Raw genomic sequence first — 144,179 nt, 5'->3', positions numbered from 1 at the left:
ACCCATACAAATCTGGAGCATGAATCAACAGTGACTAAAATATATTTGTATGCACTATCAGGTGTTAGGGGACCACAGTGGTCCAAGTACACACTTTGTAATGGTTTGTTTGAAATTAACAGGGGTGTCTGCGGCTGGCACTTGGCAGTAGAAACTTTAATTTGTTGACAGATGTCACAGCAAAGAACATACTGCTTAATCTTGTTGTAGAGACCTGGCCACCAATAACGGGCCTGCAAGATCGAAATTGTAGCCGCCACACTAGCATGGGCAGATGCCACCCCTTCATGGTCTGCTTTAATCAATTGTGATCTTTTGTCTTTGTTGGGGATGTCTCGTACACCTACGCCTGGTATCTTAACCTCAGTGTTCAGCATACCTCCCATACGATAGTGATATTTATTAGGAAATCCTTAAGGATAGGGCGTACCATCAGCCGTAGCTGTCACGGAAGGCCAAATGTCAGCGTCCGGTTTTGAACTCAAACGAGTCACTGCAGCTACAGCGGCCACAGCAACTGCTGACTTTGCAGCTTCATCAGCCAGTGTATTTCCAGCAACATGTATTCCAACGTGCTGGTGTCCAAGTGTGTGCACAACATGGACATTCGGTAGCGTCTCTTTCAGGTCATCTACTTCCCCCCACAGTAGTCTGTGTTTAATGGTGTTTCCTTTAGAATCTCTGAACCCATTCTGGTGCCAATAATGCAGGTATTCGTTAAAGGACTGGACACAATAATATGAATCACAAATAATCAGCGTAGGCTGTGCAGGATCCGTGTGTTCCAGTGCCATCAGCAGAGCTTTTAGTTCTTCCAATTGTGCTGTACAATCCCCTAGGGTTTGTGTAAAGGTGTGTAGAGGACAAAATTAATCGCCCTCCGTATAGCCGCTTACGACTGCGCAAGCAGCAGAATATTGATGTTTAGATCCAATTGCAGGTTGTGCAGAGCCATCGGTGTACATGACTCTATGATATTGGTCAATAGGCAAAGTATTGGCTGGAACTGGATATTCTATTTCATATTGTAAAAATTCCTGAGTTTGTAACTTTGGGTCAAAAATGTAGTCTACATCAGTGGCTGTCAAAGACGTAGCCCATTGTATCCAGCGCGGATGTAATGCTTTTGCGTTTGGAACGCTAGCTTTTGTAACAGCCTCTAGGGCTAGGATTGGAGAAATGACAATAATGCGTTTTCCGTGGGCAAGAGGTCTTTCTTTAATGACAGCCATCTGCACAGCAGTGATAATTTTCTCAGTGGGAGCAAAGCGTTGTTCTGCCGCTGAGTATAAGTGCGATTTGTATGCAATCAGGACTGTCTCACCTTCATTAAACGTCACATAGGTAAAACCGATGGTCCCAGCTATTACTCTGATGACCAAATGTGTTTTGTTGTCCCTCAAATGTAAGTGTTGTGCTGCAAGCATATCTGTCTGCAACTCTCGAAGTATACGTGTATGTTAAATTGTCCAGAATTTACTTGAAAAATCGGGACGTATAAGGTCATATAAAGGTTTTATGCGTGTACCATAATCTGGAATGTAGGTTCTGCCAAAATTTAGGAAACCCAATAGTGATTGGAGTTTATTAATCGTATTCAGTGGTTGTAACTGTGCGCATTTCTCTAAGAATTGTGGCGCTAGACTCTTCCCTTCACTTGACAGCTCATATCCTAAAAACAGGGCGCTGAGGAAGGCTATTTTTGTTTTTCTGAAGTTAAATTTGTATCCAAATTCAGCAAACCCTACAACAGTGCGGGCTACCCATCTTAAATGTTGTAGTAATTCATCATCCGTGAGATAGATATCATCTACTTAGGACAATGCTTCAGGGTCAATCTCGTGCAAAATAGTAGTGACACAAGCCGCAAACAATCCTGGGCTGTTCTTATACCCCTGAGGTAAACGACAGAATTTTTTTCTGGGAGCCTAGTGCGCTGAAACTTGTTAAGTCTCTACTCTCAGGCGCTATATTCTGGCAGAAAAACCCATTGGAAAGGTCTAGTGTTGTTTTGTATTTTTTACGCACTAATTGTTCATTAGTGCTGTGCTATGCGAGTTTTGGATAGCATAGGTGCATGTGTGACTGTTTAAATGTCTGCGGTCTAAGACTATTCTGTATGAATGGTCTGGTTTAGCTATGGGGAATAATGGGTTATTTATTGGCGAGACACAGGGTTCAATCACACCCTGGTACTCTAATACGGTGAGTATTTCTCTCACTGGTGCTTTTGCTTCATGTTTTATAGGATACTGCGGTTGTGGCTGAGGTTCACTTTTAATTGGAATTACATGGTAGGGGGATTCTTTATCCCATCCCACGTGATTTCTGTATAATGCAGGTGCTTGTGCCAAAGCCCATTCAATAGAATAGGATTCAGCGAGTTCCTCTGGAACAAGGGCCGAGAAGGAAGGCTTAATGACTTCTTCTCCATATGGGCAGGTACGGACAAAGTCAGGTGGCCAATCTTGTTCGGCCAACAAGACATCATATACTTTTACTATGCGATCCCACAAGATTGCATCTATTGTGCGTTCAATGTCTCCTTCTAACTGTAATGTTACTTTGTACACCCTATCAGGCGTGGAGACACACATGTCCGCAGTTTCTACTTGTATAAAGTCATCAGTTGCTTTCACCTCCAGATGCTCTAGAAGATTCCGGCGAACCATTGTGACCCCTGCCGCGCTGTCTAGCAAGGCTAGAGCCCAATTCTTGTTCTTCAAGAGGACCCTCTTCCTGTGTGGCATGTCGGACTGCGACTGCTGCCACCTTTTTCTTTTTAAATTGTTGTTTTTGTTGGGCGGGTTTCTCTTCCTTTTTAACAGAAACCTCCAAAGAGCGTTGTGATTCCTGTCTCGGTTTCACATACTCTGTTCTTCATTCTGATCGTCCACCTCTCTCATTTCTTTTTTCCGATGAGTCCTGAAAGGAATGATATTGGTGTGTATCAGTATCTTGATATCTATCAGGCGTTTTTATATTATCTCTATTTCTGAGATGATACCTATTCTGTGGGGTCTCCATACGCGGAGATTCTCCCCTCTCTTCCTTAGGAGTTTGTTGCTTTTTATCCCAGCGTTTCTTATTACCCTCAGGTGCCTGCTTGGGAGTATCTTTGTTCGATTTACCCTGAAATTTTATTTTTTATGGCCTGGCCCCTAAGCTATCTCGACAAATACTTGAATAGGTCTCTGCTATTATTTTAGGTAGCTCTCATTCCTGATCCTGCTGTGGAACGTCACGAAGTCGCATGCGCCCTGCAGGTGCGACCGCTTCCCCTTTAAGGTTACTTAAAATGATTGAGGATACTGTGGCAAAATTGCCCATCAATTGCATCCCCAAATCTAGGGCTGGGGCAGCCCCGTATTCGTCTTGAATTTGTTTCAACACTTCTGGTAAGTTGGCAAGTATCAGTGTACCGTGCGCTGTTGTATAGAGTGCGGCAAATACCGTGCCCCAAGTATTACAGTTTTCTACTGTAGGGACAATCCCATAAGGCAAGCACATTGTTGATATTCTATGTTTATCCTGAGGTCCCGTATGGGGAAATACTGTCTCCAGAGTATTAATTTTCTGTGCTAGCCAAAATGGAGTTTCCTCTCGTTTGGCGGGTACTTTACCCATGATAGAATGTACCGTCGCAGGATTTATACCTGTCGTTGCAGCATGTGGATGTGCTGGAGCAGCACGTGCTGGGTTTGTGTTTAGTTTTTGCATCACAAATTGTACTAGTCGTCTATATATCGCTATTAATCCATTATATAAGCGACGAACCTCAGCTACTGCTAAATTTGCAACCACAGGATGTGGTGTATAGGTGGCCAATAAAGGCGAGGTAGAACTGTCATTACTTAGTGGACCTAACCTTACTGATAATATTGTGTGGGGTAGGGCGTCATCAAGCCAATTATTATGTTCTTGATAAGATAGAGGTATCTCTAAATATGCGTATGCCCTGTATTGTCCAGGCGCATTCGCAGGTGTATATTGGTGAAATGTATTTGTGTTCCCATCAACTGCTGGAAATGTGACCCAAGAGTAAAAAAGTTCTGTTCTGTAAGCTGCATGGGCGTCCACCACAAATGTGACTGGACCCCCCCTGGTCCGTTAGGCCATTTGCTAATAAATGTGCTGTTAGAAGTTGTCTCATGTTAACCGCTATTTGTACCTGTTTGGGATTTGCCATGATAGTAACACTATGAGTTCAGAGAAGGCACACCAAAATGGGGTTTTCCTTTTAAGGTTCAAGCTTGAACAACCTCCAGCTGTAGTAGAATCACCTACACAGCTGTGGTGGAAATCCTCAGCACCACGGATGTCTCCGCATACGGCATTGAGGTATCATTATGTATAATGAGACAGCGATACTCCAGAGGACCCGAAAATTAGAGCCCGACCTAACGTTGGTGGCGCCATGTCACGCAGGCTCTCATTATTCTAATGAGACTACTGGATTTTGGGCAGCAAGATCATCCACGGTGTGGGAGACTGAGTCTGACCCACGGTGGGTGACACCTGTCGCTCTAAATCTGGGTTTTGCGCTGGCTAACTAGCAGTGCCTCATCTCTACCAGAAGATAGGGGTGATTGGGCAGCCGAGCGCATGACATATTAGGCTTCTCAGGGAAGTCGTGGTCACTCAGGTCACATCCGGTTCTTTCATTCACAATACAGTAGCCTTGAATAAAGCACAGAGTGATCAAGAATGTCTTGTTTGAGAACACAGTGCTGAATTAAGCAAAAACAGTTAGATAGATGAAAATAAAACAAGACCGTAAAACTGATTATTGTAAAAATAACAATGCAAAGCCTAATAAAATATATCTAGGTTAAAGTGCACAGCGACCTAATGTGTCAAACTAACGTGCCTGGAGCTATTTCTAAAATGGCTACACAACACCAGCATGGTGGGCGCAATAATGGATCTCCACAAACAGGTAGGATTCTAGCTACAATTACTCTGAGTCTTATGGGGAGAGTGGCACTCACCAAAATGGTGATGCTACTAAGAATGCTATACTTGTTTGCAAACCTCCCATATAAGCTGCCACAATGATACTACAAAGAACTAGACTCTATGCCAGTGATACTCAAATTATGGCCCAGGGGCTGCATGCGGCCCTCCTGACCTTTAGAGTGGCTCCCTAGTCAACAGCAGCACTGAGCTACTGTTTACTCAAATCAGCCCCACCATTCAAAAGATGTTGAATAAACGGGAAAGCATTTGTTTTCAGGTTAATTGAAATTAAAGAAAGGAAGTAACTAAAGTTTTCTGTGTCACTTAACTTTACTGACACTTATTTTTAAAGACATCTTGCAACAAACCTATGAAAATATGATGTCTCTTCAAAATTCAACAAATGTATTTTGTTAACATACAGAATCGTTTCACCCTAGTTCCTCTGATTATATTAGTGATATTTTAAAGTGATATTTTTCAAACATGAATTTAAGAAGAATTCATGCTTATCTCCACCCACACTGATAACAATTGCAATAGTGAACCAAGAGGAAAGTAACATGTTATGTACACTCTGGATGGCCTATACAATATAATTTATTAAATCATACATAGGAGAACGTTTTGTACAGTGCACAACCTGAAGTAATGTATTTCATAGTCCTCTTATATGTGATAATAATGTAGAAAAAGGAGCAAATGTGAAATAAAACAGTTGCCTAGAATCACACAATTTGTTCAAGTGGGGATGCCAGGATTTAACCCACATTTCTGGTTTCATATTGTGCAATTCAGCCACTAAATATACAAGTTTCAGTTCACCTACACCCACCTTACAGTCACCCCATCCCTCACAACTGCTACCCTCCTGACATCAATGTGGCCCTCGCTCACACCACAGACTAAACTTTTCATCCCTTAGGAAAATGTATGCGAGCACCCACGCTCAATGCTAACGCAAATAATTTGAGGTGAGGGTAATCACAGAGTAACACGCTCAAACAATTGCCCACAAGATAGCAACTGGCAATGGTATACGGGTCCACACGTGGCTTGGCAGAAACACACCCTCACAAGGCGCAATTAGGCTGGAATGTGTGAAAACAGGGTGATCTTCTGGGTGCATTGCTACCTGAACATGTAAAAGAACAGTGGGACATTATCACTGCTGTTGGGAACAATAATACAAATGTGGGCAACATACAAATGCAGATTCAATAGAGGCATGCTCTCCTCACCCAACATATGTACCTCTAAGGGGAAGAGAACATGAGATACAAACCTGGGGAACAAAAGAGTATAGTGGAAGTGGGAGACATGTATAAGTATAGGTTACTGCAACATTTCAGAGAGATTAGGGAAGTATATGTTTTACACATAGGCCTTTCCTTAACCTACAGCACCCTAGTTGGAATGCTGCACAAACGTTGAGGGCATATGGTCACAACTGAACCAGACCGTAGCCAGACTCTCCAAGGAATATTAGTCATACGAACAGCAATGAAAGCAATCACACATTTCTACAGGGCCCTTCAGGAAAATCTTGACGAAGATCTTAATTCATTGAAATTGAATTGATCCCAAGACTTTGGGACTGGTCGACAAATGGGAGAGGGTAATAGAATGCCCATGTGAGCTGTCCAGAAGCACACCATTTAAATTGTAGCAATTTCTTTTTTCGCATAGGACATTCTTCCCTGCAGTAGACAGGAGGTGCCAATGGTGCCAGATACTCAAAGCTCTCTTCTACCACGTTATGTGGACCTGCCCAACAATAACAACATTGTGGGGTGAAGTGATGGACATCCTAGAGAGAACTTTGAACAGGTTGGAACTACTGGGTAAAAAATTTCAAAACATTGTGCTGACCCTTGCCAAACACACCACAACGATGGAATGGAGGTACCTCATTACCCGAGAGCGCAGGGATGGATTTGGTCAGTGCTCCACCGGGAGGATGTAGAACTGGAGGCAATGCACAGAGATAACTATAAAGAGTTAGGAAAGCGTGAGCACACGCAGCACTGAGAGGACATGTTAACAGAATACAGAAGCCAGGTTGGATAGGTCAACACTGGGAATTTTGGAACCCAAGCATAGGGTAATGACAATTGTACAAACTCTGAGTAGAATTTAGCCATGCAAATAGAGGATACAACTAAGCACTGACTGTGTCATGATTGAATAATAACAGTTCAAAGTTGACCCCCCAATAATTGGCCACTACATGATGTTGATGTATATCATATAGTACTGCTCCTGCAGAGGCGCACCGATGTGAAGCATGCTAACTCAATGGTTAAAAGTTTATTGATGTCTCAATATTTTATATCTAGACTATCTTGTTAATACCCCACCAAAAGGAAAACAGCCCTCTTAGGTGTCACCATACAAACACTGTAAAAAACCTTAACAGCCACAAACTATTTATTTCTTTGTGAAGGGGCCAACACAATGTAACTGTATTATACAAGGTAAGAGCAAGAAAGACAGGTCTAACATTCTTCTTTTTGAGTTTTGTTGTGTAGGGATAACATAACAACATATTGTTTCTTCTTCCTTTTGTTTCCTCCAGTCTGTGCTTGGATTAAAGGTCTAGGATTTAGAAGCATGTTTTAGGTCTGATCTAGTTATTTTATACACTGTAGAGAATCTGGGAATATTAAACGCATATTTGATCTTTTGGCACAGTTTAATTATTTCATTCATTGGGGAAATGGCTGGCTCAAAAAAAATCTTGTCCAGTATATACTATCACGTTTATCCACATATAGTAGTCAGGCAAAGAGTGCAGAAAAGCTGTGGTGAGCATGCTTAAAGCATCATGTTTCAGGTGCCATAGACTGCGCTGTACATATTAATCTGGTGTAATTCAATATTTTAAAGGTTTCACAAGGTACTATGCAGTTTCCAGTGTTGACCACCCCTAAAATACCACAAAATCCAGTAAGGAGTAGGTGAGTGACCTCCAACTATGGCCTGGATCTTTTTTAAATATAGCACACTTAGGGCCAGATGTATCAAAGGATTTTATACATTCTGTGTCTATGGGAAATTGTGTTCGTACATATGGCCCTTACTTTTTCAAACCATTAATAGTCCTGCAAACATGAGATGGTGAGTGTAAAAGGTGGTGAGATATGGGAGAGGCTAATGGGATTGAGTGAGAGTGCCGTACACTTTCTACACTTAAAAGAGTCTAACATGAGACAATTGGACACACTGCCAATGGGAAGACACTACACACCCTGCATTACTTCTCCTCTAAATGAAATATGTGCTTTGTAACCATCACAGCAAAAAACATGTTTTGTAAACACTGGAAAAATAACTTTTTTGGCTCTTTTTTGGAAAACCACTGAAATCCACAAAAAATAACGCTGGAAGTAGGACAGCCTACATATATCCTGTATAATCTTGAGAACTGTGTATTGCACTTTTATGTACAGTGTGATGTTTTTTCTCCCCCTTGTTTCTGCTTTTCTCTTAAAAACAATAAAACATTTTGAAAAAAGTGTCATTCACATTTTGTTTTCGCCCACCACAGCATAGAGAATGGGGCAATGTTCCTGCATTTCCGGCATAGGCTGTTTTGCACTATAGGTGAAGGCATTTTGCCTGATTGCATGTGTACAGATATTTGAAATGGATTTCACTTCAGTGTCAGGGCTGGCATCCATAGGTTGCTTTTCGACTCTTTTTTTAATCCTTTTTTTAACCTATTTCAAGTATTTGCAACAAAGTAAAACATTTTACTCTTGTGTTCTTGTGATTTGTGCAACTGAGGTACTGTTAACCTGTCAGAGTGAAAGCTGCCATTGCTGGCAAGTTCAGTCTACCTCATGTGCACACTATTTCTAATATACATGGCACCTGTTAATCCTGCTTTCACTTTACGGAAGTAAAAGTAGACACTAACTGCCCAGTACCACACACCAAAGTATGCAGAAATGATAAGGATGCATTCTTCTATTGTTGCATATTTTATCAGAAAACACACTGGCCCTCATTTTGACTTAGGTTGATGGAAAAGCCCACCCACCTAAGTTCCAACGGGGAGGTTGCCTTCATTGTCTGCCTCCTCACCAGGCCCATTACGAGTAATAGAGCCAATGGCAATGCGTAGGGTACACTAGCAACTGTCGCAATGTTCACTGTCTGCTAGGCATTTGTAGATCTTCCGAAGCATGTGGAGGGTGTTGAAGCAGGTGGAGGAGATGTCGTTGACTTGCAGGGTCATAGATAGTGAAGAGTCCATGATGAATCCCAGGTTGCGTGCGTGGTCAGTGGGTATCTGAGTTCTGCCGGTGAGAAAGGAGGTGATCCAGTCCAGGGCTCTGTCACAAATTCCTGCGTCGCTGAGGAGTGTGCGTAGGGTGTGGTTGCAGACGGTGTCGAACACGGCTGAGAGGTCCAGGAGGATGAGGGCTGCGGTTTTGCCATTGTTTAGTATGTTCTGATGTCGTCGGAGGTGGCGTTGAGGGCAGTTTTGGGGCTGTGGTTGTTGTGGAATGCGGATTGGGATGGGTCCAGAGTGTTGTTCTCCTCGAGGAAATGGATCAGTTGTTTGTTGCCAATTTTCTCTATGACTTTTGCCGGGAACGGGAGCAGGGAGAGGGGCCAGACGTTCTTGAGGTCCTTTGGGTCTGCCTTAGGTTTCTTGAGGAGGGCGTTGATCTCGGCGTGTTTCCAGCTCTGCGGGAAGGTGGTAGACCCGAAGGAACTGTTGATGATCTTCTGTAGTTGGGGTGCAATGATGGAGCTTGCTTTGTTGAAGATGTGGTGAGGGCAGGGGTCAGATGGTGAGCCGGAGTGGATGATGTTCATGATTTCGATGGTGTCGTTGTCATTGACGTGGGTCCAGGAGAGGAGGAGGCTGGTGGGTGGTGAGTCTTTGGTGTCAGTGGTTGATGGGGGGTCTGAGTACTGAAGCTGTCATGGATGTCTGCGATCTTGCATTGGAAGACGGTGGCTAGGGATTCACAGAGGTCTTGTGATGGCGGGATGTTGTTGACATTGGAGCCGGGGTTGGAAAGCTCCTTCACGATGTTGAAGAGCTCCTTGTGGCTGTGTGCGTTGTTGTTGATGCGTTCTTTAAAGGCGATTCTCTTGGCAGTTCGGATGAGTTGGTGGTGTCTGTGGATGGCGTTCTTGAAGTCTGTGTGTTGTCCAGTGTCTGATCTTGGCGCCACATTATAAGACCGCCAGGGTCGTAATGAGACCAACTGTGTCTGCTTCAGTCTCACATTTTAAAATAAAAACTTTTCTTTTATTGTTTTTGCAAAGAACACAGCATACCACCACCACTGCAAGGTCTCAAGTACCAAGTAGGAAGAGTACCACATCCATATGTTATAGCATTTCAATAATAAACAACATCAAACATGACAGATAGTGGATGCCCAAGAAGATCACATGATGGACAGTATTTTACCTAATCCAAATCATTGAGTCAGGGACATAGTAAGAGCTACATCAATGTCTCACTTGGCTGTCATATCAATGAAACATTAACTCAGAGTTTGTCAAGTTCGTACCTCATCATTCGAGCTATCATCTGAGCTGAAAAAACCCTAATCATTAAATTTATCAAGGAGGAGCCACCATACTATAATCAAGTCCCTAGCACCGTCATCGGTATGAGTAAGACACATGTAGGTTTCCTTCGCCATTCCCCATTCAAGTAGATGCCGCAGGCATGCAGATGTCAGTGGCGCCCTGGAGCCCAACAAACCAATGAGTATTCACTACTTGGCCAATAAGCACCAGTCACAAATTAATCAACTTTCCGGGGTAAATACTTTTGATGTGTTTTAGAATTATTTTTTTAGAAGATTATATGTGATTGGGGTCCTTTCAATATAAATTTGGCAGCAGGCTGTACCGTATTAGTAGCGCTTATATTGCACTTACTATCCCTTTATGGAGTGCTTTAGCACCTCCCTGCATCCTATATTCTGATCTATAAATTACAATTGAAAGGCCATATGTCATGCTTGCTTTCAAAACTATGGATGCAACATCAAACTAAATCAATACCTTGCTAGCAGACATATTCGACAGCACTGTGACACAAAAGAACTAGATGTCACTTACGTAAAAATATTTCATTTTAAATCCTAACAGTGGTTGCCTTACCACAGGCAACGCTAATAAATAAGGTGGAATATTTTTTTACAAAGACAGATACAATTTTACATGACAGTGATAGTAAAGTGTTCTGTTATTGTGAATGTGACTGAGCACATCAGAAGGCCATATGCAAACCAGGATAGTGGGGCACTGGTACCCACAGTGCCTTCACAGAACTTTATTCTACCTTAGACCCTGATGGTTGAATGACATTACAATGATAGCATTTACCCAGCATGTATTTACCCATCATTTTTTTACAGTTATAGTTAGGACCTAGTTTCCATAAACAAGCATTTTTTGTTCTGCCAATAACTTTGACGCCGTTTGACCAATCTTCACGAAATTTTCAAAATGAGAATGCAACTCTCTTCGGTTGCTGTGCAGAATGTTTTGGGGTCATTCGTCAAGCGAGGATTGAGGAAAATGGGGGTCCCAAAACACATTTCCCCCATGCAATTTCCCATAGGGATTGTAGACACGACTACAGCCTGTACTGCTGAACGGAATTGCACCATATTTGGCAGAACACTAGATCCTGGTCCAGAAAGAGATCTTGTTGTAATTTGGTGCAAATCCATTCAGTAGATTTGGAGTTATAAAAGGAAAAAGAAATATAGACATCTAGGAATGGGAACTGCAGTGGTGGGGATCAATGCACCAACAGCAATACCATGATTGACTAACCACAACCTGACTGGAAAGTTGCAACAACCATTTTATGTGTCAGTGCATGGTCCTGGGGCCTCAAAACTAAAGTCTATAGTGATTGAAGGGATCAAGGTAGAGATACCCTGACCCCATGGGTGTGAGAGAGGGGTGGATGAGGGATCCCTGATGGGCATGAAATTGCCCATAAATGTTTTTTTTCCACATGCCCAGATCCGCAGATCTATCACGGCAGTCAGAGTGCTACTCCACTGTGTGACTCTGGGATGGATCTGTGGATCCAGCCCCAACAGAAACAAATACTCACACTCACAGACCCACTGTACCCCCACACTACCACTCATATCCCCCCACACACACACATCCAAACACCCATTCACAAACTCACGTATATGTCCACACCAGCACTCACACACCCAAAGACAGATCAAGGCAGCCACTCACACACTCACTCACATACCCTGTGTAGAAGGCTGGCTCTGTTGATACAATATCAAAGTGAGATATAGTGTGCACAGAGTCCAGGGGTTCCCCAGAGGCATAACAGAGGCTAAAGTAGATAATACTAATGCTCTCTTTGTGGTAGTGTGATCGAGCAGTTAGGCTTATCAGAGGGTAGTGCAAAGCATTTGTTGTACACACACAGACATTAGAAAAAGCACTCACTCAATGACTTAAGTCCAGACCAATGGTTTTTTTATCGCAAAAATATATTTTCTTAATTTATTTTTAGAACCACAAGATTCAGGTTGCAGGTAAGTACTTCAAAAGATTCGTATTTCACACATGTATCAACAGTACTTTGTTTGAAATAGGTAAGTATTACAGTTTTTGAATTATTGGCAATAATCTGTTTTAAAAATGGACACTACAATTTTCAGAACAGCTCCTGGGGGAAAGACATTTTAGATTGTTTCACAGTAAATACAACACTTACAGTTTCAGTCTCCGAGTTTTAGGAAACCCACCAGTTCAGTTAAAGTTAACCTCAAACACCCACTATCAGCAACACGGGGCCGGTTGGGTGGAGAGGTCAATTTGAGCAAATTTAACGTGGACTCCTATGGCGACAGGAGGTACTTTGAATCAGGCCTGTCTGCAGGTAAGTACCTGGGTCTCGGAGGGCAGACCAGGGGGGGTTTCAAGGAGCACTGTAGGGGCCACAAGTAGGCACCAAACACACACCCTCAGCGGCACAGGGGTGACGGGTGCTGGGTGCGAACAGGACATCAATTTTCCAGTGCTGGTCTATGAGGAGACCAAGGGGGTTACTCAGAGGCTGCAGGCGAAGTCCAGGGGGGTGTCTCAAGCCAAGCACATCACTGGTCGACCAGGGAGGAGGGCTGCCTGCTAGACGTTGAGGCACGAGGTCGGTTTATCCAAGGCCTGGGGGTTGCGGATGCAGTGTATTCTTAGGCGTCGGATATCTTCGTCCGGAGCTTCGCGGTCAGGTTGTTCCTCAGGATTCCCTCTGCAGGTGTTGTTGTGGAGGGGTGGAGAGGTGAACCCAGGCAGGGCACTTGCTAGCAATTGCCAGGGGACCCTCTCTTTCTGGATGGACCACCTTGACATTGACCAAGGGCGTCAGGTGCACAGGGGTCAGGACTCACGCATCCGGACTGAGGTGAGAGTTCTTGGTTGTAGGTCTTTAGACAGAGCCGCTGTCCTCAGGAGGTCTTGGTCCTTTTAGGTGCAGGGCAGTCCTCTGGAGTTGGCAGAGGTCGCTGGTCCCGCTGGATGCATTGCTGGTCTTTTTGCAGGTTCTTTGAAGCAGGAGACAGGCTGGTAGGGCTGGGGCCAAAGTAGTTGTCGTCTTCCTTTTTCTCTGCCAGGGATTTCAGCTTAGCAGTCCTTCTTCTTCTTGTAGGTTGCAACGAATCTGGTGAGCTGGGTTCAGGGAGGCCCTTCAATCAGAGACTAAGGGGTGTTTTAGGGATCAGAGGGCAGTAGCCAATGGCTAATGTCCCTGAGGGTGGCTACATCCTCCTTGTGTCCACTCCCTTTGGGGAGGAGGGGCACATTCCTATCCCTATTGGTCCCTGTCCACCAAACCAAGATGGAGGATTCTGGGGGGGTGGGTCACCTCAGCTCTGGACACCTTAGAGGTGGTCTTAGCTGAGGTGGTCACTCCTTCCTGTATTCCCTAATTTTCCCACCGGACTTGTTGCCAAAAGTAGGGCTTTGTCCGCGGGATGGGCATCTCCACTAGCTGGAGTGCCCTGGGGCACTGTAACATGAGGCTTGATCCTTTAAGGCTCGCTGCCAGGTCTTACAGTTCCTGTAGGGGGGAAGTGTGAAGCACCTCCACCCAGAACATGCTTTGTTTCTGACCACAGAGTGCACAAAGGCACTCACCCCAGGTGGTCAGAAACTTATCTGAAAGTGGCAGGCTGGCACCTACCGGTCAGTCCTACACTAGCAGTTTGGCTAACATACTGCTAACATCTAACATCATGGCTAACATCTAAGATGCCCTCTATGTGCGTTTTTCAATAAATCCCGCACTGGTATCAATGTGGGTTTATTGTGCTGAGAAGTTTGATACCAAACTTCCCAGTATTCAGTGAGCCTTTATGGTGCTGTGGGGTTCATAATGACAAACTCCCAGACCATATACTCAAGATGGCTACACTGCACTTACAATGTCTAAGAATGGACTGAGACACTGTAGGGGCATCTTGCTCATGCAGCTATGCCCTCACTTGTAGTATAGTGCACCCTGCCTTAGGGCTGTAATGCCTGCTAGAGGGGTGACTTACTTATGCCACAGGCAGTGTTTTGTGGGCATGGCACCCTGAGAGGGGTGCCATGTCGACTTTGTCTTTTTCTCCTCACCAGCACACACAAGCTGCAAGGCAGTGTGTATGTGCTTTGTGAGGGGTCCGCTAGGGTGGCATAAAACATGCTACAGCGCTGAGAGACCTTCCCTGGCCACAGGGCCCTTGGTACCATAGGTACCTTTTACAAGGGACTTAACTTGGTGCCAGGGTTATGCCAATTGTGGAAACGAAGGTACAGTTTTAGGGAAAGAACACTGGGGATGGGGCCTGGTTAGCAGGGTCCCAGCCCACTTTCAATCAAAGTTGCCATCAATACTAGGTAAAAAGTGGGGGGGGTAACCATGCCTACAGTGGCACTTTCCTACACCCTGTCACACACTCACACACCCACTTACACATCCACAGAAGCATTTGCATAACCACTCACACACCCATCCAGTCTGTGACATAGCCACTCACACACTCACAGGCCACTCACACACTCATTCACACAGCCACCCACTCACACACCCACTTACACATCCACAGAAGCATTCACACAACCACTCACAAGCCCATCCAGTTTCTGACACACCTACTCACACACTCACAAACCACACACACACCCACTCACACAGCCATAGAGACACTCAGAAACCTGTTCACACATTCATACAGCCACTTGTACACCCACTCACAGACTGATACAGTTTCTCACACATCCACTCATAGTTCCTTACAGCCACTCTCACATACCCTCAAAACCACTCACACATCCACTCACCAACTCAAACAGCCACTCACACACCCATTCACACAGCCATATAGCCACTCACACACCCACTCACTGACCATACAGCCACTCACACACCCACTCATACACCCTCAAAACCACTCACACAGCCACTCACAGACCCATACCATCACTCACACACCCATTCACACACACTCCCACTCACACACCCATTTACACACCTACTGTGTTAAATGTTATTGTTTGGATGAATGCTTTTGGCTGGGAACAGGTCCGCAGATCCGTGGTGGAGCCAAAACTTGGTGCTGTTTTATGTTTAATGTGTTCTTTTGGATTGGGATTCATGACAGAGCCACAGATTTGAGTAAGACAATTAAAAAGAGAGTTTGAAATGAAAATTAATTGGTGTTTGGGAAAAGGGTTGGCTCGGAAAAGAACCTTTGTGTTTATGATGCATAGATGAAAATGCCACTCTTTCTAGCACTCGCTTTCGCACAAAACACAAAACTATGACCCACAATCCACACTCCGACCATTTTGGAGGCAAGCAGGAGTAGCAAACAGGAGAAGGCTGCAGTTGAGTGAGGCAGTTTTCAAGATGGAATGCAGTTAAAATGGAGGACAGTGCCTAAAATATAAAAGAACATATTTGATTGGATGGTAGAGATGTGCAGGTAACTAAAATTAGGCAGTGATTTGGAGAAAAAAGTAATTACATCTGTGATTGACTTTGAAAAAATAAAAACATTATGTTGTTAGGGATATGCTTGAAGTTTCAACCAGTCAACCATACCTGCTACAGTTTAATTTGAAGCTAGTATGCAGCTTACAGAAAGTAATGTGAATCTTTTCACCTAGTGGTAGTTTAGGAGTGTTGCAAACATGTTCATCATGGAAATGGAGCTAAAAGAGTGTGGGGAAAGGGAACAAAAACGACTACACTGTGAAACTCAATAGCAAAGTGGTGTATAAACATTGCTCATTATGGACTGCTTGGTTTTTAATTGAGTACATTGTACAAGTAAAACATAAATGCAAAACATTAACAGTAGATTGTTAAATGCTTCTAAGTGGATTCAGTGTGGATCCACGGATCTGCTGCATATTTACTCGGGAGGAGGTATACTGAGCGCCACAGAAGATCTGCCCAAAAACACTACCAAATTGGACTTTATTACAAACGTCTTAAAAAGGATTAAGGAAACTTACCATTTAGAAGTGCTAACATAAAAATAAAAGATGCAAGAAGGTTGTGATTTGCTAAGTACAGGACTATCAGTAAAAACACAGTGGGAAGGGTAGCCATTATTGGTACTTTTGTACTGAGAGTGAAGAATAGTGCTATATTTCTGACTTTAACTTTTCACTGACAAGAGATTCTAAGTGATACTCAGGAAACAATTAAAGAAAAGCAAAGAGATTTCACAGGTATGTGAATTAGGGTGTACTTTTATAGGAATGTAAATGAAATGTTATGAGTGTATAAAAGAGGATAAATGTTTAGAAAATGTATAGGTTCTACACAATAGTAAAAAGGAAATAAAAGGGAGGGTGGATGAAGATATAAAGTAAAAACATAGTGAGCAGCAAAGGAGGAAGAGAAATGGTTATAGAGAAAGTATTGTTATTTTATTTAGCTACTAGTATTATGAATGAGTGTATTTGAGTGTGAATTAATGTGTTTGAAAGTAGATGTAGTACATGTGGGTGAATGATTACAGTATATAATTTAATAATATATAATTTGTATACCACTCACACAATCAAGTGAGCACTCATACACCCAGTTACAGTCCCAGAAAACCGCTTGTGTTCCAACCACTCATATAACCAGACAGCAATTGACACACTCAAAAAGACACTAATAAAACGAATCACACACCCATTTACTTGCCTATACATCCACTTACATAGTCATTCACACAAGCATGCAAGCACTGTCACATCCACTCAGGCACCTATACAGCCATTCATGTACTTAGCACTCAGTCAGTTACAGACATACTTGTACACCCATACACCCAGTTTTACATCCAGTCTCCCACCTCTACTGCCATTCACATGCCTATTTGAAAAACCAAAGAGCCACTCACACACCCAGTCAAGCAGCAAGAGAGGCCCTTAGACACCCACTTATACAATACTTATGTATCCAGCATTAACAGAGCCACTAACACAGCCACTGACATACTCATTTAGAGACCCGTGGAGTTACTAAGACAGCCAGTCATGCACCAACGTATTTACTTATACATCCAGTCACACACCCATAGAGACACTGATACACTCACTCACATATGTGCTCATGTACTGACACACGTAGTCACCCATCAGTACAGTAACTCATATATGCATTTACACATGCGTACTAACACACTTACACAGCCTGTTATACGCTAACATAACTACTTATCTAGCTACTTAATTGCTTATATTATAATTTAATACCATGTAATGTAAAGGTAAGTGTATTCTTAATTTGCTTTTCTACTTGTGTTTAAAGAGGGCGATTTACAATGCTGAAAAAGAAAGAAGAAAAAAACAGAAGAAAGAGTACTCTCTGATTAAAACTCAGAGTAAAGAACGTTATAAGAAAACAGCTACTTTGGAAAGGAGACAGAAACAATTTCAAGAAATATGCACAAGAATGTTTCTATGTAGGGTAATACAAAATTTGGTACGAAACATGAGGCAAAGTAAGAGAAGAAGGGCAGCATTGAAGTAAAAACAACAATATTGAAAGTGTAGTTGATAAAGCATTTGCCCTGAAGCAGAAACTATTTATCTTGATGCTGAACAATATGAGAAAACTGGATAAAACAATATTGTCTATGAAGAGAAAAAACCCCAAAAAGGCTTTTCAATACAAATAATTCTTGAAAAATGTTCAATGGAGAATGGATGTATACATTTAGTACTAAGACTTTCTCTACAAGAAAAGTGTAGGCATGTCCCTGTATACAAATGGGGCTGCAGTAGTATTTGTAGTGTTCTTGAAGAATTAACTGATATATAAAAGACCTTGTCGATGCAGATTTCCTTTTAAAAGTGTGAAGTAGAAAATTGCAATGTTGCAAGGATTAGATCCATGCAAAGTGAGGAAATACAGTCATTTACAAGGACCCTCATTGGCATGTCTATCCAGGAAAGTATTCACAAGTACATTTCATCATTTTCAAATGTTGGCTGTTCATCATTCAAAAATGCAAAATTTAGTTAAAAGACTTTACTTGCAAAAAGTCGCACATCTCATCTTAGTTTGTGACCCTGTGTTGTGCAAGAGTATGCATGGGATAACTCACATAACGTTTTGAGAGAAGCAAACTCTACTATTAAATGCATTGAATTCAAGACACCAGCAGAACTTTGCTCTTTGGATCCTGCAAATGTTCGCAGGTATTCTAACCACAGATTTCAAGCCATGCTGTCCTTCTGCAGCAAAACAATACACCTCTTGGTTACTGTTTTATTTTGGCATAAAGAGCACCAACCAAGAAGTTCTTCTCATATTCATATGCTGTTCTGGATAAAAGTTGCCCCAAAATTTGGAACAGACACAGATGAGTCTGTACTTTCTTTCACAGAACAGTATGTACATGAAGTATCCCAAAAGGCACTGAGGAAATAGAACAAAAGCAGCACATTGTGCGTTTGTTATCACATTGATGTGGTAAATACTGTTGGAAAAAATACAGAGCAAAAGGAACGTTTAAAACAAAATGTTATTTTAGATCTCCAAGGCCTGTTCTTTCAAAAGGAAGAGTGAACAGTTGTTTGTCTGAAGCAAGACATACACTTACTTGGAAATCACCTACAACCTGAAGAGAACAGAAGCTTCAAAATATATTAATGACTACAATCCTGCCACTTTGAAAATATGGAATTTCAATATTGATATTCAATATGTAGCAGACAACACTATAGCTGTTGCTCATTATGCAACTTCAACAAATTCAGAGAAGACGGAGATGAAAGATGTATGGGAAGAGATTTCTGCTGAAAAGTCTCTAACAAAAATAATATACAGCTTCAGGTTGAAGATGCTTTAATACAGGGAAGATGAATCCTATGAATGCTGCGATCGGTTGAGTTTCGCTAGTTTATATTCTAAGTCAAGTGGAATTGTTTGGGTGAGTCTAGGCCTAGCAAACACTCGAAATAGAGTTTTTAAGACTTTTCCAGAAATTTAATATGTTGCTGAATTTGACACAGAGAATACAGACATTGTTAAAACAACATGTTGGACACTTACTATCAAAAAAGGAGGTTACACCTGGAAAATGTTTGTCATTATGAAATACTCCAAAACTACACATATAGAACCAATGTCCCAGAAAATGTATATGAATGTAAAATTGCAGTTGTTGGTTGTGATGGTTGTTTGGTACGACACAGCAAATGCAATCTTATTAACCATAAAAAACTGGGTTTCCAGACTGATGAAAAAAAGGGAGTTTTTCTATTTGGCACTTTTGCAGTTGTTTAAACCATGGTGTTCTGAATCAGAATTACTTATACAGTTTGACTTCTATGAAGACTCTTTCAGATCTACAAAGAATAGCATTGAGTGTTCAGTATTTCAAAACTACTTAAATGTTAAATGATGAAATTGAACAGGAAGAAATATTTGCTGCTGAGATAGCTAAGGAGAGTTCACAAATCAGCCAAATTCCAGGTCCCCAAAGTCAGTGGCGGTTGGTAACTCTGAGAGTGGTGGGGCTTGCAAATGGGTACATGCCTGTGGTACATAATAAAATAAAAAAGGCACTTACCTTAGATGCAGCAGACAATATGTCCTCCTCGCTCTGGTCCTAGACCCCAAGGCAGGCTCCAGCCATCTCCCTTAACAACTCCTGGCACTGCTCCCATGTTGTTAACCAGCATGAGAGAAGTACCAGGATTGGAGGGAGCAGCCTCTAATGGTGCTCTTGAGGACACTGGAGGCCTGTGCTTGCTCTCAAACCAGCTATCCAAGACAGCTGCCTTGAAAGGTTTAAAGTGCCATGACTTGCTGGCAGTCACAACACAGACAGCCAAAGAGTCATGCACACTTTACACTAGTGCACAGGCAGACCACCACTCCTCCCTGCTGCTGCCACACAGCAGGCCCCACCCCTTCCTGACTTCTGGACAGGATGATAAAAAAATAAAATGATAATAAATTAACTGTATTATCATTTTATGTTTCATCTCTGGGGGCATTTTAGTTGGTGGAGTAACACTTTAATGGAGGAGCCACCCCTGCCCAAAGTCAAGATCCACAGCCAATAATTGAAACTGAAGCTGCTATTGCAGTGAATGAGGTGTAGACTGCAATGGAACAATCAGGACAGGATACAATTGATTGGGCAGACTTAGTTGGACAACTAAACTATAAGCAATGAAAATATATATTTAGGTGAAAGCAAAAGTTGAGCATGGATTGCTTCATGACAAGAAAGAGTGTGTATGCTCAACATTTAAACCTATACAGTTGTATGTCAGTGGTCAAGCTGGTACTGGTAAAAGTTGCTTGATGCAAGTTTTCACTGCTTTCCTACAGAAGACTTCAAACTGTAATTGGCCATGTGTATTTACAGCACCTACTGAATTAGCTGAACACAATATCAAAGGTATTACTTTACATCGACTTTTGATGCTGCCTGTGGAACATGACAACAAAATGGTACACCAAAAGTTATCTGGTGAAGCTTGCCATGAAGTATTAAGAGTGTTAAAAAAATTAAAAGTTTTAATCGTCAATGAGGTGAGCATGGTCTCAAACTTAATGTTTGTCTTTGTACATTTGAGAATGCAACAGATTCTGAGAATGGATTACGATGTTTTATTTGTAGGAAAACATCTGATTGTTACATCTGTGAAGGGACAGCTTATGTTTAAAATACTGTGTTTAAAACACTGCTTCATGATGAAACTAGGAATTGTTTGCAAATCACTGGAAATGTGAATATTTGATTACATTTCGAATACAAAGAATTAATTAGGAATATTTGATGAGCATCAAATATTGAATATGGAAATATTTTGAAAGATATAAGAGAAAGTGTTCTTTCAAAAGATGGAAGGTATGTGCTACATGGCCATCTCCTTAAAAACTGTTTCCAATTATAAAGACAGCAGTAGAACAAATGTTCCCTTTCAAATAAGAAGGAAAACCTATTATAACCCTAATGCCTACATTGGAGGATTGAGTGTCATTTACAAAGAATTATAGGAATTGGAGAAAGAAGACATTTTGGAACTCAAGACAATAGACAAAATGGAACAACAACATGTTACTGTATTGCTGAATGAAAAGTTACAAGCAAAACTGAATTAATTGGCAAAATATGTTTCACAAACTGCAGGATTGTAGAAATGTTTAGTGTTTGAAAAAATTGGAGAGTGATTTTACATCGAAATTTAAATGATGAAGAATGTTTGGTCAATGGAGCTATGGGTAAATTTGTTGATTTCATTAGTTCTCCTAATAGGAGTGAGGTATAATACATCTGACTACATTTGATCAGATTGACAACACAAAGCAGATTTGAAGGTCTGTTGTTTGTTTTTGCTTGTGAAAGATTTATATGTTAGAAGGAAATTGTTTCCAGTTTCTCTAGCATATGCTCTTACTACTCATAAATCTCAAGGTTTAAGTGTAAATGCAGAATGAATTAATAGGACAGTGTTTAAGGAAGGTATGTCAAATGTAGTCTTGCCTTGAGTTAGTACATGCTCTGGTTTGTATCTAGTTTCATTTGATGACGGCAGGGTAAATGCAGAACCAAGATGTGTAAAAGAAACCAACCAACAATTCTATGGAGCACCTATTGCAGCTGCTTTTCCCGAGGTTACACAGGTGGTGCTCTATATATGGTGAATCTCGCTTCACTGGACTGAGTGGCACCGTAGGTTCACCCAGGAAACCCCATTGTGTCAGGGCACATGGTTGGATCAGGTGGCGTCACTGGAGGGTTTCTGCAGGTGGGACAGCATAGGGATTTCAAAACTGGGGGACATCTGGAGAGGGGACGACATGAGTCCCTTTGCGGGCCTTAAAACTGACTTATGCATGCTGTCCTCCCAGTTTTTTTATACTTACAACTTCAACATACCCTCTTCTCTTACCACTCTGAACTATGGGAGGTGCCAGAATATAGCCCCCTTCAATGTAAGCTCCTAATGAGTCACCTGGGCTATGAGGGTGTCCTAGATTTATTGCTCATTGGTGATACATTCCCCTGAGACACTTGATGCTCTGAGACAGAAATGGGAGGGATACTTGGGGGAATTGGAGGAGGCTGATTGGAGAGAACACATGTATGGCACCTCGCACGTTGGCAATATCAGCCAGACTGCGGTTGGTGCAATTCACATTCCTCCACCAGGCTTATCTAACACCCATGGAGCTGTGGGGGGTGGGCCTTCACAGCTCCCCAGAGTGCCACAGGTGTTGTGCTCCACTTGGTTATTTTTTTCTATATGGTGTGTTACTGTCCCATCCTAAAATCCTGTTGGGCAGCCCTCCTGGAGATCCTCTTGGCAGTTACAGGGACCCCTCATTGGTTACTATGGAGAATGGGGGTGGTTCCCGTGGATATAGGTCGTTGGTTGGGTTAGGTTCCCTACGCGCCAAACGAGACACAATGTGGTGTCCCCTTTGGAGACATAGAAGCGAGGCATGGACTGGTGTGGTAAACTTGAAGAACTGATTTACAAAGCAAGAGGTTGTCCTAAGAAATTCCAAAAGGTGTGGGGGAAATGGTGGGACTACAAACTGATGGAGTAGTTACCCCCATGCGGGTATGTTGCGAGACAAATCAATTGTAAGTTGTGGTTGTGGGGGCCCCTTTGTGTCGGGGTGAACGTATTGTACATGGCTGATGCTTGGTATTTTATATCAATAACATTTTTGTATAAAAAAACAACCAATTAAAAAGTCTTTATGCTCCTAATTTAGGGCAGTACCCAGTTGATGAAAAATGCTCCATCTGTCCAAAGTGAAAACTTTCAAAGCAGGGTAATGATGTTGCTGCAAAGAAGGAATTGAAAGAGAAGAAGGAAGCTGTTAAGAAACAAAGGGCCTCATTACGAGTGGTCCAGTCTGAGGACCGCCACACTTGCATTGGCGGTCGGGCCAATTACACCCCTGGAGGGTGGACCTGCCAGGGGAACACCGTCACTGCCATGAACATGGTTCCAAATGTGATGATGGCGGACTGACTTGTACTCCGCAAGGGGGGGCGCTGAACTCAGGTGGTGGCACCCTGCCTGGCTGATTATAACTCCCCTCATTGCCAGCCTTTCCATGGTGGTTTCACCGGCATGGAAAGGCTGGTGGTGAGGGTCTGTTGGGGGCAGACAGTGTACATTCAGAGGGTACTGGTCGGCCCACTCTGTGCTATGAGATAGCACTTGGCTTCTTTGAGGGAGCTGAGTGCTATCTCGTAGCGCTGTTCCCGACGGTCTGAACAGTGAGAACACTCTATTACAATGTTTCTGCTGATCAGACCGGTGGGAACATTGTAATAGGGTAGGGGGGATGGCACCGCCATGGCGGTGGTGTCCTCCCCGCAAGTAATGAGACAGAATTTTTTTTAAATGAGGGAGATATTTAATTTTTGGTTATCAGTTGTTAACCCCATCTGCTATGCTAATGTTGTGTTAAATGTACTGTTTGAATTACTTTGTGTTGTATATGCAATTGAACGAAAACAACAGAAGGTATTGTGTTCTGTACTGTGTGTTTTAAATCAACATTTGCGTAATGATAGAACTAAAACTCAATGTGCATCACACATTCGAGACCTTGAAGATATAGGTAGTGGATCTGTACAGTTTACTTGAAACACTCAAGAAGAGGTACAGGAATTTTTCATTGTGATGTTTGCTATCTTAGAAGAGGAATACCTAATGATGAGTTATTTGGGCTTAGCTACTCATGGAACCATGAATGTGAATATCAACTACAGGAATAGACTCAGAGTGTTGTATTTGTTTAATATTACCAAATTCTTATCTTTTGTTCTGGAAACCAAAGTTCTAAGGAAGATTATAGCTGTAAAAGATGAATAGTGTAGTTGTTGTAGATGCTTAATTAGAGTTCATGACATAATTCGGTCTACCATGGGTGATGTCTTTTTAAGAATTTGCTTATGCTGCTGTGTCTTATATATCGACTAGTAGTTCTAGTGTTGAAAGTCTCATTTTCAGCATGTTTCTTTAAATTATTAGAGCAAGTATAGGAAAAATTTACATTTAAAAAAATGTAGATTGGAATGCAAAATGATGCTTATTTGCAGTGACATACTGTGCAGTTCTGATGTTTTTATGCAATCTGTATAATTGTTTTTTCCACATTGGTCAAGGATGATTCTTTATACAGTACATCATTTATGGTGTATAAGTATAGAAGCCGAGGAACAGTGAAAAACTGAAATATTTTCATTTTAACATGAATTACAGCCGGAGAAATGTGCAGTGATTTCTTCTGATTATGAAGTTATGTGTAGTTGAAATTTCATTTATTATTTTATAAATTGTAATACTAATTCATATTTGGGTTTTTTACACACAGATGAATGGCACCATCTACTGGAGTAATGTAGTTTACCAATAAGTTCTTTCAATGTTGTTCTATTAGATTACATTGACACAGACACTCACAAACCCACTCACATACCCACACAGACACCCGCACACACACTCACACACTGATACAGACACACACCCACTCACACGGATAAGGCCATATCCACACCCAGCCACGTACCAATACAGCCCGTTCACATACCGATACAGCCAGTCACATACCCATTCACACACTGATACAGCCTCTCACACACCCACTCATAGACCAGTACAGCCACTCACACATCCTCCCACACACTGTTACATTTCCTCACACATCCAGCCAGACACCAGGACAGCCACTCACACACCCATCCACACACAAATACAGCCACCTACACACCCACTCGCAGACCCATATAGACACTCACATACCCATATACTCACACACCGGCTCAGACACTGATACAGCCACTCACGCACCAATACAGCCACTCACACACCCAACCACACACCAGTACAGCCACTCACACACCCATTCACACACCATTACAGCCACTCACACAGCCACTCACACACTGATACAGCCACTCACACAACCAGCCACAAACCGATATAGCCACTCACACACCCAGCCACACCACACTACCACAGAAACACACACACACCCATACAATGACTCACAAACCTAATCTTACACCCACACAGACACTCACACACCACTCGCACACCCACACAAACACTAAAACACTAAAACACCCAGTCAAACTAACATAAATGTAGACATATAGCACCGGGTATTCAGATATTCACAAACCAACATATAACATATTGTTTTTATTTCTTTAAACCACAAAAGTTGGCTCAAACAAGAACCTTTTTTTTTGTTTTTTAAAATTGTTTTTTTGTCTTTTTGAACTTTTTGGGTGGATATCCATTCATCATATTATGACACACACACACCAATCCGTCACTATACAGCCACAAACACAAGTCCGCCACACCAAAGGTCAGTGATAAACTGGCAGCATCAAAACCCACACCGTTACGCCAACAGAACTACGCCCATCACATTATTACCTACGAATCACCACAGCCGACATTCAACGGTGGTAAACCATTGGCGGTACATACCACTGCGCTCAAACTACACACACTCAAACAAAACAACACCACATTGGACAATTCAAACTACACACACCTGACACACATACACACACCACACACATACACACACATACACCACTAAAAAAACACACACACATTACCCACAACCCTTTACCATTACAAACTATTGGCACAAGACAGACTCCACGACCACAGACAAGACCAGAGCCACACACCATCATCACCTATACACCACCCACACACCTCACAACACACACTCCAACACATCACCCTGCACACCCTCACCCACACTACTCACACAACACCCATGGCACCACAACAACACCCTAGATTCTCTGAGGCGGAGCTAAGGATCATGGTGAAGGAAATCATCTGGATAGAGCTACAGCTATTTGGAGCACAGGTGCAGCAAATATCCATTGCTAGGATGATGGAGCTATGGTGGAGGATCATGGACAGGGTCATCGCCGTGGGACAGTACCCCAGAACAAGGGATGACATCAGGAAGATGTGGAACGACCTACGGGGAAGGTACGTTCCATTGCAGCAAGACACCAACTCGTTGTACAGAGGACTGGCGGTGGCCCGCCGCCTCCTCCCCACAACTAACAACATGGGAGGAACAAGTCTTGGCAAGCATGCATCCTGAGGGCCTAGCAGGAGTAGCAGGAGGACTGGACTCTGGTAAGTCAACCCTATACTACTCCTTCCTCCCCTACCTGCCTGCCATCACATACCCCCATCCTCACTCCCATAACCACACCACTACCCACACACCCCACTGGACTCTGGTAAGTCAACTCTATACTACTTCTTCCTCCCCTACCTGCATGCCATCACATACCCCCACCCTCACGCCCATAACAACACCACTACCCACACACCCCACCATCACATCTCACTCATCTCTATGCCAAGCCCTGCATGCAGCACCAATGCATGGACACCACTCACAGACCTGCATGGACACCTATCACTAAAGCATGCACATTAGAGAGAATCAGCTAGCCCACCATATACCAACGTACACAAGTGAAAGATGCTAGGGTAAAAACAATCATGGAGGGCAACCCATCCATGCACAATATATCACACACAGAAACAATAACACTGCATTTACATCCTCACAGGTATCCCAGCTAATGTCACCAGAGAAGAGATACCAGCAGCATACAGTCCCCCCCACAGAAGAGGCCCACAGTGATGACAGTCACTCTGGTTGTCTGGATCTGGATGTCCAACCTGGCCTATCAGTGACCTCCGGACAGTCGGTTACCCAGCCACAGTCACACACCACCACAGAGCCTCCCCCTCAGGAAATGCCACCACAACACCCACCCAGCGTGCCCGTACCTCTGTCCCCAGGACATGTCAATCAGCAGTGTGTCCACCACTACAGGGACCCCAGGTCACACCACAAACCCAAGAAAATCAGGGACCTGGGGTCAGTGGCAGTGGGCACACAGTTCAGGGGACAGAGGCACAGGACATCAGCGAAGCTGGGAGGACTGCTGTGCGCCAGGGGGAGGAGAGGCCCAGGACACCAGCTCTCCAGGAGGCACTTACCAAGATCCTGGGAGCATACCAACATTCCCAGGAGACGCTGGGCCAGATCCTGGACAAAGTGCAGGAGAACAGGCGGCTGCAGGAGGGACAGTACCAGGGGATCAGGCAGGACTTGAAGGCCAGTAACACCACCCTAGTCACCATTGCAGCGGGTGCTGGCAGACGTGGCCAACATTATGAGAGAGGCAGTGTTATCCCAGTGGGCCCCTGCCACTAGCCAGACTACTGAACAGCCCTCCACCTCTGCTGCCGCTAGTGGACAGGAGGCCCTGCCACAGGACCAACAGGCCACCAGCACCCCTCCCCTTGCAAAAGGAGAACCACCCTGCAAACGTTCCCTGCAATCTAGGCAGAAGCCAGAGACCCCACCAGGAAATTAGACTCTCCTGATTGTCACCCTTGTGTTCCACTCTGTACCCCTGTCCACCTTGAACTGCCATTGCTCCCCTTCCTATGCCCCCTTGGACAATGTACCAGTGCTACAAATAGACTGGAACCATACCCTGGACTTTCCTCCATCTTCACCCCAGTCCATTGCACCTCCCCCTTTTCTTCTTAGCACTGCAATAAACACAATTTGAAAAAATACAAGTATGGAGTATGTCAAATGATTGAAGTATGTATTCAGTTAACAAGGTTTAAACATTGCAATTCAACTGTACAGTGATGTTAACATAGGATAGACCTGTAGCTGACTGCAGTGACAACACCAGGAGCGATAGTGGGGCACCAACATCTGCAAAAAGAGTTGCCAAAGTGTAAGGAAATGCCTCCTTGGCATGGTTACCCCCTAACTTTTTGCCTTTGCTGATGCTAAGTTATGATTGAAAGTGTGCTGGGACCCTGCTAACCAAGCCCCAGCGCCAGTGTTCTTTCCCTAAACTATACCTTTGTCTCCACAATTGGCACAACCCTGGCAATCAGGTAAGTCCCTTGTAACTGGTAACCCTGGTACCAAGGGCCCTGATGCCAGGGAAGGTCTCTAAGGGCTGCAGCATGTCTTATGCCACCCTGGGGACCCCTCACTCAGCACATGCACACTGCCTCACAGCTTGTATGCGCTGGTGGGGAGTAAATGACTAAGTCGACATGGCACTCCCCTCAGAGTGCCATGCCAACCTCACACTGCCGGTGGCATAGGTATGTCACCCCTCTAGCAGGCCTTACAGCCCTAAGGCAGGGTGCACTATACCACAGTTGAGGGCATAAGTGCATGAGCACTATGCCCCTACAGTATCTAAACAAAACCTTAGACATTGTAAGTGCAGGGTAGCCATAAGAGTATATGGTCTGGGAGTTTGTCAAACACGAACTCCACAGTTCCATAATGGCTACACTGAAAACTGGGAAGTTTGGTATCAAACTTCTCAGCACAATAAATGCACACTGACGCCAGTGTGCAATTTATTGTAAAATACACCCAGAGGGCATCTTAGAGATGCCCCCTGAATACCAATCCAACTACTAGTGTGGGCTGACCAGTTACTGCCAGCCTGCCACACACCAGACATGTTGCTGGCCACATGGGGAGAGTGCCTTTGTCACTCTGTGGCCAGGAGCAAAGCCTGTACTGGGTGGAGGTGCTTCTCACCTCCCCCTGCAGGAACTGTAACACCTGGTGGTGAGCCTCAAAGACTCACCCCTTTTGTTGCAGCGCCCCAGGGCATCCCAGCTAGTGGAGATGCCCGCCCCTCCGGCCACTGCCCCCACTTTTGGCGGCAAGGCTGGAGGAGATAATGAGAAAAACAAGGAGGAGTCACCCACCAGTCAGGACAGCCCCTAAGGTGTCCTGAGCCGAGGTGACCCCTGCCTTGAGAAATCATCCATCTTGAGTTTGGAGGATTCCCCCAATAGGATTAGGGATGTGCCCCCCTCCCCAAAGGGAAGAGGCACAACAAGGGTGTAGCTACCCTCAAGGACAGTAGCCATTGGCTACTGCCCTCCCAGACCTAAACACACCCCTAAATTCAGTATTTAGGGGCTCCCCAGATCCCAGGAAATCAGATTCCTGCAACCTTAAGAAAGAAGAAGGACTGCTGACCTACAAGCCTGCAGAGAAGGAGAAAGACGACAACTGATTTGGCCCCAGCCCTACCGGCCTGTCTCCAACTTCGAAAACCTGCTCCAGCGACGCATCCGACAGGGACCAGCGACCTCTGAAGCCTCAGAGGACTGCCCTGGACTACAGGACCAAGAAACTCCAGTGAACAGCGGCCCTGTTCAAAACCTGCAACTTCTTTGCAACAAAGAAGCAACTTACAAAGACTTCACGTTTCCCGTCGGAAGTGTGAGACTTCACACTCCGCACCCGACGCCCCCGGCTCGACCTGCAGAAAACCAACACCTCAGGGAGGACTCCCGGGCGACTATGAGCCCGTGAATAACCAGAGACGACCCCCCTGAGCCCCCACAGGGACACCTGCAGAGAGAATCCAGAGGCTCCCCCTGGCCGCGACTGTCTGTAACAAGGGACGTCTGGAACCAACACTGCACCCGCAGCCCCCAGGACTTGAAGGAACCGAACGTCAGTGCAAGAGGGACCCTTAGGTGACCCTCTGCTTAACCCAGGTGGTGGATGTCCCGAGAAGCCCCCCTGTGCCTGCAATGCTAGAGTGACCCCCGGGTCCCTCTATTGTTTTTAATCTAAAACCCGACGCCTGCTTTGCTCACTGCACCCGTCCGCCCCTGTGCAGCTGAGGGTGTACTTTGTGTGCCTTCTCATGTCCCCCCCGGTGATCTACAAAACCCCCCTGGTCTACCCCCTGAGGACACAAGTACTTACCTGCTGGCAGACTGGAACCGGAGGACCCCTGTTCCCCATAGGCGCCTATGTGTTTTGGGCACCTCTTTGACCTCTGCACCTGGCCGGCCCTGAGCTGCTGGTGTGGTAACTTTGGGGTTGCTTTGAACCCCCAACGGTGGGCTGCCTATGCCCCAAACTTGAGACTTGTAAGTGTTTTACTTACCTTCAAAACTAACCTTTACTTACCTCCCCCAGGAACTGTTGATTTTTGCAGTGTCCACTTTGAAAATAGCTTATTGCCATTTTTACAAAGACTGTATATGATATTGCTTTTATTCAAAGTTCCTAAAGTATCTAAGTGAAGTACCTTACATTTAAAGTATTAACTGTCAATCTTGAACCTGTGGGTTCTTAAAATAAACTAAGAAAATATATTTTTCAATATAAAAAAACCTATTGGCCTGGAGTAAGTCTTTGAGTGTGTGTTCCTCATTTATTGCCTATGTGTGTACAACAAATGCTTAACACTACCCTCTGATAAATCTACTGCTCGACCACACTACCACAAAATAGAGCATTAGAATTATCTACTTTTGCTGCTATCTTACCTCTAAGGGGTACCCTTGGACTCTGTGCACACTATTCCTTACTTTGAAATAGTATATACAGAGCCAATTTCCTACACAAAGGTTACAGTGATTGGCCATAGAATTAGGAAATCACAGCCTGCCAGTGACAATGTGAAACAAAAAACTGACAATGAAATGTGAAGTAACACTGTCTTACCTGTGTGTCATTGGAAGTATTGTCTAATCACTGCAGATCTGTTGTCCTCACCGTCATCCTCTGCCTCCTCATCTTTACTGTCCACAGGGTCAACTGCTGCCCCATGGCCATCTCCAGCCTCCTCCTCCTACAGAAAAAGGCACATGGCGTCTCAAGGCAAGGTTATGCAACATGCAGCATGCCACGATTATCTGGCAGACGTTCTTGGGTGAGTACCACAGGGATTCACCAGTCAGATGGAGGCACCAGAACCTGGCCTTCAGGAGGCCAAAGGTACGTTCAATAATCCTTCTTGTTCGCCCATGTGCCTCATTTAACATTCCCCAGCCCTTGTCCTGGGATTCCTCACAGGGGTCAGTAGCCATGATAGGTTGGGCTAACCTGAGTCACCTGCAAATATCAAGGGACAACTGTTAGCCACACAATATCCATTATGACCCATACCATACCCATATACCAACATCCACTGGGTTGGAACCTATTAGCCACACACAGTGCCTCTGTAGTTGGGCCATCACATTTGGGATTTTGCTATTCCTCAGGATAAAGGCATCATGCACAGACCCAGGATACTTTGCATTGACAAGGGAGATATACTGGTCCGCCAAACACACCATCTGCACATTTGAGTGATATTTTTTTTCGATTTTTGAAGACCTGTTCTTTTTGCCAGGGGGGCGCAATTGCAATATGTGTTCCATCAATAGCCCCAATTATGTTGGGGATATGTCCTATTGCATAGAAGTCAACCTTCACCATGGGCAAATCCTCCACCTGGGGGAAAACAATGTAGCTGCACATGTGTTTAATAAGGGCACCCAACACTCTTGTCAGCACTATTGAGAACATTGGTTGTGACCTTCCTGCTGCTAAGCCCACTGTCACTTGGAAAGAACTAGTTGCCAGGAAATGGAACACAGATAGCACTTGCACAAGTGGGGGGATCCCAGTGGGGTGACGGATAGCAGATATCAGGTCAGGCTCCAATTGGGCACACAGCTCCGTGATATTAGCCCTGTCAAGTCTGTAGGTGAGTATAATGTGCCTGTCCTCCATTGTTGCCAAGTCCACCAGGGGTCTTTACACAGGGGATGTCTCCATCTCCTATTCATCCGCAGTGGTTGCGATTTATGGGGCAACAGGGTGAGTAGCCGGTCAAAACATTTACATAGTAGCCACTACAGTTCAATGCATGATGGGTATTGTAAATGTATTACTGGCATATGTCCTGTATGTACAATTGTGATCTGTGATGCAGTTATGTTCCATGCACTGCCCCACCCCCTGAAATGGCGTCCGTCCACTTGTTTTGGATGGAGGGACAGGTGGAAGTGAGGTAATTCCGCTGACGTTGTGTGCCGTGCGGGAGGCGGTCGGGAACTTCTGTGCAAATCCTCATTGGTTGTAATTGGGCCCTATGGGTTACAGTGGCCAATGGTGATGTACGCCAGAGATGACGGCATGCACCACCGCGGACGTCACCGCCATTTTCTATCTGTTCACTCACTTGCTACCTGACCTTCAACAGGAGAGGACCTACACTGCATGTGCTGCTGTGACCTGTGTCTGAAACCTACCGTGGCCCATGTGACTGGGTAAAGGGCCCCTGCCTTCACCTCAGCAGAGTTGGAGAGACTAGTGCATGGGTCCTACCCCAGTACGGACTGCTGTATGGGCCTCCAGACCAACAGGTGAGTACACTGTGAGCACGATGCATGGGGCATGAATGCATGGAGTGATGTGTGTGAAGGCCTGTGTAGGGGGGGTTGGTAGATGGGCCCTGGGCAGCGTGCAGCATGTGTGCTGGGCCATGTCTGTGCGAAAGGGGATGGGAAGGGCTATGGTGGGCCATGAGTGTAACAGGCAGGGCGGTCTAACTAATACCTTTCCCTGTCTGTATTTTCTCTGCAGGTCAGCATCCATCAAAAGAAGGGCATATGGCGTGCCATCGCCAAGGACGTGCGGACCCTGGGGGTCAACTGCAGGTGGAGCACCCACTGTCAGAAAAGGTGGGAGGACCTTAGATGCTGGGCATGGAAGACGGCAGATGCCCAGTTGGGGATGGCCTCCCAACGAGGAAGGGGTGCCCGTCGAACTCTGACCCCCCTGATGGTCGGCATACTGGCGGTGGCCTATCCAGAGCTGGATGTGTGCTTGAGGGCATCACAGCAGCCACAGGGGGGTGAGTACAGTGCCCATCATTACAACTTACGCATGGCAGGGTGGTATCCAGGTGGGGGATGTGTGTCTGTGGGTGCCCCTATGCCAGGCCTGACATCGCAGAGTAGGTCCAATGTTGCTCAGGGTTCTGATGGGTAAATTCACCAACCTAGCTAGTAGGCAGGGCTGTGAGGGTCCCAGGTATGCTGTAGTTGCCAGTATGTGTTCCTCCCCATGCCCTGGTGACTAGCATTGTTACTAGTAGTGCATTGCATAGTGCATAGGGCTGTTCCCTGTGTGTGAGGGTGGTATGTACGCCAACTGTGGTGTTGGTGCAGCCATTGACCAACTGTTTCCTTTGTCCCTTCCCCCGCCCCTTTTTGTATTGTCACTCTGTCCTTATGTGCATTAGCATCATCTGGCGGAGGAGCAGAGGCACCGGTGACGGAGGGAGCAGCATCCCACAGTACCCAGGAGGCAGAGTCCACTGACGCTGAGGGCACCAGTGGGATGGAGGGAGAGGGGAGGACCACGGCGGAGACTGGAGGGGACAGTTCAGACACGGATACCTCCTCCGATGGAAGCTCCATGGTGGTGGCGGACACCTCTTTGACCACCCCAGCTACAGGTACAGCCACCACCCCCGGACCAGCACCGTCCTCCCAGAAGCCCCTCATCGAGTTGCACCGTGCCCGCTCACCCAGGAGGGTGGGCAGCTCCTTCGCCCCAGGCACCTCAGGCCCTGCCCCAGTGAGCCCTGCTGCCCTGAGTGAGGAGGCTATTGACCTCCTGAGATCCATCTCTGTTGGGCAGTCAACCATTGTGAATGCCATCCAGGGGCTGGCAGCCCAAATGCAACAGACAAATGCATTTCTGGAGGGCATTCACACTGGCTTGGTGGCCCAACAGAGATCAATCCAGGCTCTGGCCTCTTGTCTGATGGAAGCCATTGTCCCTGTTTCCACCCTTCCCCCTCCAGCTTCCTCTGCCCAATCCCATTCCCCTCAACTCCAACCTATCCCAAGCACACAGACAGACGAGCATGCACAAAGGACAACATACAAGAGTGGACATGGCAAACACAAGTACCACACTTCATCCCACAGGCACTCACACAAACACCATCCAGATGCAGACATACCAGCATCCACTGCCTCCACTGTGGCCCCCTCATCCTCCACATCCCTCCCTGTTGCATCTACATTCACACCTGCATGCACAACATCCTCATCCACTACCTCCATCACCAACACACCTATCAGAACACACACCTCACTGGCAGTCACCACCCCAACATCCATGCACACGTCCCCTGTGTCATCTCCCACTGTGTCTGTGCCCCTCCTCCCAAGGTACACAAACGCAAGCACTCAGACACCCAACAGCCATCCACCTCAGAACAGCATCCAGCCCATGCACCTGCACCCAAACACAGCAGACAGACACCTCCTACAACCACTCCCTCTTCCTCCACTCCCAGACCTTCTCCCCCTTCCCGCCCGATGTCCCTAAGCAGCTTTTCCTCTCAACCATTGACCTCTTACTTACCCATCCCCCGTCCTTCACATCTGGCCAGGGTGTGTAAAACCCAGGCAAGCACCTCAGCCACCCAGTCCATGGGCCCAGTAGTGTCTACAGCAACTGGTGGTGGTAAAGGATCCAGGCCACCAGCCGGCCCCACGGAAAGGGTGCATGCCCCAAGTGCTGCCAGGAAGGGCAAGGAGCCCTCCCCAGCAGCTGCCATGATGGTCAAGGTGCCACCCCCAGCTGCTACCAGGAAGGTCAAAGTGCCACCCCCAACTGCTGCCAGGAAGGGCAAGGAGCAATCCCCAGGTGCTGCCAGGAAGGGCAAGGAGGAATCCCCTGCTGCTGCCAGGAAGAGGAAGGGGTCTGCACCAGCAGGCAGAAAGGACAAGCGGCCTGGTGCTGTGACTCAGTCGGAGCCTCCACCACCAACTATGGTGGTGCAGCCGTCAGAGGCTGCAGGTGATGGGCTGGAGCTTCCCTCCCACCACCATCAGCAGCACTGCCACCACCAGCAGTGGGCAGCCGCCTGAGGCTGCAGGGGATGGGCTGGAGCTTCCCCCCACCACCATCAGCAGCAGCAGCAGCACCACCACTAAACAGCCATCACTGCCGGCGGACAGCCTCTAGTCCTGCCCTGATGGGCTGTTGTGCGGCCTCCCCCATGCAAATCCAGTGGGTATGACACCCACCTGAGAGACTGTGACCTTGCACTCCCCAGGATCAGAAGCACAGGGCACGATGCCCCCTGCAGAACCAGTGGGTATGGCACCCACTCACCCCATCCTCAGCAGGATCCAAAGCACAGGGCATGATGCCCCCTCCAGAACCAGTGGGTAAGCCACCCACAAACCCCAGCCTCCCCAGGATCGAGTGCACAGGGCATGATGCCCCCTCCAGAACCAGTGGGTATGTCACCCACTCACCCCATCCTCAGCTGGTTCCAAAGCACAGGGCATGATGCCCCCTCCAGAGCATGTGGGCAAGTCACACACTTGAGAGACTGTGGCCTTGCACTCCCCAGGACCAGACACAGGGCATGTTGCCCCGTCCAGAGCATGTGGGCAAGTCACCCACTTGAGAGACTGTGGCCTTGCACTCCCCAGGACAAAGAGCAATGGGCATGTTGCCCCCTCCAGAGCATGTTGGCAAGTCACCCACTTGAGAGACTGTGGCCTTGCACTCCCTAGGACAGCGCACAGGGCATGTTGCCCCCTCCAGGACCAGTGGTGTTGTACCATCTGCCGGCTGAGGTGCCCCCCGCCCCATGAGGTGCCTGCCTATTTTCGAACGTATGCCCCTGCAGTGTTCTCTCCATGTTGTTGCAGAAGTCAAGTAGGGCCTTGGACTTTGTAATGTGGCCCTGTGGCCCACACAGATTGAGGACTGGGCAGTGTCCCTTGTTTGTACATATGTATATACTTTTAGGTTGATTTTTCTTATTTCTACTACATTAATATTATTACACTCACTTTCATGTATTCCTGTGATCCCTGCATTATTCCTGAGGGGGTATGGGGTCAATATGTTGTCTTACTGCTGCTGTGTGTGTGTATGGTGTTGGGGGTGGGTGTGTGTGTTGTGTGTGTTGTGTGTGTGTGTCACTCTCTTTTCCTCCCCCCTCCCCTGTGTGCTAGGCAGCTGTTCTCACCGTGGTCATCTTCGCCGACGTTGGTGTTCATGGTGGAGCAGGACGTAGAAAATAATTGGAAATATTTGCAGCTCGGGCTCCATGGCAGCGTGGTACTTCCATGAGTCTCCAATGATGAGTTGTTTCCCTTCTGTGCAGTGTTACTGCCACGCTTTTGATATTGTTGGTACCACCGCAGAAAAGGTGGCGGATTGGCTTGTCATAATACAGTGGGCGGAACATTGGCTTCCGTCTGGCTGTTGCCGGCTACCGCTGTGGTGCCTATTGATTCCGCCCTGGCGGTCGGTGTGGTAAAGTGGCTGTCTGTCTGAGCTCTTTCCGCCATGGTCATAATTTGACAGTATTTACCGCCAGCCTGTTGGCGGTATTACTGCTGCTTTATCACCAGTGTTGTAATGAGGGCCAAAGTCTCAAAACAAAACACACAGAACTCGTGCAACAAGCTTTTCTTTTTGTAAAAATAACATTTGTTGATTTTTACAGCCTCAGTGAGAGCAGGGATAGACTGTACCCCAACAGTAAGTACTTTAGTATACACACTGTGCAGAATTTTCCAATTTTCAGGATCTCTGGAACCATCCCAGGAAAACAAGCAGCAGCTGCAGTGGGCACTGCATCCCCAGGCGCTACCTGCAGCACATGCCATCGTAGAAGTGTGTGCCACATCACATTCCATTGCTGCCCTTGCGAAGGGGCCAGGGTGGATTGTTTTGAGGTGTGGAAGCATGCTGCTGGTTCTGTGTAAGTACTTTTTTTAAAGACCCCTTTATAGCTCCTTCTCACAGAAATTGCATTTTATTTTTTTTAGCTCTAACTTTTTTTTCATAAGGAATTCTGAAAAATTTCCAAGCAATGGACTCTTTCTTTGTTGGTGGTTCATCTTCTTCAGAAGAAGGCTCTCTGTGCTGCTCTTTCTGCTCAACATTGTATACAGATGCCATTTTGATAGTGAAGGAAAACAAATATCCAAAAACACCTGTTCAAGAGTGTCTGTAAGGTTTAATCTCACAGGCACACCCACAGAAGAAAAATACTGAGAGGGAATTTTCCGTACAAAAGGTTGGCACGCCAGGAAGTACATATTGGTATGGTCTGTGGATCCGCAAATCCAGAAAGACCATCAAAAAATATTTTGCTTTGAAAATAATTACAATTATGAATTGAGTTCACAAAAAACTTTGTTATTTGGGTATTCACTTTACTACCTGCTAAAAGAATTCGATTAATGCCAACATTCTTCCACTGCTGAATAAAACACGAGAAATGGTCACAACCAGTTCTGCCAAGTACCAAGCATCAGTGGTTAGAGTAATGCATTTTAGTGCTGGTGTTTGCATCACCACACGAAAATGAAATAGTCAAGCATCTTGAGGCTCCCTGGGACATCCTGAGTGCACTCTACTTTAGTGCTGTTAGTGCTCTAGCAGTGAGTACTATATACTGGAATAAAGTGTTTTAATTTTAACAATCAGGGATCACAACTGGTTCATGCATGGAATATTTTCAATTCAAATGTGAGTTTATGCGACCACAGCAGCTGCCATAATCATGAATTAAATAGCTGAGCTAGTGCGTGGGGTGCTGTGTACCACGTGTTTCTTTCTCTGAGCGCTGCCTAAATAAACAATCATATTTACATGTCTACATGGATACGGGAAGCAGTGCCTTGCCTGTGTTGTTATTAGTAATGTCATTTGAGATGTCATCAGTGTTGGCATCAGTGGTGTCACTGACCATGTCATGAGTGATGTAATATGTGAAGTCATAAGCAGTGCATTGCAGGGGCAAAAGTTATAGTTAGCTCAGATAAATATAACTGCTGAATTTCTATGGTTTTGTGTGTGTAAAATCTGAGCCTAACTATAACGTTCCTGTAACCTTTAGTTTTTTTCAATGAATTCCTAAGGTTTTTATAATTCTATTTCCTAACTGTAATGTCCCTGTTGTCACAGTTTCGGGTGGGTCTGATCAGGAATCTGGTTGGGACACCTCTTGAGGTCACCGAATATCCTAAAGAGGTAGTATACTGGGGAAAAAGAGCAGCTAAAGGCATACACGGAAAGGACAGCTATGAACAGGCACAGGAAAGTAAAAGCAGAGCAACCCTTGTGTGAACAAACAGGAAACAGATTACTAATGGACAAACACACTGGGGTTGTACACAGAGTAAGGCGCAGAACCTCCCACAGTGACAGGGAATGTCAATGCCTCTGTGCAGTTTGCTCTTACAGATAGTCACCCTGCCAGCCCCATAGATAGATAGAAAGGAGGCAGCAGAAGTGATTCTGTCTCTGACCCTAGAGCACAGACAAGGAAAGTACTTACATACACAAGACACGCTCTTGTGGGTCCAGCTGGAAACACAGTGGCGATTCCTGAGAAAACAGCAATAGCACACCGTCACTGTTAGGCACGAAAGACAACGTATAACACTGTACAAGGATGGAGGCTGGAATTGCCTCCTGGAAACCAGGAGCCAACCCCAGAACAAAGGAGGACACTTATACACTGGTGAAGACTGATAGAACACTTACCAGACACAAATAACCAAGAAGAAACAGAAGGGAACAAACTAAGAGGCAGAGGCAAGAACTAGGAAGAGGCTCAGGCTGAAGCAAAGGCGGGACTAGGACTTGAAAACAGGGTGCAAACTTCTGGCTGGGACAAACAGAGACAGGACTGGGAAACTGAGAGCAGGCTCTGGCTGGAACAGGCAAGGACAGGGCTGGAAAACAGGGAGTAGGAAATGAGCAGTAAAAAGGACTTGGAAACAGAGAGACGGTTCAGGCTGAAACAAGGCAGGAGCAGGGCAGAGAAACAGCGAGCAGGCTCTGGAAGAAACAAACAGGTACAAGGCTAAGAGATAGGGAGCAGACTCTGGCTGGAACAATCAGGAGCAGGGCAGAGAAACAGTAAACAGGATCAAGCTGGAACAGAACAGGAACAAAACTGGAACACCATCCGACAAAGGGTCTGTAACACAAAGGAATCGAACTCCAATGCACGACGTGGATCTTGAGGAAATGGCTGCTTATAAGCAGTTCCAAGCTGGGCTGCACAGCAGATGTCTCAGGTGTGTGTAATTTCAGACAGTTGCAAGTCCTGGAGGAGAGGATCCGGGGAAAAGGAGCATCTGGAATTCTCCCATAGAAAACAATGGGAAACAGAATCCAGGTTTTCCTGACTACCAGGCTGTACATTATGGGAGTTGCAGTCCTAGGAAGCAAATGTAGTACTACACAAGTATACCATGGCCAAAAAGAGAAACAAACAGGAGTCAGCAAGGGACTCTAGATAAGTGTTCAAGGTGATTCCCAAGCTTCTGACAGTCCCCTTACAGTGCCCCCTAGAAATGCGACGACAGAGTCGTAACACCTGTAACTTTTGATTTTTTCAGTGAATTTCATCTTTTTTTTAAGTCTATTTCCTAACGATAATGTCCCTGAAACATTTGTTTTTTTTTCAGTGAATGTATATATATATATGTATAGACATTTTTTATCTTATGATAAATTAAGTTTTATATATATATGTATATTTGGGGGGAGACCCCTCAAAACCCCTTTTTTATTTCCCCTTAACACCCTATGTCCCCACCCACTCCTAAACCTTAAAATACCATTACCACCCTACGCTCTTGTCTACCCTGAACCCTAAAACCATCCTTACCAACCAATTTCCTTGCCCACCCCTAAACTCAAAAATCACCCTTACCACACAGTACCCCGACCTACTCCTAAACACTAACAATACAGCCACTCAATACCCTTACTCGCCGTTAAGCCTTCAAAACACCCTTGCCACCCAATGCCCTTGCCAACTCCTAAACCCTAAAAATACACTTACCACAAATAATCGTACCCACCTATAAACCCTAAAAATACCCTTACCACCCATTTCCCTTTTCAGTCCCGAAACCATAAAAACACACTCACTACCCTTTATCCCCAACCAATCCCTAAACTCCTGCCCACCCCTAAACCCTTAAATGTGTGTTTATATATACACACATGTATATACATAAATATATGCAGATATATCTATACCTATATATATCTATATATGTAGACTATGTTTCCATAGGAAAAGCATTTTTTGACTTGCCTATATCTTTGCCACAGTTTGACGAATATTCCAGAAATTTTCCTAAATAAGTGTGATAAGTGTGAAGCATGAACCCCTGGATAGAATGATATCAAATTTGGCAGTAAGGTAGCTTTCAGTACGCAGATTATGCTTTTTGTTATTTGGTGGAAATCCATTCAGAAGTTTAAAGCAAATTAAAGGAAAACCAAATTTGTATATTTAGTGCTGCAGTTCCTCCGAGATGACTTTGAGAATAATAAGAGCTTATGCAGAGATCTGCAGAGCTCTGATTTGCTGCCAACACTTAAACCAGAAAGTGTTGGCATCCATTTTGTGGCTCTGCTTCAAAAGTGAAAAAAAAGGATAGGGACACCCTGAAACCTTAGCTTTGGTGCTGGAGTCCCAGAGGGACCCCACCGGGGCAGGAAACCATTTAAAAAAAAAAATTTTGCCACACATTAGTGATGACGCCGCGAATTTGCAGAAAAATCTAACAAATAACACAAGTATGGTTCCCTGACTTGTTTTATTAAAGCCCCTGAGTGAGCCAGGTCCCAGCAACGTATGAAAAATAAAGGTGGGGGGGTACACAGGGCCCCCTCCTGGGCTTATTTATGCCACAGGGACCTCCACCTCCGCGGGTCTTATATTCAATATTATGCTGGGGGCCATGCAGCCCCTTACACACCGGGGTCCACCACCTCCACGAGGCAAAATTTTTAATTATACTAGGGGGTACTGCAGTCTGCCCTAGCAACTGCCACTACCCAGGGGCTAACATTTAATTATATGCGGGCAGTCTGCCCCCTTCCTCAACAGCCGGGGGACTTCCACCTCCCTGTGGCTAAAACAAAAGAAGATGGGGGTCTGTTACTGTTTACGTGTTGGAGGGGGGCCAGGCGATCCCCCCCCATGAGGAGCCAATAATGGGAGCCCACCACCGGGACATAGCTGTTGGCTGTGACATGACAGAAGCTTTGAAAGCTCCTGCCAAGTCACAGCAAACACTAAATTTCCAGCAAGCAAGAGCTGTCAAACAACTTTCGCTTGCTGGAAACAGAGGTTTCCTCTGTTTCCCTGCTCGCAGACATGCAGGCAGGGAAACAGAGGAAACTATTGCTCTCACAGACAGGGAGCTGCATGTTTAGCAGCTCCTTGTCGGTGACAGCAATGCCGGTTCCTGCAGGTGGAGTGAAGCCTGATGGAGCTGCAGGGGCCTTGAGGCTCCCTTGTGGTCACATTGCACACTGGGTGCAATGGAGGGAACCCAAGAAAGATGGCTGGGCACTGGTAGATGGGGTCCCTGGGGTCAAAATCAGCCTGTGGAGCGGTGTTGTGCGGCTCCCCTCCTGAAGATAAAGTAAATATCATAAGGTTGGGCACTGGGGTCCCTTGGGATTGGCCCAGAGAGGGGCGGGCCACCTGGCCACCCTCCCCTAAAAAAAAAGTGCATGTTGAGGGAGACTGGGCCCCAGGGAATGTGGTCTCTGGGGCCGGAATCAGCGGGGGGAGTGGGGCTGTGTGGTCCCCCTGTCCCCTAAAAAAACTATTTTATCAGATCGAGCCCTGAGGGATGGGTCCCTGGGCTGAAATCGACCAGGGAGGGAGGCCACATGGCTCCCTGCCCTCACACAGTCCATTTACCCAATGAAGTAGCACATACTAACTAACCAGTTGGATCGACATTTTGCTGCAAAACTGGGGACTCTTGTTGGATAAACAAGCAGGTGACCTTCGGTTGTGGCCATGATGCTCATTTCACAGAAATTAAACCTCAACAGGAAGCACTTACAATTTAAACATAGCAGGTGGCCCAGCTGAAGCTCCAATTCTGGAAAGGACAAATTATCCTAACTCCGGGAATCGACTAAGGCAAAGCAAGTGTGTTTACTCTGCGATTCCATATTGAAAAATAATCTGAAATCATTCTAGAGATGAATGCATCTTTCATCTATTAGAGCACAGTTAGACACTCTCACACCCATTCTCACACCCACATTGACCCTCTCACAACCACTCTCACACCCAGTCAGACACTCTCACATGCACTCTTATACCCAGAGACATCCCCTCACACCTATTCACACACCCAGAGAGACAGGCCCTGTGGCCAACTCTCACTGTGCATGGCCAAAGGCCATGTGCAGCATAGGGTTGAGTGGGGAGGAGTGCACTGCCAACCAGTGCAGCGCACAGACGAAGGCTGTGTGTGGCAGTGGTTGGATTAATGTATAGTAATGAAAATTATTTCATGTTAAAAAACCATAGACATTCACTGAAAACAACAAAGGTTATAGGTACGTTTTAGTTAGGAAATAGAATAAACAAAACCTCAAAAATTCACTTAAAAGAACAAAGACAGGGACGTTATGATTAGGTTCTGAATTTACTCGCACAAAACCAGAAATTCAGAAATTCATCAGTTATAGTTAGAGTTATTTCATGTAATTATAACTTGCGCCCTTGCCATGTACTGCTAAATACCCCAGATATTACAGCACTCATTACAACTTTTATAACGTCAATAAAAATATCAATGAAACATTAGAAGTCAAACTATTGAAGAAAAAACTGTGCATGTTGCCAAGAACTAAATGTGATTAATCTAACGGATAGAGCAATGACAGAAGCAGAATGCTCGTTATTGAAAAAAGGATTACAATTTTGTCCCATTCTACATGCAGATTTAGCTCAAACCAGAATGGATCTTAATAAGTCCATTTGAAACAAAAAATAGTTTGCAGAGACAGATAACTATCAAAGAGAGACAACCAAGAGACCTACACTGCAGTACCATTTAACAGTTGGAGACAAGGAAACTCTTCTTACCCTGATAGACTTGAGTGAAGAAAAATTGTATGGAAGTCAGTTGACTAAGGATGATGTGATTACCCCTTTGGGGGCAGAATTAACAGGGAAAATAATTAAATTGACATATTATCCAAACCTACCACCAGGAAACAAGGTGGACCAATATGTAGAATTGGTAGTATATGATCTATACACAGTGCGCCATAAAGATCATGAGGATAATTTATTAATAGTTGAAAGAAAAGCAATAAAAGATTTACAACAGGACACAAACAGAGAAATAAAACCTGCCAACAAGAGGGGGTAACATAGTGGTCCTAAATAAAAGAGACTATGATAATGAAGTAGCTCAGCAGTTATCATATACAGCGTGCTATTTACAATTGAAGTCTAATCCTTTAGAGCACTAGAGGCAAGCATTACTACAATGATTAGCATAATGGGAAGAGTTGGAGCTGATTGGCCCTAATGAAGTGAAGTATATGACGGTCGAACATCCCAAAATGCCTACGCTGTACTTCTTACCTAAAGTACATAAAAGTGCATTGCATCCCCCAGGGAGACCCATCATCTCCACAAATGGATTGCCGATGGAACAAATGTCAAATTTTGGGGACTTTTTTCTAGCCCCATTTGTCAAAGATTTTGCCTCGCATTTACGGGACACGGGGGACCTGCTTCAGCACCTGGAGGGCATTCCATGGTAAGATTCCTATGGGTGTTGTTGTTCTTTATACAAACATAGGCCCTCATTCTGACCTTGGCGGTCTTTTCGCAAGACCGCTGAGTTACCGCCGCGGTGAAGACCGCCGACCGCGGCGGTGTGCCGCTGTGCGCATTCTGACCGCTGGGAGCGTTCCGCCGGAAAACCGCCAGCAGCCACACTGGCGGTCGGCGGGAAAGTGGAGACTGGTCAACCTCCACCGCCACGCCAGCAGAACACCGCCCACAGAATTACGACCCACATTTCTGTGTGGCGGTCTTCTGTTGGCGGTCTTCTGTTGGCGGTCACGTCCCTATGGCTCCCGTCGCCTCCCGGAGGACCAACGCACAAGGTAAGTTGATCGTCCGTGAGGGGAGGGGGTGGGGGGGTGTTGTGTGATGTGGGCGTGCATGGGGGTGTGCGTGTGAGTGTGTAGAGGGGGTGTGTGAGTGCGTGTATGCGGGCGGGGGGTGCTGCTGTGTCTATGGGTAATGTGTGCTGTTCGGCAGGTGCGCATGTCGGCATGTATGTGTGCGGGTATGTGTCCCCGTTGTGTATGTGTGTGTAGGGGGTGTGTATATGTGCATGTTGGGGGTGTGTGCATGTCGGGGTACATGTATGTGCATGTCGGGGTGGGGGTGGGGAGGGGGTTCGTACCACCTCTGGGGGGTGGCAGGGGGGTGGAGGGTGTGGGGGGAGGACTCGGGTGGGTAGTGGGGGGTGGGGGAGACCCCTATCAGTGCCAGGGAAGGAATTCCCTGGCCCCGATAGTGCTTACCGCCATGGTTCGCACGGCGGTTCCCGCTCGCAAGAAACCGCAGCGGTAGGCAGGGTCATAATACCCTTGGCGGTCTTGGGACGACCGCCGGGCCGGAGTGCGCAAACTCCAGCCCCGCGGTCATGACCGCCGTGGCGGTCGGAGTGGAGAAGTAGCGGTCGGTCGCGGCGGGGACCGCCGCGGTCAGAATGCCATTTTTAATACCGCCGGTCTGTTCGCGGTCCGACCGCCGTCTCTCCGCCGACCGCCAGGGTCAGAATGAGGGCCATAGACCATAAAATTGAATTGAAGGCTTGTAAATATTTTCTACGGCAAAGGAATATTCAATATCTTCAGCACAATGCAATGTTACTAGAAATTATTCAGATGGGTCTTCAAAACAATTTCTTTTTATTCAAGAAACAAATGTATCAGAAAATAAAGTGCACTGCCATGGGCTTCTAATTTTCTCCCAATTTTACGATTCTAGCGATGGGCTGGTTTGAACACAGAATTGCCTGGTCTACAGAAAATGATACATTTGTTTCAAAAGTAGGTACCTGGCAGAGATTTCAAAAAAATCTCTTTGTGATTTGGGATGGAATTGAAGGAGAGTTTAAGGAGTATTTTGACATATTGAATAACACAAGTGGTCATCTGAAATCCACATATTGCTTTCGGAATTCCAGAGTGACGTTTTTGGATACTGAAATTTATATCAACAACAATCAAGTCCACACCACTTTGCACAGAAAGAGTATAGCAACTAATTCAATACTGTTCGCTGAAAGTTTCCATCCACCATGCACAAAGTGGAGCATCCTGTATCGGGAATTACTTAGGATTAAAAAACATTGCTCAGAGCCCATGGAATTGGAGAGACATTTACAGGCCACAAACGAGGAGATTTGAGGCACAAAAGTATCCATCCTGGTGTATTCAGAGGGCAAGGCAGAGGATACAGGACAATGACAGAGCCGCTCTTGTGCACAAGAAAAAGGAGGAGTTGGGAGAAGTTTCAAAAATTCTATTTATTACAACATACTCAATGGAGTCGACACAAATTCAGAAAATAATGTCAAAGCATTGGCCAGTCCTAAAGATGGATCCCACGATTGGCATCCTGATTGGGGACCAGCCACAAGTTACGTTCAGGAGGGCACGGATCCTAAAAGATACATTAGTGAGGAGTTATTACAGTACTCAAAAGCATACTTGGCTGTATTGTTGTATAGCTATTTTAGACACATTATTTTAGCAAACTAGGCCTGCCATTGTGCACTTTAGCCCAGTTACATTTTATTCAGCATCGCTTTATTTTTCTAACAATAGCCACATTTGCGGTGTTGTTTTATTTTTGTCTATCTAATTGTCCTTTCGCCTAGGAAAGCATTACGCTCTCAGTAGGACATTCATTTCACTTTGTGCTTTCTTCAAACCTGCAGTCAGATAGGGTTGCCGACAAAAGTGGTATGCTGTGTCTCAAACATTCACAGAAACACACATATTCCTATGTGGGGACCATTTCTTAGATTGTTTTTATTATAAAACACCCCTTTGTCCCATACACCTTAGAGGGAGATTCCAGCCAGATAACCACGACTGCATGCTGATTGCTGATTGTCTCGCTACAGCTGCTTGCTTAGATTGCCGAACTACTGGCATCCATAGGGAACGGTGTCTTTCTAGACTACAGGTATCTTTACTCAGGTATGAGGGATGTTGTCTTCCCAGAGGGGAAACATGAAGGGCGGATTAGGGTTTATTATGCTGTGCTCTAACATAGCTTAGGTAGGAAAACTATATATCACTCCTAATGACAGTATGGTGGGTCTGTTTTTTGTGTTCCACTCTCCTTGTCACAATTTTGCTTTTATTGTGTTTTATCATCCTAGTTATTGCAATAAATTCCATTATATCTAAGATGCAGTTACTTCAATAAACCCTTATTACACTATACTCTGCCTCTGTTTGTCTTTGCTTTTGTGAAACTAATATGACCGAGAGAAAGGGATGAGATCTGATCGACCACGATTCCCCTGAGGAGTCTTTCGTCTCATGCGCCCGGTTGCCATAATTATCCCTGCTCTTGTGTTGAGATGAGGCACTGCTAGCTACCTGGAAAACCCGGATTAGGCCGACAGGTGTCACATGGTGTGGAACTGTACGTAGTACTCCACAATCCATGCGATCCTACCGCCCAAATCCAGTAGCCTCATTAGGATAATGAGAACCTAAGTGACATGGGGCTGTCAACGTTTGGTCAGGCACTAATTCTCGGTTCTTCATAAATATCTCAGTCTCACAAAAGGCTAAAGACACTTCAATACTTTATACGGAGATATCCGTGGTATTGAGGATTTCCTACTCAGCTAAGTAGGTAGTGCCTATCTAAGCCTGTAGGTTGTTCAAGCTTGAACCTTAAAAGGATTAATCCCCATTTGGTGTCCATATCTCTGAACAAACACCTTTACCATTAACTTGACGAACCCGTAACGGGTACAATTGCAGTAAATATGGAACCACACCTTACTGCACACTTCTGGCAAATGGTCTAACGGCCCGGGAGGGAGTCAAGTCACATTTGTTGTTAAGGCTCATCCAGCATTTAAAACAGAAACATTTTGTTCTTGGGTCACCTTTTCAGCAGTTGATGGGAACACAAATACATTTCATCATTATACATCTGCAATCATACCTGCACAATACAGAGCTTATGAATATTTAGAAATACCCCTATCTTATAAGGACAATAAAAATTGGCTTGATGACGCCCTACCACATACAATACTACATGTTTGGTCCTCTGAGCAATGAGATCCCGACCTGGCCTTTATTGGTGACATATACACCGCACTATGAAGCAGCAACCTTGGTGGTAGCTGAGGTTCACCACTTATATATAGAGCTCACTGGAATATACCGACTGGAAACATTAAATAATTACCCAGCATGTGCTACCCCAGCGCAACCACATGCAGTTATACCAGGCATGAACCCTACAACTGTCCATTCGATCATGGATAAAGTACCCGCCAAGTGGGAGGAAATTCTGTTTTGGTTAGCTCAAAAAATAAATGTGGTGGAAGCTGTTTTTTCTCATATGGGTCTTCAGGACAAACATACAATCCTCACTGTGTGCTTGCCATTTGGGATGGTTCCACTGTAGATAACTGCAATACGTGGGGCATGGTATTTGCCACGCTCTGTACTACTGCCCGTGGTACACCAACACTTGCCAATCTTCCAGAGGTGTTAAAACACATTTAAGATGAATACAGGGCTGCCCCGGCCCTAGACTTGGGTATGCAATTAATGGGCAATTTTGCCACTGTGTCTTCAATTATATTAAGTAACCTTAAAGGGGAAGCAGTTGCAGTAGCAGTGCGTATGTGGCTCCGGGACATTCCTGTACAGGATCATGAACGTGACCCACCAAAGATTATCGCTGAGACCTACTCCAGCATTGGTCGAGATAGTCTGGGGGCCAGACCCATTAAACCACAATTATAAGGTAGATCTAATAAAAATTCTACTAAGCAAGCACCTGAAGGTCCAAAATAAACGCTGGGATAAAAAACAACAAACACCTAAAAAAGAAAGGGGAGAATCTCCGTATTCGGAGACCCCTCAAAATATATATAATTTTAGAAATAGAGATAATATAAAAATGCCTGACAGATATCAATATACTGATGCACGCCAATCTCGTTCCTTTTAGCACTCACCATAAAACTGCAGTGAGAGATGTGGGAGGTCAGAACAGTGAACAGAGTACATGAAACTGAGAAAGGACTCGCAGTGCTCGTCTGAAGTGTCTGTTAAGAAAGAAGAGAAACTTCACCAACAAAAACCCCAGTTTGAAAAGAAAAAAGTGGCAGCAGTTGCAATACGACATGCCACTCAGGAAGAGGGCTTTACCGAAGAGCAGGAAGTGGGCACTGGCACTGCTAGACTGTGCAGCAGAGGTCACAATAGTTTGCCATGATCTTCAAGAGCATCTGGAGGTGAAAGCAACTGATGGCTTCTTACAAGTTGAGACTGTGGACATGTGTGTCTCCACACCCGACATGGTATATAAAGTAACTATACAATTAGAGGGAGACATTAAACGCATAATAGACACTATCTTTTGGCCCGTGTCTTCACCGTTTATGATATTTTACTGGCTGAAAAAGACTGTCCACCAGAATTTGTCCATGATCTCCCACATGGACAAGAGGTTATTGAGAAATCCTTCTTGCCCCTTGTTCCAAGAAAGCTTGTGGAAATACACGCATTGATTGTGCAGTGGTGCAGGCACCTGCATTATATCGCAACAATGTAGGGTAGGATAAAGATTTCCACTATCATGGAATTCCAATTAAATCCCAACCACAACATCAACCCCAATACCCAATAAAACATGAAGCTAAGGCACCCGTGAATACTCAAACAATTAGAATACCAATGTGTAATTGAACCCTGTGTTTCACCAATGAACAATCCATTGTTTCCTGTTGCTAAACCTAATAGAATAGTCTTACACTACAGACATTTAAACAGTAATACACGCACATTTGCTATACAAAATGCACACAGCACAGCACTCATGAACAATATAGTGCGCAGAAAATAAAAAACAACCCTGGATATCTCCAATGGGTTCTTCTGCCAAAACATAGCGTCTGAAAGTAGGGACTTAACAAGTTTCAGCACTTTAGGCTCTCAGAAAAAATCTGCTGACTCGCACAAGGGTACAAGAACAGTCCAGGGCTTTTCTGAGCTCATGCTACATCTATTTCACACAAGATTGTTCCTGAGGTGTTGCCATACGTGGATGATATTTACTTTACAGACGACCTGATGCAACATATAAGATGGGTGGGCAGCGTTGTTGTATGATTTACCGAATTTGGTTAATAATTTAAAAAATTTAAAAAACAAAAATAGCCTTCCTTAGTGTCCCATTTTTGTGATACAAACTGTGGGATGAAGGCAAGAGCCTTGCGCCCCAATTTTTAGAAAAATGCGCACAACTACAACTTCCAAACACCACCAAAAAGCTCCAGTCCTTATTGGACTTTTTACATTTTGGCAGAACATACATTCCAGACTATGCACAATGCATTAACCCATTATATGACTCATTACGTCTTGACTATACCAGTAAATACTAGACAGTCGAACACACACACATTCTCAGAGTATTACAAAAAGACATGCTTGAAGCAAAACACCTACACACAAGGGACAACAAAAAACACCTGGTCATCCGAGTACTTGCTGGTGTCCTTGGTTTCACCTATGTAACATTCAATGAGGGTGAAACCGTCCCAATTGCATACAAATCATATTTGTGCTCTACAGCTGAACACCGCTTTTCTCCCACTGAGAAAATTCTCAGTGCTGTTCAGATGGCTGTCATTAAAGTGAGACCTTTGGCCCAGGGGAAACTTATCATTGTTGTATTCCCCATTCCAGCTCTTAAGGCTGTTACCAAAGTTAGCGTTCCTAACGCTAAAGCATTACATTCATGTTGGATCGAATGGGCAACATCTCTGACGGCCACCGATTTAGACTATGGGGGTTATTCTAACTTTGGAGGAGTGTTAATCCGTCCCAAAAGTGACGGTAAAGTGACGGATATACCACCAGCCGTATTACGAGTTCCATAGGATATAATGGACTCGTAATACGGCTGGTGGTAAAGCCGTCACTTTTCCGTCACTTTTGGGACGGATTAACACCTCCTCCAAAGTTAGAATAACCCCCAATATCCTTGACTCAAAATTACAAACCCAAGAGTTTTTGCAATATGAACTTGAAAATCCAATTCCACCAAATACATTGCCTATTGAACAATATCAGACAATCTTGTACACAGATTGTTCATCCCAACCAGCTATAGGCACTAATTATCAATATTCTGCTGCTTGTGCTCGTGAGTGGATTCATGAAAGATGGCAAGTTCCATTCATTACACGCAAACCCTAGGGGACTGCACTGCACAACCTGCAGAGCTCAAGGCTCTGGTGATGGCACTGGAACATAGGGATCCAGACTAGATTACTCTGATTGTCTGTGATTTGTACTATTGTGTCCAGTCCTTCAATGAATATCTGCATTACTGGCACCAGAATGGGTTCAGAGATTCAAAAGGAAACACCATTAAACATAGACTTCTGTGGGGGAAAGTAGTGGACCTGAAAGAAATGCTACCCAACGTCCAAGTTGTACATACACTAGGACATCTGTGTGTTGGAATAGACATTGCAGGCAACACCTTGGCTGATGAAGCAGCCAAATCAGCAGTAGCTACGGCTTCTGTTGCTGCAGTAACTCGTTCTAGAACGAAATTGGATAATGAAACACCGACAGCTGTATAATTGCCAACTTTCAAAATGACACTGAACTTTGAATTTGGCTTTCTTTGGTGCCACTATTGAAGTTTTAAATTGCCCTTCCTTTCCTTCATGCTCAAGTGTCTTTTGGCTTGTCATTATTGACATTTATATTTATATGCTTTTATAAATATTTTTATTAGGTTTTATTTTTTATTATTTTAGGCTTTTAAAACACCTTTGAAAGGGCAAGGGGAGGGTGCTATATAGCAATTTTAACCATATTTCAGACACATTATTTTATCAAAATAGGCTTGCCATTGTGCACTTTAGCCCGTTTACATTGTATTCAGCATTGCTTTATTTTTCTAACAATAGTCACATTTGCGGAGTTATTTTATTTTTCTCTATCTAATTGTTCTTTCACCTAGGAAAGCATTACTTTCTCACAAGGACATTCATTTCACTTTGTGCTTTCTTCAAGACTGCAGTCAGATAGGGTTGCCGGCAAAAGTGGTACTCTGTGTCTCCAACATTCATAGAAACACACATATTCCTACGTGGGGACCCTTTCTTAGAATATCAACTGTTTTATTATAAAAACACTCCTTTGTCCTGTACCCGTTAGAGGGAGATTACAGCCAAATTACCACAACTACATACTGATTGCCTCGCTACTGCTGCTTGCTTAGACTGCCGAACCCCTGGCATACATAGGGACGGTGTCTTTCTAGACTACAGGCCTCCTTACTCAGGTATGAGGGATGATGTCTTCCCAGGGGGGAAACCTGAAGGGTAGATTAGGGGTTATTATGCTGTGCTCTAACATAGCTTAAGCAGGAGAACTATATATCCAGTAGCGGCCGGCAGTTTTAGGAGGGAGGGGGACGGACGGGAAGCACACTCACACTCATTCTTTCACACACACACGCACGCACATCCATTAACAACACTCATCAACATTCAACATGCACGCACGCATCAAACATTCATTTAAAAAGATCACACACACACACACACACTTACCTTTAGCCTCTGAGGTCCCAGGAGAGTTGGGACTGCTGCCTTCCCTCGCTGGCTGACCTTAGGCAGCAGTCTCATCTTCGTCACAGAGTGCGATGGGGTCAGTGAGACTGCTGATCCAACCCCACTCTGTGACGAGGTGTCACTGATTGACACTCGCCCTGGGCACTTCAGGGCTTAAACCTGAAGGGCCCAGGTCGAAGTCAATGGGTGACGCTTCCCTCGTCACCCAGGGAGGGCATCAAGACACCTTTGCTGAGCCGAGGAGGTCATGCCCACAGGAGCTGTGACCTCTTCAGCCCAGCAAAGTTCAGCTCAGGCAGCCAGGAGTCTGCGCAAATCATGCATGTCTCGCTCCTGGCTGCCTGACCTGAACATCAATTAATATCTCACTCTTCCTACAGATGTTTCTGCCGACTCTATAAGAAGAAATCCCATTTTGCAAAGTGTAGGGCACATGGGTTTTCAAGCACACATTTTCACGTCTAATAACACTCTATGCTAGGGCTTATTGCTGTTGAGACATGCTTGTGTCTTATTGCCACACAGTAAGGCAAGTTAAATTCTAGTTATTTAGAAACTGACAACAGCCCATGTTTACATAGGCTGACAATCACATGGCTAACATCTTTGAACTATTTTTCGCAGATCAGAGCACAGCATTATTGTGAATTGTGAACAGTGGTATGGAGGAGGGGGCTGTTTGGTGTTTTAAATTTTAAAATGAGTGGTCCCATGAAGCTAGTGGTGTCTGGAGCTCCAGAACTGGAATCAGGAACTTTTCACCAGTGGTGTTTCCTCTGGTGCTGCCCTACTGCTTTCTCCAGAGGAGGGAGATAACCATGGCCTGTATTGTGCTCTTTTCTGCCAAATAACAACCATGCACTAGATCCCTCATTAGAGGTAAGGAGGAAGCAGATATGCAATTAAGAGCTGCAGAACAAGAGGGGTGGGGCTGAAAGAGGAGGAGACAAAGCTGCAGAAACATTCCGTAAAATGAAAGGCATGCGGAATAAGATTGAGAATATTGTGCCTCCTTTTGCAGTGCCTTTATTGCAGTGCATTGAAGCTTCACTGACCCTCCACTTCAATGCCAAGCTCTCCTAATATGTGTAGTAGCCAATAGCATAATGGCAAGGCACTAATATACCTCTAGTCCAACATATGATTGATACTTTCTACAAGCCGTAGTAAAGTGTGCTGACTGGCAGCAACCAGTGGCAGAAGTGGCTTACCCATAGCACCTTTGTGTATTATTTTTTAAATGAGTTACAGCTGTGCTCTGTAAAAAAAACTCTGTCATGCAGAGGTCTGTGGAATTTGGCGAGAACTCTGCGTTACATGTGTAATGGGGAGTGACCAAAACTCCACAAACTGTGCTGGCGGAGTGGAGTTTAACGCCCACCCCTAGTTGCAGCATAATCATGGCTGGTCATGTGCTTCTTCTAGCTTTCAGCTAGCATGTAGCATGTTGATACTGCTGAATGCAGAGTGATAGGAATAGAAAGAACAGCCCTATGCAATTTTTACTAATATGTGTTGGATGTTAAAGGTCTGATTCACAAAGGCATATAAGAGTATGAAAGGAGTCTATCTATCTATCTATCTATCTATCTATCTATCTATCTATCTATCTATCTATCTATCTATCTATCTATCTCTAGTTTATTTATATGTAAACATATATATGTCTGTAAGTATATGTATATATATATATATATATATATATATACACACATATATATATGTATAATTTTACATACATCTATATCTATCTATCTATATTTATATTTGCTTAAAAAATACAAAGGTTGCAGAAACGTTATTAAGTTCTGAATTTACTCGCACAAAACCATGCTCCATGTCCCCGCCATGCACAGTTATCTGATCAATAATTTTACTCCAGATGTTACAGTGACATTATTAATGATGTTATCAAAGATGTCATGAGTGACCTAATTTGTGGGGTAATTAGCAGTGCATGGCGAGGGAGTGAACAATAGGTACCTCAGGGCGTGAGTTATAGTTACTTGAAATGACTCTAACTATAACTGCTGAATTTCTCTGGTTTTGTGCAAGTAAATTCAGAACCTAACTATAACATCCCTGTAACCTTTGTTTTTTTGAGTTAACTTCTAAGGTTTTTTTAATTCTATTATAATGTCCCTCTAACCTTTGTTTTTTCAGTGAATTTCTATGGTTCTTTTAACGCAAAGTCATTTTAATTACTATGGTGGTCATTACAACCCTGGCGGTCGGTGTTAAAGCGGCGGTAAAACCGCTAACAGGCCGGCGGTAAAAAAAATTGAATTACGACCATGGCGGAAACCGCCAACATAGACAGCCACTTTAACACTCTGACCGCCAAGGTGGTACAAACAAACACCGCTGCGATAACCGCCAACGGACAGGGGGAGCACAATGTACCGCCCACAGAATTATAACAGTCCAATCCGCCACCTTTTCTGGGGTGGATTCACCACGAACAAAAACACGGCGGAAACAGGACTTGGAAGGGAAAACGCTCACCTCTACACACCCCACGAGGAACAAGGACGCCATGGAACCGGAACTTCAGATACTCCCAGCCTTTATCTTCCTGCTCCTCTACCAGAAGTATGAACGACGGTGGCGAAGACCACGGTGAGTACTGCACCTACGACACAGGGGAGGGAAAAAGCAGTGACACTCACACGCAATACGCAACACCCCCCCTACACTCACCCACTACAACACACACACAAATACAGCTTGATACATTACAATTACACCCCCCCAATACCCGAACAAGATGGAGAGAACACTGCTGGGGCATAAGATAGAAATAAAACAGGCACCTCAGGGGGAAGGAAAAGGGGGGCACCTCAGCCGGATGAGTGCATGACGCCATATCCACGAGGGGGCTCTATGCCCACTGTTCAATCCTGGGGAGTGCAAAGCCACAGTCTCTCAAGTCCCTACAGTGGGTGGGTTGCCCACTGTTCAATCCTGGGGAGTGCAAAGCCACAGTCTCTCAAGTCTCTACAGTGGGTGGGTTGCCCACTGATCAGTTCTGGGGAGTGCAAAGCCACAGTCTCTCAAGTCCCTACAGTGGGTGGGTTGCCCACTGTTCAATCCTGGGGAGTGCAAAGCCACAGTCTTTCAAGTCTCTACAGTGGGTGGGTTGCCCACTGATCAATCCTGGGGAGTGCAAAGCCACAGTCTCTCAAGTCTCTACAGTGGTTGGGTTGCCCACTGATCAATCCTGGGGAGTGCAAAGCCACAGTCTCTCAAGTCTCTACAGTGGGTGGGTTGCCCACTGTTCAATCCTGGGGAGTGCAAAGCCACAGTCTCTCAAGTGGATAACAGTCTCCGCTGGTTCTGGAGGGGGCTTGGTGCCCAGAGTGCTTCATCCTGCCAAGGACAGAGGTAGTGGATGTAACTCTCCACTGGTTCTGGAGGGGGAGGGGGCTTGGTGCCCGGAGTGCTTCATCCTGTCAAGGACAGAGGTAGTGGATGTAACTCTCCACTGGTTCTGGAGGGGGCTTGGTGCCCAGAGTGCTTCATCCGGCCCGTGGCGGCCTCAGTAGCATTGTAATCATTGGCGCTCACTGTCCTGCGGTGGTGCTGGCGGTCTTGTCCTGGGCAGCGGTGCTGCTGGCGGTCTTGTCCTGGGCAGCAGTGCTGCTGGCGGTGGGGTACTGGGCAGCGGGGCTGGTGGCGGTCTTGTCCTGGGCAGAGGGGTTGGTGGCGGTCTTGTCCTGGGCAGCGGTGCTGCTGGCGGCGGGGTCCTGGGCAGTGGTGCTGCTGGCGGTCTTGTCCGCCGTGCTGATCTTCCCAGACTTGCCAGTTTTACTGTGCCCCTTCCCCACCTTGGATGGTATCGCAGCTGTCTCCACACTCCCAACTGTACCCCTGGGAGTGGCTTTGGTGGCTGATTTCTTTCCCCTCTCCTGCCGGTCACTGGCCAACTTTTTATGCTTGACAGGTGGGGGACTGTCTGTGCTCTGGCTCCTTGCCAAACTGGCTGCCGTGCTGCCTGGTGCACTCCAGAATCCGGTGAGTACCAGCACCACTGGTCTCGCCGATGTTGTGGCTGAGGAGCTAGGTTGGGACCTGGAGAGTCGGGCCCTAGGAGACTGAAGGGGTGGGGGAGGTGAGGGAAAGAGGTCAAGGTTGGACAGGAAACTTTTCTTAGGAACACTGAGACGGGTAGCTGGAGGGGGTTTGGGAGTGGAGGAAGAGGTAGTGGTTGTAGGAGGTGTACGTTTGGTGACTTTGGGTGAAAGTGCATGGGCTGGAGGCTGTTGTGAGGTGGATGGCTGTTGGGTGGGTGTGTGGCTGTGTTTGTGTACCTTGGGAGGTGGCCTCACAGACACACTGGGAGAGGACACAGGGGACGTGTGAATGGTAGTGGGGGTGGTGACTGCACGTGAGCGGGGTGTGGTGATGGGTGTGCTGGTGATGGACGTAGTGGCTGAGGATGTAGTGCATGCAGGTGTGAGTGGAGACGAGACAGGGAGGGAGGAGGGAGATGAGGAGGAGGGGCACACAGTGGAGGCAGTGGATGTTGGTGTGTCTGCATGTGTCTGATGCTTGCGTGAGTGCCTGAGAATGTGTGGTGCTTATGTTTGCCAGAGCTTCCCTTGGGTTTTGAGGTGTGTGCATACTGGTCTGATGGTGTGCTTGGGATAGGCTGAGGTACAGGGGGGTGGGTCTGGGTGGAGGAAGTTGGAGGGGGGAGGCTAGAGACAGGGACAATGGCTGCCATCAGTGCTGAGGCCAGAGTCTGAAAAGCTCGCTGAAGGGCTGCCTGACCAGAGGGAATGCCCTCCAGGTATGCATTGGTTTGTTGCAACTGCCTCTCTACACCCTGGATAGCATTCAAAATGGTAGACTGCCCAACAGTGAGGGACCTGAGGAGGTCAATGGCCTCCTCACTGAGGGTATCAGGGGTGACTGGGGCAGTGGCTGAGGTGCCTGGGGCGAAGGTGATGCCCACCCTCCTGGGTGAGCGGGCACGGGACAAACGCTGAGGGGCTGCTGGGAGGGAGGAATTGGTGGGGGGGTGGCGGCTGTACCTGTAGATGCAGGGGCACAGATGGGCCCGCCACCGCAAGGGAGCTCCCATCAGAGGAGGAGTCTGTATCGCTGGTATCAGCTCCTGTCCCCGACGTGGAGCTCCCCTCGCCCTCCGTCCCACTGGTGAATTCAGACTCCGTAGTGTCGCCTTCCAGGGCCATCTGGAATGCAGCTCCCTCCTGCTCCGGTGCCACTGCTCCTCCGCCTGATGATGCTAATGCACACAAGAACAGGGAGACCACAAAAAGGGGGGAGAAGACAGAAGAAAGACATGTTGAGTGCATGCAATACCGCTACCGTTGGTGGACACGACGGACACAGAAGCCCCCTGCACTATGCAGCGCACTTGGAGTCCACTATTCAATCCCAGGAACATGGGTTACAAGGCTATGCCCGATTTCTGCACACATGGATGTCACAGGAGCCTGACTAGGTGTAGTTGGCACTGTTCACAGGTGGGGAGGGGTGCCACAGGGCCTGCCTCAAGAAGGGTCCTTGCCTACTAAACTCGCCCTGTCCTAGGGGAACCCATAGCCCACCTCCCCCACCCAGACACCTACAATACGCGCTGAATCAGCAGAATGAGAGTGTACTCACCCCCTTGTGTCTGCTGTGATGCCCTCAAGCGCCCATCCAACTCCGGGTACGGCACCGCCAGGATCCCGAACATCAGGGGGGTCATGGTGCGACGGGCACCCCTCCCACGTTGGGAGGCCATCCCCAGCTGGGCATTCGCCATCTTCTTGCTCCAGTGGCGAATGTCCTCCCATCTTTTCCAGCAGTGGGTGCTCCGTCTGTGGTAGACCCCGAGGGACCGGACTTCCTTGGCGATGGCACGCCAAATGTCCTTCTTCTGGTGGGCGCTGACCTACAGGAATTGTACAGGGGAAAAAGAGAAGTAATTACCATCTGCACCATCACAGTCATTGGCCCCCATCCTTCCCTTGCCATGACGCACATGCACTCACCGTAGTTTCATGCACGCCTCATTCTCACCCCCCCTATCTTTCATCCACTCCACTCCACACAGGCATTGCCCATACAGCATGCTCACAGTGTACTTACCTGTTTGTCTGGAGGACCGTAGAGTAGCGTGTACTGGGGGAGGACCCCATCCACGATTTTCTCCACCTCCTCCGTGCTGAAGGCAGGGGCCCTTTCCCCAGACACATGAGCCATTGTCTCTTCCAGATTGAGATCACAGCAGCACTTGCAGTGTAGGTCCTCTCCTGTCGAAGATCAGGTATCAAGTGATTGAACGGACAGAAAATGGCGGTTACGTCCGCGGCGGTGCGTACCGTCACTGCCGGCGTACATCGTCATTGGCTCCTGGGACCCATAGGGTCCAATGTTAACCAATGCAGGATTGCGCCGCGGTCTTCAACCGCCTACCGCGAAGGTGTACAACGCCAGCGCAGTTACCTTAAATCCCCCTGTCCCACTTTACAGGTCAGGCAGCCACCATTTCATGGGCCCACATGGCATTATTTTGGACTGCGTCACACATATCTAGGCCTTGCCTAAACACTCATACAGGCAAATTTTGATTTGCTGATATTTTCAGAGTAAGCTGTGTTTACGTACCTCAGAGTTGGTTGACTCTCTGCTCGCTGTTCTCCTCCATAGGCAACGTCCGCTGGGGCATATGAGGAGATGGCGGCATCCTCCGGTGTACAGACCGCTGGTGGACCTGTCGACAATGGAAGAGTGACATGTGATCATCACCCATGGGCTTGATCATGCCACAATCCAGGAACTGTGTGCCCAGTTGGAGCCAAACCTGATGTCAGCAATCCGCCATCCCACAGGAATCCCCCCTCAAGTGCAGATGCTGTCAGTACTCCATTTCCTAGCAAGTGGGTCTTTTCAAACAACTTTGGCCATAGCATCAGGGATGTCCCAGCCTATGTTTTCCAACGTGTTGTCTGCCCTGCTGAAACACATGCGGAGCTACATCATTTTCCCTCAGGTGGAGGATGTGCCTACAGTGAAAGGTGATTTCTATGCCCTGGGACATATCCCCAAGATCATAGGTGCCATTGATGGGACACATGTGGCCTTGGCACCCTGCCGCAGGAGAAAACAGGTGTACAGAAACCGGAAGAGTTACTATTCCATGAATATGCAGATGGTGTGTTTGGCAGACCAGTGCATCTCCCATGTTAATGCTAAATTCCCTGGCTCAGTGCATGACGCTTATATCCTGCGGAATAGCAGCATCCCTTATGAGATGGGGCAACTCCAGAGGCACCAGGTGTGGCTATTAGGTGAGGACATGGACCCAATACAGTGGGAATAGTTGTCTGGGTCTGTGGATGTCCCTATGAGTTAGTGAGTATCTAACAGTTGTCCCTCGCCATTTGCAGGTGACTCTGGTTACCCCAACCTGTCATGGCTACTGACCCCAGTGAGGAATCCCAGGTCAAGGGCAGAGGAACGCTACAATGAGGCCCATGGGCAAACTAGGAAGATTATAGAGTGGACCTTCGGCCTCCTGAAGGCCAGGTTCCGGTGCCTCCATATGACAGGTGGTTCCCTATTCTACTCACCAAAGAAGGTATGCCAGATCATTGTGGCCTGCTGTATGCTTCACAACTTGGCTTTGCGACAACAGGTGCCTTTTCTGCAGGAGGATGGTCCAGATGGAGGTCTTGTGGCTGCTGTGAACCCTGTGGATAGTGAAGACCAGGAAGCAGAAGAAGAGAACATCGACAACAGGAACACAGTGATCCCGCAATACTTCCAGTGAGACACAGGTAAGAAGACAACACTGCCTGCTACATCTGATTTTAATCTACTACCTCTCTACTGTCTGTCATTTTCACCCAGTGTATGGTCACTGAGTTGTCACTTACCCTTACGATTTCACAGATGTAGGTCCCACTGTGTGACATCTGCTTTGTTTCCTCATGGACTAGAGCTGTGTGACATCGGTATGTTGACATTACGTTTGAAAGAGCATTTTGCCACTGTAATTGCTAATACACTATTTCGAAATCACAGACAGACGCCTGATTGTTTTGTGCTTTAAGGGTGTTTATTTAAGTGCTCAATATTGGAGGGGGTTGTAAAATGGTGAGGGGTGATGCTGGAGGAATGTCCATGGCAGAGTCCAGTCTATTAGTCTCACAGGTGCATTGTCCAAAGGGGCATTGGAGGTGGAGCTGGGGCAGTTTAAGGATGGACGGGGTGACAAGGTAGGACAAAAGGATGACAATCAGGGTTGTCTCATTTCTTGGCGGGGTCTTGGCATCGTTCTCTGTCTTTGTCCTGGATCTCAGGGACCGTTTGCGGGGTGGTTCTCCCTCTGCAGGGGGTGGGGTGCTGGTGTGGTGGTCCTGTGGTGGTGCCTCCTGTCCACTAGCGCCGGCGGAGGTGGTGGGCAGTTCATCGTCCAGGCTAGTGTCAGGGGCCCCTTGTTGTGTCACAGTGTCCCTCCTGGTGTTGACGAGTTCCTTCAGCACCCCTACAATGGTGCCCAGGGTGGAATTGATGGGTTTTAGTTCCTCCCTGAAGCCCAAATACTGTTCCTCCTGCAGCCGCTGGGTTTCCTGTAACTTGGCCAGTACTGTTGCCATCGTCTCCTGGGAATGGTGGTAGGCTCCCATGATGTTGGAGAGGGCCTCGTGGAGAGTGGGTTCCCTGGGCCTGTCCTCCCCCTGTCGCACAGCAGCCCTCCCAGTTCCCCTGTGTTCCTGGGCCTCTGTCCCCTGAACCGTGTGCCCACTGCCCCCAGGTCCCTGTTGCTGTTGGGGTGGGTTCCCTGTAGTGGTGGACACACTGCTGCTTGACGTGTCCTGGGGACAGAGGTATGGGCCCGCTGGGTGGGTGCTGTGCTGGTGTTTCCAGAGGGGGGAAGCTCTGTAGTGGCTTGTGCCACTGTGAGGGGAACCGACTGTCCCAAGGTCCCAGATGGGCCAGGCTGGTCATCTATATCTAGTTGGACAGAGTAGCTGTCATCACTGTGGGCCTCTTCTGTGGGTGGAGTGGACATATCTGGACCCTCCTGTCCGGTGACGTTGGGTAGGGGTCCTGCAGGGGTGTAAAAGCATGATTATTGCATCTGTGTGTGCCATGGTGTGCAATGGGTGGGTGACCGTGTACCCCAGTGCTTGCATTCCTGTGTAGGACCTTGTGTGATGATGGGTTAGGGGGGTGTATGGGTATATGCAGTGGCCATGCTTTGGTGATGGGTGTCCAAGCTTTGGTGTTGCATGCAGGGCTTGGGTTTGGATGTGTGTTTTGTGATATTGGGACATGTGTGAGGAGTTGGAGTGATGGGGGTGAGGGCGAGGGTGGGGTATGTGATGGCATGCAGGTTGGGTGGGTGATGAAGTAGTAAAGATTTGACTTACCAGAGTCCATTCCTCCAGCTACTCCTGCGAGGCCCTCAGGATGCAGGATAGCCAAGACTTGCTCCTCCCATGTTGTTAGTTGTGGGGGAGGAGGTGGGGGTCCACTGCCAGTCCTCTGAACCACAATGTGGTGTCTTGAGACCACGGAACGCTCCTTCCCCCGTAGGTCGTTCCACCTCTTCCTGATGTCATCCCTAGTTCTTGGATGTTTTCCCACTGCGTTGACCCTGTCCACGATTCTTTGCCAAAGCTCCATCTTCCTAGCTATGGAGGTGTGCTGCACCTGTGATCCGAATAGCTGTGGCTCTACCCGGATAATTTCCTCCACCATGACCCTGAGCTCCTCCTCAGAGAACCTGGGGTGTCTTTGCGGTGCCATCGGATGGTGTGGGTGATGTGTGGGGTGGTGTGTGTTGTGATGTGTGGGGTGATATTTAGAGGTGTGGTGTGTGTGAGGTGCGTGGATGTTATGTGAGTGATGGTGTTGAGTGCCTGTGAATGCTAGTTTGTAGATGGTGGTGTCTCTCTCTGGCCTTCAGTTGCGATTGTGGTCGTAGGGGTTTGTGGGTGATGTGGGTGTGTGTTTTACATTGTATTGAGTGTGTGGGAGTGGTGTGTGTATGTGTATCAGGTGTGTATATTTCGATTTGTCCAATGTGGTAGTGTTTTGTACATGTGTGTGTATTTTGAGCGCGGTGGTGTGTACCGCCAATGGAATACCGCGGTTGAAAGACGTGAAGGTGGAGGTTTTGTTATTGCCAGTTTATCACTGACCTTTGGTGTGGCGGACTTGTGTGGGTGTCTAGATTTTAACGGATTACGGGCTTTGGGTCATAATGACCGTGGCGGAATTCCGCGGCCGCAGCGGTGTGTTGGCGGTCTTCTGCACGGCGGTAAGCGGCTTTTACCGCCAATGTTGTAATGACCCCCTATATGTTAATCCAACCACCACTGTGCATGGTCCACGGCCGTGTGTAGTGGAGGTGGACAGCAGAGCCCCTATTTCCACCCAGGGGTTGGCCACAGAACCTGACCTGCATCCAGGCCCTGCGGCCAACCCCTATAACCACCCAACCCTGCACCGCAGACGGCATTCAGAAAGAGTGCGAGGGAGAGAGATAAAGAGTTTTTTAGAGTTTGAATTATGACATACTTAGAATAAGATATTTCCAGACAAATAGATAAAAAATGTATTTGTCTTAAAAAAAAGAGTGAGATCACCTTTCAGTATGAACCTTGAATATTTGTAGTTGAAAACAAACTACAGCAAGAAAATAAACACAGACCCAAACCCTCAACCATCAGTGTGTGGGTCTGAGACCTTAACCACTAGGCCAGAGGTGACGCCATTCCATGCTCTGTCCATACTTGGCTATTACATTCAACCAAAAGGTATTGATGGGGAAAAAACATAAATGCTCTATCACTAAGTATGTTTAACAGTCAAAAGACTAGAACATAAACAGACACACTGCCATGAGATACTAGGATTTGAAGTTTCAACATACTGAGTGACAGTCCAAGAGCTTTATATTAGGCCAGAAGGGTCGTCTGCTGTTCATCAAAATGTAACTATGCCATTTGAACCAAGCATGTTGCTGTGTGACTCTGAAGTTATTGCATAGAGAGCCCATTGTAATAACAATATCTCTCTCTCTTCTATCCACTATGGGATGGAAGAGGGAGAGAGAGTGACAGGACTGTGGGGGAGCCTCAATGCCCCCGTGGTCCTATCCGGCTCCCGCTTGAAATAGCAGCTCCCTGCTTGCAGAAGCAATGTTTTCATCTGTTTCCCTGCACGCATATTTGCATGAAAGGAAATGGATGAAACTCTGCTTTCTGCAAGCAGGAGCTGTTTGACAGCTTGCTACCACTTGCAGAGTTATGCCTGCTTTTGCTTGGTGGGAGCTATCAGCTTCCATTAAGCAAAAGCAAACAGCTACGTCCCGGGGTGGGCACTCCCGGGACGTGGCTGTTCAAAATCCCTATGGAAAAATGTATGCGGAAAAAGCATTTTAGGACACCTCCTTTTTCTCGCCCCTGCTTCACGGATCACCCCAAAACATTGCAGACAGCAGCTGTAGTAAGCGTCGTATTTTTGGGGAAAATTTAATGAAGACTCATCCAACGGCGCTAAAGTTATTAGCAAAACAAAAAATGCTTACTCAAAACATGCACTGGTGTCCCTTGCTGGTCTTGTTCGAAAAGCACATTCAAGCCTCACTGTGTTCATTGTTTAACTTTAAGTTTGTGTGGTAATGCTGCTCATATCTAACACACTTTTCTTCTGAGGAAAGCCTGCTCTTATGTTTAGCCACCAAGGGTGAGCTCAAGATTCCACAGAGAAACCAGCTTTTACCTTCTAGGCACTAGATTGTTTAACTTTGAGGGCGCTCAGCCAAAGCTCAAATCAAGACTGAGACCTCGGTCCTCCTAGTTATCAATTTAGCTTCCATATATAATGTTGAAAACCAGTAGTAGGTGCACAGCAGTGAGCTTTAATGTTAACAAATATGTGTGGTCTTACTATAATTGCTGTGTTTCAAGAAGATGTGAGGGCCATGCCTGTATTCAATGCATAAACCACAGCAATGATCAGTACATGTTTTAAAGGCCATAAGCAAGAGTAGAGGAATCAGGATATCTGGGTATCTTAGCAGTGTGTTAACAGGCAGTGAACATGTGTGTGCACTAGTGAATAACTAAGCAATATAGGATGATGGTAGCATCCCACATGATGTACTATCTACACATTAAGTAATATTGAAATCATCTGCGCCTCCTCTGCTATGGGAGAGGAGTGTCACCGCCCCCCCATGCCAGCAGCTGCAGAGCTTGAAAAATAAAACAATAATAAACCAGGTTTATTATTGTTTCATTTTTCAAGGTGGCGGGCCATGGTGGATGACAAACATGGAGGGGGAGTGGTGTGCACTCCCCTCAGTGCGCATGCGTGTCTGGCCGGCCAAACTACATGCGCCCTCAGCTGTCTCCAACCCTAGCTGTGTTGCCGGGTTTGAGACAGCAGGCACAGGCTCCCAGTATGCCTGGGAGCGCAAAGCCACGGTACTCAGGCCAATCCTATCCCTGCTCTCATGCTGCCAGCAGCATGAAAGCAGTGTTAGGATTGGCCGCAGGGCAGGCTGGGTGTCTGTACCTGTAGTTGGCAGTGGTTGTGGAATGTGAAGAGCCGATGTGACGATGCAGGTACTTTAAAAAAAAATAATATGTGTTGTAATTTTTCGCACCCCCCTGCCACCCTCCCCCACTCTGTCCCCATACACGCCACAACTGATTGATATTGAATATCAGTGAAAAGAAACTGCAAAGGCCTCCAAACAATTTGAAAGCCAAAACTGCCTGCAGCTCCGTTAGTCTGGGTGGGAGGATATGGTTGCCTCCTTACAATGGAGAATAGTAAGCATGTAGATTGTGGCTTGGTTCACGATGGAAGACACTGGTGAGAGACAGTGAGTGTCGAATTGATATGCTTGTTACCACAAATAGACAATGAAGATTCTCCATGAAAAGCAAAATCAAATCATATTTAAAACAATTAAAAACTATGGTCACATAATGTAGTACTCATGTTGTTTCATGTTGTTGTATGGCTAAAGTTGATTTTCACATGGGTGATCCCTGTCTGTAGTGGCAGCTAGAGCGAAGGAGACAATGGACAATAGTGTGGCACAGAATATTTATCAATGGCTGAGAATAATTTCATATTAATTTAAAATTCAGCTCAGCACTTTTTTCTAAGTGGTCATAACTAGCTAAAGACTTATCATGCATCTAAACCTGTTTTTGAACAATTTCACATTTATTGATTTTCTCTGAACAATTTCAGGTCTATTTCAAGAAACATTTTCAAGAACTCAAAGTAAAACGTATGTAGTACACTTTAACCTACACTTACATGCCTTTGTAAATTCATCCTAAAGTATTTTAAATGGAAATAAAGTAGGAATGTTCAGAGAATATTCCTAGAGAATTAATACAAATAGAAAGGATTGTGCCATATTTGCACTTTTACTGGTAGGGAATTGGATGTTCGGGGACAATTCAATAAGGCAAATAGGAGTACATAAAAAGTATTCCAATAGCCCTGCTTTAAATACTCATAAATGCTTTTAAGAATAAGCTTCAGTATACTAAAAGCTGGAACAGCTTGGAACATCACTTGTTTACACGTGTAGCATCAAGAACTGTCCACAGGGAGAAATATTTTCTTGCATGTTGTGAAGCAAAAAAAGCAATGAAACCTAGCTTCAGCAGTGTAACAATGAAGCATAGTGAAAACTTGTTTTATTGAATCTTATGTTAAGACTCTAGGCCTGATTTAGAACTCGGTGGGTGGGTTACTCCATCACAACAGTGCCAATAGTGGGATTTAGATTTCGGCGGATGGGCTATCTGTCACCGTTGTGACAGAGTAACCCATCTACCGAGTTATAAAGCAGGCTCTCTGTCTAAGAAGAAAAAGTACATCCCTATCTTTATTCCATTACCCCCATGTTCCAGAAATGTGCAGAGTGTATGGGCTGTAAGGGCACCTGGAGTGCCACAATGACACAGCAGCATCGGTGGTCAGTGATCAGTGCAAGCTGAATGCATATTTGTGCTCTGACCTTGTAGCACTTTCATTCACTTATATAACCTCAGAAGTGAATAATTTTATGCTGAAATGTTCCGTGCAGATATGGGCTGCTCTCTGCCATGTAGGTGTGGGTGGTCTACTACCACAGTCAAGGGGCACATTTCACATTATCCAAAATAAGTGTTTGATTTTAGTTTGTGATGGGACTGTAATGTGACAAGCAGTTGGTTCTTCTTTTGAAGTTATTAGTTTACTTGGATGCATCTAATTAGCACATATAGTGGCATGCACAGTGGGATTTAAGTAAAGCTGCCCTTCGTGGTACACTGTTAATATGCAGATTGTTAAATATTTCATCAGGCATATCAGTTCTCAAACTAATAAATATACATTAGTTGAGCACATCCACTTAAAGGGCCTAATTATGAGTTTGGCGGCCCTGCATTTATTGTTGAGAAATCTATCCTTGGTTTGCCTGTAAAGTTAAGGGCATGAATATAGGACCCTGTACCATGGTCTTCTAATGTTTGTGACAAGTATTGACCAAATTACATAAAGGCAACATATTTATTAAACGTCTTTAAGGCTTTAAATTCAAATCGACCATCACTACAAAAACCAAAGCACATGAAGACAAATATCAAAAGAAAAAGTTTGGAATATACCAGTGTTGGGTCAAAATCAGCATCAACTCAAAAATATAGTGGGATAGAATATAGAAGGTACAATTTTAATGAATTTACTATTCAGATAATAATTGTTTTATAGTATAGTTTGTAATTTTTTTATTGAAATGTATTTATTAAAAAAATAATTAGTACATTTCAATTCAGTAGCAGGTTATTGGGTTTGTAGTGGATTAAGATAGGAAGTTATTTAAAATGTAATTTGTTTTATTTTTAATTACCTTTTAAACTGTCATTATTAATTGAAAATTAATTATATAATTTATTTATTTGATTATTTTCTATTTTAATTATTTTAGTATAGCTTGTAATTTTAAGTGACTTAGTTTTTATAACATGTAGTTAATCATTTTTAATTTACTAGTGGGCTGTTGGGTTTGTAGTGGATTAGAGTCATATGCTATTTTAAAAACACATTATTGTTTTTAAATTTTTTATTATTTATATATTAATTACATTAGTGGATAATTAGGTATGTAAATGATTGAATTCATCAATTGTTATTTTAATTATTGACTATTTATTGTTTTGTACCTAAATATTAATTGTTCCGTTAATTTAATTATACAGTGTTCAAAACGAATTTGGTATTTACTATTTGTTTTCATTTTAACTGTTTTATTTCATAATTAATTCATTTTAACAATTATTTGTGATTAATTTTAATTGTTTGTTGGTATTTTATTTTAGTTACAAGGAGGGAAGTGTATTTATTTTAAATATTTCAATTTTAATCTCTATACTTTTTATTTTTTTAAATTAATTTGAAACATTTTCAATTCAATTTAATTTGTTATCTATAATAAATATATATATTTTTTTATTTCAAGCATGTCTAAATATTTTTCTTTTGTTGTATATTTCAATGTCTTTAAAAAAAAGATTTAGGAGTTGGAATAATACATCTAACCCCTCTAAAGTCCAACACTTTCTCTAGTTTTCATCAGATTGGAGTTGGAATAATACTTTCACCTCTCCATTATCCAAGATTGTCCCTGCTTTTGCTGAAATGGGAATGGGAATATTTTATTTGACCCCTCCAAAGTCCAGCACATTCCGTACTGTTGCTATAATTGAGTGGGTATAGTAAATCTATCCCCTTCAAAATACTAAACTTGCCCTTCTTTTGTTTACATTGGACTGGTAATAATAGCTTTGACCCCTCCAAAGTCCAATATTTCCTAGTGATGGTATGATTGGAGTAGGTATAGTAAATCTAACCCCTCCTTAATCCCACACTCCCCCTCCTGTTGCTCAGATTTGAGTGGTAAAAGTAAGTGTAATCCCTTCAAAGTCCAACACTTTCTCTACTGTTCTTCAGATTGGAGTGGGAAAGCTGGATGTCACCCCTACAGAGTCCAGCACTTTCCCTGCTTTTACTTACGCTCTAGTGAGAATACTAAAACATATCCCTCCTAATTTCAACACTTTACCTACTGTTGTCCAGATTCGAGTAGGAATAGTAAATTGAACCCCTCAAAAGTGCAACACTTTCCCAACTGTTGCTCAGATCAGAGTGGGAAAAGTAAATCTAGCCCCTTCAAAGTTCAACACTTTTTCTGTTTTTCCTAAGATTGGAATGAGATTCTAATTCTAACCCCTTCAAGTTTCAATACTTTCTTTGCTTTTGCTTTGGTTAGTTTGGGAATAGTAACTCTAACTCCTCCAAAGTCCAATTCTTTTCCTGCTGTGGCTTAGATTAAAGTGGGAATAGTAAATCTAACCCCTCCAAAGTCCAACACTTTTTCTACTGTTGTTTAGTTTTGGCTGTTAATATTTATTTTATTTTTTATTTACAATTATTTTCATTGGTTTTGTATTACTCATTTTTGAATTAAGTATAATATTTTTATATAAATATTTCATGCTAACATTTTTATTATTAATAATCTGAATATACAGTATGCTTTAATTGTTTACCTATTGTTTTCATTTTTAAGATACATGTTTATATTAATATTTATATGTTTATGTTTCTATTAATAATTTAAATTATTTTATAATAATTTAATTATTACATTTTAACTACATTTCATACAATAACAAATTAACAAAACCCCAATAGCACAAGTTATAGTTACTTTTGATAACTATGACATCACAAAAAGAGAGGAAGAGGGAGGGTACTGGAGCACATCTTCGTAAAACTTCATCGTGGTCATGACTGGGAGGCACCTCACCTGTAGTCACACACTATTTGTTCGAAAGAAAATATTTATAGAGAATGGTAAGTTCTCATCTCATTTTCAATTCACATGGTATGATTTTGGAATTCCTGTTTTTGCAGTAAAGAACCTTAAGAGTCTCCTATTTATGCTGCTGTGGATGTCCTCAGAGGTGTAATATGGTGTATCTTTAACACTTAACATGCAAATGGACAGATACAGAAGAAAGGCCTTTTTAAAAAAAATAAACATGTTTTTAAATCTTTTTTTTTTAAACATTCAGGCCATAAAGGGCCAACCACAAGATGTTCCCCTACAGTGCTTTTGAACATATGGTAAGCTCTCTTGGGTCATGCACTGAATCACCCAGGAGACTGGATTGTTGTTCCTAGGGGCTGCAGCACTCCCTACAGCCATCCACATCATTACAAAAAATACGTGGTGCTGCCCTACGCCTTTTATGGGCACCACCCGGAGCCCCCAATTCTTTTATTAAAAACAGCCCTTGGCAGAGCAATTCTGCAAATGATCACATTCCTGGGCCCATTAATCTCAATCCAGGGCTACATTGATCTAAAGGTACTTGTCACAAGGAAATGCTCACCATTTCACGTCGGTGAGACTACCCGATGTTACATACACAATTGGCAACTGCCAGACGAGTGGTTATAACAGCAAACCACAAATCCTTTAATTCCCCTGGATGGATTGCAGGAAGGAAATACAGATAGAGATTGAAAAATAACGTATCCACTTGGATAAAGGCTGTAATAGTTGAAATGTGCCAGTGGTATCCGGTAAAATCTGAATTGTATTTATCTTTTAATAAAATTGAGATCTGTAACACTTGGGAGTGCGCCGTCATCCTTTGGTATGTGGTATTAATATGGGAGGAGTGGTCTATCCCAAATGCCTGCAACAGCAGCTAGAGTGCCCTACCTGCAGACCACCTTTGTTTAAAAATATGTATATTATAGTTAGGACCTAGAGTCTCATTACGAGTTTGGTGGTCTAACACTCTGACCGCCATTGTGGCAGACACCAAAAGACTGGCATGTTGGCAGTCATACAGACCGTCGTATTACGAGTTACACAGGCAGGATCGCCAAAACCCAACCAAACAAACGACACCACCAGGACTCTGGGAGTTGGGAAAGAGGCAGTCCCACCACCAGCACTGCCAGCCCGTCAAACAATCACCAAACCTATTACTACTCACAAATCACAATAGTGGTTCTTCCATGGTGAACAACCAATGGCGGTGTGAACCGCGGCGGTCGGTGGTCACCACAGTAATACACAACACCACATTGGATAGTTCAAATCGCGCACAGCTGACACACATCCACACACCTGACACACCTACAAACTGCACTATAAAACACACCCCTTCACACACCACAATCCTTTGCAACAAGAACACCACACATAGAAGCCAGAGCCGAAAAGCAGAGATACACAGTACCATAGATTAGGCCTCCCTCCACACTTCCCATAGCACTCATCCCACACCTGCACAACACACCCACTGCACTTAATAGTATCTCTACACAGCAGAGAACAACCATCAACTCCTCACAACACAGCACCCACATCTCATCTGCTTTTTTACTTTTCTGTCTTCTCAACCACCACCATGTCACCACAACAATATCCTTGTTTCACTGACGATGAGTTAAGGGTCATGGTGGATAAAATTATCAGAGTAGAGCTACACTTATTTGGAGCCCAAGTCTAGCTAAATACTATTGCTCGGAAAATGGAAAAGTGGCAAAGAAAAGTTGACAGGATGAATTCTGTAGGCAGCTATCCATGCACAAGGGAGGATACCAGGAAGAGGTGGAACGACCTTAGGGGAAAGCTGCGTTCCATGGCCGTCAGGCACCTGCTGGTGGTCATCAAGACTGGTGGTGGTCCCCCACCGCCACCCCCACTGTTCATAACATAGGAGCCGAAGGTCTTGGCCATCTTGCATCCTGAGGGCTTGACAGGAATACCTGGGGGAGTCAAGTCGAATGAGTCACAACACAAAATACTGTCACCAAAATGTATTGGCATGACTGGTCACCTTTTGCAAGCTGAACAGCCAAACCACTCATCATTAGAGCCAACCTCTAACTGTTTAAATACCCTGTCTGACATCTTACATGTGAACTAAACTCACCTGGGGGCACAGTATCTGTGTATGGCATGAGTAGTCCAGGGACTCACAGGACTACAACTCCCAGCAGGCACTGTTCCAACATTAAGGAAATCATAAAAGTGTACCACAATGACAATTGCCTTGCATGTCAACTAAACAGTGGAGTAAACCCACCTGAATGCTCCACAATTGTACAGTCTGCGGCAATGACAGCAATGCTATGGACATCTGCCAGTACAATACCATTAAAACACAGCTACAACTATGTCCTGTGTTAAACTCTCCCTTCTACTTCCCACTACCTATTGAACTGTACTCACCTTGGGGGACCTTACATATATATAGTGTGCTGTACTTGGTGTAACCAGACACATATGGCCAGGTAGAATGGTTACTCCTAATAAGATGGCTAGGTCATTGTCCACATGTAATTGTGCTGCTGTCTGTTGACTCAATAATGAAGTACTGCTAACTGGGAGGTACCTTTAAACAAATATAGGTACACAGCTACCAAGTTTTGAGTCAATGAACTGACATTCAACTGCCAAGATACTCCGACATCCTGTAGCAGGTGACTTAAATAGAAATTGTCTCTACCCCATATATCAGGTCTCCATTTTTGAAAGCAGGTGTCATTCTCATATAAGGGAATAAAGCAAAGCCAATATGTACATGGCCTTAAACATATCTACCTGTCAAATCTGGTACCACATGTTACATGACAATCTGTGTCTTTCTGTTCCACATCTCCAACAGGTCTCCTCACAACTGTGATGATGGAAAGCACACCTGAGACAGCCACTTCACCCCTAGATGAATTCCTAAGTGAGGAGAGCATTCCTGTATGTGTGGATGATGAAAATGGCTCTGACCCATCTGGGCTACGTGGTCAGACCACAACTGTCAGCCTCACACTGCCCACATTGACTGCTCCCAGCCCTGTTGCATCTATATCCCAGGCAACCAGTCACCCCCAATGTGTCCAGTGTGTCCCAAGGACAGTTACAACTATCATGTGCCCCTCAGTACAGATACCGGAGTCACAACTCACAAACCCTTACAATGAAGGACCTGGCACAAGTAGCAGTGGGCAAACTGAGCCAAGGGTGCATGCACGTGGGGGTCGAGTGCATGGGAGGGATGGTGTGGGCCAGCGTCATGAGGCTGCTCGGGATCAATCTGGCCAGGACACCATATCCCAAGTCTTGGGAGCCTACCAACAATCCCAAACCGTGATGGGTAAGGTACTTGCCATGATGAGGGAGATCAAACAGCTGCAGAGGGACAACCACCAGGAAGTCATGCAACAGTGGAAGGCCCTCAATGCCAACATGGTCTCCCTAACAGGGGTGCTGAGCGATATCAACACCACCCTGAGCAGGGAACGTCCACAACACCAGATCCCTTCCATTGGTCAATTAGCACCAGCCCCTTCAACATCTGTGGCAGCCAGTGGAATGGAGGGTCTGCCAGGAGAATGACATGCCTCAGACGCCCCTGCCCCTGTAGATGAAGAACCTCCCCTGCAAGTGTGGACGTCCACCCAAACAACCAAGAGGTGAAGATGTCAAGACAACAACCACTGCCAGGAAGTGATCCTCAAATGATTGATTCTGTATTTGTTTCCACAGATGCACCCTGTTGACTCTTCTACAATCACGGTCCAATTTACAGGGATTGTAGGAAATTGCACTTGGGACTTCAAATGTCGTGGCAGCTACCTTAATGATAACATCCACTATGACTGAAACCTTCACTGTTTGATCCATATATCTTTGATCACATTCATCCTAACGTCCTGTCTACATGTCAATAGACAACTAATACACAAACTATGCATGAGAGTCATTTATCATCTATGTTGAATAGTTAACTCTTAAATATCTTGTATGCACATGAATGACTCATATGAAGGAAATGTGAGAAGGGAATGCCCATGTACTGTCATGCCTGGGTTCAATACAAACACAATGACACAAGCAGAGAATCATCAATCCCCATTTATTGCACAGTGCTGCACATAGGCTGACCAACTATCAGGGCTCTCATAGTAAAGTAAGCCTTTACACCTTTTTGCATCTACATAGGTGTAAGTAACTAACATCCCGTAGACCACTGAAGTTAGGGACATGTCAGACTTTGTCCATCCGAATAGGCAAACAGATGGGCGGAATTTGTTATCAGCTAAACCCTTATCACATACCTATACCATGCCTACCAAATGAACATACCCCATAATACAGACAGAGGTCAGTACAACTGCCCCTAGTCAGGGAACCTTCTACTTACCATGGTCAGATATCTTTAGGTGTGCTACTCATCCATGTCAGTCTTGATACACATGCAGAGTGGCCTTCAATGAGGAAACATAGTGACAGCTAAATAGAAGTCAAATAGTATCATTGCCAAAACAATGAGAAGATTGAGTGAATGGATTGGACAGGAAGACATGTTTCAAAGACACATGACCACACACATGGCAACATTGAACCCAGATAACACAGCAAACATGTCTATTGTGTAGAACACAACGCTGCCATCCCACTGTCCTGCAAGCCTGGGCATGGGATTCATACACCACCAAAATTATTTTACACAGTACCTGGATAAATCCATGTCCAATTCACATGTCAGAGCAGCTAAGCTCACCTGCCAGTGACACAATTCAGAAATGTCAACATGAGGATTTTATTGTAAAGGGATCCGGAAGGAAATAGTGGTGAACAAGGAGTTTAGGCAGGTAAAGGCAATCATGACCTAGAAATACATGCTCCAAATACAATGGTTTCTCAGAATGTGCAAAATGTCTGCCCCTCCAAAGGAGATTATCACAAGAGTCACAACTGCATGTCCTGATTTGCCTGAAATCCTGAGCTGTTTACTGCTAAGCAGCAAATAATCTGTCTGATGGTCACACAAAGACCCTTATCAAGCATTCCTGACCCCCACACGACCCCACTGAGTCAGTCAAATTACAGACCATCACATACTTACACTCAGGGAAGTACTGATTGATGAGATCTGCCCGGATGTCTCCACCTTCATCTTCATCACTGTCATCCTCACTTGGCATTTCTGCATTCTCACCTAGTGGAACTGCTGGCTCCCCCTCATCTGGGATGTATGGGATATGACACCTCAGGGCGAGGTTGTGGAGCATGCAGCAGGCCACAATGATCTGACACACTGGTGGGTGAGTAGAGGAGCGCTCCACCAGACTTATCGATGCTACGGAATCTTTCCTTCAGGAGCCCAAAAGTCCTCTCCACGACACGCCGTGTCCTTCAATGGGCCTCGTTGAAGCAGACTTCCCCTGCTGTGGTTGGGTACCTCACTGGTTCAACAACCAGGGAGGGTTTGGGTTTCAGGAGTCTTCTGTAAGTAATCGCTACATGTGTGCAACCATTAGTCTACGGCATCATTACATTTTGCAACAGGCATAGCATACTAACACAAATGACATATGTAACGTATTAACTAGCCAGGCTGTCTCTAGGTACAATCGAGTCATCACTTGTGGAATAGGGCTGTTCTGCTTGATAAAGGCATCATGGACTGAACCTGGGTGCTGTGCACATACTTGGGAAATGTAGAGGTCCTCCAAATAGGCTACTTTGACATTTATGTATTGGAAGTTCTTCCTGTTGGGTAGATCTGTACATTCCCATGTGGGGGAACCAAGGCTACATGTGTACCATCAATGGCTCCCACTACGTGTGGGATGTGTGCCAAACCATAAAAATCAGCCTTCACATGGGCCAAATCCTCACGTTGTGGATATCGGATGTAGTTGTCCAGGTGTTTTACCAATGCAGAAAGTATAGCCTTCAAGACCAGACAGAACATACACTGAGACATCCCTGCAGTTAGGGCCACTGTATTTTGGAAGGAGCCTGTGGCCAGGAAGTGCAGCACAGACATGACTTGTACAATGGATGTTATGCCATTAGGATGATGAATGGCAGGCATCAGATCTAGCTCCAACTAACGACAGAGATCCATGATTGTCTGCCTATCCAGGCAGTAGATCTGAATCACATGCCGATCCTCCATGGTCAGCCGGCCTACTACTGGACAGTACACTAGAGGTTGTTTGACCATTCTGATTCCAGGGTAGCTATGTGAGAGAAAATAAGGAGGTATGTCTATCACTCATTGTGTCCCTTATAAGTGTCAATACATATGTCTCATATAATCACATGATGATGTGACATGCCATTTGAATCAGTTGAAACATGGTGCACAGCACAAACTAATGGTCATAATTGCATATCAGTGATATTTCATCCCCTTGCCTCAATTATGACATGGAAATGTAAACAGATGTCCAAGCAAGTCTCTGTTGTACTGACATCTAAGTATGCAGGTCATTAAAAAGCCACAAAAACTATCTTGCCCATTGCCAAGAGGATGCTGACTGTGCCACCAAAGATTCCAAACTTTTGGCTAGACAACATTACAACATGTCCCCTCAATCTGGACAATCGTACATGTTTGGTCAATGCCAACACTGAACATAATGCAGTAGATATATTTCCCACCCTGTGACACTTCATAAAATTAACTGCAAACAGTGAACATTGTGATGGTGCTGAGTGGAGGGGGTCTTGCACTACCAAGTGCATGAGCAAGGCAGGGCCCCCCTGTGATCCCCTGCACCTGTTCTCCTCCAACCTTTTCATGGCGGTGTTACTGCCATGAGAAGGCTGGCGGAGAACGTAATCCGCAGGACAGAGCTGCATGCAGTGCTGCCATGGCGGATTAGGATCTCTGCCACCACCAGGATCCAAGCGGAGCTGCCGGTTCCCTGACCGCCAGGGTTGTTATGTGGTGGTCGTACTGCCCCATAGGTGGCAGCCCAGACCACCACCGCGAGTGCGAGGCCCATTTTCTCATAGTTTTGTCCATAGGCATACTGTTATAGGTATGATACATAGGCAATGATAGTCCAATTACAGCTATGGCCCAGACAGTATTTTGACAACATCATGTGTAAAATGTGAAGTTAAATCATGACTCAACATAGGGATTTGTCATGTGTACATGCTGTAGCTATAAAAGATATGTCAAATGAGGCCTGGCTGTTTGGAAAAGTCATGTTTGAAATTACACTTGGTGCAGTTGTGGTAGTTCTTATACACCCGTGTGCAGGTTGGTAAGTGTGACCAGAGTGTTGGTTTGCATCATGGTTGGTGTACTAGTTATGTAGGCATCACTTATGCTTTGTCTCTAGGAATCCTCTACATACAGATGTCAGGCTTGCCATGTCTGATGTGTGGGTAGTGATGTTGCTTGTTATTCAGAGACATATTGATTGACTTATTATATAGTTTGCAAGTTCTGTTTCCCTCCTTCCTGAACAGTACAGTAGTATATTTGATACATACACATTATTGTAAACTTCTACTTGTGTTTGGGACATTAGTGTGAGCTTACTTGGTCCTTACCTGACTAATAGTGTTCGTCTTCTGGAGACTAATATCCTAGATGGCATGGACCTGATTGCATTGTCACTCCTTGGTATATCACAATTGGTGCATGTGTGAGTGACATGTGTTCTGACCTCTTGACTAACATTTGGCAGGTGTGTCATGTTGATGTGGCACATGTTGGTATGTGTCCATAGTGATATGGTAGTATCTATGTAACATGATGAAGGTATGGATTGTTTGCCCAAGTGTTGCCTGCCTTTACTTGTCTACATATGTTATTGCCTGGTACATGACATCAGGGTTCTGTATTTGTGTGGTAAGTATTGGGTCTGGATGTATTGTAAGCTATCTTACAATGGAAAAATACTGCTTGACTACTGCTTGACTATGTTGTTCTGATTAGGGAACCCTAGTCACCTAGTCATGATATGGTTAATGTGATTGATCATCTTAAATCATGGTATTGTAGGTTTCTGTTAGCTAGCTTTGCTGGTGTGTTACAATTGTGACTTTGAGGGACATACATTGTATTGAGTTGTAACATGATATTGGCACTTTACTGGCACTTCCTTGGGGGGGTCAGTAGACAGGATAGTATGTGACCCTACATCACTATCTATTTTCAGCATCACCACTGGCAGGCGAAGGAGACGGGACACAGCCGAGCGGGGAAGCTTCTGGCCATGGGACCACCGACACCGAGGGACCCAGGGGCGATAGGAGTGCCACAAGGGAGACCAGGTCTGAATCCTTCTCCAGGGGCCACTCATGTGCCATCTCTGTCCATCACCCCCAGGTCTATCACCGCCCTCCCTGTTGCAACCCACCCAGTGGGTTGTGCCAGCTCATTAAGAGGGTGAGCATCTCCTTTGCCGCAGGCACCTCTGCCTCAGCCCCTGTTCCCCCTGTTGCTCTCAGTGAGGAGGCTATTGACCTCCTGAGGTCTATCTCTGTGAGTCAGACGACCATCGTGAATGCCATCCAGGGACTGGCAAGCCAGATCTAACAGAGCAATGCATTGCTGAAGGGCATGCACAGTGCAATCTCTGGCCTGCAGAGATCATTTTAGACCCCTTGTCTACTGTCCCCCCACCTTCCTCTTCACAGTCCAAATCCCCCTTTCCCTGACCCAGTCGAAGCACACAAACAGGCATGCATCCACTTCAACATCCAAGAGTAACACACACAAACATAAGAACCACAAGACACACCACCGGCATGCACACAAACAACATCCACCTGCAGACTCACCAACAGTTACAACTTGCCCTGACATCCTCACCACCCCCAGCATCACAAACCCAGCACCTGGCACAGATGCAGACACTACAACCACCAACCACCACACCTATCTTACCTGCAGACACCACCCCAGCAGAACCTCAGACATCCACCCCGGTCACCACACCCGCAGACACCATAACCACTGACACGCCTACATGCAGTACATCTACCATACCTGCAGTCTTCACCCCAACAGACAGCCACCCATCCACCACAGAATCACCCGGCACCTCCGCCCCCCTACAGCCCAGAACACATAAACACCCTCACTCACCCACCCAACAGACACCCACCACACACAAGCACACCTCCCACAAACACACCCCAAAGACATCAACACAGACAACCACTCCCTCACCCTCCACACCCAAACCCCCTTCTGATGATGTTCCCAATGTGTCTAAAAAGTTGTTTCCTTCTCACCTTAACCTTTTTTTCCCTACTCTCCCCATCACACCTCCAAAATAATTGTTGCCCTCCCCAGGGCCAACTCTTCCACCTCAAAGGCCTCTCCTACCCCTTCCAGCACCAATGCACCTTCCCCTACCAAGAAGAAGTCCACCCCACCCAAAAAGATCCACCGCCTCCCAACCCAAAGCCAAAATGCCCCTCTGAAGCCCTAGCCTAAACACCCCCTTTCCCACCACCCCCAATAGTCCCGAGGTGCCTGCCCCCTTGATGCCCCTACCAGTGGAGATTACATGGCAGACAGGAGTCATGTTGGGGCACCATTTTGTGCCTTTGGTGCCAAGTACAAATATTTGGATTGTCCAATGGCCTTGAACTTTTATCTTTTTGACAAAATAATATATTATGAGCAACCAGTTGCTGGCTTTCTGGTTACATTTTCATCCATGTCCTAGGTCTGAGTTGTTCATGGCTGACATTGGTTGTGTGCCAGTATTTTGTTGTGTATGCTGCTTGCTGCTTCATGTATCATTTGAGCAGTATATGAGGTTGTGTGCAGTGCTGTTGTCCCCCATGGATACTGTGTATTGTGTGATAGGTATATCTATGTAGCTGAAATGTTGGTGTCCTAGTACTGTGTTGTGTATGTCGTGATATGTGTTTGTTGTTGTGCTGTATTACTTTGTGTGTTTTGGCTGTTTGAGTCTGTGTGTATTGTGCATGGCATGATAGGTTCGATGTGCTTGGTGTGTGATGTGTGTGTCGATTGCTAGATTGTCTGATGGTGTTGTTGTGTGTGTTCCATCACACATGTATGTACATTGTGTTTTATGTGTGTTGAGTCCCTGGCCAGTGTTGGTTGTGAGTGTGTGACATGTGTTTGCAATTTTGCAGCTGTTGTGTTGTTGTAACAAGTTTGTATGTTGAAAGGAGATCTGTGAGGCTGGCCTGTGCTCTTTTGCCGTGTGTCAATGTGTGGTATTGACGTGTGGTGTGTGTGTGTGTGTGCGTGCACTGCATTGTGCGTGATATGTATGTGTGGGTATATTGATGCAGTATGTGAGTGTGTGTGTCACTATACGTGTGTGTGCAGCTTTTCACACCCCCCTCCTTATGGTATGTAATGCACTTGTACATATTTATACATTTCACATATTTTCATGCTTTTATGACTTTTTGTTTATTTTTCCCTTTACTTCTTTATTTCTTCCTTCCTTTCCCTGTGTTTTTCATTTTCTTTACACCACCCAGCTCCCAGCTCCAGAGCTGAGCAGGGTGGTGAGCAGAGGTGGCAACCAGCAGCAGCAGCCGCCTACCCTGATGGAGATGGAAGCACTCTTTCTCTTTTATGTGCAGTGCCACCTCCCCTCCATGCTGGCAGCAGGCTTAGCATTGGTTACCCCCTGCATGAGTGTTGGCTGCATTGGAGGAAGGTGCATAGGTGTGTGCAACACACCTGCCAGGTCCAGCGGCCCACTCAGCAGCTGACGCACCGCTGGGCTGATTTCCTCGACCAGGAGCAGGATGTACTCGACCTGCTAGGCTTGTTGTGTTCCACAATGCTAACTTTTTTCAAATAGCATGCTGCTCACACTCAGAGGTAAGTTATGTTTAGATTATGTTAAGAACATTATTATGTGATCCAGTTTGAGTTAGTCAGGTACTCGTGGCTACCTAATGATACTCGTTGACACTCATTTAGGCTGATAATTTGAGAAGCCTTTGTAATTGTCTGTCCTTTTGTCACCATAGTGAATTAGTGATATCAGTGAGCTAGTGTTCTCTGTGATTTTTATTTATGTAGCTCGTAAGGTTCCAACCAATTTCACAGTGATGTGTATTACTACTCGTAAGCATCTATGCATTGTGAAGAAGAGAGACTGAGTTTGTCCATCAAGGGGGCTGAGAAATGAGAATAGAATCAAAGATCATTCAGTGCAATGCATTAGTTACAAATACAGTTTTTGTTAAGGAAATTTGGAATTAGGATATTAGGATTAGTATAGCCATCTCAACAATAGTCAATACTAGTACCATATGCTATCTGATTTAGATAAGTACAACGTTACTGCTTTTGCCTGTTATAATAATATTGTGGAGATTAACTGTAACACTAATCTATTTTTTTAACCTTCTTTATTTCTTAGATCAGCACCCAATGTCAAGAAGAGGGGCAGTGGATCCAGAAAGAGCTGGGGAGAAGGAGAGGCTGACCACTAGCACCACTGCTGTGGGATCTGCACATCCCAGTAAGTCCTATTATGTATTATTTTCATTATTATTTTCCTAACTTTTACCTCTGCCCACTTTTCTATTACTTTTAATTTTGACATTTTCTTTTTTATACTGTCTCCTTTTTGTCCAACTCCCCTATTCAATTTTTGTTTAATTCCTGCCATCCCTGCAATATCTTTTTATTTCTGTCTTTCATTGACCATCATTATTCCACCCCTTCATTGCGCTTCAATAATTCTGAGTCATCATCATCATAGGCTATCGCTCTGCCCCTCCATTATGAAAAGTTTTTGGTTGGCTTGACTGCCTGGCTTTTTTAACATTGTGAACCAACAAAATGCCCAGAGTGATATTTTTGATGGAAGATACTGCAATGCTAACCAAACTGTAGCGATGTATTGCAGTTTCATTTTTGGATAGAAAAAATTAAGGGGAGGCGTAACTGACATAAAAAATATATATTGTTTTTTTCTAGCCACACAGACCATCAGTAGTGCCGGCTCAAGTGCTGCTGCGGGAAGAGAGTCAGTTCGAAAGGAAGAAGTGGTGGCAGGGTGCCCGGTGGTAAGCCACATTGTTTGCTTATTGACAATTACTAACATACTTACTAGCTACAAGGGTATCATCGTGATCATGCCTCCCGCTTTACCAGGTACAGCAGTGGTTGAGTTATGGCCTCATCTATCTACAACTCAGCAAAAGCTTACAAAATGTACACTCACTAGCTTGATGGGAACAGAAAAGAATGGAAGGTTAAAAGAAAAAATAGATGAAGTGAGTGAAAGCAAAGGATGCGTGGGTGGGTGGGTGAATGGATGCGTAGATGAATATTGGGTAAACAAATGGATGGGTGAAAGGATGATTAAAAAAAGGGTGGATACTGAATGGATGGATAATGAATTGAAATGTTTGGTGAAAGACTAGTTGAGAGAAAGTAAAGATTAAATCATGGTGGTTATGGGTGAATATAGGAGGAAGAATAAAAGGATGATAGAATAATTGCTTGGATGAATAAACAAGGGAGCTCTTCTGGAGAGGGACATGCTGCTCACCTACTTTGCTTACTTTGTTTTATGGTTACCAAATCTATGGTTCAAAGTGGGGGTATTTTAATTTGTGTTCTAATCCCTTGACTCACTGTATTTGTTTAGTGAGGCAGATATGTATCCCATATATCATTATTCATCAGCCCCCTCACCGGCCACGGCATTTTGCCACCAATGACCTAAGAAGTGCTGTATGGTTCAATTCGTGACTGCAGTGTCACATCTCTATTCTATAGCAAAAGCTTTACCTACCCGCCTAATCCCTCTGCCTTACCCTGCAGTACAGTAAGTCAAGTTTCCTTTCCTTACTGCCTAGCAAATTAATTTGTTGGAAATAATTTGTGGTGGTGAGCATGGCCAGTGAGTAAAGAGGAACTAGTAAGTGCCCGATTTGATTTCAAGTTTGGCGTAAGGGATGCTCTATGACGATCGTGCCAAATACAATCTATATAGCCCGTTCCTTTACCAGTAGTGCAGTGCATCGTTTTCCCCACTGTCCACCTACGGCACACAGGATAATACATCCGCATTTTATATGTGATATGTGTGATGTAATACCTTATTTATTATTCAGTTGCCTCTTTGGAGTCAGAGTAGAAGCTAAGTGAAAGGCATTTGGAGAAGAGCAGGGCCATTGAAAATAAAGGTAGATAATTGTCAAATACAGCTGACCCAGCTGCAGACAGTAGCAAAGTACCTGAAACACTGGCTAGCATACCTTCATTAATTAGGCACAACAACTTGTACTCCATAATGCATAATGCCTTACACATAAATGAGATTATTTAATTTTATTTTTGCACTAAAAGTGTTTATTTACCTGAAAAGCCTTTAGAAGAAAAAAATCTAATCTGTGTATTTTTAATCTGGTGTTATTCTGCCTTAATTCTTTTCTCCCAGACAGTCAGTGCTTTTTATGTGAAGTATATGTGGGTAAACAAATAAAATTGGCCCCCTGACTCTCCTAATCATAATCACATCAAAGTCCAATGTCCCTAGATGACCAGCAATGTACTGCTTCTGTGCCACTCACTACTTACTTTTAAAGAAGTGTTTGCTCAGAGAATTGTTTACAATTTGTCATTTTCATTTTTATTTTTCTCAATATAGCTACTGCTGCTAGTCAGCCAGCACCACCAACCAGGCAGGATATAGTGATCCATCTATGGTGGCAGAGGTTGGAGACTGTAGAGGGTAAATGCTGGCAATGGGTGGTCCTGGAGGATGAAAAGGCAGAAATCGTTGCCTCTCACCCAGGACCTAGTTCAGCAGCACGACAGCGTCAGCCTCCCGGCCATTATATTCCCGGTGCCACTGACAGCTGTCAGGGGACCGGATTCACCTGCTGCTGCCTTCTCCCACTCTGACGGAGCATTACTCCATTGTATCCTGCAGCAGATGGATCATATGGGCCAGCTAAGGACCCAAAGAGACAATGCTCTCTTCTGAGCCCTTTTTTAATTTTTTGTTTTGGTGGGAGGGACTTGTTGTGGATAGAGAGGATTGGGAGGGAGTTGGGACTGGGTTTCACTTTGGACTTTCGGTGGACTGTTTGGGGATGAGACAATTTGTTTGGGGAGAGGGGAGGGCCTGTTCTGGGTGGAAAGGGAAAGGGTGGGTTTTCTATTTGTTAAAAATAAAAAGGGAAATTTTATTTCATTTATGCCTCAAATGTTTTATTTGGTGTCTTAGTTTGCACTGCTGTCTTTTAGTGTAGCCTGTGTTTAACTCCTTCACTGCTATGCCTTTTCTCCGTGCTAAGCCTTTTTTGGCTATTTGGGGTATTTGATGCTTAGGCCTCCATAACTTTCCATGCCAAATTTCCGTCATTTTTTCCAACTTCATGTGGATTCTAAAGGTAGCCAGGGTTTGTGGATATCCCTGGAGGCCAAGAAATTAGCTGTAATACAGCTGCATTTTTTGGGGGGAAAAAATTGGAAACAAGTGCTGCAGAAGAAAGCATCTGTTTTTTTTTCTGCAAATGCCAACAATGAAGGGTTTGCGGTACAACACTCACCATCTTCCCAGCCTTCAGGACAGTGCAGACTTGAATCAGAAAACCACATTTTTCAACACAGTTTTGGCATTTTACTTGGACATAAACCATTTATTCTATTTTTTGTGCTTTCAACCTCCTTCCAGTTAGTGGTAGAAATGGATGTAAAGACAATGGTGGATCCCAGAAAGCTGTACATTTCTGAAAAGCAGGCAAAATTCTGAATTCAGCAAGGGTTAATTTGTGTAGATCATTCAAGGCTTTACTACATAAAGTAAAAGGTAAAATGAAAATATATTGAAATTGAGTTGAAAAAACAGCTATGTGCATCTACGTTTTCATCTGTCACTTCTAACTGTGGCAGATTTTCAAAAGCAATATACCACTATGTCTGCTGGACCCTTTTGGTTTGTGGGAAATATAGGGCTTGTACATTGACCAAGAACCAGGGGTACCCAGAGCCAATAACTGAGCCGCACCTTGCTATGATTTTTCATTGTGTACCAGGTATACAGCAATTCGTTTGGTAAAATATAAAGAGTGAAAAAGAGGTATCAAGAAAACCCATGTATTCCCGAAATGGGCATAAGATATGGAGTTTAGTAGCAGTGGTTATTTGCACATGTCTGACTTTGTGGGTACCCATACTAGATTGTGAATTAGAGGGCGTTTCTCAAAAAGACTTCTTTTTCTTACACTGTCTTACATTTGGCAGGTGCAAATTCAGAGAAAGCCTATTGGCAATAACACTTGTTCTACTATTCTGTGTTTCTCTAAGGCTCCCGATAAAAATGGTACCTCACTTGTGTAAGTAGGCCTAGTGCCCATGACAGGAAATGGCCCCAAACGCAATGTGGACACATCACATTTTTCCATCCAAATCTAACCCTTTATTTGCAATGTGCGCAGCTGTGGAATTTGGCCCTAGCTCAGCCGGCCCCTAGGGAAACTTAACAAACCTGGACATTTTTTACAACTAGACACCCAGGGAAATCCAGTATGGGGTAACCTGTGCGGCTCTCACCAGGTTCAGTTGCCCAGAATCCCCTGCAAGCCTTGTTGCAATATGCCTAGCTGTGGATTTTGGGACCTAGCTCAGCTGGCACCTAGGGAAACCTAGCAAACCTGTATATTTTTAATAACTAGACATCAAGGGGAATCCAGGATGGGGTGACTTGTATGGATCTCACCAGGTTCTGTTACCCAGAATCCCTTGCACACCTCAAATTTTGTCTAAAAAACACATTTTCCTGAACTTTCTGTGATGGAAAGTTCTGGAGTACGAGGGGAGCCACAAACATCCTTCCACCCAGCATTCCTCCTAGTCTCCCAGTAAAAATGGTAACTCACTTGTGGGGGTAGGCCTAGTGCCCGCTACAGGAAACAGCCCAAAACGCAACTTGGGCACATCACATTTTTCCACTGAAAACTGACCCTTTTTTTGCAATGTGCCTAGCTGTGGATTTTAGGCCCCAGTTCAGTTGGAACCTATGGAAACCTAGCAAACCTGTAATTTTTTTAAAACTAGTCACACATGGGAATCCAACAAGGGGTGACTTGTGGGGCTCTTTGCCAGGTTCTTTTTTTATATAACTTTCTTTATTGGCATTTCAGTCTACAATACACAAAGGAGCAATGCAAAGGCCGTGATACATAAGCAGTATAATACATCAAATAACACTGATTGCAGCTGATGTCAAAGCAAATACTCGCCAGGAGTCCAGAGTCAATTTGGATTGAAAGGGAGGATAATACCTGGGAAAGTGGGATCTCAGGACATCAGAAGAAACACAGGATAAGCCAATAAAAGAAAACACATTACAGAAATAGTACTACCAAACAACAATATAACACTCTTGCAACAAAGATGTCACATCCTTGCAGACGTTTGAAGAGAAAAGGGGGGGGGGTGAGGGTATGTATAATTGCAATAATTGCAAAGCACAAGCTCCTAGAATGAAGTAATGCCTAAGAGGCATGGAGTCATGTACGTCAGGGGCGGGGGAGCATGTGCCAAATAGGGATGTGAAGTGGTAGCCAAGACATGTGTCTAAAGAGAACTAGACGCATATGGTACTATCTTCATGTGATATCAATCATCTGCAGAAATATGGAGTTTATCAAACAATTGTAGGATGTATCTGTCCCAGCTAGTAACAGGGGTCGTGCCACCCAGAGATCTATGATTCCGAATCAAGGCCTCAGCTTCAGCTAAAGCCCATTTGTGGGTCATCTGGAGCTAAGAGACTACTGAAGGGTGGGGTGGCACCTTCCACTGCATAGCGATTAGGTGTCTGTACAGAACAGTTGCCAAGTTGACAAATTTCAGATCATGTTTATTGTGCTTTGTGCACGGCATGATACCCAGTAAGCAAATCAGCAGATTTGGAGGAATCTGGACTTCTGGCTGAGATCAATTCCATTAACTGAGGCCAGGCACGTAGGAGTGGGGGGCAGTCCCATGCCATGTGAATAAATGGTGTGCAGTCTAGACTGCATCTAGGGCATGTAGGCTGCATCTCAGGAAACATTTTGGTGAGGCAGTACGGTGTAAGATAAGTCTGGTACACATAATTAAATTGTATGTATTGTAGACATGCGTTTCAAGAGAATCATTGAACTTGCTCAAGGGCCATAGTCCATTGTTGAGGAGTGAGTATTATGCTCAAGGAGTCCTTACTCTGAGGTGGAGGGCCACCCTGGCTGTGATCTAGTGCTGTATTTAGGGTCCAAATCGCCTTGCAGCCCATACCATGTGTCATATACATTGAAGTCTTAGGTGTATCGGGGGTTCGGACATTCCCTGGGGCCAGAGACTTGCAATCGCTGCCCTGATGGCCGAATAAGAGAGAAAGAGGCCCGCACATATGCCATATTGATCTTGGATGTCTTGGAAGGAAAGCAGGACGTCCTCTTGATACAATGCGCCTAAATGGGACAGTTCTGCTTCCTTCCATGGGTTCTGGTCGTATGTATCCAGGAGCTTGTTTAAGGCTGGTAGGCTCCAAAGGGGTAGCTGAGTTATGTAGATGTGTGGCGTACGTCTAACATGTATGTATGTATGTATCGAGTCCATGTATGTTTAACCACACACAGGAGCATACCCGAAGTACCGCCCGGTTTGTCTGGGGAGAAAAGCCACTCTAAAAAACCTATGTTGGCCCGGTGTGCCCATATCAAATCTCCCTCCTCTGATGCCGCACCTGTTAACCATCTCATGGGCAACTGGAGCTGCACCACCGCAAAGTATAGTTCCAAATCAGGAACCCCTATGCCCCCCTCCAAGCCAGGGCTTTGGAGGGTCGATAAGGATGCTCTCTTTCCCATCTGACCCCATATCAGGGTCGACATTAAAACACATAGGGTGGAGAAGAAGGATGTGGGTGCGAGCACTGGTAAGGCTGTGAAAAAATAAAATAAATGTGAGAGGTTAAACTTTTTAGCAATCGATGATCTCCCCATGACAGGGGCAGATGCATCCAGAACTGCATGGATTGACGTATGGAAGTCAATGTCTTCCCATGATTACCATCGAGTAGATCCCTAAGTGGTGTTGAAGATTCTCAACTCTCTGTAATGGAAAAATGCAGGATTTACCCTAATTTATCCTAATGCCCGTTAAATCCCCAGACTGTGCAAGGAGATTGTATAAGGATGGTAGAGTAGAAGCCTGATCCCATAGGTAAATAAGGACATCGTCTGCATATAAGTAGACGATATGCCGAGCGGACCCTACCTGAATGCTCCAGTCCGGTCCTTTCGCACATAATACAGAAGCCAGAGGATCCAAGGCCAATGCAAACAACACCAGTAATAAGGAACAACCCTTGTGAGTGCCTCGTTCTATGATAAAGGAGCGTGAGATACATTGACCTGTGCTGACCTGGGCTTTCGATGCCGTGTCCAGTATCTTAATCCATCTTAGGAAGGCAGGGCCCATGCCAAAAGCGTCTAGGACTTGAAGCAAATAATTCCAACTAGGAGTGTCAAATGCCTTCTCAAAATCTAAGGAGACTGCCTTTGGAAGGCCTGGCTCCGCTCTTACCAGGTTCTTTTACCCAGAATCCCTTGCAAACCTCAACATTTGTCTAAAAACATATTTTCCTCACATTTCTGTGATGGAAAGTTCTGGAATCTGTGGGCAGCCACAAACGTCCTTCCACCAAGAATTCCCCCACGTCTCCTGATAAAAATGGTACCTCTCCTGTGTGCGTAGGCCTAGTGCCTGAGACAGGAAACTGCCCACAATATATTGTGAACACATCAAAATTATCTATCAGAAAGAAACCTGGTTTTTCAAGGGGGTAACCTATGTTTTTGGTCCCTGGTTCAGTGGCCATCTAGGGTAGCCTACTAAACCAGACATTCCTGAAATCTAGATCAGGGGAATCAAGGGAGGTGAGGCTTGCATACATCCACCAACATTTTCTTACCCAGAATCCCCTGCAAACCTTAACTATAGCTAAAAAATCAAATTTTCCTCACATTTCTGTGTGTGATCATTCCACCAGCACAAATTTCACCCACCCAGCATTCTCCTCGGTATTGCAATAAAAATTATACCTCACTTGTGTGGGTAGGCCAAATGCCTGAGACAGGAAAGTGCCAAAAACCTGTAGATATTGAGGGGCTACCAAAGCGTGTTCATAAGCACAGTTTTTAATGTGTTTTTAGACTGACTCAGCTTTGGGCACCAACACAAGTGAGGTATCACTTGGGTAAACCACAACAATGTTCATCAAGGTGGTGAGCAGTACACCATCATCAATCTGTTATGGAAGGAAACGATGATGGGATAAGTATGACACAGTTCAGTTAAATGCATTGCAAACAGTCTTTTTGCCCCCGAGAGAGATGTCTTCCAGGTTTGAAAAATACAAATTATGGAGGATTGAAGCTAACCCAACCAGTTCTAAAAAATATGATTGTTAAAAGGAAAATGAAACTGTATCACCAAATTGGGAGGTGAATCTCCATTCTTCTTGGTATGTCCAGGAGAGGAGTGGACAAGGAGAAGTCCTGCATATTGAAAAACAGAGTAAAGAAAAAAGACAAAAGAAAGCAAGGTAAGCTGCATGAGGATTCAGGAGTGTATCAAGAAGATTCAGAAGCAGAGCAAGAACATAAAGAGGAGTTTCACGCTTTGGGCCAGCAATGCAGCAAACACACACTCAGCAGCATTTCCCAAATTACTGTACCTCTCTCTTGTCCACAGAGCTGAGTGAGTACTGGGCCTTAGAGTCTTTGCCATCATCCTGGTTTCTCTTTAAGTCGATAACTCTCCTTCTAGCTCAGGTAGTCCCACCCTGAGACCTTCTATCCTCCTCATCCTCCTGATTTTGAGTAACTCCTTCCCAGTCTAAAACCGAACGAGGTAGACTTGTGTAGCGCACTGCTGTTGAAAAATAAATAGAGAAACAGAATTGGAGTATTTTGTGTAAATTTGTGTTTGGTAACTAAAGTGACTGGTCTAGACTCTGAGGAACCAGAAAAAAGGAGTGGATCCTGTAGTTAAATTTAGCTAACTTTGAAAGGCCAGTCACTTTCAGGAAAAAATTATCACTCCAAACATTACAATCATCAAAATTAAGTTTACAAATGTGTTGAACTCCCTCCTTTACTGTTAGCCACCACATACATCATCAATCATCACTCACAATCACTCAATATATCACCACTAATTGGTGCAATACTTAGTAGTTACCTCTTCCAGTCTAAGCATGGTGGTTGATACAAAATATTGTCTCCTCTTTGATGGTAGAAACACTTTGGAATTTGGCATTGGCACTGGCAGTATTTCAATCAATGATCTTCCAGGCAGCCTGGCTAGATGATGTAAACATAGAAAAAAAGATAGGCAATGGCATGTGAGGGATGTAGGAATTGTCTTGAATGTCCTGAAGGGAATCCTCAAAACTAATGTGGGGGCTTCTTCACTGCACATGGGCCCAATTCCAATACGGCCATATATGTGATTATTAAATGGTGGAACAGCATGAATGCAACCAAACAATGTTCCACTAGCTATTTTTTTTTTGCAAAGAAAGGAAGAAGTTCAACAAGAAATAATTTAAAAGTTCCATGGTGGAACTGGCATACTAAGTCTTAGAAAGAGAGTTTGTCCTCAAACTCAGATGGTTCACCCAGAAATTGGTCAGCAAACACTTGATTTTGACCAATCATCCTCTTCCCTTTCTTCGGGAATAGTGTAATCAGGTGGTATAAAATACTGGTTCATTTTGATCATGGTTAATCCCTCCACGTTTTGGGGCAAGAGACTGGTCCTTCTCGCTGTAACAACTGCACCATCTGCACTGAACACACACTCAGCAGACACACTGGCTACAGGACAAACTAGATACTTTATTGCCAGCCTGCTGAGCTCTGGCCATAGGTGCATCTTCTCATACAATACACTAATGAGCTTTGATCCACATACCCCTCTTTTGGGTCCTCCAGATACTCCTGGAACATCCTCTGAAGACTCATTGGTGCTATCACCTGCTCAACCTTTTTTGCCTTCACCTATACACAAGGCTTACGGCCTGCCACTTGAAACCAAGCCAATGCTGAGGTTGTGTCAGATTTTTCTGATGCTGTTGTTGCCGGTGTTCTTGTTGCTCATGTTGGCTGCTGTGAGACAAGTCTGCCCTCTCTGGAAGTTGAAGGTGACTCCCCAGAACTGTGGAGTGGGACTCTAAGTTCCAGCCGTTCTTCTTCCAGTTCTCCAGCTTGCTCAACAATCCACATCTTATATTTTGAAACACACCATTCAGAAAAAGGAATAAAAGTGGGAAGAATTGTTTTGTAGCATGGATCAAGTAAGGTGCCACAGATGTACTCTTTGGATGAGATAATTTAATAATGCAGCCTTGCATTACAAGTCAGGTGATAGCTTAGGCTCTCAACCAAGTTAAGGGCTTCAGAGTTTTTGTTCACACTTCGGAGTGCGAATCTTTCAGACACCTTCCTTAGCTGCTTCTGTAGCAGATATGTCAAGTGGGATAGTTTGGCCCATCTTACTGTCCTCCTTTCTAACTTCCCACATGAAAACCTCAAAGGGAGCAGCATCTGTGTCAGACATTTGACTAGGCTCCATTTGTCTGAATCCATGGTCATAGTTTTCCCAATAGCATCCCCTCCTCTTAGAATGACATAGTCATTGATCTGTCTGTACTGCTCAAACAGATATTGAAACATATAATAGGGTGAGTTCCAATGTGTGGGCTCTTCCTTTATCAGGGCTTTAACTAGTACTGTTATCATGCTCAATAATTCGCACCAGTTTTCAGGCATGAAAAGAATGGCTGAAATGAGTGCAGATTTGTCTGCAGGTGGTGAGTATGTTGCTGATTATGTCTTCTTTTTTTAGAAAGTCTTACACAATTAGGTTTATGCAATGCACCAAACACAGGCCCTTGAAATAGCCACCTCTGCCATGGCCTTGACTATTGTTAGAAATGTGGTCTATGGTTGGCAGTCAGTTTGCACTCTGTCCAACCAGGGACCCTCACTCTAGTCAGGGTAAGGGAGATACGCAGCTCAGATAACCCGTGCTCACCCCCTTATTAGCTTGGCACAAGGGGTCAGACTTATCTCAGAGGCAATGTGTAAAGTATTTGTACAAAACACACACAGTAACACAGTGAAAACACCCCAAAAGGACTCCACTCCAGTTTACAAAAGTAGCCAATATTTATCTAAATTAAGACACCAAATTGACAAAACTCCAACATACACAAGCAAAGATATGAATTTTTAAAATAAAAAGAGTCTTAATCCATAGAAATCAATGGATGCATTGTTTTAGCACAAAATACCATAAAAAATAAAGCTGCAAGGGCGACTGTGAGTCAGAAAAGCAAATGATGCATAATTTCTTTACTCACACCAGAGGCTGTGCATCGGTTCCTTTCTTGCAAGGAAGGCCATTTGTCGATTCCGGGTGCACAGCCTCGGTCTGTGTGGGGATGTTGAAGGCTTTGATGCCCAGTGTCTGTGCGTGGAAGTTTCTGACATACTGTGCAAAAAGTCCTTGTTGAGAACAAGTACTGCATCATTTATCCAGCTGTGAGGCATCAAATTTTCAGCCACGGGATGAGCCTTGCGTCGATTTTTCTAATGCGCATTCAGCTGTGTGTGGATTTCCCCCCACAAGTTACCAGCTTTCACTTCAAAGAGCACAGAGACTGGATTTGGCACCACTTAGGCAAGTCAGGGCTCAGCAGAAAAGCCTACACACTGACAGATGAAGTCTTTCATGTCCCTGATACTTCAGAACAGGCGGCAAGCCCAGTTCAAGCCTTTGGAGAAACTTCACAAGCAGGATTTCAGAAACCAAAGTCCAGTTCTTTCCTTCTTCAGGCAGAAGCAGCAGCAGCAGGCCAGCACAGCAAAGCAACAGGCAGAGTGGCAGGTCCTCCTCAAGCATCAAGCTCTTCTCCTTGGCAGAGATTCCTCTTGGTCCAGAAGTAATCTCAAAATCTGGAGTTTTGGGTCCACTACTTATGGTCATTTCTGCCTTTGAAGTATGCAAACTTCAAAGGAAAGTCACAAGATCCTGCTTTGCCCAGGCCTGGCCCCACACACACTCAAGGGGGCTGGAGTCTGCGTTGTATGAGGACAGGCACAACCCTTTCAGGTGTAAGTGTCAGCTCCTCCCTCCCCCTCTAGCTGAGGAGTCTCCTTAGAATATGCAGGACACTCTCCAGTCCAGCCTCCTTTGTCACAGTCTACTGAGAAGTCACAAACAGCCCAACTGTCAGTCTGACCCAGATGTGGATTCCACAGGCAGGCAGAGGCACAGAATGGTTAAGCAAGAAAATGCCCACTTTCTAAAAGTGGCATTTTCAAACAGACAGTCTAAAAACCAACTCTACCAAAAGATGTACTTTTAAATTGTGGATTCAGAGACCCCAAACTTCCTATCTCTATCTGCTCTCAATGGAAAACTGCACCTAAAAGATATTTAAAGGCAGTCCCCATGTTAACCTATGAGAGATATAGATCTTGCAATAGTGAAAACATTATTTGGCAGTATTTCACTACTAGGACATGTAAAACACATCAGTACATGTCCTACCTTTCGAATACACTGCACCCTGCCCATAGGGCTACATAGGGCCTACCTTAGGGGTGACTTACCTGTAGTAAAAGGGAAGGTGTGGTCTTGGCAAGTAGGTGCACGTGCCAGGTTGAATTGGCAGTTTAAAACTGTACACAGACACTGCAGTGGCAGGTCTGAGATATGTTTACAGGGACTCATGTGGGTGGCACAATCAGTGCTGCCTGCCACACCAGTCTGTAGGTAGGAACCCGGGAGCAGCACACCCACATCAACAATACCACCCCAACCTAAGACCAAGACCATGTCTGTCGCTGAGGCAGCCACTGCAATCATGGTGAGGGCAACGAGCAGTGACGCTGAATTTGATTTGTCTCTTTTGCAAAGTAGTACCCAATTGTTTCAGGAAACAGAGCAAAGTGGACAGGAGCCACAGCCATCAATATTAGATCTTCCTGCACATGCAAGCCTATGGAGATGCACTACACAAAATGGCCCCTTGACACACGGCACATAGAATAAAGTGAAGTGGTGGATGATATCACACACACACACTGGCCATAAGGAGGCATGGGGGTAACACTGAAGCAAACATTAACATTAATTCAGCAATGCAAACCATGGTTTTAACTGAGCCACAAAAATTTCACAACAGTACACATCCTCCTATGCCATCAAATATTACCCCACAACATATACACTTTTTACAAAAAACAAATGCAAACAACAGAAACACTATCTGCCATTTTTAATTTAATCCAATGCCACCCCTGCCCTAAATTAAGTTTTAAAACATATACCACTGAAATATTTATTTCATGCAGTGATGACTACTGTTGTAATATAGTTTTAATAATATAAGATAGCTAACTATATATATGTAGGTTTGTTTAGATTAGAAATAGTGATGTATATAAGTAGTATGTTCCCCCCCTTATCCTTCCCCTTAGAATGGAATGTTCTGACAGTTAGGTACAAGAGTTTACTTTGGAATGTTAGGGAAGCTGTGAAGAGAAGACAGTGGTGGTCATTCTGACCCTGGCGGTCTTTGACCGCCAGGGCGGAGGACCGCGGGAGCACCGCCGACAGGCCGGCGGTGCTCCAATGGGGATTCCGACCGCGGCGGTAAAGCCGCGGTCGGACCGGCACCACTGGCGGGGTCCCGCCAGTGTACCGCGGCCCCATTGAATCCTCCGCGGCGGCGCAGCTTGCTGCACCGCCGCGGGGATTCCGACCCCCCCTACCGCCATCCAGATCCCGGCGGTCGGACCGCCGAGATCCGGATGGCGGTAGGGGGGGTCGCGGGGCCCCTGGGGGCCCCTGCAGTGCCCATGCCACTGGCATGGGCATTGCAGGGGCCCCCGTAAGAGGGCCCCTACATGTATTTCACTGTCTGCTGCGCAGACAGTAAAATACGCGACGGGTGCAACTGCACCCGTCGCACAGCTTCCACTCCGCCGGCTCGATTCCGAGCCGGCTTCATCGTGGAAGCCTCTTTCCCGCTGGGCTGGCTGGCGGTCTGAAGGCGACCGCCAGCCAGCCCAGCGGGAAAGTCAGAATTACCGCCGCGGTCTTTCGACCGCGGAACGGTAACTTGACGGCGGGACTTTGGCGGGCGGCCTCCGCCGCCCGCCAAGGTCAGAATGAGGGCCAGTGTGTGAAGAGCTGATGAGGAGAAGTGGAGATGGAAAATGAAAAGAGACACTGAAGGAACCGTGGGTTATCTCTCCATAACAACTACTAGTACTGGGACTATTGGATAGATGGCCCTTTTGAAATCTAGGCCAAATAGTGAAATATTATTGTAAATGTTACAAAAGTAGAAAAGGTCCTGAGCTGTGCAAAAGTTTTTCTTTACAAAAGATGAAAAATCAATTAAATGCAAAATAAATAATAACTAGGTTCATACTTAAACTCCAGGCTACCCACCACTATACATTTTTAAAATCAAGTTACAGTACAAAGAAATACTGGTGCATGCCCAAGCAAACAAACAACACCATTATTCCATAGTTCTTTTTATCTTACATGTGTGATTTCACAACATCAAAGTGCTTAAATCTAAAGGTATATCCAGGAGACACAGAGAGTGATCCTGCCACCTTGAAATCCAAGTGAGCAACAGACAGGAGATGGACACAACACTAAGTGGAGCCTGCTGGACAGGAACAGGAAGTAGGACTCTCTGGTGCACTTCCTTCCTGTTTGAAAAAGAAAGAAAAAAGGGCTTATAACACTAAAAAACAACTTGAAGGGAGCATTAGAGAAGAAAATCCACTCAGTAACCTCTTCTTGACTAGACTTAGATGTATCTTGAGTAAAACAACTACTCCAGGTGCATTTGTGCTTGCAAGCGGGACTGTTTTGGCTGCAGTTGAAGCTGGAAGCAGTGCAGGTAAATGCAAAGTATCGCTTTTGAGGCCATAAACATTGCGAGTGAATTCAAAGTCCTGAACATGCAAGCGGCCCAAGAGTATTGTGGAGCGTGCGACAGAGCGACAAAACCAAATCTCGTGAACATGAACGGACTCCGCTCCTGGCCGGAATGCAGAATTTTGAAACTCCATGCTACTCTACGTAGTGTGAAGTACCCAAATTCCGCACAATCCACCACTGGAGCGGAGTTCTATGCCCAGGCCTAAATGTGGCTGCTGGAGGAGTGGCTGTTGGGGCTCAAGTAATATTCAGAAAACTCTTGTGGTATTGCGTCTTGTGCATGGATCATCTCCCCAGAGCAGGACCTAATCTCCGTGATCGGGAGGGCAGCTGCATCCTGCTGAATCAACCAGGATAGCAGTCATCCAGCCTTGCCTCATACTCAAGCTGGGGCTCAAGAGGTTCTCTCACCGCTATATGTTGGGAAATAATATCAGTATGAACATCAGGTAGTCTATCCAAGCTGGCAGGCAGGGCTCAGCCTCACCTATCTCGTGCTCTAATGCCCTGCGCATGCCCACTATCTCTTTTATGCAGATGCTCCATGTGACAACTTTGAATGTGTCCCACTCTATGGCCCGACTGGTGGCAGTGCTTTGGTTGACGGTAAAGTATTGTTGAATGTGCAAACCCTGTGCGACTCGGAATGTAGGGTCATCTAGGATGCCGGAAAGGGACTGATGGTCATGGGAGTAGCCACTCCAGGTCCACTATATTGGCAGCCTGATCTACTATGACCTTCCTAAGATAGTCAGAGTCTCATATGCATGGGACAAGGGAGCCTGAGCACAGGAAGTGGTCCAAACTAACAGAGCTGATGGGGAACTGAGTAGAAGGATTAAAGCCTGTCAGTGGGGAACTGTGATTGGCCCACATGCGGAGACACGCTGCTTGGCAATTGGGTGGGGAATGGGGCAAGGGGGGTGGGATCTGTCTAAAGAGGTATCTAGAACACAATTTTAATCGCCTCTCAAGAGCCAGGGAAGATGGGTCTTATGTGCGAGGAGGACAGACAACCCTTCCCAAGGCATTGGTGGTCAATATTGGGGGTATAACACCACCTAACAACAGTAGTTTATCATCTAAATGGCCTTCTAGGAGGATGAGACAACCCTCATTGCCGATGGTGACATTCATTTCCTGGAATGGGAGGCCGGGTCTCACCCAGATTAACATGCCACGGAGGAGTTGGTAGAATGTAATGTTTCCTACCAGTGATGATGTAGCCATTTTAGCTTCTCTGGCAAGGCGTGTGTCTCCTGTAGGAGGACTATGTTGGCTTTGTGATGGTGTCCATATGAGTTTCCTTGCTGTGTGCATTCCCCACACATTAAACATGAAGAATCAGACATTAGTTGAGGGCCTTATGGGGGAGTCATATTCGGGGGTGACAGGGTGAAGGAGTCTGATTAGGGTGGGACCTGTGACAGGTTCTGTTGGTGGCACCACTTGATGCAGGTGCATTGGATGTGCATCCAGTGACCAGTGAGGGGAAAGGGAGCATTTCAGCCATGGGAAGAAGTAACAATAAGTAAGGAATTAACAACATTTAGACTGCTCCACAATAGATGGAGTTTCCAAACTGTTAGTGTACAGTGGCACTAAGCGGAGAAACAGGTTAGCATTAAGGCCCCTCATACGATTGAGTGTAATGGTGCAGATGGCACAGTGTGATCAGGGGCGCCAATGGTGCCGGGGACACCAGGTTAGGGGACTTAAGGCGATTCATAGGAGACAACAATCAACCATACGGTGGTGCATAGGCAGAGGGAGGCTGTGATCCATTGTCCCCTCATCTCCTCAGACAGCATCATTTATCGACAGCCCCCCCACCCCTGAACAATCTGCTACACTGTCTGTAGGAGAAAAAAGGATACAGGTGGTTGAGATAGAATCATTAGACTAGGCAATCAGCAGTCTGTAGAGTGATGGGGGAGGGTTTGTGAGTGCTGGGGTGTGCTATTTGTGCCCATCGAGTCTTCGTCAAATGTGAAGATATGTAGTCCTGAGTCTCCATCTGTGGAGGCAGCCACAGAACCTAGGGTGGCCACCACCTCAAGCGCCGCTGTGTGCTCCTTAATGATTTGTTTCAGGTTTGGGTGTGTTTGCCGCAGCCTGGGGAGCCATCTCTCTCTACAGCTGGCTTGTTCAATGTCACCAAGGACATCTTACCCTTGGGGGGTCCTTGAGGCTGTATGTGGTGGCCTCACCACCCTGTTTGTCCAACCATTCCCAGGCATTTGTTGGGTTTCTGAAGAAGAAGCTTTTCTCATTTGCGATTATCTTTAAGCAGGCTGGGAAAAGCAAAGAATCCTGGAGGCTGCCTAGTCGGAGGCGAGGTTTAACAGCTAAAAAAGAAGTGCTGGGTATCAATAATCATGTATCTACTGTGTGTTCATGCCGGGAGGGTGGGCAGATGAAGTGTGTTGTTGTACAAGTCTCATATAATCCAAGAAAAGCATCTGTCTTGTCCTCAATTAGGAGTGGGGCCACCAGCCTTGCTGCACGTAATATAGTATCTCTGTCGTAAAAGTGAACTAGTTTGGCTAAGCATGGGTTGCGGGGGTGACCCCGTTGGTATGCGGCACACTAGGAACCTGTGGGCCCTCTCCAAGGTGTAGAAAGGGGTGAGGTCTGAGGCTGGTGTAAAGGACTTAAACCAAGTCTCAAGAATGGGCAGGGGGCCCTGTCCCTCCCTCCTTCTGGCAGTCCCAGTATCCAAATATTGCTCCTTCAGGAGCATCCCTCGGCATCATCAGCTCTCATCTCCAGCTGCTGTATGCGGTTACAGAGGTCCCAGAGCATTGCATGGTGTTTCACCACTATAGGCTGCAGTTCAGTGAGCGTTTTATCCTCCTCAGAAGCTTTAGCCACCAATTTGAGGTGGTCGTCATGCAAAAGACTGAGTTCAGTGTTGAGCGTTTCCAGTTGAGTCCCCACAGATAGTCAGGAATGTTCAATTGCAGCCAGTACTTGGTCAAGCTTGGAGGACATTGAAGGCATTTCAGTGCCACCCAGTGTTGAGGTAGCCACACCGGTGGGCAATTTCGGCCCCTTTGCCGTGGATGGTGGGGTGGGTGTAAGAGTCTGTGATTCCCAGCATGTTCCTTCCTAGGGTCTTTGCTGTGTTAGAATGTACTGTACCACAGGATCAAGGGACGGGGTGAAGCCTGTCCCCAGCGTTGTGCTCAGCCCAGTAGGGCACTGTAAGTGAGGGAGTGATATAGTGCTTTGGAGCAACTTGTAGCCCCTCCCAGTAATTAGTTGGTTGTGAATTGTGGGTGATCTATTATGGGAGAGGTACCATGTAGGAGAAATAGAGGACCCAAGGAGGAGGGGGCCAAGGGTACTGAGCGCACAACGGTAGGGTAACCAGCAGTGGTGACATCCCATGTAGGGGTCCCGAGAAACTACCAATGCAAGATTAGAGTCTGTCCAATATTTACAGTGTAGTGCAAGGCCAGAAGAAAGGGTGGCACCCGGCGGGGACATCACTATACAAAGCTGGCCAGTAATGGAAACAATTCCTAGGCACTCTCCTCTCCGATCTCCACAGGCACACCCCAGGCAGCCACTGTCCAAGATCGGGGGCCACACAGCCCCGCATGCTGGTTCTCACAAGGGGCAAGGGAGGATCTGATCATCTAACGGTGTAGAAAAGTCTGGTACTGGGTATCAATAATCATGTGTCTACTCTGTGTTCATGGCGTGAGGGCGGGCAGATGAAGTGTGTGTGTCTCTGGCCATTGTAGGGTCCCAAGGGATTGAGGGGCATAGCACCCAATGCAGAGTCCACCACAGTGCTTGGCAGGACACGGCTGCAGGTTGCCAACTGCACTCACCGGTGTGTGGGCCCCTAGGCCGGGAAATCACTGCTCCGGTTGCCATATTGCCCCTTTGTGGTTGTTGCTTGAGGGTTATGAGGCTCAGCTGCTTTGTATGCATTGTGGGTCAGGAAGTACGTTGTGGGAGGAGGCCGTGTGGTCCAAGGTGGCAGTGCAAGGCCAGCGGTGTGAGCAATAGCCGGTGGGGACACCGCTACAGAAAGATGGTCAGCAATGAGAGTAATTCTAGGGCACTCTCCTCTCCGCTCTCCCAGGCACACCACAGGCAGCCACCATCCAGGACCTAGACCACACAAACCCACGTGCTGCTACTCACAAAGGGGAAGGAAGGATCTGAGTATCAGATGTGTGTTGCGTGTTCATGCTGGGGACTGGGGGCAGATGAAATTTGTGTGTCCCTGGTCACTGTAGTGTTCCAAGGTTCTGAGAGGCCTAGCACCCGATGAGATGCCTGACACAGTGCTTGGCACAATCTAGCAGTAAGCCGCAAGCTGCACTCACTGTTGCAGGGTCCACAGGTCAGAGGATCACTTCTCTGGCCACCATGCTGCCCTTCTGTGGATGTTGTATGTGGGGTATGCAGCTCTGCTGCTTCACACACATTGTTGTTCTGCCCAGAAGGGATCAGGGCTCCAACGTGAAGCATGCCGATGGAGGAGGCCCCGCGGCCACCATGGAGTCCAGGGTGTCCCAGGGCCTTGGAGGAAATGGGGCAATGGCAGTTAATTGGTGTTGCAATTGGTGTTGCTCCTCCGGCCTTAGCGTCCCCCACCATTACTGGAGCCTCATCATGAGTTAGGTGAAGTCAGTGAAACAGCCATCTGGAAGGATTACTGGAGCTTGTGGGGGCCTTAGGATGGAGCAAAACTAAATTGCGTCCATCATGATGGTTGCCTTGGCTACACCCCTATAGAAATTCCTCTCATATGGTTAGAGTTATTTCAAGTAACTATAACTTGTGCCCTAAGGTAACTATAACTTGCCCCCCAGCCATGCACAGTTATCTCATCGATAATTTTACTGCAAATGTTGCAGTGACGATATCAATGATGTTATCAAACATGACATGAGTAGTGTAAAATCTGGGGTAATGAGCAGTGAATGGCAAGGGCACGATTTATAGTTACCTTAGGGCAGGGCAGGTGAATTTCTATGGTTTTGTACAATTAAAATGTGAGCCTAACTATAACGTCCCTGTAACCTTTGTTTTTTTAAGTGAATTTCTATGCTCTTTTCAATTCTATTTCCTAACTATAAAGTCCCTATAACGTTTGGTTCTTTCAGTGAATTTCTATGTTTTTTCACATAAAGTAATTTTAATTACTATAGGTTAACCCAACCACCACCGTACACAGCCTTTGCCTTGGCCCTGTGGCCAACCCCCTATAACGGCCCAATCCCGTGCCATGCATGGCCTTAAGCGCCACTTACAATGAGAAATGTTCTGACAAATTGAAAAAAAAGAAGAATTTTGACGAGTAAAAAGAGTGAGATCACCTTTCTGTCTACCATGATAACACTAGCGAGTTGTATGCTACTCTACAACCTCCTTCATCTAGACACACATTTTTTTGGCAACCACTGAGGGATTATCTACTAATGTTACATTAAAAAAATGAGTAGACAAATAGATACACTACCAGGAGATACCAGGATTTGAACCTTCAACCCACTGAATGACATTCCGAGAGCTTTTCAACTCTTTCCCTGCATGAATGTTTGCATGCAGGGAAAGAGATGAAAACTCCGATTTCAGCTAGCAGGAGCTGTTTGACAGCTCCCGCTTGCTGAAAGCGGAGTTAAGCTTGCTTTTGCTTGGCAGGAGCTGTCAGTTCCCGCCAAGCAAAAGAAAACAGCTGCCTCCCGAGGGTGGGAAGCTCGGGAGGCAGCAGAAGCCGTCCCTGGGGGAGCGGCTTCCCCATGGCCATCTATGGCTCTAGGAGGGGACCACGCGACCCCCCTCCTTTGTTTTAATTTGGCACCTGAAAAGGTGGTGGTCACCAGGGGTCTGTGACGGACCTCCCTCCTTACCACATATTGTAGCCCTGGAGCGGTAGGGGTTCCAAGGTTTTGGGGGGTCTGAGCATCTTCCCATCTAATTCAGTAAATTTGGCCCGGGAGGTGGTGGTCCCTGGGGCCCAGTGGTCTGCACGGACCCCCACATAAAATAATTTTTGCCCCAGTGAGGAGGTGGTCTGCAGAGCTTCCCCATTGATTATTCCTTGCCCTGAGAAGGTGGTGGTCTCCGGGGTGCAATGGGACCTACATACCCCCCCCCACATTAAATAATTGTAGCCCTGTGGAGGTGGTAGCCCCGGGGCCTGGGAGGTCCACAGGGCCTCCCATTGATTTTTTATGGTTTGCCCAGGGGTATGTGGTGGTGGTCCCCAGGGTGCGTGGGGTCCATGCGGTCCCCGCATATTTTACTACTGTAGCCTCAGGGAGTTGGTGGTCTCCGGGGCTTTAATATGCCCTAAGAGGGGGGTCCTGTGCCCCCTCCTATATTTTGTAAATGCCCCCGGGACCTGGGTCACCCAGGGGCAAAATGAAAAGCAAGCGTGAGGGACCGCACTTGCTTTTTTTTAATCCATGGCAAAATTTGTGAATAGCCATGATTTCTGCTGTGAATTAAATAGAAACATGCTTTTTGGCCCTGGGGGGGACCCCTGGACCAAGGCTAGGCAGTTAGGGTCACAGTACCCTGACCCCTTTTTTTTTCTTTTTCTTTTTTTTTCCAGACTCGGCTGAAGCCAAGTCTCAAAATGGCTGCCAACGCTTCCTGGTTGAAGTTTTGGCAGCCAATCTGATCTCTGCATGAGATCAGGAGATTTGAGAAGCCTTTGCTCTGCTAAATATACACATTTGGGGACAGATTTATGGAAAGTGGCGCTGCACCGAATGCAGCGCCATTTTCCATGCAGCCCTTGGAGACCCCAGACTCTCTTAGAGACCCCCTACTGCCACCATGTGTGCGCCGTATTTAATGACGCAGGGTTGGGGGAAATAGCGTAATTGTTTTACTACGCTATTGATGTACTCTGCAAAAGTAGTGTCAAACCTTTGGCGCTACTCCTGTAGAGTACATAGGGGCCCATTGTAAACATGTGTGGCCTTTTTTTTAACGCTTGCTCTGCGCACTGGATGGAATTACACCAAATGTGGCAAAAAGGTAGCTGTCAGTAAACAGATTACGAGATATTAAAGGCAATCCAAATTTGTATATCTCTGGCTGTGATGACTTCGCGAATAATGACAAGCTTGTGCAAGGAAATGCAGAGCTCTGATTGGCTGCCAACACTTCAACCAAAAAGCTTTGGCAGTGATCTTGGGACTCAGCTTCATCATGACAATGTTACAAATTCACAGGATTTTTTTTTTTTTTAAGTGCTTAGTGTGACATTAGGTATTTCACTTCACAAGCTTAATGTGAAATGCTGAGTGATACGTAGTAAAGACAGCATCTTAAAAAAAGATTGACAGGGATGTAATGAGTAAAATGGGCACATGCAAATGGTTCAAATGAGAGATTAAAAGGGGAAAAGATGTTGGAGTTGACTTGATGCTGAGCTCCTATTAGCTTTCTGTATGGCCAAACCCAGTGGCAGTGAGGAAGCACAAGAGTAACAAGAGATATTGGTAGCTGTAACACTTGAGGCCTGATTTAGATCTTGGTAGAGGGGAATATCCCATCCACCGTATTACTATTTCATTATACCCCATGGAGATAGTAATACGGTGGATGGGATATCCTTCACTTTTGTGACAGAGTATTCCCCTCCACGAAGATCTAAATCAGGCCCTTGCTCTTTAAAGAAAGGTAGATTTATGACTGTGTGCTTGAGATAGTACATACAGATCTATACAAATTGACAATGTTCAAACACAAAGGACCTCATTAAAAGGCTGGCGTTCGTTAGATCACCAGCCCCACGGTGGCGGTCAGGACCGTTGCTGCTATGGCGGTCTGACTGCCACAGTAAGACCCTGACAGTGGGACCGCCAGGGTTCCGCCGTCTCTGCTGGGATCCCGACGAACTATTGGTGAAAGGGATCATAATCATGTAGTGCTGCCCTGCAGATTACAACCTTGTTCTCTGCCAGCCTTTTCATGGCGGTTTCACGGCCATAAAAAGGCTGGTGGGGAACAGGGGCAGGGGGCCACAGGTGGGTCCCTGCAATGCCCATGCACTTTTCTCCAAACAGCAGTTTGTAAGTTGTCAAAATTCACATATTTTTAAAAGTGTTGTACACATTTATCAATGAAACCCAGTAAAAGCTTCTAATTCAATATGCTGGTGTAAATAGAGGGGATCTACTTACTGGTAGCTGGAGAACTACCAGTAGCTGACAAGTTACTTGTTGGAGAAGCTTCATGTAAACACTCCATGTACCTGCTGTCAGAAAAGATTCCTTCAGCCCAGGGACAAACAACAACTCCTAAGAAGCACACCCTCAACTAGGAGTGCATCTCCGGAAATGCAGATTTCCAATTTCCCCCAAAAGTAGTCTCAAAATTTAGCTAATTATTCAGAAGCTTCACAATCTTGTTTTATTCACATATTCTACTCAGAAATCATCCTTGTCCTAAAACATAGTTCTTTATTTCATAAGTTATTTTGTCAGCCGGTATATTTTATCCATTCATGCTTGTTGAAGGCTCCAGTGCATTTTGGGAATGCTCTTAATCAAAACACAAAATTTGTCAGGATGGACACAATGGCGGTCATTCTGACCCTGGCGGTCAAAGACCGCCAGGGCGGAGGACCGCGGGAGCACCGCCGACAGGCCGGCGGTGCTCCAATGGGGATTCCGACCGCGGCGGTAAAGCCGCGGTCGGACCGGCACCACTGGCGGGCTCCCGCCAGTGTACCGCCGCCCCATTGAATCCTCCAAGGCGGCGCAGCTTGCTGCGCCGCCGAGGGGATTCCGACCCCCCCTACCGCCATCCAGATCCCGGCGGTCCGACCGCCGGGATCCGGATGGCGGTAGGGGGGGTCGCGGGGCCCCTGGGGGCCCCTGCAGTGACCATGCCACTGGCATGGGCATTGCAGGGGCCCCCGTAAGAGGGCCCCTACATGTATTTCACTGTCTGCTGTGCAGACAGTGAAATACGCGACGGGTGCAACTGCACCCGTCGCACAGCTTCCACTCCGCCGGCTCGATTCCGAGCCGGCTTCATCGTGGAAGCCTCTTTCCCGCTGGGCTGGCGGGCGGTCTGAAGGCGACCGCCCGCCAGCCCAGCGGGAAAGTCAGAATTACCGCCGCGGTCTTTCGACCGCGGAACGGTAACCTGACGGCGGGACTTTGGCGGGCGGCCTCCGCCGCCCGCCAAGGTCAGAATGAGGGCCAATATCCCTAAACGATACCTCAGAAAGAACAATAAAGTAATAATGACGATCTCGGTCCCAGTGGCCGAGATCTCTGCACACGTAGGTAAAAGTGTAGGTTTTAGTTTATATGTGGGAGGGACAAAAGAGAGTGGTAGGAAATACAGACTAAAACAAAATTGGAGGAATTAAGCAAAATTGAATAGGGGTTTAGAGAGGAATGTGCTAATACAAAACACACACTCTTACAAAAACAATACAATTGCAATTCACAAAATACACAATTAAATCTAGTACATTCGTATTGCTGACAAACAAGGCTTAAATGTACTTCATCTCAGGCTTGAAGTAAATCAAGCACCACACATGGCCAACAACAGGTGCTGCAAGCCAACCTCCATAGAAATCTAAAGAGGCAGGAAATAGCATTAACACACAGGTTACAATTAGGTCTGGGTGGAGTTGATGGAGTTTTACTCAGTGGAAAGCCGTGGAGTTGATAAAACTCCTTGGAATTCTGTGGAGGCAGAGTTCCATGTGCCGCAGAGTGGCACCCTCCCGAATGCACCCGATCTCGGGTGCATTTATGCCAGGGCTGTAAGCAGTTAAAGCTGCCATTTCAGGGCTCTTGTGCCCCGTGGGCAGGTCAGTGCACAAGAGACCTGAAACAGCAGGCCTCGCTGCCTACGGCCCTAGCCTGATTTCAGGAAATCAGCCCAGGGCCATAGGCAGCTTACACTGCTGTTTCATGCCTCTTGTGCAAAAATGTGCACATACAAAAACTAAAAAAATGAGGACTCACCTTAGTCCTCGTAGCCAGCGTCCTGGCACTCTGCCTTCCTCTTCTCCCTGCTCCCAGGCCTCGCCCGGGCTGCTGGCGGAGGGAGGCCTGGAGGATCCAGGCGGGAGCTGGTGCCAGCAGCAGCTCCATGCTGCCGTGCCAACATCGAGCTGAGGGTGCACACTGCAACCCAGATATGGGCTGCACGGCGCTAGCACAGAAAGTCTGCACTTGCGCTGTGCAGCCCTTAACTAGGCTGCAGTGCATACCTCCGCTTGCGGGGCTACTAGAGTTTTTGGGCAAATTCCACGCTACATGCGAAGTGCCAAAAACCCCGTTAGCTCAACCAGCGTCGCTCGCTGCCCACCCCTAGTTAAAATATCAAATACATTAAATGAAATAACATTATAAACAAAACTCTATTTAAATGTATTTTTTCATTATAAAATATTTTTAATTACACAATTCAATAAGTTCATGTTTTAGATACATAAAACATTGTATTGTAATGCACAGAATTTTTGAAAATAATCATTTAAATCCCAAATAAAATAATGCATATCTTGCATCCAACACTGTGACACAGTAAACACAAATGTTACTGTAATAGGTAAGGGTCCGTAACAGTCTAATTCATTTTATTTAATTGAAAATATTCAAATAAACAGTGAAGGATTACTAATATGTTAAGTTTTAGTGTAGGTGTGTTGTCCCTTGCCATCCTAGGTAAATAGAAGTTGGGGAAATGTGTTTTAATTATTTGTAATTAAAAATAATAATATTTATGATTTTATTATTTTAAATTAATATTCTTAAAATTCCGGATTATTTTCTAAAGGGATAGCTCCATCCAAGTGGCAGAGATCTCCACAAACAGATGGAAAGCTACCCACCTGATTTGAGGAGGTAGATACTTGTAAGTCTTCATGTAGATGTAATTCTGAACATGGAAATGGTGAATTTCATCTATGAGGATGGTTGCACCTAGTTGGAGGATCTACATGTTAGGTGATTTACATAAGCACATGTGCTTCTGTGAATATGGGCCTTGTGTATCAGGCCTATAGTTTTTGTGAAAAAGAGGGATTCAAAGTTTTACTTCTACGCAAGCTCATATTATTGATTAGACATGCTATTAAGCTTGCAAGTATGCCTTTGCGAGTTTTGCCCAAGAAAAAGAACACTCTACCAGGAATTAGAAAAGAAAATTTTGTACCTCATCCACAAAGGTAAGTTTGCATGTGTAGATTTATTATGTGTATATATAGTCTGTTAGACCTGACAATCTGGGGTGGTAATACCCCAAACCTTTTGCCTTTCCCCTTCCAGTTTTGCTGAACTCACTGAGTTGGCCTTAGGGTTATGTGTACTTCATCACTGCTAACCAGTGCTAAAATGCTTGTGCTCTCACCTTTAAGCATGCTAAAATTGGATGACACCCAAATGGGGAATTTGATTTACTTATAAGTCCCTAATAAAGTGGCACTACAGGTACCAAGGGCCTATAAAGTAAATGCTACCAGGGGGCCTGCAGCACTTCTGGTGCCACCTACTTACGTAGCCCCTTAAAACATGCATGTGGCCTGCCACTACACCCTATCTGTGCAATTTTAAACTGTCATTTCGACCTAGCAAACCAAACCTTTTGCCAGGCCTAAACCTCCTTTTTTACACATGTATGTCACCCCTAGGGTAGGCCCTAAACCTCCAATAGAGTAGGTGTAGTGTATTTAAAAGTTGGACATGTACTTATACGTTTTACATGTCCTGGTAGTGACAAACTCCCAAACTCCTTTTTCCCTACTGTGAGGGCTACCTCTCCCATAAGATAACAGTGGGTTACCTAATTAAGTTACATAAGTGACAACTTTTGTTTGGGATCAGGTAGAAATCACATGTTTGGTGTCTAAGGAATTGTAATTTGAAACTGTTGTTAATACTAAATTCTGGTTTTAAGTCACACTTCTAAAAATCTTCCAATCTTAGGAAGTTGTGTTTTTCTTGTCCTTGCTATTTGGTATCTGCTGCCTGTTTACTAGGTCTCATGACAATGTGTAGTTGGCAGTTGACCTTTCCTTCCAGACAGTATCACAATAGAGGACCTGGGTGTTGGCAGTATGGGACTTTGTGACTTAATGAGGGTGCCATAGCTGTCACCTGTCACATTTGCACTTCAAAGACACTGCCTCAGATCACACACAAAGGACTTCACACTAGCCTATTTTGTCCGCAGACAGACTGAGTTCAGGGCAGGGAGGCAGAAAATTCAAGACAGTTCTGTAAGGCGGGAACTCCAGAAGCTTCTACCACTTCAAAGGGGTCACAGATATACAACTTGGACCCTCAGACCCACTCTCCAGCACACTCCTGGACTTGTGGATATTATAGAAGAAGCTATAATATCAAAATAAGTGCACTGTTCCACGACAGAGAGAAAAACAAGAAAGATAATCGAGTACAAAAGTGGCGAATCTATACTGAGTATTCTTAGGAGGGCCCTCAAGCACCCATTTGGGTGACAGGTATTGATTATCAAACTACTTCTCCTATGTATCAGTAATATTATGAAGTGCACATACAGTCACTTACAGAGTGGAAGACAGATTATGCCTAAGTCAATCGGTCAGTGTAGTCTACAGGCGCGCAGCAGAGGGCAGGTTCCCGGACAAACTGAGGATTCAACACATTCGTTTTCCTTGGTTGATGCTAGCGCAGACCTAGGGAGCCCAATCTCTAATATGGGATGGGCGACTATACTGACCGATTGACTTAGGCATAATCTGTCTTCCACTCTGTAAGTGACTGTATGTGCACTTCATAATATTACTGATACATAGGAGAAGTAGTTTGATAATCAAAGGCTTTTTTTTGTGGGTCCTGAAGAAGCGTCACTGGATCACTTTGTGACCAAGCATAGACGCGAAACATGTTGACCATGCAGGATTAGGTGAACTACCTTCCCTGATTATAGAGTGTAACGGTACATTATTCCCAGCAACACTCTTATACTTTTGTTTTTAATATTGGCCTGAACCCAATTTCTATCGCATTAAAACAGTGGCTTAGGTTCAGAGCTAATTTTAGAGTTGTGTCTTTTGTTCTACACTCTCCGTTCTTGATTCAATTTCTTTCCCAGAGCTCCGTTGTTAGCAATTTTACAATGGTTGAGTGCCACCCAGAATGTTGGGTGGCCCGCCAGGCATTGCAGCACCAGTCTGGCGAGGAGGAAGCCCGATGATGATACCTGTCACCCAAATGGGTGCTTGAGGGCCCTCCTAAGAATACTCAGTATAGATTCGCCACTTTTGTACTCGATTATCTTTCTTGTTTTTCTCTCTGTCGTGGAACAGTGCACTTATTTTGATATTATAGGTTCATGTAGGGAGACTGTGCACTGGACCATTAATCTCCCAGTCCCCACTTTTGTTTATAGTATTATAGAAGAAGGACTGCCCTGTTGCCACCAGATCACTGTCCTGCTGCCTGAGGCCTGCCCTGATATCTCACAAGGAAGACTGGACCTGCACCTGTCATCCCAGGCTGAAGAGACTTCAAGGGTCTTCGGACCGATCTCCACTTTTGATTTACAGGGACACAACAAGTTCCTTGCAGCTGCCTAGCTGAATTCCTGCACTGGGCCTTCCTGGACCATGCAACTGGACCTGCCTGAGCCCTGTTGGCCTCAACTGAAGGGAGCCCCCGATCCACAGGCCTGGACTCTTGGTGTGACATCAGTAAAACTCCTTGAAGAAAGGGAAAAATACTGAAGTTTTGGACTCCTCACGACTGCAAACTGTCCAGTTCGTGCTAAGGTTTTGCTGCCTGTGCCGACAGTGAACATAGAGTTCCACTGAACCCGACTCTTCACACTACAGTGACTGCTAGTAATGACCAACAACACGAGATCGGCACTTTGCTGCCAAGGTAAAGCTCCAGCAACAACCATCTGTGATGCTCAACAGGATATTTGCGCTACAGCAACGACCAGCCACATCGCCTCACCTTCTGTTCGCACTATAACAATGACTATCAGCAAGGATCTCTCTGCTCCCTGCGGTCTCATCCACTGCAAATGGAACTCTTTGCACTGGACTTTAGAAGGTAACCTTTTCAGTAGGACTAACCTGATCCCTGTATACTGCTTGCGTTCTATTGTGGTCAGCCTCACCTTGTGACTTTCACACGGTCTCGTACAACCAGATAACAGGAGAGCACTTTGTGCTTTTAAGCTCTATATGTACCTTAAATATTTGAAATTGCATTTCTCAGGTTCTAAGGATTACATTTTTGGGGGTTTGGTGTCAGATAATTTATTAAATGTTACTCTATTTTCCTAAATTGGTGTGGGATTTTTCTTGTGCTGTTTTCACTTTATTGCTGTTTGAGTGCTGCATAAATTCATTACACATTGCCTCCAAGTTAAGCCTGACTACTTTTGTGCCATGCTACCATAGAATTAAACTGAGTTTAATTTCGTGATTTTTGTTTTTGGTTCACCCTGACCGGGACTGTGGTTGTTGCTTGAGAAGGGTTAACACACTCTCAACCAATAACCCAATTTCTTACATATTTGTACTCCTACATCTAGGTATAAATCTCCATGCTTTTGATATCATCATGGCACATTCGTACAAAGATGTTGACTTAATAGTCTCCATTGCTCAAGTGAGTGGGTGAAAACTCCTGTGATTGAGTTTACAAGTGTAAAATTACCATTAGTTTGTAGTAATCTCTGCACCGTGCTGGAGTCTCTTTATGGGAAAATGTATGAAACTTTAATAAGATTCTTTTTTAATGAATATCATTAATTTAATGTGGAATAGAATTGTAAAATAATTTAAAACACATAATAATTACCTAGGTCTACTTAGGAAAACAATAGAACATACTACCTGCTAAAATACATTTAAAATTACATTTTAACTTTTTGAATTATTTTAAAAATCTTACCTCACTCTCAAATATTATTTTTGAAAAGTATTTTAAATTTAAAATCACCCACCTTCACTAACATTTTCATTTGGATTTACATTTGTAAGAAACATGGTTATATTTTATTAATTGTCTACACTATTATTTTAAAATTAAATATAATAATACATTTTTTAAAATAATTAAATATAGCATTTATTAAACTTAAGTTTGTTTACTTAAACATTCTGGGCCTTTTTCACAAAGGCAAGTTACATTTTTGAGTGAGTTTACTACTATTCAGCAATTTAGGTTTTTGTTTTTTTGGGGTGTTAGAGTAATAGCGTGCCTCCACTCTTTTCTAAGGGCGTATGTTGCAGTACCAGTAGCTGGTCATGTGTGGTGCTTGATTTACTCTGAGGCTGGGCTGAAGTACATTAAAGCCTATTTTGGCAGTATTAGGACTGTAGTAGAATTAGGAATGTATTTTGTGATTTACAGTTTTCTCACTCATATGGATGTGCATTTTGATTTACCATGCTCTCCCGAAAGCCCTCCTTATGTTTTCCCTGAACCCCACAAATTTGTAGTAATTATCTCTTATTTCCCCACCACTTCCGTTTGTGCCTCCTACATCCTTGCTAAATCCTAGTCTTACTAATGCAGAGATTTCTGCCACCAGGGAGATCTCTTTCGAGAAAAGACAACAGAGGTTGAATTGGAGATGTCTGGACACAAGTTTGTGAATTGCTTTTTGTAGTACGTAAAGTAGTACTTTTTGAGTACTGCTTTGTATACTCCAAAAATACTTTTTTGTGAATTGGGCCACATCTATATGAGCAAATTCTCAGAATTCAATTTGTAGATATCTCAAGTGTGATTTATGTGTGCTCATTGATCTGTGCAACGCTCCTTGCCTCCAGGGAAAAAAATGGGTAATATGGACAAGTCCATAATGATACTGGCTAAGATCTGTATACCTTCTTAATTCACACAGAGAGCAACCATAACCCATGCATGCAGCACTCCCAGGGAAACAGAGGTAGGTGAAGTTGTGAAGTCCAGACCTTACTATTGCACAGGAACTTTTTCAACTATACCAGCTTTGCAATGTGGTCCAGTTTAAAGTACAAAATAACAAATGAGGGAGGCAGAGGCAATGCAAGGCTTTGACTCGGCGTCCAATCAAAATGTCTTAACCATTTATTTCACCAGGGTTATTCAGAACTTGTTTAAAAGTTCCTCACCAACTATTTTCTACCAGCGGTATTTTGGTCCCACTGGTGTATCAATAGCTGATAGCATCATCATTGGATCTTCTTTACTTTCATCCGAGAGGCACTGTCACATCAATTGATGTGCAGGACATGTAACCTTTTCCAACACATAACACTATTTTTAATCTTACCCTATCCCAATTATATGAAGTCATAGTTTGATCTGGGTATAGAGGTACTTGTAACTCACTTTCACCTTCTCTGCACTTTCTCACAGATCCCTATAAGTCTCCACAGCCACTGGTGATAGTCCCTCCTGGTTGGAGATAAAAAAAAGACCCATTGATAGGCCAGTATAAACTACACCTTGAAGTAAAAAAAAGGGTCCAGAGCAGCAACAGGAAATACACACTGCTTCACAAAGTTTCATTTGACAGCTCCTCATCTGTTTTTATTGGTGGTTGCTGTACTTTGTCACCTTTCCACACTGCTGGATATTCCACAGTGTGGCTTCTTTTAGGGAAAGGAGATAAAGCAGCTGTGTTATGGCAATTTTCTTTTCTTGCTGTAATTCAATAAAATCACATCTATGGAGCACTTCTATGTGTAGGCCTTTCCACTGAATTGCAATGCTACATACTTGCTGCCTAGCATTACTTGACAGTGAACATAGGTTTTAGCAAGAGTACATTAGCTGTAGGAACTGTGCATGACTATTGACCATGGACGTGCAAACCAATTAGCCATAGACATGAACTGCAGTATTCACCGTTGACACGTTTTGCTCACTGGTCCGTATTGATGAATCATCTCCATTCACAGTGATTTTAAACAGGGCATACTGTGAAGCCCAGATTTCTTGAAGCCTGTGGGGAGTTGCCTATAGAAGCACATGCCCATTATTGGGAGGGATACGGTATTGGCCTTAGAGACAGCTTACCAGTTTCAGTATGCCTCCGTGAAGGAGGTCCTCACATGCACATTTTGTCTAACCACAGAGAATTATCACCGAAGCTCAGGAATAGATAGAAACAGTCACACCAGTTTTGGAAGGATTTTGTGGACCTGACAAGTAAGGCACTGGAGGTTTGGTGAAGGGCAGCAAGTGAAAAGATTATTATGGGCTGTGTAGTTTGCAGGAGCACACCTTGAGTAACTGCTTTACAGAGTTATGCTAGCACCTGATAAATTCTAAGTTCACTGTGCCACAGAGCTGAAAAGAAGAAACAGATAACTGGATTAGCACCAGAGTGTCCATAAAGGTACCTGGGGGGCAACAAGAAACATGACATGGGTCCGTAACAGGAAACAAAGGAGGAGGCAAAGGTAATGCAAAGAAGTCCTCTAAAAGGTCTCAAATTAGTGTTAATGCTCTAGATTCCCATTGCACTTCTTGGGAAAGGCAGGTGGGGTTTGGTAGCAAAAAGCCCATGGTGCCATATCATCAGGCCGTGTATTATGACTGCCTACAAACAGGGCATAAGGAAGGAGACTTTGTATGTTACAAGATCCCCACACAACTGGGCAGACTCTGAGGATTGTCAGGGTGGGGCTTATGGAAGAAGTTGCCCCAGTAAGCATTGGGGAGTGGAGAGCGGTTAGTCCAGTGCCCCTGGGTGAAAAAGAGTGGGAGTCCATGGCTCCTATTCCAGACAACACTAAGAATTAAAGGCAGTGGCCTTTCATCAATAGAACGAGTGGTTCCCCTCTGCAAGAAGCAGGAGCCAGTCTGAGTACTGTCAGATGTCATCTGGTGCATGCAGAGCAGATAATCTAAATTTACTCCATCATATGATGACTACCAGCAGCCAGGCCAACCACCATCCCATGACAAAGGCTTTCCTGGAGTGGGGTGGTTCCTCTGGTTCTCTTTAGGTAGCTGTAGTGGTCAGGCATGCCTCTGGACTGTCTGCTTGGGAACTACATGGAGAATACTATCTAGAAAGGAACTTGAGCTCTGGGCCCATGCTGAAATGTCTATGGAGCCTAAAACAGTGGCCCAAGTTACCTATTCATTTAGGTTTTACATCAGTAGTGGTTGTTGCGTTTGTAGGGATATACAGGGGGATTTTATTAATTTAAAAAATGTAAAATTATCATTACTTTACTTTGAAATTTTTAAATCATTGTTTAATTGATTGTCAATTTTGTAAATATTTCATAATGATTTATTGAATTTATAATGTATTTGTTGGTTGCTGGGTTTGTAGGTGATTATGGTGAGTAGCTGAGTTAAAATTAAATGACATGTTTTAAATTTAATATACTTTTTTATAAAAAATATTTTTACATGATTATTACTTATGTATCTTACTCAATTTATTAATTATTGTGTAACTATTGTAATGTTTTATTTACTATAATATGTATGCTTGTTTTATATGTTTATTAAACGTATTTTTATTACTACTTTGTTATTTTTTTAGGTGTGTAGATTGGTAAGAAAAAAAAAAAAAAAAAAAATATATATATATATATATATATACACATCCAATAAAACTTTTTCTCTGAAATTGGGGGTCCTTAACCCTGAGAGGGTGACCTCGGCAATGCAGGAGCTGAGCATCCTGCTGGACCAACATGTAGAAAAGAAAAACTGCTGACGCCTGACTCTGGAGGAAGTGCATGCTTCATTGATGAGAAGGGCAGAAGCTTATAATTAATTCCCCACATGTTTCTGCCGTTCAATCAGCCTTAATCATTGGCAAAAGTCCTTAATTGAGTGAATTTCGGTGGACTGTTTTTCAGCATTGTAGTCCTAACAGCCTACATTACCCATAATGCGCCAAGGAAGCGAAATATCAATAGATTCAGACATCAGTACACTGCAAATAGTCATAGTTTGAAATAACTTGCATTGGCACGATTACTCACAATTCCTAATACTGTAGTCTCTAGCTTCAGTTCATTAACTTCCATATATTCCTTATATATATATATATATATCTATATATAAAACACATCTCTTGTGCCCTCACTGTTGCAAAGTCTAACAGTACCAGTGCACATGACGGTTCGGCTCCCCGTCACTATTGCTTTATTAGTCCATTAACTCATCATAAACAGCAGCATACCAGATGGCTATATATATATATATATTTCACTGAAAAAAGAAAGGTTACAAGGAGGTTATAATTAGGAAATACAATTTAAAAAAAACATAGAAATTCACTTGAGAAACCAAAGGTTACAGGGACGTTATAGCTAGGTTCTGAATTTACTCGCACAAAACCATGGAAATTCAGCAGTTATAGTTAGAGTTATTTCAAGTAACCTAAGTTAACCATAACTGCGACCCCACCATGCACAGTTGGTTCTTTAATAATTTGATTGCTAATATTTTGTTTATATTTTTAATGACGTTATAGTAGTTGTCATGAGTGCTGTAATATCTGGGGTAATTGTCAGTGCAAGGCGAGGATGCGGGTTATGGTTACCTTAGAGTGTGTGGGCTGAAGCTGAGTCTCAAAATGGCTGCCAACCCTTCCTGGTTGAAGTGCTGGCAGCCAATTAGAGCTCTGCAGTTTCCTGCATGAGCTTGTTATTCTTCAGGAAGTCGTTGTGGAGGAACCGATATACAAGTTTAGATTTCCTTAAATTTCTCAAAACTTACTGAATGGATTTACACCAGAACGATCTGTGGAACAAAATCTAGCTTTCTGCAAAATTTGGTGTAATTCTGTCCAGAGGTTCTGGCTGTAGTCATGTTCAAAACTCCTATGGGAATTAACATGGGAAAAACAATTTATTTCACCTCTTTTTCTCTTCCCCTCTTGACGGATCACTCCAAAACTTTCCATTCACAACAAGAAACCGGCACACTTTTTTTGCAAAATTTCGTGAAGATCCATCAAACGGCCCCAAAGATATAGGCAAGTCAAAAACACTTTTCCTATGGAAACATGGTCCTAACTCTAACTACCTACTGGTGACGGCCGGTAGATAATATATATGTATATATGCATACACACACACCCACACACACACAAACACACCCCCACACACACATCTTATATATTATGTGTGTTTATGTATTTTTATATTTTTCTCCATATTTTGGTACTTGCCATTATAAGTATAGGACCACGATATTATGGTAAATTATATTTTTAACACAATATATTTGTCAGCGATTTTGTTTACCACCATATTGTGTCATTGATCTGTGCTGACTTGGTGGAAAGCTGCAGGAAGTTCATCCCAATCAGAATTCTGCAAGCCACAGACAGGATGCCTTACTCTTGAGAGTCTTTGGCAAAAGGCCGAAGTCCAGCAAGACAAAGACACCTCTGGTAATCATGGCATCTACTTAGAGGATGACCTTCTCTATAGTGAGGCTAGGTACTTGGGCATGGGCCATCCAGAGTGCTGATCATACCACAGTGCTTTTGGGGCCATCCTGCAGAAGCTGGGTCAGGGGATTCCCTTGGCAGGACGTCTGTGGCAGTCCAAACATTTTGAACACCTGGTCACTCTCTTCTACTGGTCTCAGATGAGGATCATGGTAGAGTCATTATGCTCGACCTGTGTGACTTGTCAGGCCAGTTGTAAGTCAGGAGGGTTAAGCAAGACTCCTTCCAGAAATGTTCCCTGTAGTATGATCCCCCTTTGAAAGTATAGGGTGGATATTGTAATTCTCCTTGAAGCTAAGACAACCTTGGGGAACAGGTTTATCCTAGTATTGGTGAACTATGCTACCCGGTACCCTGAGATCATACCCCTAAGGATGATGACTGAGGCCCCATTATGACTTTGCCAGATGGAAAAGCCTGCCCACCGAAGTCTCCACAAGGAGGCTGCCGCCAGTATGGCAGCCTCCTTGCCGGGCCCATTAAATAGTTTCCCACTGGGTCAGAGGGTGGCCCAGCGGGAAAGAGCCTGCAGCATTGTCTCCAGCTTGTAATAGAGCCGGCGCAATGCTGTAGTGTGTGAGAGATGAGATTTTCTTGACACTTTATTTAGTCTTTACATAATTATACTTACAGATTATTGTGTGAATTAATTTAATAATACTGTGTTTATGAGAAATGTGACTAATTAAATGGCCACAATCATATGTAAGGCTTGTATTTTGTTTTTCATGCTAACTTAAGCTGATGCTAACTTTTCACAAAAGAGTGTCTTTCTTAACTAAAATAAATGTGTGTTTAGTGGCCTCTGCTGGACTGAAGTAGAAGCAGGTGCAAGTCATTGTGTAATACAAGCTGTATAAAATGTTTCTAAAGTGTTCCATTGTTTGACTGATTTCATTGTTTGTAGTTATGTCTCTAACTTGTATGTCTTTCCTCAAGTGAAAAGAAAATGGTGTGGTAACATATTTTATAATCGTTTTCCTGTGACTTTGTATTCCGGTGGAGTGAAAACAATGGATCCACAGATGAGGCTGAAGAAGAGGAAGTGAAGGATACATATGTATTAGTTTAGATTTCTTCAATGGAATAACAGCAAATAGAAGAGTTTGGAGTTTGTAAAATTTTTATATCTGTTAAAGTTCTGATTGGTCATAATTTTCTCACGTCATGCTTTATCCAATCATATTCATTTAACAAGTTTAATGTAATGTTCAGTCACTGTGACCATTCAAGCATTCCTTAGGCAGATGTTCTTTGTCCATGTTCCAGGTTCCTGAGACTTACTTTATGGTCTGTCACTTTGACATTTCATGTTTTCCCAGATAGCCTATTGACTTTATGGTACTTTATTAGTTTATGTCTGTTCAAATACTGAATTTATGCTTAGAAGGTTTAGTGTATCTTATAGCCCAAATTCCAAACCATTACCTAGTTCCTGTACTGATGTTGGTGCCTGATGTTGCTGTCACACTGATTAAGTAGACGTTGTTGCTGACTACCGTAGTGATTTGGTAATATATGAGATGTGAACAGTTATGTGTCTTTTGTTTTTCCGGTACCAGCTGCAAATGGTTATTACTGCTGTATATTTTTGATAGCGCCATAGGTAGATGTTTTCTACATTTGTATTACTAAAACTTTTACATGAAGCCCAACATGTTGATGCTAATTAGTGGTTAGTAAGGCGTCACTCACATGCTCATTGAATAAATCATTGATATTTGTGTCTTTAACAGATGTATTCAATTTCTCTTGCTTAGATTCTGTTGCTATTGTTTTGTGTAATAACCATCGAGATTTTTGCTTTTTGCATTGATTAAACTTAGATATATCCGGCATTCGAATCAGCCTTCATTGTTTCTCTATATGTATCATTTGTGCTTGAGAATTATTTTCGTGACTTCAGCGTTTTTAATATAGGGAAATAAATCATTAACTTCTTAATAAATTGGTGTGGTTATTGAAGTTGAATTGATTATCATATGATATATGTGATGTCTATGACGTATATTGAATGACATGTTCTCTAAAACAGATTTGGTTCGGTTCATCAACTAGTGTGTGAAATCCACTATCTAGTCTGTTGTGACTAAAATATAGCTAGGGTGTCTCCGCATCAACAAGTGCGCAGGGTGCACCAGTCCCCCCTCGCAATGTTCACTATTTGCAAAGCAGACAGTGAAATTTGCGACAGTGCTGGGCAGGGGGGGCCCTGCACTGCCCATGCCAATTGCACAGGCTGTGCAAGGGCCCCCCTGGAGCCCCCTGCACCCAGTCTCTGCCAGCCTTTTCATGGCGGGGTTACTGGCATGAAACTGCTGGCGGAGAAGGGGGTCGCAATCCCCAGAGCAGCACTGCTTGCAGCGATGCCTTGATGGATTAGGACCGCCAGGACCACCGGGACAATTAATTCTGGAGGTGCTGGTGGTCCGACCACTGCGCAACCGCTGTGCAACCGCTGTGTCCCACCACCAGACTTGTAATCATGGCCAGAGTCTGTAGTAATCACGGCACTGATGGGAATATGGAACCTGGTACCCTGAGATCAAACCCCTAAGGATGATAACTGAGTCTGTGGTTGCCTGGGCACTGATGGGAATATATCCTTCACTGGGGATTCCCAAAGAGATAGTGTTGGATCAGGGGACATAGGTCATGTCAGCTTACATGAAGCCCATGTGGGATGAGTGTTTGGTTACCTGCAATTTCTCCACATCCTACCACTCCCAGGCTAATGAGCTTGTTGAGAGGTTACAACACAACCCTGAAAGGCATGATAATGACTATTTCTGAGCTCTTGAGATGTAAGTAAGATGTATCAATGCCATTCTTCTTGTTTGCCTACCGTGATGTGCCAAAGAAAGGTATGGGTTCCAGCCCCTATGAGCTTCTGTTGGGACACCCTGTCAGGGGACCTCTCAATCTTGTAATGGAGGAGTAGGAAAAAGCCCAGAGGAAACCATAACAAAACATAACAGATTACATGCTAGTCCTTAGGTGCAAGATGGGCAATAGAGGAGAGAGACCAATATAAATTTGTAGGCCAGTCACAATGTTATTAAATAGTGTATGACCAGAAGGCCCCTGTAGTAGAACACCAACCTAGCAAAACATTGTAGGTAGTAGAGCATTTAAAGCCCTGAGCCCTCCAGGACCAGTGGACCAGACCCTGCAAGGTCAAGGAGAAAAAGAGTGTGGTCACCTACCTGGTGGATCTGGAGGAATCCTTTGAGTGTTCTTTATGTAAACATACCCAAAACACACTTTTAGAGGTCATAGTCATCATAGTTTAATAGTCACGGATGGTGGAGAAGAGGAGGAAAGCAAGCGCCTCCCAGATTACAGGTCATGCAAGGGGTAAGATGGATCAGTGGAGGAAGTGTTCCTCTCTCCAACTCTAATGGAAAAGCAACAGAGGGAATGAAACATTCTTTAAATTGAGAGCAAAGGAACATTTTGCCTACTTGTTCTTGCTGACTTCACTGCTCACAAACTGGTGTACCTATGATCTAGACACAAGGGGCAGTATGCCTTTTAAGTATTAAATCTATAAGCTGTCAAACAAGGTGAGTGCTAACATCGCAGATAAGGTGTCTAAGATGCTCAGCCTGGGGGTGATTGAGCCCTCCAGTAGTTCCTGGTACAATGGTCTTAGTACAGGCTAGGCTGGACAAGGGAACCACAAGAAGCCCTAGTGAAAATGCTCAAACCAGCCCGTTCCCTTTGTGTTTTAGTGCAATCTTTCTTACCTTACCACCCCCCCTCTCTTTCTCTCTTTCTCTTGAAGCCTTCCTGTGCTTGCTGTAATTAACCTCAGTGAGCTGGGGAAAGTGACAAAGGCACCAGGATCATCCTGGGGGTTCAAAATCAACCCCCAGTGGGCCTCATACCTCTAAGGAAATGCCCAGTGGAATAGAAAGCCTGACTAGCCATGCCATGGTGCGAAACACAGCCCCACTGTTTGGCACACCAGACCTGCAACTCTGTGTAGGATACAGGGGATACTCATTCAACAAGATTGGCAGACACCCCATACCGAAGTTGATGATCTTATTGACATGCTAAGGGCTGCCAGGTTTCTCAATACTTTTGACATGACTCAGAGTACTGACAGTTTACCCTAAGTGAGGGTGCACAGAAGTCAGCATTCTCTAATCCAGAGAGGCATTTCCAAATCCGGGCGATGCCCTTTAGATTAAAGAATGCCCTTGCCACCTTCCAGATGTTGGTCAATGAAATGCTGGCTGGGGTGGAGGAGTTCAGTACTGCCTGCTTCGATGACACTGCAGTCTTCAACTCCAGCTGGAAAGAAGACCTGGTCTACATTCAGGAAGTATTTTAGGCACTACAAAGGCAGACCTCAAGATCAAGGAAAGTAAATGCCAAACAGAGCTGGGAACTATGGTGTACCTGGGCCACCAAGTTGGCTGGGGACACATACAGCCTATCCACCTCAAAATCCAGATAATGGTGGCCTTGGAGCCTCCTAAGACCCAAACCCAGGTCAGAGCCTTTTTGTACCTATTACCATAGGTTTGTGAACAGTTATGAGGGCATTGTTGTACCCGTGACACAACTCACCAGCAAGAAAACCCCCACAAATGTGCTCTGGACAGGGCTTGTCAAAAGATATATTACACCCTGAAGGAGGCACTGTGTACTGCAGCATTCCTCAAGGCACCCAAGTTAGCAAGCAATATGTGGTGCAGACAGTGTATGGCAGTGAGGCAGTTCTTTCACAGCTCAATGAACAGGGCCTGTACCAGCTTGTAGCATTTATCAGCAGACAGCCAGTGCGTGGGGAACAAAAGTAGAGTGCTACTGAAAGGAAAGCATTTGCTGTTGTTCGGTCTCAGACGAAAATTAGACCACATCTGTTTTGTACTTATTTCTGGGTTTATGCAGACCACCAGCCTCCCAGGTAGCTCATGTAAATGTAAATGCAAGGAGAGAATCTAAAGCTGTTCAGGTGGTCCATCTTCCTACATGGTATGGATGTCATATTGGAACACTGCTCTTCAACTGACCATTCAATTGTTGATGGTCCTTCCAGGTTTTTCTACCTTAGCAATGAGAACTCCTATGAGGGTGGGTAGGTCTACCAGCCTTCTGGAGCGGGGGGACCCATGTAGAACATAACCATCTTTTGAGTGAGATCCCCCAATTATTTCTCTGTTTGCTTTGCTGGGATTTCAACTATGTGCCATTTATCCCTGCTAAACAGGGGTAAAGTGCCTGTTCTCCCCCTTTAAACAAGCTGAAATTGACTTAAACCTGATTAGGGTAATTAATTTTCCTGTAAGGCCACAGTATATGGTGCCCTAATGCACCTCTGGCACAGAAAGTTAAATGCCACCTGTGAACTGCAGCACCTATTGTGTTATCCACTACAGTGACAGTGAAAACATAGCTTCAGGCCTGCCCTGTGTTGCTTAACAGCAGCAGGTTGAATCCTCCAGCACAGGCCTGTCAAAACCACCCCTTTGACAAATAGGAAAACCTAATTTGAAATATTAAAAAGTGACCTCTACGCTCACCTTGCTGCCCACCAGGTAGGGTGCACAATATTTAAGAGTGAAACATTTTTGACAGTAGAAATGTTCCCCAGTGACTTGGCCCAAGTTGACATTGTCACAGGTAAGACTGTGCCTGGAACATAGGAAAGTCATTGTATAATTTAGTCTATAACGTTTGACAATTACCAGTTATAGACTATTATATTTTAAAAAATCCAATTTAATGCTAAAGTCAGGCTTTTATTATATACAGGGGGATTACTTTTACCCTGCCTGAACCTGCTGGAAACTAATTTGCATTAGCTCTCCAGCTACTGATCAGCCTGTACTTGTCCTGAATTGGGTGTGAAAGAGGTGTGAAAGGTACTCCTAGATGTAAAGACAATGACCTGTGAGTGGGAAGTTGTTTTAACCTGCCAGGAAAACTAGCTGAGGTAGGCACAGAAACGTAAATTACTTCAAAGCGGCCCGAGTCAGAAGCAAATGTTAGGTGACACCTAGACAGGTCCAGGCTTTGTCCACATAGTCAGACTGGCACCAAACCCAGTGGGAAGGAAGCTCCCAGAACTGGATTTAAGTGATCACAGTGGAGGGGCCTGTTCATTACCCTCTGGGTGGGCACACATGATCTGCACAAGGGGAAAAGGGTTTCCTTATCTAGGATTTTGAAAGTGAAGGACATTGTGGGACTGTTTGCAGTCGGGCAAACAGGAACTGATGAAAAAGTGGGTATAGTTGCCCCTGCAAACTTTTACCCTATTGGTTAGGGAAGGCCCAGGAAACACCCCATCAACAAGCTGGTGACTGACATAAATGTGGCACCCCAAGGCACCTCTTCAGAACACTTTTTTGACCTGTGGAGTATCAGAAGAGTCCTAGACCTGTTAGCTGGGACCTGAGATGAGCCCTGAAAGACTGGACCAACTCCCTCATGTACCCATCACAGCTGGTTAACCTCCTGTGTGGCTACAGGGACACAACAAGCTGCAAGGGGCCTTATTCCAAAAGTGTCCAACTGACCAGTAACAATTGGACCTGGGCTGGACTTTGCTGTTGGCCTCTGCCTGACACTCTGAGAGTCTCTAATTGCCTTTTCCTGAGATCCCGGGAGCCTTAGAAGTGTACTCAAAATCAACAACATCAACCCTGGTTCCAAGTAGAAAACAAAATAGGTTTAAACTTAAAGTTTAAAGAAAATTGCTCATCCGCTGGTAAAGTCAACTTGGAATCATAAGGTACTACTTTCCAGGTTGCAAGGAAAAAGTACATTAGGATGTAAATGTAGGAAAATCAGCAAACTGAACTGCTAGAAGGCCAAAAATTGGGATCTGCATTACATCACCAGGTCTTGGAGTAATTGTTTTAATATTTTAATGGAGGATGAGGGCACATGCGGCCCCCTTCCCTGGGGTGCATTCGGACCCAGAGACCGCCACAGTCCAGGGCATGGCTATGATTTGCCAACACTTCTGGTCTGATTTCGGCCCCAGGGACCCCATCCCTGAGCTCAGCCTTTGATAATGTTAGGACCCCCCTCCGGGGCCAATTTTGAGCCCCAGGGACTACCAACCCCTCAGGGTCTGGCTGAAACATTGAAGCAGATGGGGACATGTGGCCCCTCTCCCAGGCTGATTTCAGCCTTGGGACTGCCACGCCTCGGGTCGAGCCATGAAAAAAGGGGGAGGGGGCTATGCAGCCTCACTCCCTGGGCTGTTTTTTGCCCTGCCCTGGGGACCCCATCCATGGGGCCCATCCATGGAAACAAATGGGAAAGGGGCCACACTCCCGGAGCCATTAGTAGTCCTGTACTAGTCTTGGGGACCCCATCTCACAGGGCTGGCTCCACCTATTTCCTGAGGTCCCCACCCCTGCGACATCCCAGTTTCCCTGCCCACACTGGTGCGGGCAGGGAAACCTATGTTTGCTCTTTCTGAGAGCAGATGTTTCATCTGTTTCCCTGCCCACACTGAAGTGAGCAGAGAGAATTGCTCCCACCTGCAGAAAGCAGCATTATCAGCTGCTCCTTGCGGGTGGGAGCAATACTGACTACCGCTGGGGGCAGGAAGCCGGTGGGGCCATGGGGCATTGGGACTCCCCCCATGGCCCTAACAATGCTGGAGTGGCTGTGCTGAGTGGGCTCTAGGGCACACACTCGTTAGTGGTTGGGCCCCAGGATATGGAGTCCCCGGCCTAATATTGGCCCTGAGAGAGGGCTGTGTGCGACCCTCCCACTTCATAATTTGGCTGGGCACCAGGAAATTGGGTCCCTGGGATCCAAATTGGCCTGAAACGGGGGCTGGGTGCCCCCCTCACTATTCTTTATATGCCTGGGCCCCAGGCGATGGGGTCGCCAGGGCCAGAAATCAGCCTGAAGGGGGGCGTGTGTCTCCCTCCATGTTTAGAATATAGCTGAGCCCTGGGATAGGGTTCCTGGGGCTGAAATTAGCCCAGGGAGCGGGCTGTGTGACCCCTTCCCCCATAGCTTAAGCAATGGGCCCCAGTGGATGGGATCGCTGGGACCAAATATGACCCAGGGATGGGGCTACATACCTCCTCTTCTAAAAAATATGGCAGACCCGGGAGATAGGGCCATGGGGCTGAAACAGGACAGGGGAAGGGAGCTACATGTCCCCTACCAGGTTGGCCGTCTTTGGGGGGTTGGCCACAGCTCCTGTCCGCAGGTCTGGCCCTGCAGCCAACCCCGGCCATGTGTAGCGAGTGATTGGTTACGTGGGAGGGGAAGGGCTCAGGACCTATCTGCAGGCCAGGCCCTTCAGCTCAACCCCTTAAACACACGTCCAAAGGCCATGCACAGCATGGGGTTCCATGCATGCAGGGGTTGGCCACAGGGCTTGGCAGCAGGCCAGGACCAGCTTCCAACGCCCTACATGCACGGCCAAAGGCCATGTGTGGCAGCCATAGGCGTAACATATGATAATTAAATATTACTTTATGTTAAACAATCATAGAAATCTCACTGACAGAAAAGAAAGTTTACAGGGATGTCATAGTTAGGAAATAGAATTTAAAAAACTTTAGTGATTCACTGAAAAACATAAAGGTTACAGAGAAGATATAGTTAGGTTCACATTTTACACAAAAAACACAGAAATTCAGCAGTTACAGTTATACTTATCTGAAAAAACTACGATATGACTCACACCTTCGGCACGCACTGCTCATTTCCCCACATATTACATCACTCACAACATCTTCTATGACATCATTGATAATTTCACTGCCACATTTGCTGTAGCATTATTGAAGAGAAAACGGTGCATAGAGGGGGACCAACAAACTGAGGCCCTTATGTATCAGCACACTTCCCTGTAGGCACAGAGTTTGCAAAATTGTTTGACACTTTGGGTTGTAAACTAGGGGTGGGCAGAACTCGCACAGCTTTACTCCAGGGAATTCCACAGAGTTACATAAAAACTCCACAAGATTCCAAAGAGTTCTGCCGGCATCTGGTTTTAATAATGAGCTTCATAAATTGTCCTTGCAGCTCATCCAGAGTGTAGAAGTGCTATATGACCCACTGGTGATAGCCAATGAAAATCAGCATGTAGTCAAGGAGGTTTTATTCTATCCCAGTTGTCAACATGTTAGAAAAATCCATGCAAAAGCTACCTGAAAAGAGTGCACTAGAGGCTCTCACCCACAGTTGACCCCATAGTGAAATAACCTTGTCTCATACCAATTCCTGGCCAGTTAAAGATCATGGAACAACTTAGGGTAGCTTTAATGAACATGCCGCAGCAAATTTAGAAGCCTCGCCAGAGGGACGCAACAGCTGAGGTGCAGTTTTCATATTATGGTTTGCAGCAGTGCTGATAGTGTGGCAGTGTGTGTTCTAGTGAGAAGTCTCTTACCGTCGATGGTCCAGGGCAGCAATGGCACTGGAATCAGAGACATTGTTATTTTCTTCCCCATTCAGAACTCCACACTGATCTGGTGACTACCGACCTGCTTCCCCTCCAGTTTACTGTAATCACCTTCTGGATACTTAATTAAACAGACTTTGGCCCTCATTACAACCCTGGTGGTTCAGTCCACTGACCGCCGTGCTGACGGCCGCCAACATACCGTGTCCGCGGCGGAAATCCGCTATGGGTATTATGACCCACACTTAGAAATCCTCCACAATACAGACACCCACACAAGTCCGCCACACAAAAGGTCAGTGATAAATTGGCGGTACCAAAACCCACACTGTTACGCCAACAGGAATACGCCCACACTATCACGACCCATGAATCAACGCAGCGGTCATTCAACCATGGTAAACCAGTGGCGGGACACACCGCCGTGCTCAAAATACACACACACTTACAAAACACAACCACATTGGACAATTCAAAATACACACACCTGACACACATACACACACCACACCCACACACCCAATCCAATATAAAACACACACCCACATTACCCACAACCCCTTACAATGAAATTTTTTGAAGAAGCAGAGAGACAGAACAGAAAAGACCACACCAGCATCCAGAGGCACACAACACCATCACTCATACACCATCCACGCACAAAACACCACACACACCAAAACATCACCCCACACATCACAACACACATCACTCACACCACATCATGGCAACTCAAAGACACCCCAGGTTTGCTGAGGAGGAGCTCAGGGTCATGGTGGAGGAAATCATCCGGGTAGAGCCACAGCTATTAAGATCACAGGTGCAGCAGACATCCATTGCTAGGAAGCTGGAGCTATGGCAGAGAATTGTCGACAGGGTCAATGCAGTGGGACAGCATCCAAGAACACAGGATGACATCAGGAAGAGGTGGAACGACCTACGGGGGAAGGTATGTTCCGTGGTATCCGGACACCAGGTAGCAGTACAGAGGACTGGCGGTGGACCCCCACCTCCTCCCCCACAACTAACAACATGGGAGGAGCAAGTCTTGGCAATTATGCATCCCGAGTGCCTCGCAGGAGTAGCAGGAGGACTGGACTCTGGTAAGGCAAATCTTTACTACTATATCCCCCACTCTACCTGTATGCCACCACAAACACCTACCCCTACCCTCACACCCATCACTCCACCACCTCACATATACCCCACTATCACAACCCACCCATCCCAATACCAAGCCCTGCATGTTACACCAATGCATGGACACCCATCACAGACGTGCATGGACACCCATTGTGAGAAAGAAACCTCTTTCTAGCCTTGTTACCCCCACTTTTGGCCTGTTTGTGAGTGTATGTCAGGGTGTTTTCACTGTCTCACTGGGATCCTGCTAGCCGGGGCCCAGTGCTCATAGTGAAAACACGATGTTTTCAGTATGTTTGTTATGTGTCACTGGGACCCTGCTAGCCAGGACCCCAGTGCTCATACGTTTGTGACCTATATGTATGTGTTCCCTGTGTGATGCTTAACTGTCTCACTGAGGCTCTGCTAACCAGAACCTCAGTGGTTATACTCTCTCTTTACAAATTGTCACTAACAGGCTAGTGACCAATTTTACCAATTCGTATTGGCATACTGGAACACCCTTATAAATCCCTAGTATATGGTACTGAGGTACCCAGGGTATCGGGGTTCCAGGAGATCCCTATGGGCTGCAGCAATTCTTTTGTCACCCATAGGGAGCTCTGACAATTCTTACACAGGCCTGCCACTTCAGCCTGAGTGAAATAACGTCCACGTTATGTCACAGCCATTTACCACTGCACTTAAGTAACTTATAAGTCACCTATATGTCTAACCTTTACCTGGTAAAGGTTGGGTGCTAAGTTACTTAGTGTGTGGGCACCCTGGCACTAGCCAAGGTGCCCCCACATCGTTCAGGGCAAATTCCCCGGACTTTGTGAGTGCGGGACACCATTACACACGTGCACTATACATAGGTCACTACCTATGTATAGCGTCACAATGGTAACTCCGAACATGGCCATGCAACATGTCTAAGATCATGGAATTGTCACCCCAATGCCATTTTGGCATTGGGGATACAATTCCATGATCCCCCGAGTCTCTAGCACAGACCCGGGTACTGCCAAACTACCTTACCCGGGGTTTCACTGCAGCAGCTGCTGCTGCCAACCCCCCAGACAGGTTTCTGCCCTCCTGGGGTCCAGCCAGGCTTGGCCCAGGAAGGCAGAACAAAGGACTTCCTCAGAGAGAGGGTGTTACACCCTCTCCCTTTGGAAAAAGGTGTCAGGGCTGGGGAGGAGTAGCCTCCCCCAGCCTCTGGAAATGATTTTGATGGGCACAGATGGTGCCCATCTCTGCATAAGCCAGTCTACACCGGTTCAGGGATCCCCCAGCCCTGCTCTGGTGCGAAACTGGACAAAGGAAAGGGGGGTGACCACTCCCCTGACCTGCACCTCCCCTCGGAGGTGCCCAGAGCTCCTCCAGTGTGCTCCAGAGCTCTGCCATCTTGGAAACAGAGGTGCTGCTGGCACACTGGACTGCTCTGAGTGGCCAGGGCCAGCAGGTGACATCAGAGACTCCTTCTGATAGGCTCTTACCTGTGTTGCTAGCCTATCCTCCTTCCTAAGTAGCCAAACCTCCTTTTCTGGCTATTTAGGGTCTCTGCCTTGGGGAATTCTTTAGATAACGAATGCAAGAGCTCATCATCTCTCTCTTCACCTTCTGCCAAGGAATCGACCGCTGACTGCTCTGGACGCCTGCAAAACCGCAACAAAGTAGCAAAGACGACTACTGCAACCTTGTATCACTGATCCAGCCGCCTTCTCGACTGTTTTCCTTGTGGTGCATGCTGTGGGGGTAGTCTGCCTCCTCTCTGCACTAGAAGCTCCGAAGAAATCTCCTGTGGGTCGACGGAATCTTCCCCCTGCAACCGCAGGCACCAAAAGACTGCATCACCGGTCCTCTGGGTCCCCTCTCAGCACGACGAGCGTGGTCCCTGGAACTCAGCAACTCTGTCCAAGTGACTCCCACAGTCCAGTGACTCTTCAGTCCAAGTTTGGTGGAGGTAAGTCCTTGCCTCCCCACGCTAGACTGCATTGCTGGGTACCACGTGATTTGCAGCTGCTCCGGCTCCTGTGCACTCTTCCAGGATTTCCTTTGTGCACAGCCAAGCCTGGGTCCCCGACACTCTAACCTGCAGTGCACGACCTCCTGAGTTGTCCTCCGGCGTCGTGGGACCTTCTTTTGTGACTTCGGGTGAGCTCCGGTTCACTCTTCTTTGTAGTGCCTGTTCCGGCACTTCTGTGGGTGCTGCCTGCTTCTGAGTGGGCTCTTTGGGGGTCATTCCGACCCTGGCGGTCATGGACCGCCGGGGCCGGGGATGCGGGAGCACCGCCAACAGGCTGGCGGTGCCCCGCAGGGCATTCTGACCGCGGCGGTTTGGCCGCGGTCAGACCAGGAAAACCGGCGGTCTCCCGCCGGTTTTCCGCTGCCCTGGGAATCCCCCATGGCGGCGCAGCTTGCTGCGCCGCCATGGGGGATTCCGATCCCCTCTCCGCCATCCTGTTCCTGGCGGTTCCGACCGCCAGGAACAGGATGGCGGTGAGGGGTGTCATGGGCACTGCAGGGGCCCCCGTAAGAGGGCCCCACTTTGAATTCCAGTGTCTGCTCAGCAGACACTGGAATTCGCGACGGGTGCAACTGCACCCGTCGCACCTTCCCACTCCGCCGGCTCCATTCGGAGCCGGCTTCCTCGTGGGAAGGGGTTTCCCGCTGGGCTGGCGGGCGGCCTTCTGGCGGTCGCCCGCCAGCCCAGCGGGAAAGCCAGAATGGCCTCCGCGGTCTTTTGACCGCGGAGCGGCCATATGGCGGTTCCCTCCAGGCGGGCGGCTCCCGCCGCCCGCCGGGGTCTGAATGACCCCCTTTGTCTTGCTGGACGCCCCCTCTGTCTCCTCACGCAATTGGCTACATCCTGGTCCCTCCTGGGCCACAGCAGCATCCAAAAACCCTAACCGCAACCCTTGCAGCTAGCAAGGCTTGCTTGCGGTCTTTCTGCACGGAAACACCTCTGCAAGCTTCTTCATGACGTGGGACATCCATCCTCCAAAGGGGAAGTTCCTAGTCCTCTTCGTTCTTGCAGAATCCACAGCTTCTACCATCCAGTGGCAGCTTCTTTGCACCCTCAGCTGGCATTTCTTGGGCATCTGCCCACTCACGACTTGAGTGTAACTCTTGGACTTGGTCCCCTTGTTCCACAGGTACTCTCGTCTGGAAATCCATCGTTGTTGCATTGCTGGTGTTGGTCTTCCTTGCAGAATTCCCCTATCACGACTTCTGTGCTCTCTGGGGAACTAAGGTGCACTTCGCACCCACTTTTTTAAGGGTCTTGGGGTGGGCTATTTTTCTAACTCTCACTGTTTTCTTACAGTCCCAGCGACCCTCTACAAGCTCACATAGGTTTGGGGTCCATACGTTATTCGCATTCCACTTTTGGAGTATATGGTTTGTGTTGCCCCTACACCTATGTGCTCTCATTGCAATCTATTGTGACTGTACATTGCTTGCATTGCTTTCTATTGCTATTACTGCTTAATTTTGGTATTGTGTACATATATCTTGTGTATATTTGCTATCCTCATACTGAGGGTACTCACTGAGATACTTTTGGCATATTGTCATAAAAATAAAGTACCTTTATTTTTAGTATATCTGTGTATTGTGTTTTCTTATGATATTGTGCATATGACACCAGTGGTATAGTGGGAGCTTTACACGTCTCCTAGTTCAGCCTAAGCTGCTCTGCTAAGCTACCCTTTTCTATCAGCCTAAGCTGCTAGACACCTCTTCTACACTACTAAGGGATAACTGGACCTGGTGCAGAGTGTAAGTACCCCTGGGTACCACTACAAACCAGGCCAGCCTCCTACACCCATCACCAAAGCATGTCCAAGGGAGAGACTCACCCAGGGCACACAATCACCACTCACACAAGGGCCAAGGTGATATTGTAAGCACAGTAATAGAGGGAAACACACCCATTGCACAAGATGGCAAACACAGATACAATAACAATGCATTTACACCCCAACAGGACCCCTACACAACGTCACCGGACAAGAGGTGCCAGCCATATCCAGTCCCCCCACAGAAGAGGCCCACAGTGACAACAGCAGATCTGCATGCCTGGATCAAGATGACCAGCCCGGCCCATGAGGGACCTCTGGACAGTCGGTTCCCCTTCCACAGTCCCAACCCACCACAAAACTTCCCCCCTCAGGAAACACCCAGGACACGTCAATCAGCAGTGTGTCCACCACTACAGAGACCCCAGGCAAACCCACTAACCCAAGCAAATCAGGGACCTGGGGTCAGTGGCAGTGGGCACATGGTTCAGGGGACAGAGGCACAGGAGAACAGGGAAGCTGGGAGGGCTGCTGTGCGACATGGGGAGGACAGGCCTAGGGAACCGACCCTCCATGAGGCACTTTTAAACATCATGGGAGCATACCACCATTCCCAGGAGACCAAGGGCACGGTACTGGCCAAGTTTCAGGAGACCCAGCGGCTGCAGGAGCGACAGTACCTGGGGATCAGGGAGGACTTGAAATCCATTAACACCACCCTGGTCACCATTGCAGGGGTGCTGGCAGACATGGCCAACACCAGGAGGAAGACAGTGGCATACCACAGGGCCCCTGACACCAGCCCAAACGATGAACAGCCTTCCACATCTGCGGGCGCTAGTGGACAGGAGGTCCTGCCACCGGACCAACAGGCCACCAGCACCCCACCCCCTGCAGAAGGAGAACCATCCTGTAAACGGTCCCTGTGATCCAGGCAGAAGGCAGAGAACATTGCCAAGACCCCCCTCCAGGAAATAAGACTCTCCTGATTGTCACCCTTCTGTCCCACTCTGTTACCCTGTCCACCTTGAACTGACATTGCTCCTCTTCCTATTCCCCACTGGACGATGCACCTGTGATACTGAGAGACTGGACTCTACTATGGACCTTCCTCCACCATCACTCCAGCCCCTTCCACATACCCCTATACACATTAGCCCATAAATAAACACCCTTGAATCACAAAACAATCTGGAGTAAGCCTGTACTTTCACAAATGTATAATTACAACTTCTTCCACAAATATCAATGTAAATGTTAATTTGCACATACCAATGTATGACAGTTGTTGGGCAGCAGTAAATATAGCAGAAGGCAGAATGAGGTACCCAGATCTGTGAAATGGAAAGACAAAGTGAACTGTCAGTGTCCATACACAGAGGTTAAGAGGCTGACTTACACAATGTCCTACAGTAGTCAGATATGAGATGAGCAGTGCCAGTCTCCTACCTGTGTGTCACTGGAAGTACTTCATGATGATGTTGTTTCGGTTGTCAATATCTTCTTCCTCTGCCTCCTCTTCCTCACTGTCCACGGGCTCCACAGCTGCCACAATACCATCATCAGGCCCATCCACCTGCAGAAAAGGCACCTGGCATCACAAAGCCAGGTTGTGCAACATGTAGCATGCCACGATTATCTGGCACACCTTCTTCAGTGAGTAGTATACGGAGCCACCTGTTTGATGGAGGCACCGGAATCTGGCCTTCAGGAGGCCGAAAGTCCGCTCAATAATACGCCTAGTTCACCCATGTGCCTCATGGTAGCGTTCCTCTGCCCTTTTCCTGGCATTCCTCACTGGGGTCAGTAGCCATGAGAGGCTGGGGTAACCAGAGTCACCTGCAAATGTTGGGGGAAACCTGTTAGACACACACTAACCCTTAGTGACTACCTCATACCCAGACACCTATTCATACTGTGTGGGGACCTTTGGCTCACCTATTAGCCAAACCTGGTGCCTCTGGACTTGGCCCATCGCATAAGGAATGCTGCTATTCCTCAAAATGTAAGCGTCATGCACAGAGCCAGGATACTTGGCATTCACATGAGAGATGTACTGGTCTGACAAACACACCCTCTGCACATTCATAGAATGGTAGCTTTTTCGATTTCTGTACACCTGTTCATTTCTGCATGGTGGGGGGACAAATGCCACACATGTACCATCAATGGCACCAATTATGTTGGGGATATGTCCCAGGGCATAGAAGTCAGCTTTCACTGTGGGCATATCCTCCACCTGGGGGAAAACGATGTAGCTGCACATGTGTTTCAGCAGGGCTGACAACACTCTGGTCAACACGTTAGAAAACATTGTCTGAGACATCCCTGATGCCATGGCCACTGTAGTTTGAAAGGAGCCACTTGCCAGGAAATGGAGCACTGACAGGACCTGTACTAGAGGGGGGATTCCTCTGTGATGGCAGATAGCTGACATCAGGTTTGGCTCCAATTGGGCACACAGTTCTTGGATTGTGGCACGATCAAGTCTGTAGGTGATAATGATGTGTCTGTCTTCCATTGTCGACAGGTCCACCAGGGGTCTGTACACCGGAGGATGACGCCATCTCATCATCTGCCCCAGCGGATGTGCCCTATGGAGGAGAATGGTGAGCAGAGGGTCATGTACCACATAGGTTGCACAAGTGTTTTTGCTGTAATGTGAGTAAATTCGTGTGTGGTGTACTTTGTCCGTATTTCTGCCAAAATGGGCTGTGACGCAGTTAGGTGCCATGCCATGTGCTCCCCTGAAATGACGGCTGCCTGACCTGTAAGGAGGGACAAAAGGAAATGAGGTAACTGCGTTGGCGTTCTGCAGCGTCGCGGTAGGCGGTCGAAGACCGCAGCGCAATTAGCATTGGTTATCATTAGGCCCTATGGGTTCCAGGAGCCAATGACGATGTACGCCGGTGGTGACAGTATGCACCGCTGCGGACTTGACCGCCATTTTCTATCTGTTCACTCACTTGATACCTGGCCTTCAACAGGAGAGGACCTACACTGCAAGTGCTGATGTGACCTCAGTCTGGAAGCGACAATGGTTCATGTGTCTGGGGAAAGGGCCCCTGCCTTCACCGTGGAGGAGTTGGACAAGATGGTGGATGGGGTCCTCCCCCAGTACACGCTACTCTACTGTCCTCCAGACAAACAGGTGAGTACACTGTGAGCATGATGCGTGGGCCATAAATGTATGGAGTGGTGTGGATGGAAGATACATGTGAAGGGGGCTGAGGCCTGCATGTGAGGATGGTGAGTGAATGTGCGTCAGGGCATGGGTGGGAACTAGTGGGCAATGAGTATGATGGTCCGGACGGGAGAGTAATTTCCTTTCATTCTGTACCTTTCCTCTAGATGATGCGCCCACCAGAAGAAGGGTATTTGGCGTGCCATCGCCAATGAAGTGCGGACCCTGGGGGTCTATCATAGACGGAGCACCCACTGCCGCAAGAGATGAGAGGACCTGCGCCGCTGGAGCAAGAAGACGGCAGAGGCCCAGCTGGGGATGGTCTCCCAACGTGGAAGGGGTGCCCGTCGCACCATGACCCCCTTGATGTTCCGGATCCTGGCGGTGGCATATCCAGAGTTGGATGGGCGCTTGAGGGCATCACAGCAGCCACAAGGGGGTGAGTACAGTCTCATTCAGCTGACTCTGCATGCTTTACGAGGTGTCTGGGTGGGGGATGTGGGCTGTGGGTTCCCCTAGGCCAGGGTGAACAAGGTAGGGTAGGTCCCTTGTTAGGCAGGCCCTGAGGCACTCCAACCCCAATAGTGTTAGTGGGCATCTACAACTAGTCAGGCTCCTGTGGGTTCCAGGTGTGCAGCAAATGGTGTTAGGCATGGTCCCCCATGGGCAGGTGATTTTCCTACTAACTTCTAGTGCATGGCCTAGTGCATGGGGCTGCTCCCTGTGTGTTGTGTCCGTCAACGGTAGTGCTGTTTCTGGCATTGACCATGTGTCTCCTCTGTCTTTCCCCCCCTCTTGATTTGTCACCCTGTCCTTGTGTGCATTAGCATCATCTGGCGTAGGAGCAGAGGCACCGGAGACAGAGGGAGCTGCATCCCACATGTCCCAGGAGGGTGAATCGACAGAGGGTGAAGGCACCAGTGGGATGGAGGGCGAGGGGAGCTCCACGACGGGAACAGGAGGGGACACCAGCGACAGCAACTCCTCCTCTGATGGGAGCTCCCCTGCGGTGGCGGGCACCTCTGTGCCCACCGCAACAACAGGTACAGCCGCCACCCCCCTAGCAGCACCGCCCTCCCAGCAGCCCCTCAGCGTGTTTCCTGTGCCCGCTCACCCAGGAGGGTGGGCATATCCTTCGCCCCAGGCACCTCAGGCCCTGCCCCAGTCAGCCCTGCTGCCCTCAGTGAGGAGGCTATTGACCTCCTGAGATCCCTCACTGTTGGGCAGTCAACCATTCTGAATGCCATCCAGGATATCGAGAGGCATTTGGAGCAAACAAATGCTTACCTGGAGGGCATTCATTCTGGCGTGGCGGCCAAACAGACAGCATTTTAGGCTCTGGCCTCAGCACTGATGGCAGCCATTGTCCCTGTGTCCAGCCTCCGCCCTCCAACTTCCACTACCCAAGGACCAATCCCCTCGACCTCAGCCTATCCCAAGCACACCATCAGACCAGCATGCCCACACATCAACACACACAAGTGGCTCAGGAAAACAGAAGCACCACACATCCCACAGACACTCACACAAGCACCATACCTATGCAGACACACCAACATCCACTGCCTCCACTGTCTCCCCCTCCTCCACATCCTCCACCTCCCTCCCAGTCTCGTCTCCACTCACACCTGCATGCACTACATCCTCAGCCACTACCTCCATCACCAGCACACCCATCGCTACACACCGCTCACGTGCAATCACCACCCCCACTACCATTCACACGTCCCCTGTGTCCTCTCCCAGTGTGTCTGTGAGCCCTCCTCCCAAAGTACACAAACGCAGGCACACACCCAATCAACACCCATCCACCTCACAACAGCCTCTAACTCATGCACCTTGTCCCAAACTAAGCAGACGTACACCTCCTACAACCACTACCTCTTCCTCCACTCCCAAACCCCCTCAATCTTCCCGTCCCAGTGTGTCAAAAAAATTACCTAGCTAACCTGAACCTCTTCCCTACACCTCCCACCCCCCCTGTCCTTCTCCTAGTGCCAGGATGTCCAGATCCCAGCTTAGCACCTCAGCCACCAAATCTGCATCCGCTGTGGTCCCTGCTACTCCAGTACGGTCAAAGGGGGCACCCGTCAAGAGCTGCCAGTGTGCCACCTTCAGAAAAGAAGGACCACCCTATTCCACCACCTGCAAAGCTCAAAAAGGGACTGGCTTCCAGCAGGGGACAGTCACACCAAGCACCCAGCAAGGCCTCGCACAAACACAGAGTGGACAGTGCCAAGGTCCCTGCAGCAACTGTCAAGATGGGGAAGGGCCACAAGCCAAAGGGCACATCACCTCTGGGCACGATGTCACCTGGTGAGGGGCTGGTGACCACCAAAATATCAGGGATGGCAGCCACATGCACCACAGTCACCACTGCTACTCCGACCGCCACCGCCACCTGCAATGCCGCTGCCACAACGTCAGTCTGCAGCATCCTCCCCAAGGATCAGCTATCCGAGACTGCCGGAGACAGCATGGTGTCTCCATCCACCCCAACAGTCACTTGCACCATGGCCAGCACTGGCAGCATCTCCGCCGCAGCCACTGCAGCCTGCACCACCATCAGCACCACCACATGCACAGCTGATGCCACCCTGTCGGATGTCAGCCCCATCCCCAGTGTGCAGCCGTCAGAGTCTGCAGGTGATGCCCTGGACACGCTACTTGAGAGCACCTCCAGCACTGACACGAACCAGCAATTGGCAGCCTAAGTCGCCGCAGGATGGAGTGTGGGTCTGCCTCCATGGAGTATCATGCTACCTGTTCCGGGTACATTGTCGAAGTCAACATGCCACACCCTAGGTGCAGCATCACTGGGCACAAGCCCCCTCCAGAACCAGTGGAGAAAAGCATCCACTAACACAGTCCTTGGCAGGATAAAGCACTCTGGGCACAAAGCCCCCTCCAGAACCAGTGGAGAAAAGCATCCACTAACACAGTTCTTGGCAGGATGAAGCACTCTGGGCACAAAGCCCCCTCCAGAACCAGTGGAATATGTCACTGACTTGAGTGACTGTGCCTTTGCACTCCCCAGGACCAAGCAGTGGGCAAGCCACCCACTTGAGAGACTTGACAGACTGTGGCTTTGCACTCCCCAGGAGCAAGCAGTGGGCAAACCACCTACTTGAGAGACTTGAGAGACTGGCTTTGCACTCCCCAGGAGCAAGCAGTGGGCATGGAGCCCCCTCGAGGAGCAGTGGCATTGTACCATCATCCAGCTGAGGTGTCCCCCCTCTCTTCCTCCCTGAGGTGCCTGTTTTTTTTACCGACCTGATGCCCCTGCATTGTTCTCTCCGTTTTGAGGCAGGTGTCATGTGTGGCCTTGGCCCATGCTTTTTGGGACCACTGATCCACGAACATTTCATGGGACAGGGTACAGACTTGTGTACTTGATGTAAATATTTGTGTATACTGCTTATTTGGTGTTCTCTTGGGCTATCTGATTGTTCGAATATTAAACTACTTAAACTCATTTCGTTTGGTCCTTGCATTCTTCCAGGGGGTGACGGGATGTATCTGTGATGTTATTGGATATGTGTGTGTGTGTTGTTGTGAGTGGGGGTGGGGGAGTTGCGTTTTGCGTGTGTGTGTCACTCTCTTTTCCCTCCTCCCCTCCCCTGTGTGCTAGGTGTAGTACTCACCATGGTCGTAGCCACCTCCGCCGCCTTCTTTCCACTTCGTGGTGTATTAATAGATACAGCAACATGGGCAGGACCTGTAGTTCGGGCTCCATGGCGTCCTGGTTCTTCGTTGAGTCTCGAGAGGTGAGAGGTTTCCCTTCCAAAGACTGTTTCCGCTGTGCTTTTGATGGCATTGGTACTGCCGCGGAAAAGCTGGCGGTTTGGTGCCTTGTAATAGTGTGGGCGGTACATTGTCTTCCGCCTGTCTGTTGGCAGTGTCCGCCACGGTGTTTGTTGCTACCGCTGTGGCGGTCGGAGTGTTAAGGTGGCTGTCTGTGTCGCGGTTTCCGCCATGGTCGTAATTTGTTTTTTTTGACTGCCAGACTGTTAGCGGCATTACCGCTGCTTTATCACCGACCACCAGGATTGTAATGAGGGCCTTTATTTTTAGATTAAAAAGAGCCTGATACTAGTTGACTGCTGTGACTTTTTATGGATGTCATGTCATACAGTGATTATCACTAAAGAGGAAGTCTGGTGAAGGGTCATTAATTGAAGAAACTCTGTTGTGCCCAGGTTCGGCGCGCGATGCTGCGTGCCGAACCCGAGCTGCCTCGGTCGCGTCTGCGGGGGGCTCGCGCGGCACAGGGGACGGTTAGAGTGAAAATAACGGAGGCGGACCAGCTGGGCAGACGCGACCGCGGCGCTTGGAATACATTGTGGATTTTGAAATAAAGAAACAGAAAACGCTCACCTCGGTGTCTCCTGAGCTGATTACAACATTTATTTTGTGGCGACGAGCTGGTTTCTGACTACGCGGTTAATGTGAGGAGATTGACACCATATACCTTTTCACTGTCTTCGTGGGGAGCGTCCTCCACAGCAATTTTCAAAGGAAAAAAGGCGTGTACTGGGCATGTTCTTCAGGAGGTTTGTGTATCTGCATGTTATGTTGGGGATATAGAACGTATACTTACTTGTGCTGGAAATGGCCATTTCAGGCGCCATCTTGGAAGTACTTCTTGCATGAAAATTTACTAAAATATATCTACAGTTGTATTTTGTTGTTACGTTGTGTACAGCACATTGACTTTGTACGTCACGTCTGGTCTTAAGTGATGCAGTCAGTCAATCCCCCACCACGTTCTTGGAAACTCCTGGTGCTCCTCCTATTCCATGGAGACAGTGGTTTGACGGCTTTGAAACTTATCTGGGTGCCATAGGAGCCTCTCGTTTTCGCCCAGAAAGAAAGAAATGTTTGCTTTTACATTCATTGGGATATGAAGGGAGAGAGATTTTCAAACACTTACCTGGGCTACCGCAATTGGATGAAGAAGAACTGGATGAATATTTGATGACTACCAAAAAGTTGTCCACAAGATTTAGGCGGTCATTCTGACCGCGGCGGTCGCCGCCCGCCAAGCCGTTCCCGCCGAAAGACCGCAGCGGCCATTCCGGCTTTCCCGCTGGGCCGGCGGGCGACCGCCAGAAGACTGCCGGCCGGCCCAGCGGGAAAGCCCCTTCAACAATGAAGCCGGCTCCGAATGGAGCCGGCGGAGTTGCAGGGGTGCGACGGGTGCAGTGGCACCCATCGCGATTTTCACTGTCTGCAATGCAGACAGTGAAAATCTTTGTGGGGCCCTGTTAGGGGGTCCCTGCACTGCCCATGCCTGTGGCATGGGCAGTGCAGGGGCCCCCAGGGGCCCCACGCACCCGTTCCCGCCATCCTGGTTCTGGCGGTGGACACCGCCAGAAACAGGCTGGCGGGAAGGGGGTCGGAATCCCCATGGCGGTGCTGCAAGCAGCGCCGCCATGGCGGATTCCCTGGGCCAGCGGGAAACCAGCGGGAAACCGCCGGCTCCCCTTTTCTGACCGCGCCTTTACCGCCGTGGTCAGAATCGCCCAGGAAGCACCGCCAGCCTGTTGGCGGTGCTTCCGTTGCCCTCCGCCCTGGCGGTCATGGACTGCCAGGGTCGGAATGACCCCCTTGATGTTTTACCTAGTTTGGTAGTTTTGCTGCACAAATTCTTCAGGTGTCAGCAATTTCAAAGCGAGGATGTTGATGCATATGTCAGTGCTCCAAGACAACTGGCTTCCAAGTGTGAATTTCGGGATTTTCAAGATCAACTTATAAGGGAGCAGTTCAATCGTCATTGTTCAACGTTCATCGTTGGATGAAGCTATCAAAGTAGCCAAAAGCGTAGAGCTTGCCCAGATCTCATTGATGGAACTTTCTTCTAGCTCTACTGTGAAGGACTCGGATCCTCTTCATGTCAGTGTTGTTGCAAGAAGGGGTGCAGCAAAGAATGCTGATATGAAGAAAAGTGACAATCCTTTTTTTAGATCTTTGAATATCTGTTTTAGATGTGGAAACATGCCTCATTTTAAAGATGGCAAGCCTTGTCCTGCAAAGAATCTTACGTGTAGAAAATGTGGTAAAACTGGTCATTTTGCTAGAGTCTGTCAATCCACTAGTAATAAGCAAACTAATGTCACATGCATAGTGGAAGACGGGGAAGAAAATAGAGAAGAAAATAGAGAAGAATCTTTTGTAAAAGCCTTCCAGGACATGATTGTTGTGGTCACAGATAAAGTATTAGGGGTCAAGGAACATAACCAATGCATAGATCCCATGGTGGATATTTGGGTGGGGGATAAAATGCTTCGGTTATTAGTGGATTCTGGTGCTCGCATTACTATGATTTCATCAGATCTGTTCCATAGTACTTGGGGTGACAGAAAGTTATTCCCTCCCGATAGGTCTCCGGTCTCGTATGAAGGAAGGAAAATTGAGTTAGAAGGTTACATAGAAGACAGATTGGAGTTCAAGGGTCGGAAGATTTTTGGTAAAATCTATGTGGCATATAAGGGTTTGAATATTTTGGGGTGGTATCATCAGGGTCTGTTTGGCATGGTGCTGAAACCTGGAACTAAAGAGCAAGTTTTGGTGGTGGAGAGTGCAGATCCCAAGACACCATTTGAGGATGAGTTTCCTGGTATTTTTGCCCAGGGCTTGGGGAAGATTACAGGATTCAAACATAGAATAAAGGTTAAGGATAGGGCCATTCCTGTAAGACACAAAGTCAGGTCAGTACCGTTTAGTTTGAGAGAAGATCTTAAATCTGAATTGAACAAGCTTCAACAGAATGGTGTAATTGAGCCGATTGAGTCCAGTTTGTGGCTTTCTCCTTTGGTTGTTGCCCGTAAAAGCTGTGGAGACCTGCGTTTATGTGTTGATCTCAGGAGTCTCAATAAGGAAATATGGATAGACTCGTATCCTTTACCCAAGATCAGTGATCTACTTGATGGGCTCAGGGGCTCAGTATGGTTTTCAAAGATTGATCTGGCGTCTGCATATCACCAGGTTGAACTGGAAGAGGATTCGCGCCATTACACTGCTTTCAATTCACCCTTTGGCACTTTTCAGTTTTGCAGGATGCCTTTTGGGTTGGCTTCTGCTGCATCAGCTTTCCAACGCATCATGCACAAAATTTTGGGGGAAATCCAAGGTATTTTAATCTTTCAGGATGATGTGTTGATTCACACAAGGGGTTTAGGAGATCACAATGAAAAAATTAGATCAGTACTGTATTTAAAAAATTTCAGTCCTTTGGCGTCTGTGTAAAGAAGGAAAAATGTGAATTTTATTTAAAAAAATAGAATTTTTGGGCCATTGTGTGTCTGGGGAAGGTATTACACCTCGTCCGGGGTTAGTAAAGGCGATTGTGGATTCCCCTAATCCCAAAGATAAAGATGAGTTACGATCTTTTGTTGGCATGTGTGAATACTACTCAAAGTTCATTTCCAACTATGCTAGCAAAATGAAAGTTTTGTCCAATATGCTCAAAAGCAAAGTTCCGTTTAAATGGGACAGTGAATGTCAAACCATTTTCGAAAGGATGAAGCGAGAGTTGGTGGATGCCAGACCACTGTGTCCTTACGACCCTAGCCAACTGTGTACCATTACGGTGGATGCTAATAGGTATGGGTTGGGTGCTGTGTTGTCGCAAGGTCTAGGAGAAGAGGAGAAGGTTATTAGTTATGCTTCTAGAGTCTTACGTGATCCTGAACTGAATTATTCTGTGATTGAAAAAGAGTTGCTAGCATGCTATTGGGCTAGTGAGAAATTTAGGAGTTATGTATGGGGCAGAAAATATGTAATTCAAACAGATCATAAACCGTTGGTTTACATCTTAAATGGGGATAAAATTAACTATACGACCCCTCGTATCGCACGCCTCACCACAAAATTGTTGCAGTATGACTTTCAGGTCAAGTATATTCCGGGGAAAGATAATTTCACAGCAGATTTTCTATCTCGTCTACCTATAAGTGAAGAAAGTAAACTCGATTGGGAGGATGATGTGGAAGATTGTTTCATAGCTGCAATTGATGCTGATGAATCCAAGGTGTACACGGAGATTGTGTGGAGGGAGGCTGAAAGCAGTGATGAGGTGTTGTCCATTGTTAAGCAGCATATAATCAATGGCTGGCCTAAAGAAAGAAATGTGAATCCTGAAGTTCAGCCATATGTCAAGGTGGGAGATGAGTTGTCAATTGAAAATGGTATCATTTTGAGGAATGATAAATGTGTTCCCCCGTGTGAGATTCGTACAAGGTTGGTGGACCCTGCTCATGAGGGTCATCTTGGTGCCACTATGACTAAGAGACGTATTAGAGCACAGTTTTGGTGGCCCTCTATGGACAAGGATGTAGAAAGAGTGGTTGGTAGGTGTGTGGTGTGTAATGGTGCAGAAAAAGGGTTGAAGATTGCAAAACCTCCATTACAACCCATTTCGTTACCGGACAAGGCTTGGGTAAAAGTTGGGGTCGATATGGTTGGACCTTTCAATTTTCTCCCCAGCCAGATGCGTTATGCTTTTGTTTTAATGGATTATTTCAGTAAGTGGCCAGAAGTGCGTTTTTTTGCAAAGCCTACGGCTGGTAGTTCTATTCAGTTTCTCAAAGAGATCTTTTGGAGGGAAGGTTTTCCGGAAACCTTGATTTCAGATAATGGTGTGCAGTTTGTGAGTCATGACATGGAAATGTTTCTGAAAGAATCTGGTGTGAAACATTTGAAAAGTTCTCTATACCATCCTCAAACGAATGGTTTAGTAGAGAGAATGAATAGGGTAGTTGTGGAGTGTATCAAATGGGCCAAAGCGAGTAAGCTGGATGTGGAAGAAGCAGTTAATTCGATGTTGTGGTTCTACTGCACCACTCCACATTCTGTGACAAAAATTTCCCCTTTTGAACTGCTTAAAGGAAGACGTAGCATCTCAAGACTGTTTCCAGACTGGTTGGCCAGAGCAGTCTCTGGTAAAATTCCTGATTCTGTGAACAAGGACGGGGTGTGGGGTGAAGTAAAAAAAAATCAAGAAAAGGTAAAAGCTAGGTATGACCTGCAGAGTTCTACAAGAAAGCTCTCTTTCCAACCTGGAGATCTGGTGCGCATCAAGCTACAGACATTTGTGAGGAAAGGAGAAGTCTGCTATGGTTCTCCTATGAGGGTGAAGAAAGTATGTGGTAATGCCATCATGGTTGAGGGGGGTCAATGGTGGAATATGGGGAAGGTTGTTAAGGTTAAGGATGTCCGTCACCGTGGTGAGGAAGGATGTGACTCCTCTGGGTCAGAGGGCGTTCATCGGGAACGCAATGTGTTAGACAATCATTTGTTAGAACCCGACACCTTGAGGAGGCCTGTTCGTGAGAAACGGGTTCCGATCAAACTTAGGGAATATCATAGTATTTAGCAAGAATGTGTTAAGTTTTTTTAAATCTCATGGGCACACTGATGTAATTGTTAAATGTTAAGTTAAGCATAGGTTATCCAATGCAGTTATGTTTTTGTTCTTATTTTTGTAAGTGGTCTTTTGTTCCCAAAAAAAAAAAAAAAAAAAAAGAGAGATAATATGTTGTGCCCAGGTTCGGCGCGCGCTGCTGCGTGCCGAACCCGAGCTGCCTCGGTCGCGTCTGCGGGGGGCTCGCGCGGCACAGGGCACGGTTAGAGTGAAAATAACGGAGGCGAAGCGGCTGGGCAGACGCGACCACAGCGCTTGGAATACATTGTGGATTTTGAAATAAAGAAACAGAAAACGCTCACCTCGGTGTCTCCTGAGCTGATTACAACAAACTCTTATTCACAACATTGGTTGTTGGTGGTGGGGATCCTTACCGATATTAACAGGCGGTGAGACTGCGAAAGTGAGTCCTCAGCTAGGTTTAGCTGGGGGAGGTTATTGACTGTGAGGCCCTGTACACAGACTCATGGAAATGTAGTGTGGTGCACTGCATCTTCTGTCAGTGGGAGGTGTTTGGTGACACGTGTTTTAATAGTTTATTTTCTGCATGCTCCACTGTTTGTACTGAGAAGCAGCATGGGCCCAGCGAGCCTGCCCTTCTGAGGGATTCTGCACTCAAGCCAGCAGACATCCTCAGAGATCTCTGAGGCTTGTGATGGTGAGTAGGCTCATCAATAATGCAAAATCTGTATGAGTCGTTTGTGATTCGGGCCCTCACTGGCCTCCAGGGCACTGATAATCACCTGAGAGTCATCCGGTCCGTACTTCGCCTGAAGTGTGTCACAAAGTGTTTATCTGTTTGCTTACCTTTCTCTGCCCGGTGCTGTTCAATATACCTAGAGACTGGAAATTGATGTTTTTGGAGTTGTGGCTGTATTTCCTCTAATATAATATATTCATACGCATGGATTGCTTATCACTTCTATTTCACATTGAAGAATGGATGGGTGGTAAACTCAGCCAAGTGGCGGTTGGTGAAGTTTTTGCTGACCTCTGCGCAGAGAGGCCAACACTCCGTGAACTCCACCAGCAGTGAGTAGTTTACCGCCCACCCATATCCCAAACTTGATTCTTACATCATGTTTGTGGAAGTTCATGGGCTTAAAACAGGAAAGCTAATCTGACAGCAATTACAGCTAAGGTAAAACATGCAGAAATCGAGGTAAGGCCAACAGTGTGCTTGTGAAGATTTTGCAAATCCACAAGAAATAGGCATGATCTTCTTGTGTGTCCTTTAAATGACCAATAATGAAAAGCACAGGAACACTGTCATGCACAGAGAGCAATAACTCAAAAAAATTCAGTTATTGTCAAAGAAAAATTATAGCACGTTCACAACAGGATTCTAGTGGCACTTTATGCTCCTAATATCATAAACAACAAACACAAAAGAAACATGTGGAAGTTTTAAAGTGATGCTGATTTATAACCACAATTAGTTTTGGGAAAAACTCGCAGACATAAATGAGTTTCATCCAAAGGAAAGTAAGGAGAAGAAAATGCAGATATCAATGTTTGTGAATGGAAAAACACATATCAGATAACCTCGTGAAGCAACAAACAAGATTTCAAAATATTAATAGAGATGGCAGAAAGTGCCTACATTTTCCTGAGTTATTGAGGCACAAACAGAGAAGTATTAACCTAGTACGGTTGAAAGTAAAGTTGACATAGGAAAAGTGCTTGAAGCAAAGACAGACAGGGAGAATCCAAAAGGGCTAGCACTCTTTACCTGCTTTACAGCCCATATAATCCAAGTCAAATACTATAGTTAACGTAGAACAACATTTTAAAATAGAGTAATTAGTTGTCT

Source organism: Pleurodeles waltl, chromosome 8 (assembly GCF_031143425.1).
Source record: "Pleurodeles waltl isolate 20211129_DDA chromosome 8, aPleWal1.hap1.20221129, whole genome shotgun sequence".
In the NCBI taxonomy this organism is placed as follows: Eukaryota; Metazoa; Chordata; class Amphibia; order Caudata; family Salamandridae; genus Pleurodeles; species Pleurodeles waltl.
Note: the sequence above shows the minus strand (reverse complement) of the source record.